The sequence below is a fragment of the Hemicordylus capensis genome, chromosome 1, assembly GCF_027244095.1.
Source record: "Hemicordylus capensis ecotype Gifberg chromosome 1, rHemCap1.1.pri, whole genome shotgun sequence".
Taxonomy (NCBI): Eukaryota; Metazoa; Chordata; class Lepidosauria; order Squamata; family Cordylidae; genus Hemicordylus; species Hemicordylus capensis.
The window spans coordinates 425,482,757-425,626,935 of NC_069657.1; the positions used below are offsets into that span (position 1 = coordinate 425,482,757).

The 144,179-nt window shown below is 44.7% G+C and overlaps 2 long non-coding RNA genes across 2 annotated transcripts; one reads left to right on the plus strand and one right to left on the minus strand.

The window, feature by feature from the left end:
- Window positions 1-24,782: 24,782 nt before the first annotated feature.
- On the minus strand, window positions 24,783-107,154 carry LOC128351752 (uncharacterized). The gene is made up of 5 exons (XR_008320019.1): window positions 106,829-107,154; window positions 101,337-101,513; window positions 56,606-56,814; window positions 25,390-25,585; window positions 24,783-25,168 (listed from the first exon to the last, which is right to left on the minus strand). It is a non-coding gene; the product is annotated as an uncharacterized LOC128351752 (long non-coding RNA).
- Window positions 104,015-107,482, plus strand: LOC128351750 (uncharacterized). The gene is made up of 2 exons (XR_008320017.1): window positions 104,015-104,171; window positions 106,928-107,482. It is a non-coding gene; the product is annotated as an uncharacterized LOC128351750 (long non-coding RNA).
- Window positions 107,483-144,179: the final 36,697 nt, after the last annotated feature.

Sequence of the window (144,179 nt, forward strand, 5' to 3'; positions counted from 1 at the left end):
AGAAATGAGAAGCAGCAACACAAGGCAAACAATTGACTAAAGAAGCCACTGTTCCTTCTGGTTGGAGTGAAAAAAAACATGGTCTGGAGGAATTTCATTTCAATCTCTTAAGTAAATAAAACCTAATTTAGTTTCTATATCTTTTTATCTTGGTGAGGGTTTTTTTTTCACCCCTCAGAAATGTAAAAGGCTTAGCGCTTTCTAGCCTTAGGAAAGGAATGTGGCTTTTTATCCATGCTACCTAAACGTTAAGTAGTTTCAGACACACCTCTCTTTTTACAAACTCTTCCTGGTTCTGTGGCAGTCACTCTTTGTTGCATTAAGCAGACCTTCTGTTTGCCTTTGCTGGGCTGGAGACTCAGATTTCATCCTTCTAGCTAAGTTGTTCCCATTTACAAATATTTAAAATATGACTTATGTCAACTCCTGGGAGGCCAGGCAGGTTGTATACATACATACAAACCTCGAACTTGGGATTTCTCAGCCAGAACAGCTATTTTGAGGTTAAATCATGTCGAGTCAATCAGCAATTCAATAAAAATGATGGAGCCCAAAAGACACATTCAAGTCAGCTATCTCGGCTTCAGAATAAATATTTTGCCACTTTAGAAGAATTCAGAGGATATAATCCTTCACTCAAGCCATCCATTAACCCAACACAAAGCAGCTGGCAGAAAAGCAGGCTCTGTGCAGAGTCATTACAGGGTGGGTTTTTGTTGAGGGGTTTTTTGCCTCCAAAGCAAGATGGCTGCTTTGTCTTGAAAGACACAGAGCAGCTGAAACTTGTTAGGAGCTGAATCAACCTGGGTTGCTGAGGCAGCAAAAACATGACCCTAGAAATTTTTCTTTAGGGATGTGTGGTACATTCATTAACCAATCAACCCAGCAAGGCTTACATCAATGAGGGGTACTTTGAATATTCTGTTTCTCGCCTTAATATTAATACTGAGGGTGTCAGCATAAGGACACAGATCAGATGTAGGTTCTTAAGGCTACAAAAAGAAATCTGTTTTGTGGAAGGGAAGCTTGGCTGGGTGGTTGATAAGCAGTGGAATGTGATCAATTCAAAACTCCACTATAAGAGATTGTGACTGAAAAGCTGTATTTCTACTTCTCCTGAAGAATATTGGGCATCTTATAAAAGGCAGAAGGAACTATTCATGAGTGGAAAGAGGTGTTCAAATTACTGTTACTGATCAGTAACTGTGACCAATTCTGAAAATACCATGGGTATCCAAGATGGAACCAATGCAAACAACTGTAGTTATGAAGTGTTTTGCAAACTGGTCACAGCAGGGTTCTATTTCTCCCTGTTGGCCAGATTGCAACAGGTTTTATAAGAACATAAAAACAGCCCTGCTGGATCAGGCCCAAGGCCCATCTAGTCCACCATCTTGTTTTGCACAGTGGCCCACCAGATGGCGCTGGAAGCCACAGGCAGGAGTTGAGGGCATGCCCTCTCTCCTGCTGTTACTCCCCTGCAACTGGTACTCAGAGGCAACCTGCCTTTGAGGCTGGAGGTGGCCCACAGCTCTCTGACTAGCAGGCGTTGATAGACCTCTCCTCCATGAAGTTATCCAAACCCGTCTTAAAGCCATCCAGGTTGTTGGCCGTCATCACATCTTGTGGCAGAGAATTCCACAAGTTGATTATGCGTTGTATGAAAAAGTACTTCCGTTTGTCGGTCCTAGATTTCCCAGCAATCAATTTCATGGGATGACCCCTGGTTCTAGTGTTATGAGAGAGGGAGAAGAATTTCTCTCTATCCACTTTCTCTACACCATGCATTATTTTATAGACCTCTATCATGTCTTCCTGCAGTCGTCTTTTTTCTAAACTAAATAGCCCCAGGTGTTGTAGACCTTCTTCATAAGAAAGGTGCTCTAGGCCCCTGATCATCTTGGTTGCCCTCTTCTGCACCTTTCCCAGTTCTACAATGTCCTTTTCAAGATGTGGTGACCAGAATTGTATGCAGTACTCCAAGTGTGGTCACACCATAGTTTTGTATAAGGGTATTATAATATTAGCAGTTTTATTTTTAATCCCCTTCCTAATAATCCCTAGCATGGAATTGGCCTTTTTCACAGTTGCCGCACATTGAGTTGACACTTTCAACGAGCTGTCCACCACGAACCCAAGATCCCTCTCTTGGACAGTCACCGACAGCTCAGATCCCATCAGTGTATACTTGAAGTTGGGGTTTTTTGTCCCAATGTGCATCACTTTACACTTGCCAACATTGAACCGCATTTGCCAATTTGCCGCCCACTCCCCCAGTTTGGAGAGATCCTTTTGGAGCTCCTCACAATCCGTTTTGGATTTCACTACCTGGAAGAGCTTGGTATCATCTGCAAATTTGGCCACCTCGCTGCTTACCCCGTTTAGATCATTTATGGATAAATTAAAAAGCACCAGTCCCAGTACAGATCCCTTGGGGACCCCACTTCTTACTTCCCTCCACTGTGAAAACTCTCCATTTATACCTACCCTCTGTTTCCTGTCTTTCAACCAGTTAGCAATCCACACATGTACTTGTCCCCTTATCCCATGACAGCTAAGTTTCCTCAGGAGTCTTTGATGAGGAACTTTGTCAAAAGCTTTTTGGAAGTCCAGGGAGACTATGTCAACTGGATCACCTTGATCCGCACACTTGTCGACACTCTCAAAGAACTCCAAAAGGTTGGTGAGTCAAGATTTACCTTTGCGGAAGCCATGCTGGTTCACTCCCAGCAGGGCCTGTTCTTCTATGTGCTTTACAATTTTATCCTTGAGGATGCTTTTCATCAATTTGCCTGGAATGGACATTAAGCTAACCGGCCGGTAATTTCCCGGATTGCCCCTGGATCCCTTTTTGAAAATCGGTGTTACATTTGCTACTCTCCAGTCCTCTGGTACAGAGCCTGATTTCATGAATAAGTTATATATTTTAGCAAGGAGGTCAGCAATTTCGCATTTGAGTTATTTGAAGACTCTTGGATGGATGCCATCCGGCCCTGGTGATTTGTTAGTTTTCAGTTTTTCCAGACAGTTTAGAGACATCATCTCTAGTCACTTCTATCTGACTCAAAAAGCCTGGTTCAGGAACAGGTATATGCTCAGTATCCTCTGCCATGAAGACGGACACAAATAACTCATTTAGCTTCTCTGCAACCTCCATATCCTCCTTAATAATCCCTTTCACTCCCTCATTGTCTAATGGTCCAACTGCCTCCCTGGCAAGTTTCTGCTTCTGATGTATTTAAAGAAGTTTTTGTTATTCCCCTTGATACTTTTGGCTAAATGTTCCTCAAGCTCTCCTTTTGCCTCCCTTATTGTCACCTTGCATTTCTTTTTCCAGAGTTTGTGTTCCTTTCTGTTCTCTTCATTTGGACAGGCCTTCCAATTTTGGAAGGAAGTCTTCTTCCCTTTTATGGCTTCCTTGACGGTATGCGTTAGCCATGCTGGCATCCTCCTGGACTTAGTGGTACCTTTCTTCCTTTGGGGTATACAGTCTAACTGGGCTTCTAGTATTGTGGCTTTGAGTAAACTCCATGTACTCTGGAGCAAAGTGACTCTCCTGATTTTCCCTTTCAGCTTTCTTTTCACCATACTCCTCATTTTGGAGAAGTTTCCTCTTCTGAAATTCAAAATGTCTGTGTTAGATGTCCTTGGTGATTCTCTCCCTGCATGTATGCTGAATTTGATCGCACTATGGTCACTGTTCCCTAAAGGGTCGATGACACTGACATCGCACACCAGGTCCTGGGTGCCACTCAGAATTAAGTCCAAGGTTGCCTTCTTTCTGGTTCGTCCCAAGACCAACTGTTCTGGGGCACAGTCCTTTAGCGTATCTAGAAATCTGACCTCTTTGTCATGACCTGACTGTGAATTTACCTAATCTATGTGTGGGTAATTGAAGTCACCCATTATTACTGCCCTGCCTCTCTTTGACGCCTCCCTGATTTCCTGCAACTCCCAGTCACTGTCAGCGTTTTGATCCGGAGGGCGATAGCACGTCCCCAGTAGCACATTTCCTTTCAGGCCTTGAATTGTCACCCACAGGGTTTCTGTGGAGGACTCTGGTCCTCCAAGGTTTTCTAGCTTGTTAGATTCTATGCCTTCTTTAACATACAGTGCTACTCTACCTCCAAGGCACCCCACCCTGTCTTTCTATAGAGTTTATATACAGAGATAACAGTGTCCCACTGGTTCTCACAGTTCCACCATGTTTCTGTTATGCCCACTATATCTATTTCTGCATTAGCAACCAAGCACTCCAGCTCACCCATCTTGGCTCAGAGGCTTCTGGCATTGGCATATAAGCACCTATACGCTGAATCTCTCACCTGATGTGTGCTATCATTCTTTTGACTCTTTGACCTGCTGGCACAAGCTCCCATCTGCTCTGTATGTGATTCTGCTCTGTCCCCTTCTGTTTTATAGGAACATAGGAACATAGGCAGCTGCCATATACTGAGTCAGACCATTGGTCTATCTAGCTCAGTATTGTCTTCACAGACTGGCAGTAGCTTCTCCAAGGTTGCAGGCAGGAATCTCTCTCAGCCCTATATTGGAGAAGCCAAGGAGGGAACTTGGAACCTAGATTCTCTTCCCAGAGCAGCTCCATCCCCTGAGGGGAATATCTTATAGTGCTTACACTTCTGGAGTCTCCCATTCATATGCAACCAGGGTGGACCCTGCTTAGCTAAGGGGACCATTCGTGCTTGCTACCACAAGGATTTATCTAAATCCTTTGCACCCTAACGCTTTAAAGGATGGCTTTTGCCAAACGAGATACTGCCCAGCTCCCATTGGCTTTTCCCCAGGTGTCATTTTAAAAGCTGCTCTGCAACCTTTTTGATTTTAAGCGCCAGCAGTCTGGTTCCATCTTGGTTCAAGTGGAGCCCGTCCCTTTTTTACAGGCCTTGCTTGCCCCAAAATGTATCCCAGTGCCTAACAAATCTAAACCCCTCCTCCTGGCATCAACAGCTCATCCACGTATTGAAACCCCTCAGCTCTGCCTGTCTCACTGTACCTGCACGTGGAACAGGTAGCATGGAATTATAATATTCAGAGGTCACTATAATGGTGGCTGCAGGTGCACAGAGGCCCGGAACAGGCCACAGTGTGACCGGCCTGTCATTTGGGAGGATGGCGGGGGATGGCGTGTAGAGCCCCTGCCCCACCTTCACCATTCCCACCACCACTGCGGCTTCTGCCGTTCCTGCTGCCACCAGTGGCTTGTTTTTAAAGATTAAAAAAAATAACGAGACTACCTTTTTCCTCCCCTGCCCACCTTTAGCCATTTACTTGTAAAGGGGAATCCTTGCTGGAGTCCCCTTACCAGTATACCCATCAAGCCTCTCAAGCCGGCACGGGAGGTGGGTTTTCGAGCCGGCCTTGGCTCGATTTCAACTTGAACTGGCTCCCCTCTCTATGGGGCCAGTTCGGTTGGAACACAAGTCTTCCAGCTGGCTCAATTCCGAGCCTGCTCACACATCTCTAGTCAGCTTACTCTCTAGTCAGCTTACTGTCCTGGCATCATTGCAATATATATTTCCTGCCCCCTGCTCCACACAATTGGCTGCCACTGTCCAGGACAGGAAAATGCTTGTTGTAATGATGTCAGCACTTGCAGTGAGTTGAAATACACCTTACAGAGTGCAAGGGTGGAACTCAACATGATACTTCAGTTTTCTGTGGCAGTCCCGTGTTCTTTGTCATATGTAGCGCTGTTCTTAATTGCCATGCATTACATCCTAATATACAGAGATCTGAGGATGTAGCTAGTCAGGCAGTGGCCCAAGGGGTGTGGCAGGCGTTGGGTATGAATGCACAGCCCCCTCACTAAAGGATTTATGTCCAGCATCAGCCATCCTCCCTGCATGTTAGAGGGCTTGGAGGGGAGATTTCTGCACAGGTAAGGAGAGCACTGCTAATTAATACTGTCTGGAGATATGGAGTTAAAGTTCTAAATAAAGTAGTTCATTTAGGAAATCCATCAAGGAGATAGATAGGGCCTACATGCCTTGCTGCTAGCTACATACAGCAAAAGGAGGAGAAGTCTCTCTCTCCAGGTGAGAGAATGAAACCTGAGACTATCAGTCTAGCAAAGAGAAAGGAGAGTAGAGAAAGCATTGGTCAGAGAGAGAATGCCCTTACAGGCTGTCTCAACCCCTAATGCCCCTAGTGGTCAATACTAGGCTTGCTGGTGCTAAGAGTTGATTCCATCAGGATCTGCATCTCCAACACTGCACTGGCATGCTGGCACTGGGGGGAGGGCCATGGCCAGTTTGGGGCAGTGCCCACAGCTTCAACTGGGGAGAAATTCTGCAGCAGAAACTGCAGCAAGTGGGAGAGAGGGATAATGGAGTGGAGCGAGGAGGCATCCTGGTGGTCCCCTCACCCCTGCAGCTCAGGGATTTTGTTTGTTTGTTTTGCAAATTTGTATACTGCCCTAAACTTCCATCTCTGGGCGGTTACAGAGTAATGTGGCTATAATGGCCACATTACAGATGATCTCCAGACTCTTTGTCAGTGGAAGCCAGCACATTCTCATTAACTTGGAGAATACTTGTGGGATGGCTAAACCATGGCTTATACGATTAGTCATCCTTGGTCTCTTTAAATTGTAGATGTACCATTTTATGAATTTCAGATAAGCATCATTTGTTTCCTTGTGGTCAATGATGGCCATCTCTCCCCCAACCAAGATAATTTTGTTTTCTCATTAAAAAAAAAAAATCTCTCAGATTCCCAACAGCATCCAAAATATGAACAAAAATGAAAGAAATTGTGCTCTTGATCTTATTTTAAGGGCACGGACTGGTTGTTGTACAGCAAACAGCACTCCAGGAGAACTGCAGCTTCATAATAAAGTTAAGTCATGACAAATTCTGGGACCTTCGCCAAATTCAGACCAAATCCAAAATTTTTACAGGGGTGAAAAGGGTTTTACTAGCTAGTCTAAATCTCCCGCAGAATGCCTGATTTTTGTATGTAAACATTAATGGAAGCAAATGCTGGTGGCTCTAATAAAATAGCTAACTCTTCCCCACCCTTTTTAATAGAGATGAGCCAAGGAAAGAAAGCAGCATTTAAATAAGTGGACAGGAAAGGATATGAAAATGAAAATAATGCATGTTACCCCTCTCAAAAAAATTGCAGGATGCCCACTTAGAGCTTGCAGTTGTTTTGATGACCTGGTTAATTTCTGCATAAAAATAGGAGAGGCCTCTATCCACAGGAAAATATTTCCACATGTTCTTCTTGAGATGGGTGTGCTTCCGATACAAGAGAAGCCCCATAATAAACAAGAACATGAACATAAGTAATTATCCCTGTGGTGAAATTTTCTACCAACCGCTCAAAAGCTTCTTAACTAACAATCGACTCATGAGATGAAAAAGAACCAGAAGATGGCTGTAAAATGCAGCCAGCTTCCCCAAGACAGAACACAACAAGCAGGAGCCCACACAGATTATTAATTAATCCACATAATTTATCATTGTGGTGAGACTGATCATGCACAATTGCTTCCTGTTAGACCATTCTGCAGCACTCACTACTATTGTTCATGGAGTGCTGATAATTTGGCTGGAGGACAATGGAACAAGGGAGAACATCTGTCCCCCAATCTCCAGGTTCTGTTGGGGCCACCAAGGCAACCCCTTGCCCTCAGCCAGGGCACCCCTCCCACACCAGCCAGTGAACGAAGCGCTCATTGGATGGGAGCGGAAGGAACGCCCCTTTCCTCTGCAGCCAGTGTTTGACTAAAATGCTGGCTGTGAACATAGGAACATAGGAAACTGCCATATACTGAGTCAGACCATTGGTCTATCAAGCTCAGTATTGTCTTCACAGACTGGCAGCAGCTTCTCCAAGGTTGCAGGCAGGAATCTCTCTCAGCCCTATCTTGGAGAAGCCAGGGATGGAACTTGGAACCTTCTGTTCTTCCCAGAGCAGCTCCATCCCCTGAGGGGAATATCTTCCAGTGCTCACACATCAAGTCTCCCATTCATATGCAACCAGGGCAGACCCTGCTTATCTATGGGGACAAGTCATGCTTGCTACCACAAGACCAGCTCTCCTCTGTGCTGGGGGGGAAAGCCCAGCCAGCCAGAGTTTCAATGAAATTCTGGCTGGGAAGGGTGGGAGAGGGTCTGAATGGATACTCTTCCAAGCTTTGGCCCTTCCCCCTGTGTCTGACATCAGATGTAGGGGGTGGGGCCAATGCCGGGTGGGGGGCTGTCAGCCCCTGCAGAGCTCCTGTCCGCGGTTCATGGAACTCCTTTCCATGACTCCTTGAAGGCAGGGAAAGGAGCTCCCTGTCAGTGATTCCACGAACCGCTGACTGGAGAAGCTCTTTAGGAGCTGACAGCCCCATCCTCGGAATTGGTCCTGGTCCTTGCATCTGACGACAGACACAGGAGTGTGTGGCTTGGGGCATGTGCATGCTTTGTGTGCACAATTGTAAAGCACTGGGGGTGAGGAATAGAGGAACACAGGAAGCTGTCATATATTACTGAGTCAGACCATTGGTCTATCTAGCTCAGAATGGTCTGCACAGATTGGCAGCGGCTTCTCCAAGGTTGCAGGCAGGAATCTCTCTCAGCCCTATCTTGGAGAAGCCAGAGAGGGAACTTGGAACCTTCTGCCCTTCCCAGAGTGGCTCCATCCCCTGAGGGGAATATCTTCCAGTGCTCACACTTCTAGTCTCCCATTCATATGCAACCAGGGTGGACCCTGCTTAGCTAAGGCCACGGAAGGACTTCATTCTCCAGCTACAGGACAGCTTCCTATGCCCCGGCTGCAGGATCTGGCTGGAATGCATGCGACTGCCAGTAGCTGGTTCCGCTCTGGAAGGTTGTAGAGTGTGGTGATAGGTGACTGTTCCATCTTGCCCCTAAGACCTTCTACATGGAAGCCCACAACTATCTGTTTTATCTCCACTCATTCTCAATGCCTGCACAAGGCCGCTCAGTGAGATTGTGTAGATGTCTGGAATGCTGACTATCTTCTCTGCCTGTCGTCTTCTCATGAATTACAGCTTGCAGAGCTGGTGTTTCCCCATTGTCTGGTGAGGGTGGGAATATGGTATGCAAGTGAATCAGTTGCAGCTGTAGCCTCAAAATGCAGAGGATGATATGAGCAACAGGGTTGGGTAAGTTGGGCTAGGATGTCAGAAACCTCAGTCCTCACCATGAGGACACAACAGAACACAAGACAATGAACCTTGGGGGTGTGGTGGTGGTGGTGGGCTCTTTAATTGCCAACCCAGCACTGGCACAGGGGCAGCTGGGTGGCAAAAAAGCATCTGAGGGCAAGCGGGAGTGATGCAGGGCAGCCTGGGAAAGTGAGCGGAGTGGCTAGGAGGAAGCATGGGGTGGCTGGGTACTGTAGTTCTGCTCAGAGATTGTCCCACAGGAGAATGGGAGAAACAGGAATAGGCAGTTTCAGCCTCCACTTGTGACCTCTTCAGACATTAAAGGAAATGGCATTGCATATGCTTACACATGCCAAAAGCGGGTTGGAAATCTGACCTCAGCCCAGCACTCACCGCCTCCTCCATGCCACTCACAGATAAGCTGGTGTTCATCTGAAGAGGTGAACACTGTGACGGTGGACGCTTCCATAACCGGGAGGATTGGTGCCCCAGGCTCCTGATCACAGAAGCACCTGGCATCATGGATATAGTGTTTACCTCTTCAGACAAATGCCAGCATATCCATGAGCACTGGCACAGGAGGCAGTGAGTGATGGGCTGGGCAGGACTTCCAAGTCACTTTGGGCACATGTAAATGTGTGCTGTGCATTTCCCCTAGCATCTGAAGAGGGCTTTGGTCCCTTGGGTTTTGGATCCTGGGATGCTCTGGGTTGACTGTCCAGAGTCACCACAGAACCAGACTCTGTTGGTGACAAGATGTGTCTTTCAAGAATTCCTTCTTGTGGAAAGGCTGTGTCTCTTTCTGTCCAACTTCAAATTAATGACTGTTGTTCATGCTTTTCTAAGACCAAGGCTAGACTATGGTCACACACTCTGGCCAAATGCAGATGTAATAGGAAACCGGAGGTCTCTTTACCTCCGGTTTCCAAAGCCACATGCCCAAATTCAGCAAATCAGAGTTAAGGGTGAAAACAGCCCCGTGGTTTCCCTTGCCAAACTCCACGCTGAACCTTTGGTCAGACTGGAGTTTTGCTGTCCTTTTCCGGTGCCAGCATTACATTGGAATGCTGGCACCGCCATTTTGGCCCCATGGAACCAGAGTTGACGGAGACAGCTCCTCCCTCACTCCAGCCTGATTGGATGTGCAGGCTGTCCTTCTTTCAAGAAGGAAGCCCAGACAGACAGCTCATCCACCTATCTGCAGCCTCTCTGACTGCAGGGAGGCAGCTCTCCCTGTTGTTTGAATGCAGACAGGAAAGCAGGTGGAGGGGAGCATAGAACCATGGGTTCACTGGATCTGTGGTTTCTCATTACGTCTGAATGGGGCTCCCATGTTGGACTGCCTTTGATGACTGTCTGGAAACAACAGCTAGTTTTGAAACACAATGACCCACCTTCTTGCTGGGACAATTGGAACAGCACAGACACTGAGAGGATCATCTCTAGCTTGTTGATTAAGCTAGAATCCACATATGAGGCAGGGTCCTAATGAATGAAAGTGTTGCTTTACACTAAACCCTTGATCTCACATGCTCCTTATAGACATGCAGCAAATGCATGAGTGTATGACTCCTATATGTGGCTGCCACTTGTATTTTGCTTCTTTGCAGATTTCTTGTATTGCTCTGTATTGACAGAGTCCCAAACATGCCAATCCAATCCCCTTGCAGAGCAGCACAGAGGGAGGATGGGGGTTATTTTGACCCATTTCATTTTACCCTTCTCTATAGCAGCATGTATTTATCAATATTGGATCAGTGACGGAATACAAGCTGGGAAGGCTTGACAACAGCCATCCATGAAAAGAAAAGATGGACAGACTATGAGTGAGAGAATGCAGTTGGGAGCCAGTTCAATAGTCAGTACCATACAAAGCGGTAATATGTTTCTGTTTCTTTTGGCATAGGAGGCAAATGGCACCAACTGAGAACTGGCCCTTCAGAAGAGGAAAGCACATAATGGTGCCAAGCTTCATTGGATGTCATTTCAATCTGGCAGGCACCAGGGTCGAGATGTCAGTGTCGTGGAACCTTTAGGAAACAGTGACCATAGTGTGATCAAATTCAGCATACATGCAAGGAGAGTACGGGTGCAAACACACGAAAACGGTTCCCCCGGTTTGGTTTGAATCTGAACCAGATTCAAACTGGACTGGACCAGCTCTGCACTGACCCCACTCCCCCAAAACAGGCCCCTGGCTCGGTTCAAATTCAAACCAGCTTGGGCATGGTTCGAAATCCCTACTGCACAGTTAAAAGGGTTAAAAACTCACAGCAGCTGTGGGCAGCCGGGGGGTGGGACAGAAAAAGGAATCATGTCAGTGCCAGATTTCCTCCCACTTTTCTCTTCCCTTTCCCTCAACAAGACACCACTCCCTGGCTGGTTTCACTTCCATCCTAACTTTTAGCTATATGAATATTGTACAGATACTGTGACTACCTTGCCCATTCCTTAAGCTGATCAGTTTTTTGGCTGATGAGCTTGGGCTCCTGTGAGGTGCCAGGGAGTGGGAGGAAATAGCTGCCCATGGAATCATCACTATTTGAAAACCTGATTATTGTTCCTCCTCCTCCTCTGAATATTCTGAGTAGAGGAAAGTAGAATTTTTGTGAAGTTTCATTTTGGTGTCAAAATGAAGTCAGTGTGGTGTAGTGGTTAGAGTGCTGGACTAGGACTGGGGAGACCTGAGTTCAAATCCCCATTCAGCCATGATACTTGCTGGGTGACTCTGGGCCAGTCACTTCTCTTTCTCTCAGCCTAACCTACTTCACAGGGTTGTTGTGAGGAGAAACATAAGTATGTAGTACACCACTCTGGGCTCCTTGGAGGAAGAGCGGGATACTAAAATGTAAAATTTAAAAAAAAATGCCTTTTTTGATGGAGAAGCTTTTGGCACATACTGTAGCTAAACAAATCATATAAAACCTGAGAAGTGATCTCTGTTTTCATCCAAGTCCTGGACACTGATCACAGCTCCGATGTAACTGCATAGTTCAGACAGGATGACTTTTAAGATTCCCTGAACTAGCGTATGAGGCACATAGGGAGCTTAGCCATCTCTGAGCTGTCATATCCATGGCTATTGTATCCCACATCAGCTTCCTATGGTTTAATGTCTGGGACGTCATTGTGAGGCACATCACCATAGTCCATTAAAATTTTCCTTTGAGGTGCAAGCCTTTTCCAGTTAAAACCATGAGCCCTTTTTCATGATCCCGTGAGAGGGCTTGAGGGTGGACGGAAGGGAAGATTGCAGGAGCTTACCTTCCCTGCAGTAGGGATGAGCACAAACCGGTCCACAGGCCATGTTAGAGGCCTGAGAACCGGTTCGCAAGTGGCCCGGTCCAGTGGTCTGATGCCGGGGGTGTGTGTCTCACTTTAAGGGCGGGGGGGTTGTACTTACCCCTCCCGTCGCTTTTCCCCCTCCGGCACGCCATTGTTCAGTGAAATTTTCAGGGTGGCAGCATTCCTCCCTGCTGCCCCTGCCCCTTTGTTGACCGGTAAAAGTGGAAGTAACTTCCACGCATGCACCTGCTGCTGACTGACGCACACGTGCCCGCCGCACACATCACACATTGCGTGCGCACGCTGCACACACAAGCATCAGTGGTGGGCGCATGCGCGGAAGTTACTTTACCAGTCAACTAGGGAGCAGGGGCGGCAGGGAGGAACGTTGCCACCCCCAAAAATTCACTGAACAATGGTGCGCCGGAGGGGGGAAGTGGTGGGAGGGGTAAGTACAACCCCTCCACCCTTAAAGCGAGACACACACACCCCCGGCGTCGACTGCACCTCCACGGTCTGTGCACATCCCTACCCTGCAGATGATTCTGCTGCTGCTTCTGGGCACACGGACCACATGCCCGGATATGCTGCTGCTGCCTCTGGCAGTGCAGCGGTACAGGGGTCAGGATGCATCCTCCCAGCCCCCAGAAATCCCACAATGCACCATGTGAGTGTGGGGTGCATTGTGGGGATCTTCCCAGTGCTGGCCAGGAGCCCTGTAGTGTCTCTGCACCAGCTGCACGCAGCCGGTACTGACACACGAGCAGTTAAGACATTGTTATGGGTGTGAGCGTGCCCTTATCCTCAGCTAACTAGCGAGCTTCTTTGGTGTGTTTGCCTCTGAGGCGCTACCAGGATCTGGTGTTCTAGGTTTCTTATGCACAACCTAACCTGGGATGCCCCAAGTTAGTCTGCATGTGAGAACAGCCTCCATATGTCTACTTTGATTGCCAGTAACCTTCCAAGATCTCAGGCAGATGTCATTCCCATCATCTGCCACTTGGCTAAAAACTGCCAAGGATTGAACCTAGGAACTTCTGCATGCAGTGCTCAGCTGATGAGCTATATCCTTTATCCTGCCCTCAGGCAGGCTGCCGTGCGGAAATGAGGCTAGCTAGCCCTGGATTTGTCTTTCTTATTTATTTATTTATTTATTTATTCATTCATTCATTCATTCATTCATTCATTCATTCAATCATTCGATTGATTGATTGATTGATTGATTTCTATACTGCCCTTCCAAAAATGGCTCAGGGCAGTTTACACAGAGAAATAATAAATGATTAAGATGGATCCCTGTCCCCAAAGGGCTCACAATCTAAAAAGAAACATAAGACAGACACCAGCAACAGTCAATGGAGGTACTGTGCTGGGGGTGGAGAGGGCCAATTACTCTCCCCCTACTAAATAAAGAGAATCATCACATTAAAAGGTGCCTCTTTGCCAAGTTAGCAGGGGTTTATGTGGGAACAGATCACGGCTTGATACGGCTCACACACCAAAGAAGTTTTAAGAGAATGAAACACTACAGGGAAGAATCTCTGTGTGAAAAGGTGCTTTAAAAACCCAAAGTCAAACATATGACTGCATTAATTGAATCCACATTCCATTTCTGGTAACGACAAACTTTGACAATATAGGGCAGGTTTGCACATAGCACCGAACCTGAGCTTCAACAGAGTGGTCAGAGCCCTGGGAACATGTCCACGCCCTGCTTTGGGTCACGATTGGGAGTGTTATATGAACCCACCTCTCTCGGCCTGCTTGTGGTATGGAACCCAACAACTGTCCCTCACGTCAATTTTTTGTTACAGGTGTTAGGTAGAATCACAAGCAGAACAGAATAAGCCAAGATTGGTGAGTTCTTATGACACCCCCAATCCCAGCATATGCTTCCTGAGACTGAAAGGAGGACATGCATAAGTTACAAGGGCTCTGGCTGCTCCTCTAAACCTCATATCTGGGACTATGCGTGAACTCGCTCACAGGCTAAACTAGTGTTTTCTGACTGTGTCACATATGTTGACACAGTACCTTTTTTTTAAATTTCTCAATTAAAATTCATGGTTACACTCAGAAATATTACATATATGTTTTCTTGACTAGCTCCCAGAAAAACCAGCAGGAATCCTCCTTCTAACAGCAGAATAGCCCAGTTAATATTGTATCCCACTTTCTGCTTTGCCCATTTTGTCAGAGCTCAAGGATGGTACTACATTTTCTGGAATAGTGATGCTTCTGGGACAAGCCCAAGTCTGTCAGCTGTAGCACTGGCTGCATCAGGGAATTCCTGGGCATTGAGATTATGTCACTGCTTTTTGACAGAGAGAGGGGGAAATCAATGCTGCATACATTGTATATGAAGCTGCTTTATACTGAATCAGACCATTGATCCATTTAGGTCAGCATTGCCAACACTGACTGGCAGCAGCTCTCTAAGGCAGGAGTCTTTCCCAGACCTCCCTGGAGATACCAGAGACTGGGGCCTTCTGCATGCAAAGCAGATGCTCTACTGCTGAGATACGGCTCCATCTCCCACATTTCCCCCTCTCCAATTGGCATAGATTGATAGATGGTGGTTTAATTAATCATGGGGCACCAGTATGCCAGGGAGGGATCACAGCCCAGGGCTAGAACACTTGGTTTGCTTTCAGAGGTTTCCAGACGAAGCCTCTGATATTATTATTATTATTATTACATTTATATCCCGCTCTTCCTCCAAGGAGCCCAGAGCAGTGTACTACATACTTGAGTTTCTTTTTCACAACAACACTGTGGAGTAGGTTAGGCTGAGAGAGAAGTGACTGGCCCAGAGTCACCCAGCAAGTCTCATGGCTGAATGGGGATTTGAACTCGGGTCTCCCCGGTCCTAGTCCAGCATTCTAACCACTATACCACGCTGGCATCACTGGTTAAGAGGATCAGCTAGCAAGTGAAAGACCCCTGCCAGCCATAGACAATACCAGGCTAGATGGACAAATGGTTAGATTCAGTATAAGGTAGCTTCATAAATCTGTATTTTTGCACCTTTGGGGATTCACTGGCTTAATCTCTTTGGAGCATCTTCATCAAGGCAAGGGCACCTCTAAGTCCTTCCGACTGTGCAATTCTAAACATGTTTCTGTATATTCTGCATAAAGGAAACCATTCCAGGTTAGCCCTGTCCTTCCCTCCTTCACCCCTCTACATCTGTGCTCTAATTTATTCACAGGATCAGGTTTTACATGCGCACTGGACTGGGGAATCCCAAGCATCCTTGATGGAATCCACACATTCTGCCAGACTTTAGGCTGTGTCCCTCCAGCTGGCAGCAGCAGCGATTCTATATGATTTATCACACTAATTACAACACAAGGGCAGAGTTCAGTCTTCTCAGGCTCTCCATGGATTACAGCTACTGTTGGCAGGGCCACAAGATGCTGCTGGATGCTGTTTAAGTCTTGGCTAGGCTGGAGGACACATAGCAAGGACCACACATTGTCAGGGGTGGATTTGTCCTCTTCATGCATCAATGGTCTCCTCCTGGACTTCCTCTTCCAAATGCATCACGGTGTGGAAACAATCCAGAAAAGGAGATTGGTGAAAAGTGAGTAAGGTTCCTCACCCTCAATTCTTAATTAGCAGCTTAAGTTGAAGGGCCTGCATCATGGTTCAAAGTTTCATCACCATGGTTGTTGCAATATTTCCACGGCAGAATGGCTTGGCTGGTGTGGATTCAAGCTAGAGATATTATTATGGTTCCTTGTGAATATGCACCCTAGTCTGGACAGATGGACATCTGTTACAGGAGGCCCTCTTTATTTGCAGGGGTTCCATTCTCACCTATAGGCATGGATACGGAAACCACAGATAAAGAAAACTTACCCTATGGGAATCCAAGGGTTAGGTTCCTCGCTTTTTAAAAAAAGGCCAAAAAAGGGGGCAGGGCAGAAATGAGAAAAGAAAAACACAGCACCTTGTTCTCCAGGTCTCCAGCAACACCCCCCACCAAAAAAACCCCAATGAATTTTTTCCCCCACAATTTTTGGTGGGGATTTTGTTTTTGTTTTTTGCTTTAAAAGAGAGAGAGAGAGAGAGAGAGAGAGAGAGCCACAAAATGGCTCTGCACTCCAAAATGGCAGCTGGAAATGACACCAGAAGTCATTTCCATCCACTCAGGAACCATGAATAGGTGAAAACAGGCTTTTTTTTGTACCATGGATAAAGAAAGCAGGTCTCTAAGAATTGTCCATGGAAACAGGAAACCATGATCCATGAAACTGCAGATAACCAGGGCCTCCTGTATTATATTACTGACTGCTAATGGGCCATGTGGATAGTCACAGAGCATCCTCAAGCTCCCATTAAGTGGGGCATTTGGGAGTGTTGTGAGGGATCACAAGGCATGCCCCAAACTAGGGGAAGAAGCCTGGACCTCCCCCCAGAACAAAAAAAAAAAAACCCACTAAAGAAGGAGAGCACATTTACTCTGCAGCCACAGTATGCTTGAATGGAGGTTCTGAAAGGAAGTTCTCCTCCTGTCAATCAACAGGGCACAATCAATAACATTGGGAGTTTAGGGGGAGAAGGGGGAGTGAAAGAATTAGGAGAAGGGGAAGTGAGGGAAGGAGGGAACAAGGACAATGGGTAATGGTGATGGTGTTAACAGTCACACACCACACAGGTTATATAAAGAAAAAGGGGGAGAAAATGGCAAATACAAAAACAAAGAGAAGAAAATAAAGAAACAAACCCAAACCAAAAAGGAAAGAGGTGGGACATTGAGACAGCAACAAAACATACTATTCTAAACAAGAAAACAAAGAAAACCATTCTGACAAGATCCTCCCAACTCTACATTTCACCTTCTTGCTGTCCATTAATGACCTACTCAGTTCCTTCCTCACCAGTATAACACGAGATTGCAGATCTGATGTGGCATTTTTCAGGGATGTGCACAAATCGATTTTTTTGATTCAATTTGTACCCAGATCACACACACACACCCCGATTTGTTTTGGGTCCGAATCTGGCCAGCTAGCACAGGGACAATTTCTTTTGTCCACAAATCTCCCGAAACAGGAAGATTCGGGTACAAATCATTTTGTATTCAAATTGATTCACACAGACAGCAGGCACAGGCAGTGATTCTTTCAGCAGCAGGAAGGAGGTGAAAATCAATTATCTTCTCTTTTCCTCAATCAGGAAAGCAGGAACAAAAAGCAGAGAATCCGCCCCAGGCAGCAGGCAGGGCAAGGTAAGGCTCCTCCCTCCCTCCCTCCCTCTTGATGAGTTACTTGGGTGAGAGGCAGAAAGCTTAATGAACCCAGCTTCGCTTAAGTATCAGCTAGGGAAAGGATCTATGGGGAAAGTCAGAAAAGGCAGGGAGGTGGGCAGGAAGGGAGGGTGTGCATATTGGTTCCATTTAGCCATAGTGGCCATCACCACATCATCTTGTATGAATTCCAGTCATGATCAGGAATATTGTGAAAGGACAAAAGTGCCGTGGAACATAACACATCCTTCTTCTCCTTTTGACATCTATTTTGGGCATGGAAATCTCAGTGTGCATACAGAGGTCCTCTGTCCAGAACAGCTTCCTCATTCATTTCAATGGTGGGGTCATAGCCATGCAGGAGAGTGCACATGAAGCTCTGAAGCCCATGGATTAGCCAGACTCACGAGTATGAACTCCCTTTCAGCGGAGCTGTGATGTCCATGGCTAAGCTTGGGATTAATATGAGGAATCTCTTCCAATTCCAACATATTACTTAAAAGGTAAGGATGTCCAGCTTCTGTATCATCAGGAACCACTGACTTCCAGGTACTGATCTGGGGTTCAGATTCAGAAGGGTATTTTGCTGAACAATACACCCTTCATACAAGTTGTCGGGCTCTATCTGTCTTAAAGGCAAGTATGTAGTACACCGCTCTGGGCTCCTTGGAGGAAGAGTGGGATAGAAATGTAAAAACAAATATATAAATAAACAAGATTTTCCCTTCAAGTAAAACTGGACAACATTTTTTAAGCTCATCTTTATTAAAGCTTTGGTAGAGTCCTCCTAGGGGCCAGATAAAGATGCCTTAGAGCAGGGGTTTCCACCCTGTGTGGTACTCCAGATGTTCCTGAATTACAACTCCTATCATCCCCAGCTACAATCTATTGTGGCTGGGGGTGATGGGAGTTGTGATTCATCAACATCTGGAGTACTACAGATTGGGAATCTCTGCCTTAAAGTAGGGTTCAGTTAGGCAGCCTTGGCTTTCCAACTCTTGCTGAACTACAACTCCCATCATCCCCAGCCACAATAAACTGTGGCTGAGGATGATGGGAGTTGTAGTTCAGGAACTTCTGGAGTACCACACAGGTTGGGAACCCCTGCCTTAGGCTGGAATTAGCTTAAAGGCCACCAGTTGGTCATTCATTACAAATACGAATACAACGGATATTTATATCTTGCTTTTCAACAAAAGTTCCCAACGTAGTTTACAGAGATATAAATAAATAAATAAATAAATAAATAAATAAAATGTCTTCCTGTCCCCAAAGGGCTCACAATCTAAAAAGGAAACATAAGACAGCCACCAGGAACAGCCACGGGAGGTACTGTGCTGGGGATGGATAGGGCCAGTTGCTCTCCCTCTGCTAAATAAAGATAATCACTCCTTTAAAAAGGTACCTCTTTTTCATTCTTGTAAGTCAGGTAAAATACTCCCCATTTAACTCCTGCCTGCATCATCTACATGTCTCTGCCTCATTTCTTCTGCAAATCTGAGCAGCCTACGCTACAGTGATCTGTGCTCTCCAGGAAGAAGAAAAGAATATATTCTTTCTTCTCATTTGCTTCTCCAGGAACTCACAGGACAGTGTATAACGTAACATAACAAAAAGTGCATTTATTATGAAAGCACTGGATGAGAGGAAATAAGATGGTATCTATCTACATCTTGCGGATCATAGACATATACTGTTACCAACAAAAGCCCTGGATGGCAGTCAAAAACCTACTCATCCCTCTCAAGAATACAGAAACGCAGTTTCCTGCCAGAAGGCAACAGTGATCAAAAGACATAAACAATAAGGCCTTTTATGCTAATTATTGCATTTCAATACTCCCCTAAGTAGTTTCATCAAGCTGTAACTAGTAAAAGGGATTTTTAATATTGGATTAGTAATCCACAAGCCTTTTAAAAAAAAGATTTAAATTTACAACTTTTTTAATTCTGCCATTTCCCCCCACAACTTCCAGATTCTTGGAAAACAATACATCCAGATGACAAACTCTTGCTGCCTTTTAAAAAAAATTAAATTTAAGGGTGAACACCATTGAACTTCAGGATATATATTTGTGAGTCACAGAAAAAAAGGAGGCTCCGAAGCAAAAGTGGGAGATCTCTTTTCATGTGTCCAGCTTTAAGGGAATGCTGAAGTTCAGCTGGTGGGATTCTAAACCATCCCCTACAGAAGGTCAGATTGCCAGTAACAGACAGGCACACAGAGAGGGCCAGTTGGGATTATACAACTGAACCAGCTCTGCATACATACAATGAGGGAAATGAGCATCACTAGCTGCCCCAAACCCATGATACTTGAGGTAAAGAAGCAATATGCTGCCACCCCCTGTTGCGCACAAAGTATGGTCAGTTTCTTTCCTTCCTTCCTTCTTTCCACCACTGTGCGCAGCCTCTTACATCCTCCCATTCAATTCCATTCCTTCCCTCTCCCCTTCCTCTCCTTCCCGCTCTCTCTCACACACACCCTCCCTGATCTGCCCCATCCATCTTCATCTTCCTCCTTCCTCTTTCTCAATCCTTCCTTCCACAACTGGATGGGTCTTCCCAGCCCAGCCTGTTGAGCACCACTTGTCTTCGCTCACCCAGCAGTGGTGCAAAAGCTGGCTTTGTTCATTCTCTTCCATCTGCCTCCTCCACTACTGCTTTGAATTCTGGAAAAGGGAGGGAGTGGAAGGAAGCAGTGTTTTGAGCCAATGAGCAGAAAACTGGCCCAATCCACTTCCTTCTGCTCCTTTCACCCCAAGCGGAATGGAAGAAGAGGTGGAGGGTCAGCTTTGCAGGGGCGTAACTATAATAGGGCAAGGGGAGACAGTTGTCTGGGGGCCCACTGCCTTGGGGGCCCCCCAGAGACAAGTCACATGACTGACTCCCTCAGCCGCACACCCGCCCGGGCTTCCTTCAGTTGTATTCATCCTCCAAAACTGATGTGAGTGTTAAGACCTGGAACTACCAGAACAGCATGTCTTTCTCTAGTACCATTAAATGACTTGCATTGTCCACAATTTTATATATATATATATATATATATATATATATATATATATATATATATATATTTATATATAGGGGCATTTTAAAATCTTTTCTCTGGGCTCACTACAACCTTGCTACGCCCCTGCAGCTTTGAACTGTTCCTTGCCCAGTGATGTGACAGTGCTCAGCAAGAACTTTTCCCAGATGGTGTGGTGGACAATTTCCCAGCCTGCTGGTGCCCCCCCCCCATCTTCCACTTTAGGCAGCCATCTCACCTCACCCCTGCTGAGCATGAACAGTTGCCCCAACACCTGGGACACCTCCCACAGCGGCATAATCACATGGGGTGGTTCATCTAAACTGCCTCTTGCACATGATTTAATACTGCATCATGAACTAGCCCATCCCCATGCAATTATGAGGTTGTGGAACAGTGCACCAGGAAGGGGTGTGTTCCCATTCTGCAAGCATGCTTGCATTCTGCATCTCATGTGTAGGCAGGGCCAGTTGGGATGTACTGCTTGAGCTGGCCCAAAGGGTAGCCCAACACAGGGGTCTACAGGGGTTCTGTTGCTTGCCAGCTATGGAATAACAACATTCCCTCTTTTATGGTAGGCTTTCAGTGTTTGTGGAAAATATTGTCTAGTCTAATCTTCCTTTCCATTTATGTGAAAAATATTGTCTAATCCAGGTGAGGTACTGGAGATAGTTGAATCCCTACTAATCTTTTTTTTTTTTAAAGTGTTGATTTTATTTAATGGATTGAATTTTTACGGTATGTGGATTTAGGCCCCACAAAGGATAGATAGGAAATAAAGAAATTGTCTTTGTAATACATGTCACAAGATTTCTCTGCAATAAAAACTCACAAACACTGAAGTGAATGGAAAGACTTGAGTGTGCACTGGAGATAAGTAGAGCTGTGGATCTTACTGCATGGAAGAACAGAGGACTGTGATGCATTGTGTAAGGCAGGGATTCCCAACCTTGGTCTCCAGATGTTGTTGGACTACTAGCCCCATCATTCCCGCCACAATGGCTGGGCCATTGCAGTCCAACTATATCTGGAGACCCAAGGCTGGGAACCCCTGATGTACAAAGTGCCATTCAAAGTGGCTTTGTCCAATTTTAAATTAGGAGCTACCTTGGAGATGGTTGCTTTGAAATATAACACCATCATGGTAATAATATATTCACCTTGGCCTGGTGCATTGCCTTCTTCTTCATGCACATACATTCCCAACAGATTCCAAGGAGACGGTGGAAACTCCACAGTGTCTGGAAACTGTTATGGGCTAGATGTGGGCCAATAAACTGAGACTTCACCAGGAAAGATGACCTTGGTTGGTGTATTTGACCAGTAGCCCTTCTTCTGAAAGATCAGGTTCACAGGTTGGGCCTGCTCTTGGATCCAGCTTTACTCCCAGATGCATCCCAAGTGGTATCCGTGGCCAGGAGTGCTTCAGCTTGCACACTAACTGAGGCCCTTCCTGGCAAAAGCAAATCTAGCATTGGCAACACGTGCCTTCATCACACCCTGATTGCTGCAGGGATTACTGCAATGTGCTTTACATGAGCTGTCCCTGAAAACTATTTGAAAGTTTCAGCTGGGGAAGTATGCTCCTGCTATGGAAGAATCAGTTTAGGGAACATATATCTCAGCATTTGTTTGTTCAATCTGCAGTGCACTGGCTCCTGATTTGGTTTCTAAGTGTGTTGAACTTTAAAGTCCTAAGGCACTTGAGACCAGAGCACCTGAAGGACTAAAGGTAAAGTGTGCTGTTGAATCAGTGTCGACTCCTGGCAACTACAGAGCCCTGTGGTTGTCTTTGCAGAATACAGGAGGGGTTTACCATTGCCTCCTCCCGCACAGTATGAGATGATGCCTTTCAGCATCTTCCTATATTGCTGCTGCCCAATATAGGTACCAGCGGGGATTCGAACCAGCAACCTCATGCTTGCTAGGCAAGTCATTTCCCGGACTGTCTCACTCCATATATGAATCTGTCAACACACTGAGGTCTTCTGGAAGGGCTCTGCTCTGGGTTCCCACACTGACTGAGGCTAAGTCAGCGATAGGCAACCTTTGGCACTCCAGCTCAGGGGTGGAGCCACCATTGAGTGGACAGGTTCCAAGAACCCAGGCCGCCACCAATCAGGGGCTGCGCCTGGCACCCCAGCCACACCCCCTGCATCTGACATCAGATGCAGGGGGCATGGCGGGGAGGAAGCAGTGGAAGGAACATGGGCCACCAGCTGCCTTCCTCCACCAGTGCTCCAGCTGTTGTTGAACTACAACTCCCCAGTCATAGGCTGGGGAGGATGGTAGTTATAGTTCAACCAAAGTTGGAGTGCCAAAGCTTGCCTCCATTTTTTGATTTGGGAATCCCTGTGCTAGGTTGATGGGAACATGGGACAGAGCCTTTCCTGTAGCTGCACCCAGGTTATTGAATTCTTTCCCCCATGGAGGGGAGATCATTTTTAAGGTGGTGGTAAAAACCAACATTTCCTGCCAAGCCTGTGGTTTAGCATAAGGCCATCAGTTTTGTTCCTGAAATTGTGCTGCTGATTGATTGCTGTGTTTTTCTGTGTTTTGATGTTTGGCTTTTCATTACAGTTTTGTTGTTGATAATTTTAATTGGTTTTGCTTATATTATTACTTTTATGTTGCTCTTCACTTTGGTAGTCTTCTTGAAGGTGGAAAGCCATCTCTGCAAAACTAAACACAGACATAAAAACGAACACACAGCAAACATGTGGTGATCTCATCGATCCAGTCATTTCTCAGCAAGAAAAAAAAGTTCTTGTCCAACATTTCTGATGAGGTAAGATACAAAGATAATTAAATTAATTTATGCTCAAGTTAACGTTATTTAAAATTCCTCACAGGGTAGTTGCCACATCCCTATTTAAAACACACCACAAATTCTACGCCCATAATTCTTGATACATCAAGCCCTGACATATGTAATAGCATGAAGTTTAATGGAAGCAAGGATTAAAGTCAAGGAATCAAAAATTTTGACTCTGATCAGAGAAATAAATATTACTGACACAAAGAATACCAATACCATTATAACTGATTCTCTTATCCACAACTGGCGGAAGTTCTCTGCTGCTTTATGGTAACTTTTAGAAATCTGGTGGCCACTTCAGGTTTTTTGAATCAATTTCCAGTACCTACAGTCTCTTCCTTCCTTCCTTCTTTCGCGTCAGCATTTTATTTTTCCTTTTTTATACCTGTGCAAATCTACAAATTATTTTTCTGCAGAGCACAATGGTAAATTCAGAGGTGAAGCCAAATCACTTCTCTTGTTTTTTGTTTTGTTTTGAGGTTTTTTTAAAAAAAACACCTTTCAAACAGCATGCTGTGGGCTGTTTCTTTTTCAGCAGCCCATCTCATGCCAGTAAGTGACCCTCCAGTTCTAATTGAGAGAACCACATTCCCATTGAAGTCCTGCATACCTTTGTTACCCCAGTGGTAACTAGCTGCTGAGGGCCACATTTGCCATCCGAAGTCAATAAAAGAGAGGAGTGAGGGAAGCTTTAATGTTCTTCATGAAAACACTTCTCAGTCAGACTCCAGCCGTGTCGGCTCTTAATTCCACTCAGCAACAAAGTTAAACTTGCATCTGTTTTTGAAGCGACTGGCAGGCTGTTCTGGGTCCCTTCAGAGCTTTGCTAAGCTGTGCTAATATTCTACTATGCTTCATTTACTCTCATTCTCAGAGTCCTCTCTTTTAAAAAAATCTTCTTCAAATCTTAGACCAATGCCTTCATTGTTTGAAATTTCTTTATCCTGACAAGCCGGGCCTCAGATATCCTCTCTTCTTTCTTGCTCTGTAACCCAGGCGCCCACTTAGTTATTCATATGGTAACTGCATCTAATGGCCTCCATTTTAATTAAGTAATTTTATTCCTCAAAGGGTGTACACAGGATTTTTCAATTTTTCACTGCAATTTTTTCAGGCCAGCTAAATTCCTTTGTTGTGGTTGATGAGGAGGAGGAGCAGGCCAGAGAGTACATGGCAGAACTATCTTTAGATCTTTTTTTTTTCCCCAGGTTGTATTTGCACCAAAATATCAGCATTTCTGTAACTTTTTTAAAAGAAAATTTAATTTTCAATTTTGGAACAATCTATAGGATACAAAACAAAATTAACAAAACCAGAGAAAACTAGGGAAGGGACATCACTGCCAAAATATATTTTACAGGAAAGAGGAAAGGAGTAGCAAATATCATTTTACAGTACAATGAGCTAGCAATATAGTAAACATCAGCATTTCTAACTGGCCCCCTTCCCCGCCAGAAACAGATGGGAAAGAAGGCTGGTTTGTTCCATCGTACTTCCACAAGAGGGTGGGAGGGATTCTGTGGCAAGAAATGGGAGGGTCTTTGTGTTTCAGTATGTTTGGTGCTTTCTGGAGATAGGTGAGCTCTATCAAGCTCACTTCAGATTAATCTGGATCAGACCCAAGTTCTTCCAAAAACTAAAAGAAAGAAAGAAAACAAGAAAGAACTTGAATCATTTTTCAGAGCTGATCTCATAAATATGCCACCCTCATCCCACAAGCCCTCGCTGCCCCCAAAGGCATTCCTTGCTGACCCTGCCAACCCCAAAATACCCAACCCCCAAATACCACCCCCCCCTTTCCTTTACTCTGCAATGCAATTCCAAACATGGACAAGCTGGTGGCAAATGCAGACAGACCTCTCCGGATGATCTCAATAGGCGACGGGGTTCATGGCGAAGAAGACATTCTCTTAAATACTACGACATGGGCTGTGGTTACACTTGAGTCATAGCATCCTTTCAATCACAGCTGCTACTTGTAGTCAAGTCTTGGTCTGCACCCAAGAAGTATCCTAGCCCTATCACCTGCTCTCCTCTGCTCTGGACAGCAATTCTGTTGTACACAGAAGGAAAGGAACTGTTTCAAATGCAGTCATACAAGTGCCCTTCAAGTTGCTTCTGACATCATTGGGAAGTCTGGTTCCTCTCAGGTATTACATATATCCCATTGGCTTATGCTACCTATGAATTCCTTATTTTTGCTCATTTTTGACTCACCATTCCTGTGTCAAGATACTGGCAAGTGTTTCATTTGAAATTTCTCTGTTCTGCTTAAAGTGATGCCATCAGTAATGTTAAAATTTCAGCCAAGGTCTAGTATTAGCTGTAGCAATAGCAATAGCACTTACATTTATATACCGCTCTATAGCTGGAAGCTCTCTAAGCGGTTTACAATGATTTAGCATATTGCCCCCCAACATTCTGGGTACTGGTATATGTCTAGAGCAACCTCATTAACTTCAGTGTTATAGCACCAGGTGGACCTAATTCCCTACTGCTTTGCATAACTCTGTGCGGCTGTTCTCACCTGTGGTAAGTCTGTGTATAGCATGGACAAGTCTGAAGGGTATCCAAGGTCACATAAGGTTCAAGACAGGGAAAACTTTGAAAAAATGTATATAGAACCTCAGCTCCTATCACTAACAACCTAGGCACTGGGAGGTGAATGAAGTTTGTCACAGCGGCATCCCATATAGTGGAAGACAAAGCACAGCATATTGTCAGTGAAAAGATAGTGGACTACATTATTATTATTATTATTATTATTATTATTAATAATAATAATAATTCAATTTCTATACTGCCCTTCCAAAAATGGCTCAGGGCGGTTTACACAAAGAAATAATAAATAAATAAATAAGATGGATCCCTGTCCCCAAAGGGCTCATAATCTAAAAAGAAACATAAGATAAACACCAGCAACAGTCACTGGAGGTACTGTGCTGGGGGTGGATAGGGCCAGTTACTCTCCCCCTGCTCAATAAAGAGAATCACCATGTTAAAAGGTGCCTCTTTGCCAAGTTAGCAGGGGTTACATTCCAACTAAGAGTCTCCAGAGTGACGAAGTCAGGTTAAAGGAGAATGGACTGAAGCTTGGTGCATTGTCCATGTAGATCTGCCTACAATATCCACATGATGATAAAAATGGGAACATCCACCTGAAAATGGATTAGGCCATCTTTAGCCTCAGAGGCAAGATACCTCTGAATACCAGTTGCAGGGGAGCAACAGCAGGAGAGGGGGTATGCCTTCACCTCTTGCCTGTGGGCTTCTCAGGAGCCTCTGGTGGGCCACTGTGGGAAACAGGATACTGGACTAGATGGGCCTTGAGCCTGATCCAGTAGGACTATTCTTATGTCCTCATCACAAATTATGTGCTATAATAGAGAATCCCTCTGCTGCTATTTCAGATACATGGTTTTCTCATTAATCCACCTCTCACCTCCACCATATTTGTTTATTGTTGAAATAGTATAATAGCACTTAGCACTTACATTTATATACCACTCTATAGCCGGAGCTCTCTAAGTGGTTTACAATGATTTTTAGCATATTGCCCCCAACATTCTGGGTACTCATTTTACCGACCTCGGAAGGATGGAAGGCTGAGTTAACCTTGAGCCCCTGGTCAGGATTGAACTTGTAACCTTCTGGTTATAGGGCGGCAGTTTTACCACTGCGCCACCAGGGGCTCATAAGGAATTAATATCCCCTAATTCAAAATAATTCACAAGGGCTATGGTTTTCAAATTATTTCTGGACTTTCCCAGAATGCATTGTTTGGGGACTGTAACCTTAGCAGAAGGCATTTCCTTGGAAAGTTGTGATTGATTAGCCTAGCGTTGCTTTCTAGTAAGTACAGGGGTACAGATTTTCCCTACACCTAATGTGATGTGAGATGTGCAATGGGGTGTGAGATGCTATATGCACTGGGGCTGTAGTGAGGAGATACACAAGCCTTTGGACTGACAGACATAAGGACTCTCACACATCCTGTGCATGGACTGAGTACTGTCTAAACTCGTCTAAACTAGCCCTGACAGTAATGAGTTAGATGGAATTTTGACCACACTTAGTAATATACACACAGCAACTATCCCTATTTAAAAGGCACAGTACAGAACCTATTGTCTCATTAATTTGTGTTTGCCGGTATGCATGGAGGCCACAGTAACAGACAGAAAGTAATAGACAGAAAGTCCTGTTAAAAATTATTCTAGGGTTCAATGAGAGCACATGGGGGAAGAACCATCATTGCAGCATGGGGCTTCTTGTTGGGGTTCGTGATTATTTAGCAAAGCACCAAGGAAGCTATCACTCCAGTTACAGGGTGCAGAGTTTAGTTGTTGCAGCTATTTAGAGTAACATGGATGGAGTTCATTGTAGAGTCTAGAGACTAAATTGATTTATTGGTGAAGTACATTTGAGATAGGAAAGACCTATCCTATCTATCAGCTATATAATGAATAGGTAGGGAGATATATATTTCCATCTTCTCTCTAGGAGGAAAGGAAGAAGACTGACTCACTACCTGAAGTACCTGAGGAGTCAAGGCAGGGCTCATAGAGCAGAGGGAAGCAAGGACAGGTAAGGAGACCCTCACTAGCTACTTCTGCTTCCCTTGCCCCTAGTGGTCATAGGATAGTTGGTGCAAAAGATCGATCCACGGGAACTCCATCTCTGAACTTTTAAGTGTTCATTAGAACATGTGCAGAGATCTCGCTGCACTTATGCTTGAAGGCTAGTACACTCTAATAAGCACAGCTGGGGAAGGAGCCAACCTGCCACCAAAATGTCACCACAACATGCTTTCATTTAATCCTAGAATAATGTCTGGAAAGTGCTCAAGGCTTGAAGCTTTAAATAGTCACCAAAATACTGGACAGTTTTATTGGTTCCTGATCTGTGAAGGCATACAGCTAAAGTACTCCCTGTTTCCCAGAGCATCCATTAGTCCAGCATCATAGCTGGGATTGACTAGACTGCAGTTAGGTCCTAGAATAGTTAGGACCTGGAATAGGCTGGGAAGTGTACTCAGTTGCTGGCATGTATATAGAATTAGTACTGTCAAGAAATAATGCTTGAGCTCAGCTTTCCAATGAACATATTTTGCTACTGGAGGAACAGATCTCACAACTTTGCTGGTATGTACTGAATTCTGCAATAGTGAAAATATGAGTGTATTGGGAACTAAAGGCATTGTAACAACAAAGTTATATGTCTAAATGGCAGACTGACAAAATGTGTGCTGTAATGAATGATTTTAAAATTACATAGTAAAATGCTTTTTATTTGTATGTAATTTATTTAATGTGTTTTTAATATTTATACCCCATTGTTCAATCCAGAATATTTCAGAGCAACTTACGATCACATTTAAAACCCATCGCAATAAAAAAATCAATATTAACAACAGCAATACATAAACACCCAGTTTTCTGTTGTGCAAGGAGGAGTGGGTGTATGTGTGTCATGATTTTCAGTGATCTCTGCATGTTGGAGGTTGTAATTTTTACCCCCATTTAATTAGCAGAGCACTAAAGATGCTACCCACTCCAGCTACAGAGTAGAATGCAGAGTTTAATTGTTGCAGCTATTTAGAGAAAACACACGGAGATTCTTGTAGAGTCAAAATACCAAGTAGATTTATTGGTGAAGTACATTTTGGATAGGAAAGACCTAATCCTAATCTATAGACTACATGGTAAATAGTTAGGAAGAGAGAGAGATGTTGCCATCTGCTCTCAAAGAGGAAAAGGAAGGGAATCTGACTCTCACAGGAAATACCTGAAGAGTCCAATCAGGGGTCATAGAGTAGATACAGGCAGAACAGCTAGGGAGACCCTTACTCACTATGTCTACTCCCAGTGCCCCTAGTGGTCATTAGGACAGTTGGTGCAAAAGGTCAATGCACTGGAACTCCATCTCTAACATTGCAACCACCTATGACTCCCACAGTTATGTCCCTGAAATTTCCCCAGCCCTCAGGGATATAGTTTTGGGAGTCACAGACAGCTGCAGAGGGAAGTGAGATTGTGGAAAATTGTGTCCCCTCTATGAAAGAAAACCCTGGTTTATTGGCAGAGGGTTAGTCTGGATGTCAGCCAGTGTAACCAGCAAGAAGCAGAAATTAAAACAACTATCTAAAAGTCCTGGGAAATCTATTACCTGCTGACTTCACACCAGGCCAACCTATATACATACAATGAACCTGTATACATCTGTATATCACTCATACACTCATACACACACACACACACACACACACACACACACACACACACACAGTCAATTTAGAATTTTTAGTTGACTTATCTCCTTTTATTTGATGCATTTGTCTTGCCAAATAACATATTATATTGCACCTGCTTAAAAGTCAGTCTGCCAGCTGCTTATCCAGAGTGCTGGACTAGGATCAGGGATATTTTGATTCTGAGCTAGTCTTCTCTAAGTTTACCTCAGAGACTTGCCACAAAGATAAACTGTGTGGGGGGACAACTTGAACTCCTTGGAGGAAGAACAGAATAAGACCCTGTTCTCATGATGACAACTACAGTCACTGAGCCCTACTCGCTCATTGTGGAAGCCATTGGCTGGCCATGCAAATGGCCTCCACCAGCTGAGTGGTGGATCCAATCCTCCACTGCAGCAGGTGCTGAAAGGTGCGCCACTGCTGGTAAGAGCTTTCAGGTGAGGCGGTACAGGAAGTAAGCACCTACTAATTTAGGGATGTGATAGAGGCATCCCACTCCAGGCTGACAGCTCCTCTGCTGTCATGGAGAATGAAGGTCTCAGGGAAGGAGGACATCAGTCTAAGGAGGAGGGGAATACTCCCTTAGAAGGGGCCCCTTCCTTGGATGATGTGCCTGTATTTTCTCACACAAAGAGTACTCCTCCTAGTAGTGGATGATTCAGTCGTTAGTGGCATATAAAGATGGGTTTGTGGCCTGCCTGTAGACCGCACAGTGGCTTGCCTACCTAGTGCAAAGGTTGCGGATGCCACACTGCATCTGAATGTGTGGATGAGGCATTGCTAACTGAGCAAAGAGGCACCTTTTAAAAGTGGTGATTCTATTTATTTAGCAGGGGGAGAGCAAATGACCCTGAACATCCCTACCTAGCATAGCATCCCTCTGGTGGCTGTTGCTGGTGTCTATTTTATGCTTCTTTTTTAGATTGTGAGCCCTTTGGGGACAGGAAGTATCTATCGATCTATCGATCTATCCATCTATTTATTTATTTGTAAACTGCTTTGGGGACTTTTGTTGAAAAGTGATATATGCATATTTGTCATATTCATATGAGAAGGTGGAGCCAGAAGAAGGGGTCTAGATTTGTTAGGCACCGGAGGAGAGCTGGTCTTGTGATAGCAAGCATGAATTGTCCCCTTAGCTAAGCAGGGTCTGCCCTAGTTGCATATGAAAGGGAGAGTTGATGTGTGAGTCCTGTAAGATATTCCCCTCAGGGGATGGAGCTGCTCTGGGAAGAGCAGAAGGTTCCAAGTTCCCTCCCTGGCTTCTCCAAGATAGGGCTGAGAGAGATTCCTGCCTGCAACCTTGGAGAATCCACTGCCAGTCTGTGAAGACAACACTGAGCTAGATAGACCAATGGTCTGACTCAGTATATGGCAGTTTCCTATGTTCCTATCTATTTTGGGGCAAGCAAAGCCTGTACAAAAGTGATGGGCTTCACTTGAATCAAGATGGAACCAAACTGCTGGAGCTTAAAATTAAAAAAAACTGTCACCAAGCAGCTTTTACAATGACGCCTGGGGGGTTGCCTACAGGAACTGGGTGGTAACTTGTTCAGCAAGCAAAATCCCATAAGGTGCGAGGGTACAAGCAGTTTCAGATAAACCAAAAGGGGACAGAGTAGAACTGGGAGTAGAACAGAAGGAAGCATATGACAGCTGTTCAAAAAGGTGAAATGATGGTAAGGGAGATAGCACACGCCAATGCCAGGTAAGAGTCTCGGCATATCAGTGTTTATATATCAATGCCAGAAGCCTCCGGAGAGCTGGAGTGCTTGGTTGCTTATGAAAACATAATAGTGGGCATAATGGAGAACCAATGGGACATTGTTAGTCATGGATACAAACTCTATAGAAAGGACAGGGAGGGGCAAAATAGGGTGGAGTAGCACTGTATGTTAAAGAAGGGATAGAATCCAACAAGCCAGAAAACCTAAGAGGACCAGAGTCCTCCACAGAAATATTATGGGTGATAGTATAAGGACTGAAATGAAATGTGTTACTAGGGGCATCCTATCGCCCTATGAATCAAAATACCTGAAGTTGGAGAAGCAAATCAGAGAGGTGTCAAAGAGAGACAGAGCTGTAATGAGTGACTTCAATTACCCTCACATAGACTGGACAAATTAACATGTGGATATTGACAGAGGAGCCAAATTTCTAGACATGCTAAATGACTGTGCCTTAGAATAGTTGGTCAGGGTACCAACCAGAGAGAAGGTGAACTTGATCTTAACCCTGAGTAGTGTCCAGGACCTGGTGTGAGATGTCAGAGTTGTAGAACCACTAAGTAACAGTGACCATAGTGTGATCCAATTCAGCTTGTATGCAAGTGAAGCATTGCCATAGAAGTCCAACACAGATGCACTGGACTTCAGAAGAGGAAACTTCTCAAAAATGAGGGGACTGGTAAAGGAAGCTGAAAGGGAAAGGCAGGAGGGTCAAATCATTCCAGAAAGCATGGAACTTATTTTAAACCACAGTAATAGAAGCTCAGTTGGAATGTATACCAAGAAGGAGGAAAGGTACCTCCAAGTTCAGAAGGACACTAGATTGGCTAACAAGTGGAGTCTGCGAAGCTATAGAAGAGGAGAAGACTTCCTTCAGAAAATAGAAGTCCTGCCCAAATGAAGAGAACCGAAAGAAACATAAACTCTGGCAAAAGAAATGCAATAAGGGATGCAAAAAGAGAGTTTGATGAGCATATAGCAACAAGTGTCAATGGAAATTTTAAAAATGTCTTTAAATATATCAGAAGGAGAAAACCTGCCAGAGAGGAGGTTGGCCCCTTAGATAATAATGGCATGAAAGTGATTTATTAAGGAGGATTTTTGCGGAGAAACTGAATGTGTTCTTTGTCTCTGTCTTCACAGTGGAGAATACTGAATATATACCACTCTGTAACTGAACTTCTCAGGCTTGGAGGCTGAAGAACTGGGCCAATTTGAGGTGACAAGAGGATATTCTAAACTGTCTTGAAAAACTAAAAATTAATAAATGGCTAGGCCAGATGCTACCCACCCAAAGTTTCTGCAGGAACTCAAATGTAAAATTGCTAATCTCCTAGCAAAAATATGTAACTCGTTCCTACAGTCAGACTCTAAACCACAGGACTGGAAAGTAGCTAATATAACTCTGGTTTTCAAAATAGAAACCAGAGGGTAGGAGTGTGCACAAAACTGGCTTTCCTGGTTCTGTTCGAATCCAAACCAGATTCAAACAGGACCATAGCAGTTCAGCACTGTCCGTGACAAGGTTTGCATTAGAACTGGTTCAGGCCCAAGCCAAAGCCTCCACTGCACGATAAATTTGTTCAGAAATTAGTACTCACAGTGGCTGCGACAGCCATGGGGTGGCTCCCTTGATCCCCATCAGCCTCCCCATGAGTCCCACAGGCTGAGCCCGTGCCGGGCCAGGTTTTCTGCCCATTTCAGCCCCTTTGGGGCCATTTGTTTGACCTCCACGCATGTTCACAGGCCATTTGCATGACCCAATACAGTTCTAGGTCGAGCCTGCAAACTAAGCTGGTTTGAATTTGAACAGCTGTAACGCGAGCTGGTTTGCACATCCAGAGCAGAGGGAATCTAGAAAATTACAGACCAGTTAGCTTAACTTCTGTTCCAGGTAAACAGATGGAAAGCATACTTAAGGACAAAATTGTTAGACATATAGAAGAACCAGCATGGCTTCTGCAAGGGCAGGTTTTGCCTCACTAAACTTTTAGAATTTTTCTGAGACTGTCAACAGGCATGTGGATAAAGGTGATCTGGTGACATAATATACTTGGACTTCTAAAAAGCTTTTGACAAAGTTCCACACCAAAGGCTTTTGAATAAACTTAGTAGTCATGGGATAAAGGGACAGGTTCCATTGTGGATTGGTAACTGTTTGAAGAACAGGAAACAGAGGGTAGGAATAGGAACACAGGAACATAGGAAGCTGCCTTATACCGAGTCAGACCATTGGTCCATCTAGCTCAGTATTGTCTACACAGACTGGCAGTGGCTTCTCCAAGGTTGCAGGATGAAGTGTCTCTCAATCCTATCTTGGAGATGCCAGGGAGGGAAGTTGGAACCTGGATGCTCTTCCCAGAGCAGCACCATCCCCTAAGGGTGCTCACATGTAGTCTCCCATTCAAGTACAAACCAGGGCAGACCCTGCTTAGCTAAGGGCAGAGGCATAGCAAGGCTGGCATGGGCCCTGGGACAAAAAGTGAAGATGGGCCCCTAAATGGACAGTTTTCACAATGGAGGGAAGAAAGAAGTGGGGTCCCCCAGGGATCTGTTTTGGGATCCTACTCTAACTTGTTCATTAATGAGCTAGAAGTTGGGGTAAACAGTGAAGTGACCAAATTTGCAAATGACACCAAACTATTTAGGGTAGTGAAATCTACCACAGATTGTGAGGAGCCCCAAAAGGATCTCTCCAAACTGGGGGAGTGGGAGACAAAATGACAAATGCAGTTCAATGTCAGCAAGTGTAAAGAGATGCATATTGGGGCAAAAAACCCCAATTTCACAAATACACTGATGGGGTCTGAGCTGTTGGTGACTGACCCAGAGAGAGATCTTGGGGTCATGGTGGAAAACTTGTTGAAAGTGTCGACTCAGTGTAAAAAAGGCAAATTCCATGCTAGGGATCATTAGGAAAGGAATGGAAAATAAAAATGCTAATATTATAATGTCCTTATACAAATCTATGGTGTGGCCACTTTTGGAGTACTGTGTATGGTTCTGGTCACCATATTTAAGAAGAGGGCAACCAAGATGATAAGGGCCCTGGAGCACATTCCTTATGAGGCAAGGCTACAGCAATTGGGGCTTTTTAGTTTGTAAAAGAGGTGAACCCGGGGAGACATGATCATGGTGTATAAAATTATGGAGTAGAGAGAGTGGGCAAAGAGAAATTTTTCTCCCTCTAGAACCAGGGATGAGACCTATTGCCAAGAAATTAAGGACCTTCAAAAGGACCTAAACAGCACATGATTAATCTATGGAATTCTCTGCCACAGGATATGGAGATGGCTACTGCCTTGGATGGCTTTAAAAGAGGCTTGGACAAATTAATGGAAGACAGTTCTATCAATGGTGGCTAGTTTGGTGACTATAGGCAACCTCCAGCCTAAGAGGCAAGAATATATAGCACCGTTGCAGGGGAGCTACAGCAGGATGAGGGCATTCCCTCAGCTCTTGCCTGTGGAGTTCTCAGAGGCATCTGGTGGGCCACTTGGGCCTGATCCAGCAAGGCTGTTCTCATGTTCTTGTGTTCTCCACTCTTCACAAGAAGAACTGTGGTAGCAAGCAAGAATTATCTTCTTTGCTGAACAGGGTCTGTCTTGGTTTGCATTTGGATCACAGATTACATGTGAGCACTGTAAGACATTCCCCTTAGGGGATGGTGTCATAGCTCAGTGGGAAAGCATCTGCTTTGCATGCAGGTGGTCCTTGGTTAACTCCCTGGCATCTGCTATGGCTGGGAGAGACTCCTGCCTTAAACTCTGGTGAGCCACTGCCAGCCAGCTATATGAACCTATGGCCTGACTCGTTATAGGACAACCGCCTATGTTAATCCATTCGCACCTAAAGCAATGGTTCTCATGATGTTTCAAGGAATAAAACTAAAGGAAGGAGTTGTGGAAAAGACTGTAGTTGCACGACCTGCCAGAACGTCCTGACTCAGCTCCGATACGTTACATTATGACTGTTGTAGTAGTAGTTGTGCCGTCAAGTCGGTGTCGACTGTAGTGGAAATCAAACCAAAAGTTATGCTCAGGCTTTGTTTATCATAGAAGAGTGGATCTGAGACTTGAGGGGGGGAAACGGGAGGAAAACAGAGTGGGAGAGTGTGGTGGGGAGGGGGAGCAGCAAACAGAATGCGATTGTACGTGAGAGCAGCCCCATGCTGATGTGATAATAAATTCAAATTTCTCATTTCTGTAGAAAGTTGACCACAGGCACTTCATCAATCAGTATTTTGATTTGTAATGTGTTCCATATGGCCCTCAGTCATTACTTAATGGGGAACATCCCATCTGCAAACATCTGACTCCAAGCTCAGAATCGAGAGAGCTGCTCATGTTTCAACCACGTTTTCCCAGAAACTGAACACTCAGCAGCATATTCATTTTTTCTGACAACCACTGCTAATGAGAAACAGCCCTCTGCCTCGCCAAGACAGTTACGGCCGTGAATATTTCATATTAACAGGGAGAAAATCCCAGGCTTCATTGAAATGATTAATATGCCGATCGTGCCCTGCCATGCCAATAACGTCGTCAGACGGCCTTCCCTGCCTTGCATTCAGATTTGCACATATCGAATCTGATGAGACGCACTGCTTTATTTACTTCGTATCTTTCCCTAACCATTTACGCAATTTCAGCCAATCTGACTCACAGGGTTGTTGTCAGGATAAAAAGGAGAGGACTCGGATTTAATTGGTTTCGCCCATATTAGATACTCAGCAGTTCTGATGTGATCACCGGTGGGAATGCACCTTCGGGCTTACAACATGGTGGCAGTCATGTGTGTGATATGATCTGGCACCTCCAGAGAGAGTATAGACATATCATGGCATAAATAAGGACTCTCAGAACCTTGCAAATTATGAGGATGGCTGTATTTATAGGCCCACTGCCATGAATGGTGCATGTAGATCAGGGCTTCACAACTTTGGGATCCCCAAAACATCTGTTCCCGAGAGTCCCAGTCTTCAGGAACATGTTTTGGGGAGGCCCAGGGAGTGGCATTTTATTTGTTTATTTTTCGGTGTAAACCAGTTTGAAAACTTGGGTTGAAGAGCAGTATATAAATATGCATAGTAGTAGTGGCAGAGAGATCAGTGAAAATCACTCTGCCACCTTACACAAGTGGAACTAGTCATTAGGCTGCCAACTGTGAACAACCCAGGATTTAAGTTAGGCTGAGTTCATGGGTAAAACGGAACCTGAGGTTCCCCAGGCCAAGAAATGGAGGGAACCTGAAGCTGATGCTGAAGACGCTCCAATGTTTGTTGGAAGTAGCTGAGTTGAGCCAGAGGTCTGCCCCCTGGCTGGGTCTCCAAGCAAGGCCCTGGATGCTGTCCCAGCCTACTTTGTGCTACCCTTCAACTGGCAAGCCTCCTCTATGTCTGCTGCCGTGCAGCCATTGATCCTGATGGCAAAGGGGGAGGGCTCACCTGGAATCAACCAGAGGTTCATGAAGAAACATAATGCATATCTCAGGGCAAGCTGCACTTGGCAAGCCAACTTCGAATCTTGGTTACGCACATCTCGGCTTGAGGCCCCAAGAGAACCTCAGGTTTCTACCATGATGTGGGTGCAGATAGTCACAGATGAGGTGGTTTCTGACTTTGCCAGAACATTCCATGATGTGTGTGAACGAACCCCACCCATTGTGAGCTATCTGTTATTCTGCCCTGTTCCAGAGGCTCAGGACAGATCTCCCTCTTAGTTCTACCCAGTAATCATTTCCAAAGAGAAAGTCTACATCCTGCTTCTGAAATGTATCCAGGCTAGGGCTTTGACCAGTGATGTCATTAGGGGGCAGCCCATGGGACACGGGCCCTTAAGGAATTGCTCAGAGCCCCAAATCTCACCTGTCACCTCCCTCCTCCACGACCTCTTCCAGAAAGGAAGTGCAGCAGTGGAGGCACCTGCACAGAGCATAGGGGAGAGCGTCTAGCATCACCTAGCTCTCTACTGCTGCCACTTTCATAGGTGCTTCTTAAGTATTATAATATTATTCGGAGGGGGTGTAATATGATTGAGTTTAATTATCAAAGGGAGGGCTGTGATCTTGGGCCCTGGAACATTTGGCAAACCTCCAAGGAAGGGAATTCCATAAATGGGAACCAATTCCTTATCCCTACCTTTAAAGCTACCCAAAATCTCTCTTAATGTCCAAGTTTGGTTCACAGTGTTTTTTCAATCTGTATTTTGGCATCTTGTAATTTGTCCTGGGCGACATGCAGATGAGAATGAAAAATATATTACTGTGCTCAGAAGTTGTATTAAAAATGTCCTTTTATCAAGAGGATGGCCAGTGTTGCTTTGCATGGATTCTAGGACTGCAAAGGAAAGAATGCGGCCTTTCATACACACAATCCATCATGGCTCAGGGACAAAGCCAGACAATCTGTGGGCAGAGTAAAAAAATAATTGTTTGGACACCCTTTTTCCAACACGTTCTCACTTACATGTGATTTATGGTGCTCATTACCTATTTGTTTCTAACCAATTTCAAAAATTCAAAGGCAGCTTTTTTTAATTTAGAAAGTGTTTATGAAATGAATCGTAAGCTGCTTTGATTGCTCAGAAGGTATTACTCACTAAAGTAATTTTATCTAAGCAGATTTTTGTATGAATTAGAAAACGTTACTCTCTGGTTAATTTTTCTTCGTCGTCGTTTAAATCTGATTGTTGGGAAAGTGATATAGGAAGGAGAACATGGATCGCATTTTGAATTTTCAGGATGAAGGAATGTCCCATTAAAAATGTTTAGCTGGAGGGCTGAATGTTGTTGACAGTAGGAGTGATTTCAGCATCCTATTTCTGCCTTGTATTCGGTAACCTTATCCTTTGCTTTAAGAAACGGAACGAGACTGACCATGCAGAAGCTGCAACTGGGACCAAAGTTAACTTAAGAACCAGCCCTCTGGGCAGCACTGAATGTTAAAGAAATAAACAACATGCACAGCTGCCGCAGAAAACACAGCAGCCATGTGTATAGCCTCCGACTTCCCCTCTGAAATAGCTAGGAGAGTTAATCTTGTGTCCTAGCATTATTATGTTGCTTTCCTGTTCCTCACTCATCCATCCTTGGGGCAGTAGGGGTATGCACAGAACCAGTTTGGCCTGTTCGGTTCGAATCCAGACTGGATTAGAAACCAATCCGGCCCATTCTATCTCCGGGTCCAGTTCAGCCATCGAACTGGGCCAAACCAGTTTATGGGCTGGTTCGAGGATATACTTGTAAAAGGGAATCAGGTGAGGATTCTCTCAAGTATAGAGGCATTCCTTATATGGGGAACTGACTCTATGTCATACTTGCAGCAACACTATGCAACAGGTTAGTAATATTATTCTCACTTGCTAAAGCCATGTAAAGCCTGACAGGCTTCTTACTTCTCTACTCCCACTTCCCAATTTCCCATTGACTACTGAAGTCAGTAGAACTCAGCTTCTTTCTCTAATGGAACTCAATGAGGTCTACTGAAGATCAAGCCTGAATTCTGTTTCTTGGTCACAAAAACAGGTGACAGAATGGTGAGAAAGGGAGATGAAATATTGGTAACTAGTTTGATTATTTATTTTATTTATTAATTTTTTACATTTATATACCACCCCATACAAAAAAGGACCCTGGGCGGTTTTCACTAGCATACATGTGTACACATGCAAGTGTGCACCCTCGTGCACACACACTCCAATGGTTTGTAATATTATTTTAGGTGTTCTGGGAGGGAGTTCCAGGCATAAGGGACAGCAAAGGAGTATGAGGAGAGATTTGTATTGCAGCAGAATATCTTTTGATAGCTGAAAGTGGAGAGAAACAAGGCTGGACAAGTTATCTTGTCTTATACTTGCATATGTGTTTAATTCAGTTATATTGTGAACCATGCAGACCCTTTCAGGGGTACACAGAATGAGGGAAGAGCTTTCCAAGAATTTTTATTAGCTCAGCCAAAATTTTAATCATCTGTGTTTTCATTTAACACCCAAACAAAACAAGTTACAGATGGAGGTGGGTAGGGAGGAACCTGAGTCTCTCCCCAAACCAAAAAGCTCTTACCCAATAATATGGCTGCTAATAGAAAACAACCATATCATCCACATTACCCAAGTGAACAAAAGCCATGGAATCAGAAGTGACAAATCTTGTATTTATATGCAACAGAAAAGCAGACTCATAATATGTAAAGGATTATGTGGCACCACAAATCCATCTTAGCATGGATGTGCGAATTCAAGAGTTCCTCCAAAAGTGTATTTTAGAGACATTTCACACATGTAGTATACATTTTTTAAATCTTGATCCCGGAGTTTTATTCAGCTGGCATATCTATACCACAGATTTAAATTGGATTAATAACTGTAATTTCTTCCCAGGGAACCCAGAAAATTCTTGTTCCATAAGGGGAGAGGAAGTGGGGAGAAGGAGCAATATTTGCATTTAAATGGGACAGTAATCCTCATGACTTCTTGGGAGGGGAGAAATTTGGAATGGGGGGCTTCTAACCCCTGCATCCGGAGCAAGTGTGGCATACTGATAGAGTGTTAGACTGAGACAGGGTTCAAATCCCTACTCAGCCATGCAACTCAGTGGGTGGACTGGGCCAGCCTCTCTCTTGCAGTCTAGCTTACCTCACAGGGTGTTGTGAAGAGAAAATGGGGAACAAATGAACTTCTTTGAGGAAGGCCTGAATTTGGAGGCGGGAGGGAAACATAATATTGGCCAGGTCAAATGACAGTCTGACCAACCATCTCAGTCATGTGAGGGAGAAGCATTGGCACACACAGCTCTCCCTCCCATTGGGTGTGCCATCCTGCTATCTCCTAATTGCACCAATGTGGCTCATGTGAACTGCCCTTCAACAGTTCAGTTTAGTAGAAAACTTTCTACATGTTCAGGGGCAGTATGGACAAACCACTCCCCCAAATAATTAGGCAGTGGAATGGCATACCCAATGGCGGAGGAGAAACCCCTCCTCCACATAATTAGGACAGATTGGCTGGAGCATCATCCAAACCAACCCTTTCTCTCTAGGGCAATTCCAAGAGTAATGGAATCAGGCATGTTACCACTTTTTCAATGCTTGTAGCCATAAGCATTTTTTTCAAGCCGATATTATATATACCCATTGGCAAGAGAATATCTCCTACCCTATTTTTACAAAACTCTTAAATATTATAGATGGTGTCTGAAACAAAATATGTTGGTAATGGGATCAGAATATTTTGATACCGTTTCTGATTCCATTACTGGGGTATTTTGCACATTTCAAACACCATCTGTAATATTTAAGGGTTTTATAAAAATACAGCCTTATCATAGGAGATGTTCTCTTGCCAGTAAGCATACATAGCATTAACTTGAACATTTCCTTATGGTAACAGTCATTGAAAAAGTGGCAACATACATACCTGATTTTGTTACCCTTGAAATTGCCCTCTAACAGATTTCACTGCCTTTTTTCACTCATTCATTCATTCGATTTATATACCGCTCTTCCAAAAATGGCTCAGGGCAGTTAGGGTTAGGGTTATCAATGAAAATGATAATTGATTATTCATTAATTAATGCCCAGGATTCTTGAGTGGGGGCTACTATTGCAGTTAAGTCAGTACTTAAATTGAAAAGCATTTTTGCTCTAAGCTCCCTGCCAATATTTATCCTGCCCTAGGAGTCCTAAAACTTTCATTATTGTGGGGTGGTGGGAGAGAATCATTATTATTGTGTGTTATTGTCACTATTACTGTTATCAAAGTCCTTGTTTATTGCATTTGATCTATGAGATTTCATCCAGTTCCCAGAGAAAATTCTGCATGTGCGGTTACAGAGTTTTGCAGATGGACGTGAAAGGGCTATAGACATAGCTGAGCGCACAGCTGTTGGAGCCATTCTTCGTGGTCATCACTCGGAAATGTTCACATGCAGACACTTTGCTCATGGGGACTGTGAAAAGAGGCTTTCTGTGGGCTGCATTTTGGATTCACGTGGCCCAGTAACCTTCCAAGTGTTCAGTCCTGGCAGGAAATTGTGGCAGAATGTGTCATTCTCGAATGAGAGGGGTGGGGGAGATCAAAGAGGGCTGGGTCTGAGGAAGGGTTTGCCAGACCTCAGCCTGAGAGCCTGCTTGCAATGCCAGGCGCTTCGGCCCCCAAACACAGAAAGTGGGATCTGAATGCTTTGCTATATATCTCACCTGCTAAAAAGGGTGAACTCATAGTTATTGCAATCACCTTCTCCAGGCACGGCTATTCTTCTTGTACAAGGATCCATTAGAATATGTGGGGTTTACCTCTTCTATATCAGTCATCCCATGGAAATGGAGCAGATCATGTGCATATTGACAGAGGAGAGAGAGAAACAGGATCAGCTCTAACAAGGCACACGAGCATTTGTCAGGCCTAGGGCCTGGGAGGGCTCTTGTGCTTTGAAGAGCTGTGTAGAAGAGCCTATGTAAGCAATAAAAGTATACCATTTCTATTATTTAGATTGTAAGCACTTTTGGGACAGGGAACAAACATTGTTTGTTTGTTGGTTGGTTGGTTTGCTTGCTTGCTTGCTTGCTTGCTTATTTACTATTTATATGTAAACTGCTTTGAGCACTTGTTGAAAAGTTGTATATAAGTGGAGGAGGAGGAGTCATCACAAGATGAAGTTTCGCCACCCCATTGTGATGAGAAAGGAGAAGCTACAACTGAGGAAATGGTCACTCCATTATGAACTCTCAGGGACACAGAAGCTCTTTCAGGATATGGACCGGTAACCCTTCCGCCTACATGACAAAGGGGGCCAGAGGTGCACCTAGGTAATTTGGGAGCCTGGACCTAGAGGCCTTTGGAGGCCCCCCCACCCCACCCTGCAAATTAAGCATCATCATGCTGATGCTCTACCAGCTGACCATACCACCCAGGACAGACAGAAGAGGATTGGGCGGGGCATGGGCTGTGGAGGCCCTGGACTTCGGCCCGGAAGTCCAGGGGTAAGAGCATCCCTGAAGGTGGCTCTCCTATTCCTGCTTACTCATCATTGGACACACAAGGAGGACCAGTCTTGGCAAGACAAGCTGAGACAGGACACATTGTGAAAGGTGATGCTCAGGTTCTGGAAACCTACACACGTCAACGAAGCAGCTCCTGATGTCTGATAACATTGGAAGGGGATACCCAGGGAAATGCAGGGGGTGGGGCAGAAATAAGGGCAGAGAGAGGAACAAATCAAACAGATCTGAGAAATCCAGTAACAGGTTTTGTGAATTTTCTTGAAATAGATAACCAGGGATCTTGACAAAACCTGAACCGTTAGTGAGCCCATAGACCCAGAGTAAGTTCAACCCAAGGGGCACCACAACTTCTCACATTCCCCCAAGCCCACAGCAAAAGGCAAATCCTTCTGACAGTTAGGGATGTGCAGAGCCGGTTCGATTGAAATGGGTTAAATTCAAACTGGCCCAATTCAACCAGTTCAAACTCGAACCAAACTGGCCTCAAAAAAAAGGTGGCGGGTCTGAGTTAGAACCAAACTGGGCCCGGTCCTTTACAGTCCAGTTTGACCTATTTCGACCCAGTTCAATGGGCTATGCTTGTGAAGGGGAATCCGTTGAGCAAAAGGGAATCCTGCCTTTAGAAGGATCCTAAGGGCAGCCGGGGGGAGGCAGCAAGAAGGCACCTTCCTGGAACCAGTGGCTCCTCTAAACCCCGGCGCTCCCCCCAGCAGCACAGCATGCACAGTGGAAGCATGTTTCCAGCCTCCATGCATGCATGGAGGTCATACTAATGGCCTCCATACATGTGCAGAGGCTGAACCACAGTGCCACAAAGACCACTGTGCTGGGTTTAGAGAAGCTGGCGGCTTGACACCCCCCCTCCCCACACACACACACTGGCTTCCCTTAGAAGTCTTTTAAAGGCAGGATGCCCCTTTTTGTAAAAGGGAATCCTCTCCAGATAGCCCATCAAACCGGGCCAAATTGGTTCAACCCAGTTCAATTAGACAGAATGAACTGCCAGTCTGTTCGAACAACCAGTTCACAGACCGGTGGTTCGGTCCAAATTAGATTCAAATTTTAAATGAACCACAAAAACCGGTTCCATGCAAACTTCTACTGAGAGTGTCTCAGAGAACTTGTGTCCTTCACTTGCTGAGTGCATCTGAGAGTGCATTTAATACAGAATCCATTTTCTTCATATCTTTACCATCAAAGGACCCCTTCAAATAATATGGCCCCAGCGCATGTGAACTGAAGGCAGATATGCTTGAAATGGAGCCAGTCAGGACAGCCTCCACAGTAGGGATGTGTGGACCGGGCCAGTTCGACCAGTTCAGACTCAAACCGGACAAGAATCCCCAAAAAGGTTTGCCAGTTTGAGTTCAAGCCAAACTGGCCCCAGTTCTAATGGAACAAGTTTGGAACCAGGTCAGAGGTTCAAGGGGCATGTTTGTTAAGGGGAATCTGGTCAGGATCCCCCTTTACAAGCAAAGGAGGAAAGCTCGTCTTTGAAATACTCCTAATGGTGGGGGAGATGGCACCTTGGCAGCAGCAGTGGTGGTGGCACAGATCCTCCAAACTCCGGACCAGGTCCAGCCCTCCAGCATGGCCCAGTTCTGGCCTCCACACATGCATGCATTTGCATGACCTCCATGCATGCGCAGAGGCCAGAACTAAGCCACGCTGGAGTGCTAGACCCAGCACGATTTGGAGGAGCTGTGCCACTGCCAAAATGCCTTCGTGCTGCCCCCTATGAGGAGTATTTTAAGAATATAAGAACAGCACAGCTGGATCAGGCCCAAGGCCTCTCTAGTACAGCATCCTGATGCACACAGTGGCCCACCAGTTGCCTCTGGGAAGCCCACAGACAAGAGGTCCCCTGAAATTGGTTTTCAGAGATATCATGCCACTGAGGCTGGAGGTGGCCCACAGACACCAGACTAGTAGCCATCGATAGACCTGCCCTCCTGTTTTAAAGGCAAGGTCCTATTGTAAAGGCAAGGTCCCTCTTTTGCTTGTAAAGGGGAGTCTTCACTGGATTCCCCTTTACAAGCATGCCTTTCAAGCCGAATCAAACTGGTTCCAAACCAGTTCGACTGTAGGTCCAAAGTCGACTATAGGACTGAACCGAGGTGGGTTTTCAACTTGAACTGGCTCACGGTCCAGTGGGCCTTCATAACCGCCAATATCTAGAGCTTTTTAATAAACTGAAATAGGTTACAGATCAGTATGAATTTACCCAGTCAAACTTTGACATGAAATGTCACCAAAATATTAAACATTGATTTATTCATTTTATTTAGGATATTTATGCCCTGCCCCTCCAGTACACTACTGCTTGGGGCGGCTCACAACATCAACAAAACAGATACGTTTATATGACGAAAAAGCAATAATTTTCAATACATGTGGCGGCCTATTTAATTCTTCCTCTTGATGAAATCACATTTAAAAGTAGTAGATCTATTTAAGTACACTTTATCTTCCAGAGTTTGTTTTCAAAATAATTAGTTGTTAGGAATATACTCTCTGGGTTGTGAAAAGCCGCCATTCCATGATTCTGTGCTATGGTTTATTTATACTCTGTCAGCTTTTTTGGTCCTTGTTTGCTTTCCTTTTAAAAATATTTTCAGCTGGTCAAGTTTGCTTATTCTTTACAATGTGGTTTCAGTTCTCTGTTTGTAGATAAACCACTAGAAAGGGAAAAGGCTCTCCACGTGGGTATTTCTTGTTGCCAGCTTAAGGAATTGTTTCCATCAACTTACTGACTTGTCTCTAAGAATACAGCAAAGTATACCGTAGCAGTGAGATAACAGCTGCACAGTGCACCTTCTGTGCAATGGTCCCAGTATCCCACATACTATTAGAGTCTCAAGACCTCAAGAATACTATTAGATTCCTGCCATCATACATAGTAGCTCTTATCAATGCTCTCATACGGCAAAGCTTAAATAAGCGTTGGGGAAGGGAGCATTATTAAATCACTGCGGAACAAATCCATGGTTGTGTATGGGTTATATTGAAATATTGCATGAATTACTCACTTCATGGTGAGGCTTCCCTGTTTTTTTTAAAAAATGTGTAAATAAATCCTCCTTTTATGCATCCAAAGGAGCAGAACCAACACAACTGGAGCAGAAATTATTTCCGTAAATGCAGTCTCACACTGTGACCGTATGGATGGCTCACTGCTGAAGCATGCCATTCAGATCACGTTTGGCAGCCTAAACTGCCTGTCAGTAGATTCACTACAAAACACATCCAGTTCGAAAATGGCCACTGGAGGAGGGATTCTATTTGGAGCCTGACAAATGAGAATCAACATATTTTTAGCTTTATCGCATTCGGGTGGGATGCATCAAGCAACCCAGAGAGTCAAAGGTTCTGTTGTAGCAGTAGGTTCCTAGTGATGGGGGCAGGGAATGAAGGGAGGGGGGTGCCCCAGAGTTGATAAGGGATGTTGAGATGAATTGTGAGCTCTGTTCTCTGTTTTCCAAAGCCCGATTAGCTTCTGCCACACTGGAGACCTTTATTCCTTGCCTGTGGGAAAGTGGTGGGCGAAAGCTACATTCTGAGTTACACTTCGCGCATGCAGATTTTAATTAGCTGGATTGAAAACAAAGGCCGTATCATGTCCTTTCCTTGTCTCTCCCCGCCTCTCCCCACTCCCCTCCCTCTGGCTTCGCCGAGCGGCATAGTGTAGCATTAATAAAAAAAGGCCATGGCAGTTCAAGATGAAAGGTCACTCATGACAGGAACTCTGTGTGAGGGGAACATCATGTTTATCATGGCGGAAAAAAGGGGCTCTCTCTGTCCCAGGCATCGAAACAGTTGCTCTGGGAGCAAGGAAATGAGTACATATGTGGTGGCTGATAGTTTGACAGTTATTAGAAAGCAATTGGAACCGAGTAGTTGATGTTACTTAGGGGAGGGCAACTAATGGGTTTATTTATCTGGGTAAAGAGATCAATAAATGTATTTGCCCTATCTTTAAGACTGCTCATATTTGCCCCATCTATAAGGCAGGAGGTGGGGCAAGAATTCACAATAAGAAATGTGTAATGAAACATAATCTAGGAAAGGGGTTCCAATCTGGTGGTATTCCATATGTTGCTCAACAACAAAGCCTATCATCCCCAGTCTGGCATTATGGGAGTTGTAGTTCAGCAACGTCTGGAGTATCACAGGCTGGGAACCCCTGATCCCCGAGGCCTTGGGAGCCCCAAGGACTAGGACTTGGACGATACTCTGACTGGCCCACTCAATCATGTGCAGGAAAAGCATGGGCACATATGCCTCCCTCTCACATCCAGCACTTGAAGAATATCTGGAAACTGCAGCTTGTACAAAATGCAGCAGCTAGGGTTCTGTCTGGAACTGCCCAGTGTGATCATATCACACTTTTTTTGAAAGAGCTGCTGTGGTTACCAGTGTGTTTCCAGGTCCAATTCAAGGTGCTGGTTTTGACCTTTAAAGCCCTTAACGGATTGGGCCCGGGATACCTGAGGGACTGCCTGCTCCCAAGGGTTGCTGCCCGCTTGATGAGGTCATCTGAGGGGGCTCTGCTCTGGGTGCCGACAATGAGGGAGGCCCGGCTGTCGTGCACTCGGGACAGGGCCTTCTCTGTTGCTGCCCCCAGACTCTGGAATGCTCTCCCAGTGGCTATTCGCTCCTCGGACTCCATCACAGTTTTTAGAAAGCTTGTTGAATCTTGGCTTTTTTATCCAGGCTTTTACATGATTGTTTTTATTGCTGCTTCTATGTGTTTTTACCCGTTTATAGTTTTTATGCTTGTATTTTATAGATTTTAAATTTGGTTTGTTCCCCTGCAGGGAACTGCATCACAGCGCAATATCCCTGCACGGCCAGTTGGTGAGCAGGCACCACTGGAGGAAAACTGCCAGGACAGGAATGAACAGGTAGGGAGCTCCTTACTTGCTTCTTAAGGGAACTGCTCCCTACCCTGCTGGCGGATGCCCGAATGGCTCATACACATCCCTATCCAGCACACTGTTCTGCCATCACTTAATCCCACAGGAGGCTGTTCAGGATGCCAACCAGTATTTGCACTAATGAGATAAGTCAAACCTGTACTACACCATTAATTAATTAATTAATCAATTAATTAATTGTATTTGTACAGCAACATAAACAAATTAAAACAGAATTGAAAACCATAAAACAATTTAAAACCACAAGTCTAGTTCAAGAGCTTGGGTGAATAAATGTGTCTTTAGAGACTTTCTAAAAGTTGTCAGAGATGGGGAGTCTCTTATTTCAGCAGGGAATAATAATGTAATGTTATTTCATTACAGAGTCTCAGGGCAGCATAACAGAAGGACTGTCCCTGTATAGCCACCATACAAGCTGGTGGCAACTGCAGATGAACCTCTCCAGAAGATTTCAATGGGCAATGGGGCTCATAGTGAAAATGATGTTTTCTTAAATACATTGGGCCTAAGCTGTTTGGGGCTTTATAGGTAATAACCAGCACCTTGTATTTTGCCCAGAAACATATGGGTTGCCAGTGTAGGTCTTTTAATATGGGAGTAATATGGTCTCTCTGAGATGACACAGAGACCAACCTGGCTGCCACATTCTGTACCAACTACAGTTTCCGGACTATAGACAAAGGCAGCCCCACAAAGAGTTCATTGCAGTATTCAAGTCTGGAGGTTACCAGCATATCGCTGTCCTTATGTTGTTTATCTCAAGAAACAGATGCAGCTGGCATATAAGCCAAAGCTGATAGAAAGCACCTCTGGCCACTGCCTCAACCTGAGACACCATGGAGAAGTTTGGATCCAAAAGCACTCCCAGACTGTATACCTGTTCCTTCTGGGGAAGTGTGACCTCATCCAAAAACTGGCAAATCAAAATTGTCTTCTGAGTTCTGACCCCGCACAGTAAGTACCTCCATCTTATTTGGATTCAGTCTCAGTTTGTTATCCCTCATCCAGCCCATCACTGCTTCCAGGCAGGCATCTAGGGAGGTTATGCCTTCTTCTGATGATGTTGACATGGAACAATAGATTTGGGTGTCATCAACATACTGATAAAACCAAATATCCTGATGATCTCTCCCAGTGGTTTCATGTAGATGTTAAAACCATTGGAGACTGTATGGAGCCCTGGGGGAACACCATAAAAGTTCACGAGTTGAAGAAAAACAGTCTCCAAGTGACACCATCTGGAATCTCTCCAAGAGGTCGGAGCTGAACCACTGCAAAGCAGTGCCTCCCACTCCCAACCTCTTCAGATGCTCCAGAAGGATACTATGGTCAATAGATCCAAAAGAGTCACATTCCCCCTGTCAATTCCCCATTGGAGATCATCCATCAGGCCAAACAAGGCAATCTCCTCCTCATAGCCTGAAATAGATCTAGATAATCATTTTGATCTAGATAAATAATTTGATCTAGATCTAGATAATCATAACCTGAGCCGTTTTGGAAGGGTGGTATACAAATCAAATAAATAAATAAACAAACGATCAGTTTCCTCTCAGACCACTTGGAGCTGGGAGGCAATAACCACCCTCTCAGTTACCTTGCCCAGCCATGGAAGGTTGGAGACAGTCCTATGGTTGCTTAACGCAGTTTACTCTGTTCATTCCCTGCTAAAGTCTTGAACCTTGCCACCAACCTTGCAGGCTGACACACACAGTTATGTTGTGTGATTAGGCTGAGGAATTCAGGAGCAAATAAAATAAGATGAAATAAATTGCATTTAATTCATAATAGCTGATATTTCATGACAGGCTTTACAGAAATGCTGCTGCTGTTCCAACCTCATCAGCCACTAGTGCCTCTCTGCCATCTCCCACTAAGGAAAGCGCTGAAAAGGACTACATTTCCCAGCACTCTGTGTTCACGTCTCAAGATGGTGCTGGGACTTGGAGACACTGAGGTCTCCATTTCCCATAGAAGAGCCCCCAATGGCAGCACTGCACAGTGGGAATAATTGCCTCCACAGAGTGTTTCTCAAAGCAAGATATGATGCTTTACCATCAGCAGTTTTATTTGGGAAATTTCCAAAAATTCCTTTGGCCAGTTGGATCTGCCCCTGTGGTTCAGATGAGGTTGAATCTGTCCACCATGTGGTGTTATATTGATCCCTTTATACAGATAGTCAATGTGATCTTATTACTCTCCTGTTATTACATCTCCGCAGACAAATTTTATGAGGCACTTCTTCTTGCAGGTAAGAAATCATCTATCACTCATAATGGGGCCAAATCATGTGCAGCTGCTGTCAGGATCCGCCAACAGTTCTTAGATGCTGCTATAAATTGACTATTGTGTTGGTGTATACTGTCTGATGGATCTCCTATCTGAATTACTGATTTGCGTGTATGTCTAATTAATGATCATAATAAAGCTATTCATTCAATTATATCTCCACCCCTGGAGCCCAGCATTACAAGCCCATGAATTATTCTCCGGCTCAGCTTAAAAATTATTGGTTTACCCAACCCTCTCTCAACACCAAAACTCCTTCCCTTTTCTCTTGAATTACTTTTATTGGTGCCAGCAACAGCAGTGCCCCAGCCATGATGAGAGGGCAGGAGAGAGTTTGGTCTCTCCCTCCTTCCCCTTTTCAGCCAGTGGCTAATACTGGTGTGCTGCATAGCCCCAAAGGCCTATGGGAAATTTATTTTATACCTTACATTATTTTGAACAAACATGTCAACAGTTCACTGCAAATGCAGGTTCCTGGTTGTGCAGAGAGATGCCTCTATTTATGTGTATATGGCTGATTTCAGAGAATAACTTGAACACACATAGGATGGGGGTAGAGATTGTTGTCACAATGCCACCCCTGAACCCACCAACATGCATTGATTCTAGGGATGTGAGAAACATTTTGGGTACAAAATGTTTTGTACTCGAAACGGACCATTTCGGGAGTTTTGTAGACAAAACAAAATGCCCATTTTCCGAATCCGCAAGTTTTGTACACCAAACTACGTCCCTGTTTCAGCTACAAAAACATTTTGTTGTTTTGGACCTCCATTTTGTGGCGATCTCTGAGTCAGTCTCCATTTTGTGTTTGACATCTCTTTGAATTTTCGCCCTTCCAGCCTTCCGATTGGTGACCTAAAGCATGGGCTGACCTGTTGACAATTCCCTCCTTGTTCCCCATTGACTCTTTTGCCTCTTGCCACTCTGATCCCACATTGGCAGGCGAAGGGTTGAAGAAGGGGCAAGGGTAGGGTTCTGTTGTTTTTGAGATGTTCTGAGGGTAGATGCTCTGGTAGCATATGAGATTTTCAGTGACAAACCATGAATCCACTCTCATATGCTACCAGAGAATCTACACTCAAAACATCTCAGAAACAACAGAACACAGTACCCCATGGGTTAGCAACCTATGGGGGTGGTTGGCACCCTATGTGTTCTACACCACCACTCGCTCTGGGACACCCCAGTGCCCCCCAAATGCAGTTATGGGACTGCTGAAACCTCCATCATTCCCTATGGCGCAGAACTTTAAAGATGCATAAACTCCATTAAATCTTTAAAAATCAGCCCTCTGCCCAATTCCTTTGAAATAATTCTGGAAGCTTCCTTGCCCCCACTGGGCACTACCACCAACCCTACTCTGCTCTGGGGCCCCCCTCCCCCCCCCCACCAACGTGAAGCTATACTTTTGCTGAAACCTCCATTATTCCCTTTGGGGAAAAATCTTAAACTTCAAAAAATTACCAAAAACCAGCTCTTTGCCCAATTCTTCTGAAATTTGGGTGGTAGCTTCCACCCACTGGGCACTACCACCCCCATCCACTAGTTTTGCCATGGGGCCATTTTTAAAAATCCAAAACATTTTGGATTTGGATTTTGCAATTTCGAACAAAAATGGGGGTGTTTTGGATTGGCTGATTTCGAACAAAGAACAAAATGGGGGTGTTTTGGATTTGGGCCAAAAACAAAACAGGGGGGGAAATGCACAACCTTAACTGATTCTTCAAATTAGCACATCTGTAAAGGGCTTCAGTGGGACTTCCTTCCAAGTAAGTGTTCATGGAAATGCACTCTTAACTTTGGAGAACGGTTAACACTTTGTTCCAAGAGATAAAAGATAAAAAGCAAAACAGGTGAAGTAGTACATTTCCAGCCACTTAGCTGAAATAGTGTGAACTATAAATTGATGGCATCCTTAGTTCTTTTTTTGTCATATCTCAAAAAAAAAAAAGGTGATAGGAGCGCTGCCTTAAAATGTGATTTAATTAATACGATATAATTAATATATTTGCATTTAAATTGCTTGCACAGGATGTGGCCATCTTGTTCATCAGCCTGTCTGAATAATAATAATTTCTAAATAAAGAGTAGCAGAGTATTAAAGATCAGAAGTAAAGGGAGTGGGGAAGAAACAAGTCCTTTTTACTTGCTGACTCAAAAAGAAAGAATTTATGCTGAAATGAAATTCCTCAAAATGGGTGCAATTGGACGATCTGCCACTGCCACTGATTTCTAAAGAAGAAAAGGCAGAATGCTCATATGATTAGGCACATGTTAACCTATGCAATGGAGCACATATCTCAGAATCTATTGATCCATCCAGGTACTTCTCATATTCTTTTCAATAAAGAAAGAATCAATTTCCCACAGATCCATCACAGAATAGCATAACACACAAGCATAACGTCAAGAAATGGAACCCAGAAAGGGATCTTACATGCAGCTGAAATGGAGGGGCAAGTTTAGTCTTCCTCAAACACACACATCCCAGTAGTGTCTCTTATCCTGTTCAATCATTATGATGTTACACGTATGTACAGGTGTTTACACAGATACTCTGTGTGAATCACCATTCATGCATTTATTTCAGAAGTGAAGCTGGGTACAGGACCCCTCCAATAAAGGGTACAGTTAGTATACTGTGGTTTGGGGTTATATACAAAGGCGGTGTATGCCTCTGTTTCTTTAGCTTAAGATTACATTTGCTTTTTTAGCAGCAGCATCACACTGCTGGCTCATGTTCAACTTGAGGTCCAAGAAGACACCTAGATCCTTTTCACGTATACTGCTGTTTGAATTCCATCTTATTACAATTTCACACCTGTCCAGGTTGGTCTGAACTTGATTCTGTCAGCTATCCTTAGGGTGAGGATAGAGGAGCTTGAGAAGACAGAGGAGCTTGAGAAGCACTTCCTCAATTATTTGTGGGGGGAAGGAGAGACACTTTGTTTGAGAGCAAAAATCTGTATGGGGAGGGCAGAAAAGCACTTTTAAACACGAGAGAAAGAAAAACATTGTTTAGCCTTCTCTGTAGTTGCCCCAGGGCTGTGGAATGCACTTCCTGCTGAGATTAGAGCAGCTCCATCCTTGTTGGCATTTAGGAAACAACTAAAGACACAACTCTTCAGCCAAGCTTTTTAGCTATCTGGTAGTTTTTAGGGGAATTTTAATTTGATCTTTTAACTGTTAAAATTTTTGTTTGTTTTATGCTGTAAACTGCCTAGAGACTTTGGTAGTGGATGGCATACAAATTTGTTAAATAAATAGATAGATAGATAGATAGATAGATAGATAGATAGATAGATAGATAGATAAGGAACTGTTGGAGGAGAAGAAAAACACTTGGAGAAGGTAAAAAGGTAACATTGGGGAATTCAGTTTGGGCTCTCAGCAGCCCAGGCCACGCCCCCTTGTCACATGCAAAGGGGGTGTGGCCTGGGCTGCCGAGAGCCCGAACGAGCTCTCCCCTCGTCATTTCAGGCAGCGTCGGCTGCCTGATAGGATGTTTTCCCCTTTCTCTCCCTCCAGAGAGGGAGAGGAAGGGGAAAACGTTCTATCAGGCAGTCGGAGCTGCCTGAAATAATTGGTGAAGAGTTCGTCCGGGCTCTCGGCAGCCTAGACGTGGGAGGGGGGGAGGCTCTCAGCGGCATGGGGGGGGGGAGTTTGCTCTGGGCTCCTCTGGAGCCTGAACCACACACCCCTGTGCTTGACATCACGCAGACAGGCGTATTGGAGGGGGCCTCCGAGCAGGGTTGGACGCAGGTTGCCACTCGGCTGGCTCCACGCCTGGCTATAAAATAAAAGGTACAGTTGTGTTATTGAGTTGGTGTCAATGCCTGTCAACCACGGAGCCCTGTGGTTTTCTTTGGTAGAATGCAGGAAGGGGTTTACTATTGCCTCCTCCCGCACAATATGAAATGATGCCTTTTAGCATCTTCCTATATCGCTGCTGCATGATATAGGTGTTTCCTATATCATGCAGCAGCGGGAAACAAACATATGAGAAACATACCAGCAGGAATTTGAACCACCAACCTCTTGCTCCCTAGGCAAGTTACTTCTCCGCTACGCCATCAGGTGGCTGAATAGGGCTATAATGATAAGCATTTGGGTAGGGGCCGTAGCTCAGTGGCAGAGCATCTGCTTTGGATGCAGATGTTCCGGGGTTCAGTTCCTGGCATCTCCAGGTAAGATTTCTGCCTGAAACCTTGGAAAGCGGCTACCAGTCAGTGTAGACAATACTGAGTTAGAAGATGGATGATGAATATTTATATACCGCTTTTCAACAAAAAGTTTCCAAAGTGGTTTACAGAGGTATAAATAAATCAATAAAACGTCTCCCTCTTCTCAAAGGGCTCACAGTCTAAAAAAGGACCATAAGACAGGCACCAGGAACAGACACTGGAGGGATGTTGTACTGGGGGGTGGATAGGGCCAGTTGCTCTCCCCTTGCGAAATACAGAGAACCACCACTTTTAAAAAGTGCCTCTTTGCTCAGTTAGCAGGGGACTTGATATAAGGCAATAGTGTGACTCGATATAATACAGCTTCCTATGTTCCTGAGCCATTGCCACCACTACATTTTGTAGTATTGAATTCCATCAACTGTGTGAAGAAGTATTTTCTATAGGGATAGGGCCATAGTTCAATGGTAGAGCATCTGCTTTGCCTGCAGACACTCCAAGGTTCAATCCTCGGCATCACCAGGTAGGGCTGGGAAAGACTCCTGCCTGAAACTTTGGAGAACTGCTGCCAGTCAGTGTAGACAATACTGAGCTAGATGGACCAATGATCTGACTCAGTTGAAGGCAGCTTCTTCTGTATCTGTGTAGTGGTCAGTATGGTTAAATACATTTTACTTTCTATTCACTCCCAGATAAGGCCTTTAGTGAAAAGTTTCAGCGGTGAAATTGAGATGAACTGGACTTACATATGATCATTCCAAAGGGTCATTAATACAGACATGGATCATCAGATTAATGTTGATTTTTTAAAAACTGTTTGCAAGCAGCCCTCAGTCAAGTGGAGGTGTTACAAAACAAGCAAGAGTCAGTATGGGTGGAGATGGTGGTCTGTTAATCAAGTGTATAATCTGTGCAACATTCCTAAAACAGTTGAGCCTGCCAATTTTACGTTCTGCAGGCCAGGAGTTGTAACAGTCCTCATGGGTTAAGGGAAAGCTGGCATTCCCAGCTGGGGAACAAGTGAACCAAGGTTAAAACTCCACTCCAACACTTCCTCTAAGACTTCACAGAAAATTTGCTATACCATAAGGACTGCTCTAGATCAGGTTCTGAATACCATTGAATTCCAACTAGGCCTGCAGCTAATCAGGCTTTCCCCATTTGCAATTCAAATGCCAAGACTCATTCTGACCGGATTGTTGGTTTTGGTTTAAAATAAAAAATTTAAAAAAATGGGGACCACATTTAGGCGTTCGCAAAACTTTGACATTCATAAACATGATTAGTTTAATTCATCAGCAAGCCGATGTTTCTGATTAGGGCTGTGCTCTTGAGTTGGTTATGTTCAAGTTCAGGCTTGGAAATCTGCATGCAGACATATGTTTTGCCTTTTAACCCCTGCTAACTGGGCAATATTTAGCTGGGGAAGCACAACTGTTCCTATTCATCGCAGCATAACATCCCTACCAGTGACTGTTGCTGGTATCTCCCTTCTTGTATGTATGTATGTATGTATGTATGTAGGTATGTAGGTATTTATTTATTTATTTCATTTATAAACCGCTCCATCCAGAGGCTCTGGGCGGTGTACAACAACTTTTAAAAGACATAAAAACACACAATTAAAAACATAGTGCTAAAAACAATATAAAAACAATTAAAAAACAATTAAAACCATTTAAAACCAATTAAAATGCCTTTAAAAAACAACAACACTTTACAAGCCTTGGAAGGCCAAGCCAAACAAATAAGTTTTTAGGCCTCTCTTAAAGGCCCACAGTCTACTTTCATTAAGGAAAGTAAGCTTATGAGATCACCCAGCTGTGTGTGTCTGTTTATCAACTTTGTAATGCTGCCCTGGACCAATTTGGACCAAATTTGGTACAGTTGTAGGGACTCATAGGGACACCTCAACAGTGTAGGTTGTGAGCATATCATCCTAACCAGTTTGAACCAAGTGTTGTACAGTCGTAGGGACACATAAGGACACCTCAGTGGCATCTCTTGTGATGATGCCATTCACCCCAATTCAAGATAACAAACGCATGCACATTTGAGGCAGAAGTGGGTAATTATCAATTAAGACGATAGTGAAAGTACAGTCGGCAGATTAGTTCTTATGAGAATATCTTGTTTGTTTGTGTTTTAGATTCTGAGCTCCTTTGGGACAGGAATCATCTTATTCCTTTTGTATAAATTACTTGGGGGCAGGGGGGGTTGCGTTAAAAGGCGGAATACAAAAATTCAAAATAATGATAATGTCTGAAAAGATGCACTCACATACAGCACAGCATGCTGTCCATAGAACGGGCAAATCATGTTCACCCCCAAATCATGTTCTCGTAACTAGCGAAGTTGCAAAGCCTCCGTGGCTCCTAAGAACTGCACAATCACTGCAGAGATTAGCCTCCCATTATTTCAGTATGGGGGGCTTGTTGCTGCAGTGATTTAGGAGCCATGGAGTTTGCTAGAGCAAGGATGTGATTTGTTATAGAGTAGAGACACCATATGCAACCAGATCTTCCATGGGAGGTGTGCTGTGCTGTATTCAAATCATGATTTGGTGCACTCTTTTTCCTGTTGTGAATTATTCAAATGATATTATTATTATCTTATTGTTATCTACATTTTATATCCTGCTTTTCCTCCAAGGAGCCCAGAGCAGTGTACTACATACTTACGTTTCTCCTCACAATAACCCTGTGATGTAGGTAGGCTGAGAAGACTCTGACTCAAAGCCACCCAGCACTGATTCCCTCTTCTTCTTCTTCTTCTTCTTCTTCTTCTTCTTCTTCTTCTTCTTCTTCTTCTTCTTCTTCTTCTTCTTCTTAACCCTCCTTCATGCTCCAGGCAGGCTTGCTTCCTTCTCTGATTATTATTTTTTCAAGAACTGTGCAAAGTGATTTCATGAAACACTTGTTCAGAGCCTTTAAAAACGCCAGTACCATTTTGTTAAATTTTAAAAAAAAACACCTGCTCTAGGAAAGGCGAAATGTGGCCCCACCCCTAAATACAATTCAGCAACAGCCTGTGTCTGACCTGTATCGGTGTACACATGTACACCTGTGTACACCTGTGACCTGTGAACACAGGTGCTGCAGTGGCCATCCTCTCTGTCTATCTTACCGCCACTACCTTGTCTGAAAACTCTTTTCATTCACAGCATACAAAAGCAGGGGCAACCTGTTGTAAGCAATCTGATATAATCTGCACTCCGTGGCACCCAGAAACTGGACATTGCTAAATGATTGCATTCATCCATTGCCAAAAGACTGCAAGTTTTTCAGCAAGAAAAATAATTATAGCGATAGAAAAGTTGAATCCGTTATCCAAACTCTCTAACTGGCAGCTACATATTATAAACTGGACCATTTGTTTAATGATCCAGTTTAGAGTTGGATCTTATGTACTCACATGCATTAAGTTTGTTGAGCGTAATTAATTTTGAGCAGCTTCAGCAGCAAAGAAAAGGGTACACGTTGGGTTTCGACATCTGCATGGGAAATCTCGCTGATTTTCATCATGTTACATTATTTGCAAGAGGCACAAGGAAAGAGGATTGGGACTAAGCTTCAGATGGTTTTGCTGAGCCTACAAAAGAGGCTGCCAGATCATGCTGGCAACCGGTCCTCATTCCACACAGCTTCAGTTTCTATTTGCTCCAGGTGGCAAGAGATGTTCTGCCACCCATAAGTTATTCTTTGGCATACACTAAAGACATTTATTCACTTTCTCTGGGAAAGTTAAGCAACATCACACCCAGTCAACACCATGTTCTGTAGACCATGGAATGCTGACATCATTATATCAAAACTAGAAAAATTCCCTCCACAGGCTGGGAATGTTTATGGGAATGTAAGGATGGGTAGGAGCTACATGGCAGGAGCTACATGGGCAGCTGGTTGCAGCTCGCAACTGTATGCTCAGATTCATTCTTGCCCCTGCTCATTGGGACCTTGATACTCGCAATGCAAATAGGTCTGAGGTGAAGATGGTGATTGGTGTAACTCTTGCTGATGTCTCAAAGCGATTGATGGCTCCCTAAAGCAATGATATTCTTCTGCGTAGTTCAAAGGGCAACTGGGATTGGTTCTATGCCAAGTGAACGGATGCAAGCTCCCCAGAAGCAGTCTATGGGGGTGATACTCATGAACAACAAAAATTGGGCTAGGAGAGCCTAGCTCGATTTTTGTTGGTCGTAAGAACCACCGGGCTTGCAGCCGAGCCCGGTGGTTCTTGAGCGGGTAACCCACTCGAGAACCCCTGCTAAAAAGCAGGTTTGCAGAGCGAGCGCTCCAGCAAACCTGCTTTTTAGGCTCGTGAGTAGCCACAGCGTGGCTTCGCGTTGCACCTACTCATGGGTAGACCCCCGGCCGGGAGGTGAAAAGCCACCTCCCAGCTCGGGGGTCTCCCCAGTATGTCCTGCGCACCCTGCCCCAACCTGCATCAGCTTATTCCATGAGGCAGAGACCCCCTGATCAACTGAATCGTGGATATCAAAAGCAGGTGGCGGCAAAGGCAGGCAGCAGGAAGGAGGCAGCTGGTGGTGGCAAAGACAGACAGTGGCAGTGGGGCATCCTCAAATCTTGTCCCATGGCCCCTTCCAACCTTGCTATGTCCCTCCTTTGATTGCTTCATGGCAATGCAATGCAATGGTATTAGAGGAGTAGCCACAATTGGAGAAGGGCGGACAAATGTCCCTGGGCCCCTAAGGGAGGGGGGGTGCCAGCTGGGTGCCAGCTTTTTCTTACGCCTCTCTGAAGAAGATGGGGTGGGTAGGGGTTGGAGTCCACTGCATTTTGTCCCCGGGACCACTCCAACCTTGCTGTGCCCCTGGATGGCATGGTGTAGCTGAGGAGTGAAATGAGTGTGAGAGCCACTTTTCCTACTCTCAACCTGGGGTCTTCTAGCAAAAGGAACAGCACCTGCCAGGAGCCAGGAGCAGAATCCTCCATTGCGGTCCAAAGCATGAAAACAGGTGCTGGTGGCAGCAGCTAAAAAGATGAGGGAGGCCATTTCAGGAAACTCCCCCCCCCCCCATTTTTGAATGCAAAAGTCCTCAGAATGTTCAGCTCAGCTCTGCTTCCAAGTAACATGTTTAGAATATAGTAATCCACTCGGGCACCAAGTGTGCATGAAAACTAAAATGATCCCTTTAAAAATAATTAGCCAGTTAGTCCCACTGATGCAAAGATCGGTGGGGTTCCTTTTCAGTGCAGGAGTCCTTTTGCTTCCCATATTTGCTTGCTTGAGAAAGAGCAAAGGGCTGTTATGTAAAGAATCAAAGAAGCTGCAGAAACTCCCAAAGGTTTCCAAAGGGGTGCCATGGTTTTAGCCTTCTGTTTGTGTGTTCCTAATAGGTGTATTTAAATGTAAATGCTACCCTTTCACCCTCCAAGCCACCTATTCTTAGAGAAGCAGAAAGAGAGCATTCATGGTATAATGTCTTTATGAGATCTCATACTTCATTTCTCGTGTGAACCAGGGCACTTTAATAGCGTTTTTCTGCGAGATTAAAACAACAACATTGGCCTAGTGACTGAAGGTCATCATGGCACAGTCCACTTAAAGTGACCTGGATTCAAAAGGGTTTGAGGATTATTAGTTCTTAAAACACGGTTGGAGTTGTCTTTGCTAGAACTGATGCAAAAGTTCACCAAGTTCAATATTTGGCTTAAAGCTCCTGACTGCACAGTATAAGGAAACGTGACTAGTGGCGGGGGTTGGGGGAATCATCAATGAAAATGGAAAGCCACTTTCTTGAGAAAACTAGTATGGGAAGAAATCAACACTGACAAAGTAATCAGTGAAAGATGTCCTGCAGTTTTCAGGTCTCCTTTCTCAGTACTAGCCAGAAGAGTAGCCGGGAATCCAAAGAACTATGCTAGCAATTATACATGAGGGATGGGGAACACTTATGAACATAGAAATAGGGGTGTGCAAGAATGGCTCACAGAGAACTGGTCTTCCATGAACTGGGCCAGTTCGAGTGGCTCAATCACAAACCGGACTAGCCTTCAGGAAGGCCAGTTGGTCCATGACTGAACCGAACTGAGCCCGGTCCTTTGCTTGTAAAGCAAATCCCCTTTACAAGCAAAGGGGAAGCCTTGAAAAGGCTTCTAAAGGGTGGTCGGAGGGGTAGCAAGAGGACATCTTTAAAAGTAGATGTAAGGAGCTTACTGATCTAGTGGTGGCCACGGTAGTGGTACCACCAGTCCTCGAATGGCCTCCTGGCCCAGACCCAGTGTGCATGTGGCGCTCCTCCCAGCAGCTTGCCTATGCAGCCTGCCTATGTGGCTATGGCATGGGTCCGGAACTGACCTGGCCTCCATGCATGTGGGCTGAGAGGGAGAGTGGGGGCTGCGAGGGCAGACTGCTAGGATGAACAGCGCACGCACACTGGGTCTGGGCCAGGGGGGCTTTTGAGGAGCGGCGGTACCACTACTGTAGTCGCCGGTGGAGTGGTAAGCTCTACTTCTAAAGATGTCCTCTCGCACACACACACACACACACACACACACACACACACCTGGCTGCCCTTTAGAAGCCTTTTTAAGGTTTCCCCTTTGCTTGTAAAAGGGAATCATCACCTGATTATAAGCATAGCCCCTTGAACTGCCAAACTTCCGAACCCCATTATAAGCATAGCTCCTTGAACCGCCGAACCAGTTCGAGCTGGTTTGGTTGAATGGACTGGGCCAACTGGTCAGTTTGACCGAACCAGTTTACGGACCCACAGCTTGGTCCAAATTCAGACCAAACCACAAAAAACGATCCACGCACACCCCTACATAGGAAGCTACTTTATACCAAGTCAGCCTGTAGCCAATCTAAAGGTTGGGGGGCAACCAAAGAGTGATCGGGGAGCAGAAAGCTTGTAGCCTGAAGCACTTATATGCACTTGTACAACACTGGGGGGGGGGGGAGAGACAGAGTCCCTGTTAGGGTTTCAGACCATATTGAATGTGTGTACTTAAGTTTGCGGACCAGGGATAGATTGGAACTTCTGTTGGTGTACCGATCGCCCCGCTGCCCAGCAGAATCCCTTACTGAGCTCGCGGACTTGATCACGGAACTCGCATTGAAGTCTCCCAGACTTTTGGTGCTGGGGGACTTCAATGTTGATTTCGGGACCAATCTGTCCGGGGCAGCTCAGGAGTTCATAGCGGCCATGACAACCATGGGCCAATCCCAAAGTGGTCTCTGGACCGACTCATATTGCAGGTCACATGCTTGATTTGGTCTTTTACTCTGATCAGGGTGGTGTTCCGTGGGTGGGGACTCCTGTGATTTCCCTATTGTCATGGACAGACCACCATCTGGTTAAGGTTGGATATACAACCACTTCCCACCTCCGCAGGGGTGAGAGGCCTATTAGAATTGTCCACCCAAAGAGGTTATTGGATCCAGTAGGATTCCAAGAAGCCGTGGAGGATTTCACCGTTGCCGGTGATCCTGTTGATGCCCTGGTTGAGAATTGGAACAACTTGCTCATCGGGGCAGTAGACACAATTGCTCCCAAGCGTCCCCTCCGACCCGCTTCAAAATTGGCCCCTTGGTATACGGAAGATCTATGGGGTTTGAAGCGGCAAGGTAGGTGACTGGAGCGCAAGTGGAGAAAGACTCGACTCGAATCTGACAGATTGCAACATAGAGCACATTTAAAGATCTATGCTCGGGCAACACGTGCAGCAAAGAGGCGGTTCTTTTCTGCCCATATTGCCTCTGTGAGTTCACATCCAGCAGAGTTGTTCAGGACTGTGAGGGGACTAGTATCTGCCCTCCTCCCTTGTACCAAAATTTGGAGTCATCAGTTACCCACTGCAATGTGTTTAAAGAGTTTTTCACAGATAAAATCTCGCGGATTCAGGCCGATCTAGATGGAGACTCCACAATTAATTTGATGTTTGAATTGGGGGTGCCTAGCAACTCCTCTTATGTGATTTGACTGGATCGGTTTCAGTTTGTGACAGGATGTGGACAAGCTGCTTGGAGTGGAGGCCTACCACTTGTTCTCTTGACCCTTGTCCAACATGGCTTGTTCAATCTAGCAGGGAGGTTGTTGTAAACAGCCTGGTGGATATCATAAATGCTTCTCTGAGGGAGGGCAGGATGCCTCCTTGTCTTAAGGAGGCAATCGTTTGACCTCTTCTAAAGAAGCCTGCATTAGATCCCTCGGAGTTGAGCAATTATAGGCCTGTTTCCAACCTCCCATGGCTGGGCAAGGTAATTGAGAGGGTGGTGGCCTCTCAGCTCCAGGCGGTCTTGGAGGAAATTGATTATCTAGACCCATTTCAAACTGGTTTTCAGGCAGGCTATGGGGTGGAGACTGCCTTGGTCGGCCTGATGGATGATCTCCAATTGGCATTTGACAGAGGGAATGTGACTCTGTTGCTCCTTTTGGATCTCTCAGCAGCTTTCAACCATAGTATCCTTCTGGAACGTCTGAGGGTGTTGGGGGTGTTGGGGGTAGGAGGCACTGTTTTACAGTGTTCTTCTCCTACCTCTCGGACAGATTCCAGATGGTGTCGATTGGAGATTGTTGCTCTTCTAAATCTGAGCTTAAGTGTGGTGTCCCTCAAGGCTCCATACTTTCTCCAATGCTTTTTAACATCTACATGAAACCGCCGGGAGAGATCATCAGGGGATTTGGAGCTGGGTGTTATCAGTATGCTGATGACACCCAGATCTACCAGGGCTGCTTTCTATCAGCTTCAGCTGATTCACCAGCTGTGCCCGTTTCTCGAGATCAATGACCTTAAAACAGTGGTACATCTGTTGGTAACCTCCAGACTTGACTTCTGTAATGCTCTCTACATGGGGCTGCCTTTGTACGTAGTCCGGAAACTTCAGTTGATTCAGAATGCGGCAGCCAGGTTGGTCTCTGGGTCATCTTGGAGATACCATATTACTCCTTTACTGATGGAGCTACACTGGCTGCCAATAGTTTTCCGGACAAAATACAAAGTGCTAGTTATAACTTATAAAGCCCTAAACAGCTTAGATCCTGGGTATTTAAGAGAGCATCTTCTTCACTACGAGCCCCGTCGCCCATTGAGGTCATCTGAGGAGGTCCGTCTCCAGTTACCGCCAACTCGTTTGGTGGCTACACAGAGATGGGCCTTCTTGGTTGCTGCCCCGAGATTGTGGAATGGGCACCCTGCTGAGATACGAACCACCCCATCTCTGGCAATTTTCAAAAAACACCTGAAAACCCATCTTTTCACCCAAGCTTTCTCAGCTTTTTGAAATTTTTAGGTTTTATTATCTGGTTTATTTTAAATTGTTAAATTGTTTTACATTTTTGTATTAGTTTTTAACTTGTTTTATACTATTGTTAACTTCCCAGAGACGAAAGTTTGGGACGGTGTACAAATTTGATAAATAAATAAAATAAATACATTTGGGGAGGTGTACAGGTCCGCTTCAACCCTAGCCCCACCCCCAGCTATGGTTGCAGGGGGATGTTTTTGTTTCTCGAACAACAGCTCCCAGAACACGTCCCAGAGCACAGCAACATGGCAGATCACTTTTGAAACTAAGGTGAGTGCCCAGTGGTGATAGATGTAATCTGCTCTTTGAAGCAAACATGGTCACAACTCCCATTCAGTGTATCTGAGCTTTGGGGTAACTTTAAGGAAGGTCTTTGGACTGTGGCCACAGAGTTCTACTTGCTCAAAGACCCTTCAGTTCATGGCAGCCACAAGATAGGGTCCACCTCCCTATCATTAAACAACCTCTATAAGCCAGACTGCAGAGAACAAGAGCACCACAGAAAAGTACACTCTGAGCAGGATTTCCAGACATCTCAGGCAAGTCAGTCAAGCCACCTGCTACAGCCAAAGGCAAATCCTAGATGCTCCTGCATTGAGGAAATAGCTGGAATTCATCCACACCAGATTCAGGAACCAACGGAAGCCAGATGATTCTGCCACATCTGAGCTAAAAGACTTGCATGATTTTGTATGCCAAGAATGTCAAATTCAAGTAGATTAAAGGCCTAAACTCTCCACTCTGCAAATGCCCAGAGGGTGCCTTTTTCACGAATGAAAATGCCCTTTTCACTAAAAAATCAAGAGTTTTGATAGAGAAGGTTGCCAGTCGTTCACATGGCAAAATGCCCCTTGCCATATAAGCCCCAAAATTTCATGTCCTGCAATGTATAATTCCTTCCCTTCATTCCTTGCCCCCCTCCCCACCACAGCTACACACTTAAGTACTGCCTGGAGCTCCCACTTCCCAATCACTGAATAAGCCTTTTCCCCACATGCCCCCAATTGTTCCCCCAAATCCTTGTGCATCTAAAGCAGCCGCTTCTCCCCCATCCCATCAGCCTAAAATCCTGGTCAAATAACTGCCCATCTCCACTAGCCACAAACCCGCTCCATTCCTTTCACACCCTTCCTCAGTGACTACAAGTGTTGACAGACCCATAAAATCCAACTTCCATGCCTGCACTGCTAATTTAAACGGAATACATGAGAATCTGAGGCATGCAGTTATAGCCATTTCAAGGTCAGCCCCTTTGCTAACTAAGGCCATTGAATCCTAGTCCTGAGGGTGGGTCCAAGGCAAGCCTTCCATGAGGCAGGGTGAGGTGGTCACCTCAGGTGTGGGCATGGGCACCACCCTCTCTGCCATCATGGGCACCATCCCTCAGACCTCTCTGCTGTCCACAGTCCCCATCAGTGTTTCCTCTAACAAGGATTCCCAGATGCTGTTGACTACAACTCCGAGAATCCCCAGCCAAAGGCCATTGCAGCTGGGGATGCTGAAAGCTGTAGTGAACAACATCTCGGAATCCTGTTAGAGGGAACACTGGTCCCCATCCTTCTTTACCCAGTAGGGCATGTTGTTCATTTCCCCTTCTTCACTCCGCTTGGGAGCGTTTCTTCTTTCCTCTTTCCCCACCCCCCATGATGCAGGCTAAGAACACCCCTATGTTCACAGCCGGGCTTGGTGCCATAATCACAGAGGCCTCACATTCTCACATGCAGCCTAACTCAGGCTAGGGAAGCCTGTGGAACATGCTCTGAAGAGATCTGCATAGCTCCTACTCTTGCAGAGAAAACTGAAGACTGCCTTATTTTTTTTTTACTCAGGCCTTTGGTTAATGGGTAGCTTCCCTTTGTTTCCCTGATTATTGTACCTGTTTGTTGATTTTAGTGTATTTTTACTACTACTACTACTACTACTACTACTACTATGAACATTTATATACCACTTTTCAAAAGAAGTGCTAAAAAAAGTTTTACTATTTCCTGGTGGTTGTAGCCTTGTTGTTTTTAGTGTATTTTTACTACTACTATGATGAGGATGACAACGAGGATGACAAACATTTATATACTGCTTGCTGAATCAGGCCCAAGTCCTATCTAGTCCAGCAGCCTGCTTCCTGAAGTGGCCCACCAGATGCCTCTGGGAAGCCCACAAGGAGGAACTGAAGGCATGCCCCCTCTCCTCCCATTGCTCCCCTGCAATTGCTATTTAAAAAAAGCATTCTGCCTTTGAATCTGGAGGTAGCCTATAGCCATCAAGACTAGTAGTCACTGATAGACCTGTCCTCCACGAATTTGTCTAAGCTCCTTTTGAAGCCAGCCAAGCTGGTGGCCATCACCACATCCTGTGGCAGAGAATTCCGTAGATCAATTATGCATGGTGTGAAAAGGTATATCCTTTTGTTCATACAGAATTTCCTGGAAACCACTTTCATGGGATGACCAGTTTCCTTCTCAAAGTAACTAACCTTCCCATGGAGGGAAGAGGGCAGGGGGTGGTGGGTGGGGAAGCAAAGCAAAATCCACCAGTGGTTTCTCTTGCCAATGTCACTTTGGAATTAGCAGGGATTGTACAAGAGCACAATTATTGCAAACTGTAGTTTGTATACAATTTCCATTAGTTTAATGGAGTATACAAAAAATAATATCTTGGTTTGCAATTACTTGAGCAAATATTTCAAAATCAAGATCTTAGCATTTATGGGAAATAAGTTGTGTTTGCTAAAGGGAAAAAAAAATTAAATTATTTTTTAGAAAAGAAAAGACAGAAAGTAGAACAAGGCCTCTTTAACAGCAACCATGGGAGAATTCTCTATGGTCATACTCTTCCAAACTTCTTCGTTTGCTTTAGCAATGTGTTTCAGCTGACATGCTATTCAAGACAGGGAACAATGCCAAACTATTCTAATGGAGTTTTAAACATTTAACTCTTAAAAAAAATGGAAGAAAGAAAGAGAAGTCCTAAGATTTAAACTGACGATACTTAAACTTAACTAAATTCATCTGGAAAATAGTTTTGAAAAAAGCTTTAATGTATCGGTTGTACCTACGACAGAACTCTAAGTTAAAGTGGTTTTATCTATTGATACATGCTGCGGACTGCTTTCATTTTTCCCCCCAAAAAGGAAGATAATGAAGAAGAAAAATGCTTGCATAAAGTATCCTATGTCCCAGCTCTTTGTATTTCTGCTGCACAATAACCCAGTGTTTGTGCGAAGTCAAATTAGTGGGAAAGAACTGGAACTTAAATGCTGGTATTTATTAGCTGAACAAGCAGACTTTCTATATTAATTTTGCCACACTTAGCAAAATGCATCGTTGAGTCCTAGGAATTGCTTCTGAATTGCCTACTGTGCTCCTGTGACAGTCAAGCAGGAAAACAAATCTATTTGGATGCTTTTCCTAAAACCGATTCAGTTGGAAGGGAACAGACTGAAAACTGAGCTGACATCAGAACTTAGAACTGCACTGGCTGAATGGCTGAAGAATGATCTCAAGCGTACTAAAATATACCAGGTAAACATTTCATGAACGTTTAAAAATAATAATTTGTAAAAATTAAAAATTAATTTAAAATAAACCACCACACCAAGTCTGCATGCATCCTAACAGCAGCAAACAGGGAAATGCAGTAAGTATAGGGGATTACATTTTCTGCATTCCCATCTGCTGCTAAATATACTAAATAAACCCTTTGCTTTTATTGCTTCTCCCAAGACACTTGATCAGCAGAAGCAGATAAAGCGAAAACGCATTAAAAGTTTAGTGAGTTTCTGTAATCTTTTGGAACCAGGAGTGCTACAGATGGCCTGCAACATATCAGCCTATAGAGCCATGCCCAGGGCTGAAAGTTTTCCAAGTCTTATAGTGGAAGAGTTAGAAGGCAGATAGTGGGCAGCAAGTACTGAGCGACTGTTGTTGTCAGAAAGACTCTCGGGCCCCCTCCCACCTCTTTTCTTGGCTGCTTCCCCACTCACCCAATGAGAGGCCTTGGTATCCCAGAGGCCAGACAATGGTTGCTTTGGAGAAGCAGGGAAGCCTTAGAACATCATGTAGATTTAGGACTGGATAGGAGGGTATTGTGCAGAAGCCGTGCCCATTACTCATCCGCTGGCAAAGGGGCTCTCTTCCTTTTGTCTGGAAAGACGGTAAACTTTCAATGCCATCTGAAAACAGAAGGCCTTTCAGAGAGTGCAAGAACTCTGCCATCGCAATCATGTGAAAATACTGTAAACAATTTCCCAGCCCCCTTTTTCCAGCGCTCTGAGAAACTGAGCTGGAAAACACCACACAACACAGGGAGGGAAAAGAAAAGCCAGAGTGAGAGGGGTGGGGCTTCTGGGTCAAATTCTACCTCGGCCTGAATAGGCATTTTGCTTCACTCGCTGCCATTGTTTCCACGTTACTGAACAAACTGACATAGATTTATGTCTTTAAGGTGGAGCCCAACACATCCCAAAGACTTGGGGTTGATAAAAACAAACACAATAGGGGGAAAATAGGTTGCCTAAAACAGCTTAAAAAAAAAAGACTCCACACACACCCCCCCCCAAGAAACCACGGCTCGATCCAGCTTAAACTGAAGCGCCAACAATCTAACAATGAGGACAAATATATTGCCTTTAGAGCTTTACTAAGGTGTCATATCAGTATCCAGTGGATGGGAATTTATTTTTGTAACATATTCATATCCCACCCCGGCAGCAAAATGCTGCTCAGAGCGGCTTGCAAAAGTCATAATAAAACAATAAAATTACAATAAAACAACATGGAAAATAGAAACAGAATGGGTTGGAGAGCAGTATAAAGTTGGAAAAAAGACTAGCTAAAAGTGGGAGCCAATTTTAAAAAGTTTTAAAATCCAAAAAATACAAACAGCACAGCAGATAAAAACACTTTTTTTTAAAAAAAAAGCCTCTCTAAAAAGGAGGGCCTTCAAATGGTTTTTAAAAACTCTAAGAGAGAGAGTTGAGTACAGTTCCTCTGGGAGGGCATTCCAAAGCCAAGGGGCCACAACCCAAAAGGTCCTGGTCATCCACTAAAAATGCATCCCTTTGCTGTCTGAATGTGGAACATAGAAACACAGACATAGAAACATGCCTTAAACCGATTGATCCATCAGCCCATTTATCCATCTAGCTCAGTACTGTCTACACTTAGCTCTCCAAGGTTTCAGGAGTCATTCCCAACCCCACCTAGAGAACCTGGAACCTTCTGCATGTAGGTACGCATATGCTTTTCCACTGAGGTATGGCCCCATCCTCTAAGGGGAATATCTTACAGCTCTCACGTGTAGTCCCACATCCAAATGCCAATCAAGACAGATCCTGCTCAACAAAGGGAACAATTCTTGAACACTGCCACAAGACCAACTCTCCTTTATATATGGCGCACATATTGTGCTGTTCAGTGAAAAAGCAAGCAACAGCTGCCCTGTTTTGAGACTTAAGAAGAAGCCAGGAGCTTTGAGTAGAAAGACTGTGGTGATAAGACTGTGGTAATGAGGATTGGAAGGGGGCTCTGTTTTGGTGACTACCGCAGTGTTCAGAACAACTGACTGCTACAGTCATCCAGTACCTTCTTTTCACTGGCTTTTGTGTAAAGAGAGTCTAAATTGCAGAGATTTATTAATTACATTTTAATCTCACCCTTCTTCCAAGCTATTTAGGGCAGTGTGCATGCCCTCCCTACATATTATCCTCACAACCACCCTATAAGGTAGGTTAGGCTGGGAGAGAATGGTGGCCCAAGGTCATCCAGTGAGTTACATGGCTGAGTGGGGTTTTCAGCTTGGGTCCCTTAAGTCTTCATCTGACACTCTAACCAATGCATCATGTTGGCTAAGATTGTATCAGCTCTTCAAACTTCCTTCTCTTATTCTGATGCTCCATGTCATTCAGTGTGCATTGGTTGATGTGGCTCACCCAAACCAACCGAATGATAGTCCAAGCTATGGGAGATATATAGATGATTCCCCTTAATGAGCGCTTACCGACACTACTTTTGGAGCCTGGGAGAGATTACAAAACTGCTCTTTCCCATACTCTAGAGCAGGGCTGCTCAACTTCAGCCCTCCTGAAGAAGCTGGCCTACAACTCCCATAATCCCTGACTATTGGCTGCTGTAGCTGGGGATTATGGGGGTTGTAGTCAAAAAACAGCTGGGTGAGGGCCTAAGTTGAGCAGGCCTGCTCTAAAGGTTGAGGTCAGAAGTCCTATTCCACACAGGAAGTCTACCTTACAGAACACCGACCTTGACACCTCCCATGAAGCTTCCAGCATTGCCCATGCAGGCATGAAGAAGCTAAGCTGTAAGATAGTCAGAAGGGACCTAATGAATGTGAGGATGTTCCTAGAGGAAAAGGCTCCTTGCCACTGGAGCATAGGAAGCTATCCATCCTTCTTAGTAGTGTCTACACTGATTGGCAGCATCTCTAGGGTTTCAGAGTGGAGTCTTTCCCGGTCTTTCCTGGAGATGCCTAGCATTGAACCTGAGATTGAACCAGGCATTGAACTTGATTGCAAGGCAATTGCTCTACCACTGAGCTATGGCGCCATCTTGGACACTGACATGTGCAAAATAATAGCACAAAGGTCCCCAGCGAATACAAGGATGTATCAGGATGCTTTGCCATTGGACGCTTTGCCATTGGACGCTTTGCCATTGGACACTTTGCCATTGGACACTTTGCCATTGGACGCTTTGCCATTGGACACGGCCTTCTACTACTTATATGTGCCCTTAGAGAATGTGATGGGAAATACAACAAAATATTTAGGAGTGCTGTGCAGTCGTGTTGGTCCGATAGACATGTCGGACCCAATATGCCTACTGTCCGTCATTATTGGAAGGAGTTCTGCCAAGAGAGGGAACTCCAGCCGTCAAAACTCCAATTAAAATCCCTTCTGGTGGGAGTGGTGGATGCAAGTTAAGTAACCAGTGAACCACTTCTCAGTTGAGAGGCAGCACACTGGTCATTTAACTTTTAAATGGTCAGCCCACGCTTATCCACTGAGATGCACCCTATAGGCCATTTGAAAATTAAATGGTAATCCCATCACCTCTCAGCTGAGAGGTCGCCTGGTTGCCATTTGGTTGACTGCCGTTTAAAAGTTAAAGGGGAAAGCCAGAAAATGTTGGATTTCCAATCCAGTGTGACCTTACCTGACAAATAGTGGGGAGGGGAGTGGCAGCCCTCCCGACAATTTCTCTGTCAGGTTGGATCAGATCAGTTTTTACATGTTTTAGGCTGCGTGGACCTAGAATTTAGACATGTGTCTTTGCCGCCCATTCCACAATTGCTGAATTTTCATTCATCGCCTATTCACCAACAAGCTCAAGTAACCGCCCTGAGCCATTTTGGAAGGGCGGTATATAAATCCAATAAATAAATAACTCCATGAAGCTATAACTTCACTAGATGCCCTTGAGAATATCATTATCATTAATCTTCCGTTAGCTTTCTGTTAATTAGGAATATTGATGACTTTTTATAGGGTTGTTGTAAATATGAAGGATGAGTTCATGATTTAAAGTTACAAGCCAGCATGGTGTAGTGGTTAGAGTGCTGGACTAGGACCGAGGAGACCCGAGTTTCAAATTGCCCTTCAGCCATGATACTTGCTGGGTGACTCTGGGCCAGTCATTTCTCTCTCAGCCTAACCTATTTCACAGGGTTGTTGTGAGGAGAAACTTAAGGATGTAGTACACCGCTCTGGGCTCCTTGGAGGAAGAGCGGGATATAAAATGTGTAAAATAAAAATAATAACAATAAAATAAAGTTAAAAAATAATAATTCATGATTTATCCAATACAAAGTGTGCCTTTCAATACCAGTTGCAGGGGATCAACGGCAAGAGAGAGGGCATGCACATACCTCTTGCCTTTGGGCTCCCCAGAGGCATATGGTGGGCCACTGTGTGAAACAGGATGCTGGACTAGATAGGCCTTGGGCCTGTTCTTATGTAATACATTCAGGCATGCCACTATCAGCTCGGACACTTCAGAGGACTGGTGCTTTAAATTTAAGAAATACTGAGGCATTTTCTGGAGTCTGCATTGCACACATGCTATCTGGTTCTCTCTTTCCCATCCCTATTGATTCTTTCCCCTTTTTTTAATAGGAAGATGCTGCAATAAATTAGGATTTTACTAGACTTGCAAATAAAAACCTCCACTAAAATTAAAAGCTAGAAATGGTTATACAAGCATATGGAGCTTTATGAGAGGAGAGGGTGAAAAATGATCCCTATACTGTGAATAAATATATTCTCCTATTTCCTCTGGTTTAATATAGATGATGGCAGAGACCCACAAACCACTTAAGCCAGGGAACTTGTGGTTCAACTGCCTCCCTCGTTGAAATACATAGGGCCAGGGCTTATCGGGTTGCCTTTAATAGTGAGCTGGCTGGCTCCAGGTTTCAGACGATGCTTGGCAAAGTGTCCTTCATGGGCCACTTCCTATGTGGGTGAGCTCCAAAACAAGAGCTCCACTCTGCCACCCCCACACAAGGAATGTGGGCACAGAGATCACCTCAGGGATCAACAGTGGGCTCTTCTGAAACCGGGGTCCTTGGGAGCTGCCTAACAATGACAAACCCCAACACTCGCCCTGCTTAAACAGTTTATGGGCTGAACTATGACTGCACTCCCAAGAGCCAAAGAAAATAGGGACATACCTATGGATGTGTAGGGGACATGGCCAAGCAACCTGGGAGGTGTGGCATATAGTCCTGCCTACAAGCATGCCACAAATGGAAAACAGTTAGTGCAAGTGGAGCACATTATTCCAGATTTCTGAAGCAGATGAGCCAAGCCTATACCCTCCAACATTTCACAGATTCAACTAGGGATACACCTGGGATGTGCACGGACCAGTTCAGAGGCCCTTTTATGGACTTCCGAACTGGTTCGAAAGTCCAGCGGTTTGGCCGGTTCAAAGGTCCCCCCACCTTTGAACCGGCCGAACCGCTGGACTTTCGAACCAGTTTGGAAGTCCATAAAAGGGCCTCTGAACTGGTCCATGCACATTTAAGGACCAGAGAGAGTGCTCTTACCCTCCCTCTCCCCCGCCCCCACCAGTGTGATTTAAAATGGTCCCGCGGGATGGCAGCATATCTTCTTCCCACCCCAGTGCACGTCAGACTGGAAGTACCCCTGGAAGACCTTACTCGGTCCTTAAAGGTAACTCCCCCCCACCTTTGAACCGGGCACCGGCGATTCTGTGCACAGCACTACGATACACTTGTAATAAACAGCTCTCATACCAAGGATGATACTGCCCCGCCCTCCTGCCACCCCATCACACATTGCCGAAGGCTGGATTCCACCTGCCATATGCCCTGCCCTGCATAGTGACTTAGCGTTGTGTATTCACATTCAGCTGCAACAGAGACATGGTGCATTCACCCACCTACTTGGAGATTTACTTTCCAGCAACTCTGGAAGGCGAGCTGAATCCTGAAGAATAAAAGAATGCTAGCAACTCACATGAAAAAAAGAACAAAAAATCTGAAGAAGGCATCCCCAAGAGACCAAAAGAGGGGAGGAAGTGTGCGCGGGGGGGGGGGAATAGTGATTTAAAAGGGACAGATTCCAGGAAATAGGGACTGTCCCTATGTCTTTGGCAGAAACTTCCTTGTAATGACTGGGTTGTCTCATCCACAATGTGGGTTGAATGTTTCTCTGCATGGCAAATAAACCAGACCACTCTATTTGTGATCAGCAGGAGGACTCTTCACAAGTTGTGATGAACAAGCATATAGGGGGAACAGGATCATACTTGCTGTCCTATTTCCCATCTCCCATATGCATTCGCCATAATCTCTCTTAAAGCCTACCCACTGTAGAATCCAGAGGGAAGAGCTGTGGCACACAAGAACCAGACAGTGGAGTGTGATGAAGAATATTGATAGTTCAATGAAAGAAGTCTTGTTTACCGAAAGGCAAGTGCAGATTGCTTTCTATTCTCCTTCTGCTTGTTGTTAGCCCCATTTCCAGTCTCAGACTAAAAACTGTAACTAATCTAGAACCTGGCCTGGATCAAGGAATGAATTCAATAGAAATACAGCACTCACATATTTACGCATAGTTCCATCTGTACACTGCCTAGAGATATACATATCAGGTGGTATTAAAATATGATAGATATATGTGCAGCGCCTATATGCACAGTTTATATGTGCATAGGAATTAAAATGTTATGCTGAACACATGCAGGAGGTTGAAGCAAAGACAGTGGGCGTGATCCCACACTCCTCTCTACATGTGCACACCATACATGCTTGCATGCAGGAAGTTCCAAGTTCCCTCCCTGGCACCTCAAAGATAGGACTGAGGGAGATTCCTGCCTGCAACCTTGGAGAAGCCACTGCCAGTCTGTGTAGACAATACTGAGCTAGATGGACCAATGGCCTGACATACAGCAGCTTCCTATGTTCCTATGTACCATGTTAAGAGCCTGAGGGGAAAACCACCACAATCACAAGTTAAAAGGTCGGTGATCACAAATTTGTCCCATGCCAGTCCTCAAAACAGCAGTCCTATGTGAAATTCTCCCCCTTCCCCTCTTAGGAGCTGTCTTTTCATGAGGTGAAGTGAGGTGGTTGCCTCAGGTAGCAGATTATTGGGGAGGCCAGCAGTACAAGTAAGTAGATACCGCCGCCCCCCACCCATTGCTGCCATCAGAGCATTGTTTCAAGCCCAATCTGACCCATTCAAGCCTTTGCCAGGAGTGTCTTTCACACTCCTTGGAAAGCTTGCTAGAGGCACAAGGGGAGAAGAGAGAGCTGTTGGCATTCTGCCCTCCTCCCCAACACTGTCAAAACTTGCAAGAGTCAGAAACTGTTCACACAAGCGAAAACTGGGTAGGACAAGTGTCCTACCCAAGTTTGGGAACTGCGTGTGCTCCCAATATTTTAGTTGTGTGAGAGCAAACAACTAGGTAGGAGGAGGGAGAAGTGAATGTGTGGGAGACTGGAGCTGAGTAGGACAGCTTTTCCTCCTACCTTGGCCAAATGCTGGGTATGGAAGCTGGGTAGGATAGTGCTGTCCTGTCCAGCTCCTGTCTCTCACACAATCACTTCTCCCTCCTCCTACCTAGTTGTTTGCTCCCACACAACCAAAAATTGGGAGCACATGCAGCTCCCAAACCAGTTTTCGCTTGTGTGAATAGCCTCTCAATTTTGAAAGAGGGCGGCTACTCATGAGTGGTGCAGGGCATGGCAACATTTGGCACCTCACTTCAGGCCCACAATACCTATTTCTGCAATCTCGGGCCCCTCCCACAACATTTAGGCACAGTTCTCTATGTGTGACCTCATCTCATTTCTCCAACCCCAAGAGCAACTAGTAATGCAGAGGAGAGGCAGGGGAAATCACCACATGATGACATCACAACATGGAGAAGTGTGCTAACTATTATGTGGTGGGGGTGTATTTGACACAAGGCTGCCACTTCTAGGACTATTTTTAGGACATATTCAACAAGCAGCTCCACAACAAATGCAGCAGTAGTTATGAACCAAAGTGGTACGGGCCTACGATGGGTTTCAACGTTTTATTGCTCGTGGCTCCGAACCGGTATAAAATATCTGCCCTTGACTAAAAAATGTAAGCTAACCAAGTCCAAACAGAGCTGTCAAATAAAATCTGCAAGCAAGGCCAACAAAATGCCGAGGGAGAGGGAGCAGAAAGGATATGCTATATTTTAAAGAGCCTGGCCACGGACCTTTAAGGACGAGAGAAAGAAAGTCATATATCCCCTTGGCGTTCTGTCTGTGGCAAGTATTACCTAACATCCAAGCTCGGCCCCCACCCCACTTCCACTGTTTATGAGGTGACGAGAAAAAAATACAGCTCCCTCTCTTGTCAGTAGGACATCTCCACTCAGCCTGCAGGGGGGGAAATGCTAAACACATGCTAAAGCCTCAGCGTCTGTGGACAGCTGGGAAAGCAGAAAATTCATTACTGTCTTAGTGATGATATTGCCATTGGTCAGTTCACAAGGGTCGCCAAAGCCAAGGAAAAACCCCGTTTGCATTACTTGACCTATTTCTGCAATGTTTTCTGCTCCACAGGATGTTGGGGGGTGGGGGGAGGTGAGGTGGGGGTGGAGAGATAGAATTAAGCAGAGTTAACAAACCCAACAACAACAACAAAAGGCAAATATTTGTATTCTGAAGCTCTGGCTTTTCTTCCAAACAACATATGGAATCGTTTAAAAATAAATTCTCACTGAAAACAGCTCTCTCAGTCTCTGCTCTTTGTGTATACTTTAAAACTGAGTGTCTCGGGGTGGAAGTAAATGTTAGAAAGATACTTTCCCCCATTTTTTTATTTTTAAAAAAACAGTATGGAGGAAAGGATTAAGAAGCACTTCTCCTTCCCTCCCTCCCTCCCCCACAGGGATGAGGGAAACTTGAGGAGCAACTCCTCCCTTAAATGTTTGTGCAGGAGAGGAAAGGCACTTTTGAAATATATGTTTTGGGGAACAGATAAGCACTTTTAACATGGGGAAGAGAAAAACACTGTTTAGCAGTTGAGAGAGGGTCAATCAATTTGAAGGGAGGTGAAAAGGTAGTGCTTTGGGGGGAAATCAGTAAAATGATGAGGGCAATTCCTCAAATGCTTGATGGTGAGGAATCTAATGGATTCTCCCATGCTGGTCTCTGCTTCAGATGATAGCCTTGGCAACTACATTGTGTGGGGGAAATGAAAATCTCTCAAAAAATAATCACAGAACTAAATATATAAAAATTGTAGGTAGTGACATTGGTCTATTAGACAAAATACCAACAGCCAAAGTAGGACATAATACATTTATTAGAATCAATTTAAATAATACAATGTAGTCAGCAGGTTTTTAAGTTCTCCAGCACTCTTCTTCAGGTAGGACATTAAGCTAAATTGAAAGGTGGGGAGACAAATTTGGGGATAATGTGGTTTTGCTTTCAGCATGTTGGTGGACATGAAATGTTCTGTTGAACAGAGGTGCCCCGAAATAACAAACAACAGAATAGGTCTAAATTTTGACAGGAGTGGGTTTTGAATGCCAGGGTTCAACACTGAAGCATATGTATGCATGTTTGCATGGATATATTTGACTGACTGATGGATGGATGGCAGATGGATTTCTACTCTACCTTTTAAAACAGAAGGAATCCCCAAGGCTTACATAAAATAATACACTATAATTTCATTGGGTCTTCTTCCACCCCCTCCCAACAGACAGGATTTCTCTGAAGTAGCATTCTTTCTATCTACACTCCAGTTCTCTTTAGGTCATTAACCCTATTCAAACATTGGCTGACACAGTGAGCAAAATAATGCAGAGTAGTTGCTTTGAAATTGAAAGGCAATGCATAACTTGTCCATTACTACTCTGAGTAATTTTCCTCATCATATCAGCAATTGTTTAATATGCATATAGTTTATGTACATTGTGCACATGATTGTCTAAATGTATGCATGTATGTATAGGCAGGGGTGGTAGCTCAGTGACAGAGCATCTGCTTTGCATGCAGACATCCCAGTTTCAATCTCCATGTAGGACAAAGAAAAGGCTAGGATTTTGTCTGAAACCCTGCAGAATAGCAAGCAGTCAGCTATGGACAATGCTGACCTAGATGGACTGATTCAGTATAAGGCAACTTCATATATTTATACATGTTGTTCACACATTATAGTCAATGGCTGACATCCAGACTAACATTGCACACACTGAAAAACATTTTCCATGCTCAGTGGGGATGGGGAGATTTTCACTAATCTCCCCTTCCTTCTGTAGCTCACCATGCTTCCTGAAAATACATATCTGAAGGTTGTGGGGCTCAGGGACATTTATTAAAAGGCACAGAGGGTTGCAGAAAGAAGGGGAGATCAGCAAAAATCACCTCTCCTCCATTGCAAACATGGAACATTTTTTTCAGTGAACACAACAGTAGTCTGGATGTCGGCCAGTGTGAATACAGGCGTACAGGTGGCCCTTATTATCTGCGTGGGGTTCCGTTCTGCCCTACAACTATGGATAACAAAACCACAGATGACAAGACCTTGAGTGAATGGGAATTGGAGGGTTAGGTTCCTGGAGGGTAAAGAAAGGCCAAAAAAAGTTAGAAATAAGAGCAAAAAAGCAACATACCATGCTCTCCAGGTCTCCAGCTGTCCAGCAATCCCCACAAAAACCCCAAATTCCATGGATTTACTGTGAAAAATCATGGGGAATTTCTTTTCCAAGCAAGAGCCCCCCCCCCCGGCTCTGTTTACCAAAATGGTGGCCGGAAATGACTTCGGAGGTCATTTATGGTCACCTAAGAACCACAGATAGGTTAATTTCAAGCACATTTTGATTGACTGACTAAGTGCCATCAAGTCGGTTTTGACTCTTAGTGACCACATAGATAGGTTATCTCCAGGATGATCTGTCTTCAGCTTGGCCTTTGAGGTCTCTCAGTGGTGCATTCATTGCTGTCATAATCGAGTCCATCCACCTTGTTGCTGGTTGTCCTCTTCTTCACTTTCCTTCAACTTTTCTCAGCATTATGGACTTCTCAAGGGAGCTGGGTTTTCACAGAATGTGTCCGAAGTATGCTAGTTTGAGCCTGGTCATTTGTGCCTTGAGTGAAAATTCTGGATTGATTTTTTCTATGATCCAGGAGCGTAACTATAATAGGGCAAGGGAAGACAGTTGTCTGGGGGCCCACTGCTCTGACTCCCCCAGCTGCGCACATGCCCAGGCTTCCTTCAGTTGTATTCATCCTCCAAAATTGATGTGAGTGTTAAGACCTGGAGCTACCAGAACAGCATGTTTTTCTCTAGTACCATTAAATGACTTGCATCGTCCACAATTTACAAAACCTTTAAAAAAATAATTTAGGATGCTGTTCTATTGTGGCACATAGGAGATTTATATATATATACACTATGCTTTTTGTTACCACTATTCAGCCTCATTTAAGATTTCTTTACTTCATGAGCTGAGCTTCAGTGAGGAGGCGCATTTTAAAATCTTGTCTCTGGGCCCTCTCCAACCTTGTACGCCCCTGCTATGATCTGTTTGTTTGTTTATTTGAGCACTTTTAGATCCGCAAATAATGAGGCCAGGTGCACATGGCCCAACCGTGGATATGCGAAACCATGAGTGCTGGGACTTTGAATGATGCTGGCCACCTGTACACATAAGCTGTGTGCTACAGTTTTGAAAGTCTAGTCCCCATGCTGACTTTTAAAATGAAGACATCTACAGTAATTTACACAAATGATGTATACACATATACAGAAGGTATACCTGTATACATTAAAATATGTAAATAGTCCCCTAATATCTGTTCTCATCACCTTGCATCTCATTTCACTCCCTCAGCCATTGCCAGTTATGTGGTCCATTGTCTGATTATCTGCTCTGTGTTCTCTTCCCTTCAGAGGTGGAGATCTTTTCACCATTGAAGCACAGGGAGGAAGGAGCCAGGTGCAGCAATCCCAATATCTTCACTTTTGGTGTGTATTGCAAAAACTGGCTCATACATGCCCCTGGCAAGTACTACATACACATGTTGGTACTCAGAGCCAACCCTTGAGCTTCTCATTCCAACACATGCTTAGACCACTGCCTGGGAAAGGGGCCATAATTCAGTGGTGGGACACATGTTTTGCAGAAACAAATTCCCAATTTCAACCCCTGACATCTTCAGCTAAGACTGGGATAAATTCTACTGTCACCATGGAGATCTGCTCCCATTGTAGACAATTGTGAGCTACATTGACAAATGGATTGACTCATAATAAGGTAGCTTCATCTATGACTACACAGACCCCGTGTTTACATTATTTTTTTATCCCCATAATAACATTGCCCTAGTTTCCACTAAGGTCAATGCTGGTATGAGAAGGCGCTGCAGTATTTGTTCCTCACAGGAACATAGAAAGCTGCTTTATACAAAGTCAGACAATTGGTCCACCTAGCTTAGAATTGTCTACACTGGCTGGCATTGGCTCTCCAAGGTTTCAGGCAGGAGTCTTTCCCAGCCCTCCTTGGAGATGCCAGGAATTGAATTTGGGACTTTCTGCATGCCACCACTGAGCTTCCACCCCATCCCTATCCCCATCTCTCCTACATGACTCATGATTTCCAGTGTTGTCCAGGCAGCATGGTGCATAAAATGGCTCCCACACCCAGATGGCCTTAGGGGTGGAAAAGCCAGGCAGTTGCCCAGGATGCCTACCTAAAGAGGGCACCAACCTGATCTTGTGGCCTATCACGTACTGATAAACCAACCCAGGAGGGGGCGAAGACACTCCTCACCCAGGGTCCTATTTTCCTAGGGCTGGCCCTCCCCACACCACAAAGGTTGTGTAAAAAGGAAACTACATCGACATGCAAATATTAAATTGTACTAATCTTTATGCTTTTTTAGAAGTGTGCTGTGTTTTGCATGTTGTGTGTGTATGTGTGTGTGTGACTGTTCTTGTTATAAGCCCAAACATTAAAATAAAGAGATTTTTATATTAGTAGCTGCAATCCTAGCATAAACACATTTAGACATTTGAAAGAAGACTTGTCCACCATTTCCTTATCGGCTGTTATTTTCCCATTTGTTCACCTTTCTTGCCTTTGCTGTAAGTATGAGGTTGGTTTACAGAGGAAGGTCAAGTTACTGTATAAGAAAAGGCAGCGTGTTGATTTATGCAACAGCATTATCTTAAATCTTTCTCTGGTGTTTGTTCTGAGACCCACGTGGACAGCTCACATTCTGCAACAGGTTATGGGCCCAGACCTCTTCAGAGCAACCTAGTATACAGCCCAGAATGACCTTGAAGGGCAAAAGACCTTGAAGCAGCCTGGAAAGAGCAGAAGCCACAAGGAGACCCTCTGGGAGGAAGCCTCCTGGATGCAAATAAGCAAATCTATGTTTTTCTCAAAAGAAAAATGGCTTGCAGCTCTGAATTTAAGCTTTATGTGGGAAAACTGAATAATGGAAATTATCAGCTATGGAAGTTTAAAGAAGAAATGCTTCTAACTAAGGATGACTTGTGGGAGGTTACTAACACAGACAAACCAGCAGCAAACTCTCAAGAATGGGATAGAAAGGACAGACTGGCATGGGCAACCATTAGTCTACTAGTGGAAGATGACCAATTGATGCACATAAGGAATCAGGGTACAGCAAAGGGCATGTAGAATGCATAAAGAAATTTGCATGGAAGAACTGGTTTGAACAGTAGACTATTCCTTTTGAAGAAGCTGTACAAAATGAGACTTTGGAAGGGAATAGAAATGCAAGACTACATAAATGTCATGCTGGAAGTGGTGGCACAATTGTGTAGAATCGGGGAAGAAATAAAAGACAGTCACATAGCAGCCCTATTACTATGTAGCTTTTCTGACTCCTATGGTGCCTTCATTACTGCCCTTGGGGCAAGGCCTGAGGAAGACCTGACACTGGAATTTGTGAGAGGCAGACTTCTGGATGAATTCCAGCACAGAAAGGAAGTCATGGAGGATAGTATCAGTCAGAATGGAGAAGCTGCACTGAAAACTGCAGGTGATAAGGTGCACAAGAAGGAAACAAGAGCATGTTTCCAGTGCAAGAAAGAGTGACATTTAAAGAAAGACTGCTCCATATGGAAGAAAACTACAAAGAATCTACAAAGAAAGTCTCCACAAGCACCTATGCAAAAGGCAAAGACTACAACTAGTGACACAGAATAATGGAGTGGATGCTTCAAAACAGCATAGTGTAACTCATTCCAGCGCCTGTGCATTGACTTTGGTGCAACTAGTCACATGACCAACAATAGAAACATTTTCACAGAATTGGACTTAAGTAATAAGGGAAAGATTTCTCTTGATGATGGAAGCAGTATAACTGCAGAGGGAAATGGACAAGGATTTCTAAACTGCACCAAGACAGACTGGGAACTCCTCACTATACCAGTAAAAGATGTGCTACATATTCCTGACTTGGAAGGTGGTGTCTTATCGGTTAAGTGGATGGCAACCAAAGGACTCACCATTAAGTTCCAAGGAAATGAGTGGACAACCCAAGAGGGGACAAAAACCCTGGCCAGAGCAATTGCAGATGAACACCTGTATTGCTTAAGCATAGCAATGGAGCAGGTAAAGCTCACCACATATAAGCAACATGACAACTGCATTCACCTATGGCATCAGCATCTCAGCCATAGGCACCCTGAAAGTGTAAAAGAACAAGCAAAACAGTACCTGACAAAAGTTCCTGTGATGTCAGCCTGTCCAGTGACTATGAAGTGCGACTGCTGTAACAGAGTTAAGGCTACAGGAGCAACACTTCCCAAAGCAAGCCAAACCCAAGCTTCAAAAGCACTTGATCTCATACACAGTGATATGTGTGGGCTGATGCAAGTGCCAATACCTTGAGGCAACAGATAGATAGTGACCTTTATAGATGACTTCTCAAGATATACAGTAACCTATCTCATAAAGCACAAGGATGAAGTGTTGGGAAAGCTACAAGACTATGCATCCATGGCAAGCCACTTATACTTCGGACTGACAATGGAGGTGAATTCACAGGAAATGAAATTGAGGACTTCTTAAGAGCTCATGGAGTGGAGCATCATAAAACAGTCCCGTACACACCCAAACAGAATGGAATGGCAGAACCCCAAAATAAGACCCTAACTTAAGAGAACATCTTCTATGTTATGAACCCCACCGCCCACTAAGATCAACAGGAGAGGTCCGTCTGCAGTTGCCACCGGCTCATCTGGTGGCTAATCAGGGACAGGCTTTCTCTGTTGCTGCCCCGAGGCTTTGGAATGCGCTCCCTAGTGAAATAAGAGCCCCCCCATCTCTGACAATTTTTCAAAAGTATTTAAAGATGCATCTGTTCCCCCAGGCTTTTAACTGATACTGTTTTGATTGTTTTTAATGTTGTTTTAGAATACTGTGTTAAAAATTTTTAATTGTCTTTTGAATTTCTTGTTTTTGTTTTTAACTAATGTTTTAATGTTTTATCTTGTTGTAAACCACCCAGAGACTTGGGTTTTGGGTGGTATTAAAACGTGTTAAATAAATAAATAATAACTGAAATGATTAGATGCATGCTGACAGATTCAGGTCTACCTGAAAAATACTGGGGAGAAGCAGCAAATACAGCTACATATTTGCAAAACCAATCCTTCTCCAGAACAGTGAAGAAAACTCCATTATGAACTGTTTTATGGAGAAAAACCCAGTGTGGGACACATTAAATTATTTGGGAGCAAAGCTTGTGCATACATCCCAAGAGACAACTGTTCCAAGCTGCAAAACAGGGCAGTGGAAGGAATTCTAGTTAGTTACAGCGAAAGCTCCAAAGGGTACAGAATTTTAGACCCAAACACAGATGATGTGACTATTAGTAACAGTGTGACGTTTGAGGAAAGCTTTGCCGATGATGTCATGACTTTACAAGAATCAGAACTACCACCCAAAAACACAGAAGAACTTTCTGAACAGTTGAAAGTTGATTAATATAAAACTAACTGGAGTATAGAGGCAAGCAGAATCAACAGATGTTGAGCTAAGATACTACTTACCCCCTCTGGGGGGCTTCTCCGAGGTGGCACGGGGGTCTGTGGATGACCCCTCTCCTCCTGCTGGCCTTCCAATGTATATGTCTGATGTATATGTCAAACTTCACCTGGTTCAGGTGTTCTTCGGCCCGTTCCAAGCCTTTCTCTCTTGTGGTGGCCATTTTGGAGGCCACCACACATGCACAATGCATACCTTCTCCAAGGTAGCGGAGGGTCCACGGAGGTTCCTCACCCACCTGCCAGCCTTCCTTTACGCAAAAATTACCTGGTTTCGGACAGTCTTCGTCCATGACCCGACCACGCAGGGTCCCACTGCACATGTGTGGCGGCCTCCAAAATGGTCACCACGCTAGGGAATAGGACCCCAAACAGCTGAAGACCACCTGGACCAGGTGATTTTTGCATAAAGGAAGGCCAGCAGGGGGAGGGGAAACCTCCATGGACCCCCCACCACCTTGGAGAAGCCTCCTGGAGGGGGTAGGTTAAAAAAGGGGGGAAATTTTAATTCCTAGACTTCCAGTATGATGTTGATCGGGGCTGCAAGGTGGTACACAGCAGCCCTGCAACAGCATTTTTACAGACAGTGCCAGTGGGGGGGGGGGAGAAGTGGGGGGATGGGTACCTTCACTGCTCCTTAAAGGTAACACCTCCCCCACCCCCCAGGAGTGCACAAACTCATTTGTGCACATCCCTAGTAGAGGCGTGTGGGAGAAAACAGGGCTGGGGGAGGGTGTCAGGGAGACGGGGATGAAAGTCAAAGGAGGGAAAGGGGCAATGACTAAACAGTTAATAAAGCCTCAGGAGGGGCAGAAGGGATGGGTGGAATTCAGATGTCTGGTCTGCAATTTACAGTTTAAAGAGGGCAAGCCCAATAATGAGGGCATGCTGGAGTTAGAGTGCTTGGGTCTTCCATGGGGAGGCCATCACAATGACCCAGAATGGTGCACAGCAGGAGGAACTGGGTAGTGCCAACTCCCTGCTATGTCTCTGATGTCTCGCTAGCAGTGTGGTTGGCCCTTAGCAGGCACAAAGTTAGGTATTGGGACTGACAATATGCCTTTGCAGGTTTTTGGTCTACCATCTGAATGTCTTATTGAATTTCTCTTTTGTGAAGATAAAATAAAAGGTGATGATATGTTTTACCATTTTTTAGTCTCAGGGGATGGAACAAGGGGAAGAAGTTAAATAAATGAATAGCCCTGAAACCCTACTGTCCTTAGCTGTGAATGGTTTTGTGTTGATAGAATTTTATTTAAAAGTCTTCATAGACAATATAAAAGGTATAATGAGGCAGATGCTGGAGAGTGTCACTGATGAACTCCATTTTCTCTTAGAATTCTCTCCATTATAAAGCTAAGGAGACAAAGAATTCTTAGTTATGTATTGACATCAGTGGGACTCATAATGCAATTTCCCCCTTGTACAGAAAACTACAAATCAGGGTGACAAAAATAAAAGCTCAAGTTTGGTGGAGTTGGGGCCCTGTTTGGAAAATCACCAAGTTTAACTTATGTTGTTTGGTTCTTACTCCCACATATCTTGCCTCAAGCAAAGAAGTAAACCAATGCTGTGTTGCAGAATGTGAGCTGTCCACGTGGTTTTCAGAACAAACACCAGAGAAAGGTTTAAGATGACTTTACTTGTGAGACAAACAAAAGAGGCACTTAGAGATCAATATAGAACTTGCTGACTCACACCCCAGCGTGGTGTAGTGGTTAGAGCGCTGGACTAGGACCGAGGAGACCCGAGTTCAGATCCCCATTCAGCCATGATACTTGCTGGGTGACTCTGGGCCAGTCACTTCTCTCTCAGCCTAACCTACTTCACAGGGTGGTTGTGAGGAGAAACTTAAGTATGTAGTACATCGCTCTGGACTCCTTTGAGGAAGAGCGGGATATAAATGTAAATAATAATAATAACATACAAAGTCAGGGTTTTTTGTTTTGTTTTTTTGTTTTGAAGCCTGGCACCCGATCCTAGCCAGCACTAGGGATGTGCACAAAACCAGGTGGCCCGATTCGGTTTGAGTCCAAACTGGACCCAAACTGGACTGGGCCAGTTCGGTTTTGGCCCCCATTGAAACCTCCCCGGTTTGGTTCCGGGGTGGGGGGTTATGAGCCTTTTTTTTTAAAGTAGTTAACCTCTCCAGGGAGGCTTCTCTGAGGCTGGTGGGGGATCTGCAGAGGTCCCTTCTTCCCCCGCTAGCCTTCCTTATTTAAAAAACACCTGGTTCGGCCATTCTTCGGCCCATTCTGGGCCTTTCCCTCTCACTGCGGCCATTTTGGAGGCTGCTGTGCATATGCAATGGGCTTCTGCATGGCCTGGGCCATGTGAACCTGTTCGACGTTGAACCGATTTGCACATCCCTAGCCAGCACATGTTGGGAAAGGGGGGGGGGTGGTTAATGCCAAGAGTGTGTTTGTTATGATGTTGGTGGTGCAATACAAGTACAAATACGACAAATATTTATATACCACTTTTCAACAAAAGTTCCCAAAGCAGTTTGCATAGATATAAATACATAAAATGGCTCCCTGTCCCCAAAGGGCTCACAATCTTAAAAAGAAACATAAGATAGACAACAGCAACAGCCACTGGAGGAATGCTGTGCTGGGGATGGCACTAGTCCTGAATATGGCACTAGTCTCGGGGATGGCGGAAATCCTGAACTGCTCTCAGCACACCTCGTTATCTCATGAATTGCCCCTCTGCTTATGCTCCTAAAACTTGTTTAAATAGGTATTTGAAGCACATGTAGAAAGATGACTCAGGTTAATGGCCCCCTCACACAACAGAGGGACACACCAAAGGTATGTTGGGATGCCCACTGTTGACATCATAGTGGGCATGCTTTGGGCACAATCCCATTCTTATTGCATGTGGTGGCAGGCTTCTCATTTGAACTGGCACACTGATAATTTTGGGGTGGGGTGAGAGCGGAGTATTTCTTCTTGAAGAATTCTGGGGACTGTAATGCTTACCACATATTAGGGGCAGGCATTACAAGTCACCAAAACTCATACATCTGAGCCAGGCAAAGGTGGTTTAGCACAGACAAGGGGTTTGGGGTGTTAACCAGAGGTATGGGAGCGCATCTGGACTCATGCCAACCTCTAGGATTCATTTTCATTAAGTGAAGTAGGTATGGTCTCAATTACAATGACGATGCCCAAAATCAAGGTAGCAATCACCATGCTGCCTATCCAATCAAGACCTTCCCAAAAAATATGGGAAAGGGGAATGTATCTAGTTATCCCTGATCAAATCACTAATCCTATAAGGAATTCAGGCAGTCTTTTTACAAGTTAGATTTTCAACACTCTTAAGCAAAGAGGTTATAATTAGAAATGATGGAACATATCAGACAGCTCAGACGTCCATTTTAATTGGTAAAGTCCCTGTGGGAGAACTGCTTGCTGCCCCAATTTATTTCTCATCCTCCAGAAATATGAGCTCTTGCCTGAAAACTTTCTTTCCATCCTGATTTTGGCAGTAGTGATTTGGGGCCTGGGATTCTGTACGTTCTTCCTGTCATTCTCAGGGACTAGTGTGCAGCAGACCTTTTTCTAAATAATGTTTGCAAATGCTCTTGGCTCTTCTCGTGGAGACAGCCAGCTAGTTTACACAAGTCTTCCATTCTGAAATATGTAATTTATTTGGCCAGATAGGATTGATAAGAATCAACTGCCTGTTTCCCAGTTAATAAAAAGCATACAAAGAGAAGACGGTTCTGCCAGCATATCTTGTTTACTCAAAAAAAAAAAAAGTTTGGCATCATATGTGAAATCGGAAATGAGCTCATCCTTTGATTATTTTCATGCTGAAGAATTAGCTGTTGTTGGTGGGGAAGGGTAGAAATTGTCTTCAACAGTCCTTTTGTAGGACTAAGTAATTAGCAAAAACCTATATCACAGATGAAAACAGAAAATGTTTTCTGCTAATAAAACAAATAATCAACCTTCATATGAACAAATGATCGAGAATAAAAGTTTATCTTGCTTGGTTTCATCATCCTGGAGAGAGCTCCTTTATTATTCATAGAAGACCATTAGGTGCATTCTCTAACTTTGAGGGGAGTTCCGGAAGATGGAACTGGGTTTGCCAATATATAGGAAGGAAATGTGCCCTCTGAACTCTGAGGGTGGGCTGCAGTGCTCCATAGGAGCGAAGAGAACATCAGGCTTGCTGTCCTTGGCTCTCACAGACTCCCAGGTAAGGGAGGCAGACAGGTAGGAGGCAGAGGAAGGCAGGAAAAAGGGAAGGGAAGGAAGCGAGCTGAGGACAGGGAAGTGGGGGGAGTTCCAACAGGCATTTGAGAAGTCCAATAAAATTCCTCCAGGACAGGAGGGATTTTAGGCAGGCTTCTGACTGTCAGGGGCCACTGCCGGCTTGGTGGAATTCATTCCATGAGTGTCTGGCATTGGGCATCTTGGGTCTGACATGCCTGTTGGACTAACATGACTGCACAGCCCTAGAACACACTTTAAGTAAGTGTAAGGACACCTTTTACAACTCTTGCATGCTTTAGTATGCTTTTTGCTTCATACCTATTGTTTTCATTCATATGACAAAGTAATCGATTGATTGATTAATCTATTAACATGCAGACCCTATAAAAACTCATATTGCTCAAGTGTGATTTCTTCAGTAGTGTCATAACCCTAATGATAATTAATTTATGGGATGTATTACCTCAAGAGGTGATGATGGCTCCCAGCCACCATGAGAGAGGCACTCTGGGATAAGGAAGGCCAGGCTAATCTTGCAATGTTCATATAATCACACAAGACTTCGCTTTACTCCTACTGCTCTTTCATCACTTTACTACTTCTCACACTTTACTACTTCTCATTACATTAGCAGTGCAGCTGCCACCAGGAAAAATAATATTAACTGTACTGCTTGCTCTCCATAGGGGAATCCATTTGTGTGAAACAGTTTCCATGTGGCAAAGGCTGAGTTAATCATGCCAGAAAATTAGCTCATTACTGGATAGGTCTAAGGTTATATATAAGCATAGTTCTAAGGATAAAATCTAGGTATTTTCTTTTAAATCATATGGAAAGGATCTTACTGTAAGTGAAAGTGGGGAATAAAAGCTTAGAAGACAAGTTTGCTGCTGACTTTGGACTAGTCTTTAGACTAGTATTTTGATGTGGCATTTCTAATGTGGCATAGTGCTTACATGCCAAATCAGTTTCACATGGGGTGAGCACCAAATCAGTTTCACATGGAGAGATATTTGTCTGAAATCATCCCCATGTGAAACTCATGGAATTTACCATGCCAGAAAAGACACTTGAAAACCTAAAATATGTGCTGCTCTTCTGGTCGTTCCGGAGTATGTTTTAAACATTATTTTTTAATAGATGAATTCATGGAGGACAGGACTATCAATGGACACATGTCCTGATAGCTATAGGCTACCTCCAGGCTCAGAGGCAAGATGCCTCCGAATACCAGTTTTAGGGGAGGAACAGCAGGTGAGGGGGCATGCCTACATCTCTTGTCTGTGGCCTTCCCATCTGTGGCATCTGGTGGGCCACATTGGGAAACAGGATGCTGGAATAGCTAGGCCTTGAGATCCAGCAGGACTATTAGTTTGTGGTGTGTGTGTGTGTGTGTGTGTGTGTGTGTGTGTGTGTGTGTGTGTGTGTGCATGCATGTGCGCATGTGGAGAGAGAGAGGGAGAGTGGGAGAGAGAGATGTACATGTGTTATTTTCGATTGTTAGCTCCTTTAAGGGCCATGACGCATATGATGTGTAGTATTTTGGAGCCATAATGCAGTGCCATGAGACTGCTGCAGACTTCAAAGGAAGCCCCAATGCTGTTTTGGAGCAGCAATGAGGAAGCACCATTTGTGGAAGTTTCCCCATTGGTGACGGTGGGGAAACCTGTAGAAATTTTGCTTCCACAATCAGTACTTCAAAACAGCATCAGGATTGCCTTTGAAGTCTACAGGAACTCCATAATACTGACCATTGTGTTAGCTAATGTGCCAAAAAGCAGGATAGAAATTAAAAATAAAAAATATTAAGAGAAATAAATAAAAACCTGCATGTGCTTTTGGATATCCTTTCAGGCTTGGCCTGATAATTTAAAAAGAAATGGGGAGAGGATCTGGAAAATCAAGTGGCTGGGTGAGGGGGTGGGAGGTATTGAAAGTTCAATGTAGGGATGTAAAAACAGGTTCGACGTTGAACCAGATTGGTTCGACAGTTCAAGGTCGAATTGAACCACCCCCTTTTCTGTCCAACCCCAGACTGAACCCCTCCAGCCTGTTTGGGGGTTTGTGAGTTTAATTTTTAAATTAAATTAAATTAAATTAAACTTACCCCCTCAAGCGGGATTCTCCAAGGCAGTGGGATTGGGGGGGGGGCGTGGAGGTTCCCCATCCCCCTGCCAGTCTCCTTTGCTTCCAAAGCCAGCCTGTTCAGCAATTCTTCAGCCAGTTAAGGCCTTTCCCATGGCACAGTAGCCATTTTAGAGGGTGTCATGCCTGTGCAATGGGTCTCTGCATGGCCTGGGTCATGCCAGGCCACACAGAGGCCCGTTGTGCAGGCACAGCTGCCTCCAAAATGGCCACTGCACCAGGTGGAAAGGCCAGAATGGACAGAAGAGTGTTCAAATGGGCCAATTTTGGAAGCAAGGGAGACCAGCGGTGGCGGGAGGGGTAACCTCTGCAGAACCCCACCCCGGAAGGGTAGGGTGTTTTTTTTTTAAAAAAAATTAAGCTCACGGACCCCACCCCCAGACCAAACTTAACTGGGAGTTTCAAGGGGTTGCCATACTGAACTGGCCTGGTCCAGTTCAGATCAGGTTTGGACTCAAATTGGACTGGACCAACCAATTCTGTGCACACCACTAATTCAATGTGGAGTATTAGGTGGGGGTGAATTTGGATTTGCTTGGGGAAATAAGCAAACCCTTTCTGATCTTTATTTTCGTAATTATTTTTAAATGAGCTCAGTTTATTTGAGAGCTAGTCTAATATGGGGCTTGTCCATCCTCAGTGTAAGATCACTCAAAATGAAATGTGGGCTTGATCTACACATAGAGCCTTATGAAATGGTAGACTACTGAGATGATATAGTGGACTGTACCAGTTCAGGCTGCATTTTTAAATTCTTCCCCAGATAAAACAAATAATTGGAAATTCAAAAAAAAAATAATGTATCAGGGACAAACATTCATGACAATCCCATTTCCTGTTGTACTAGTTTTCTGCTTTCAGAGTTTAAAAAACAACAAAGGAGCATTTAAAATGCAATAACCCACCTTTAGAACAAAGTTGTACAGTTCTTTCTTCCACCTCAGGCATAGATGGTGTAAGAGGCTGATTAAACTGGGCCCTGGATAAGGGCCCATGGCAAATCCCCAAGACGCATAGCCCATATAGGTCCATGGGTGCAGCCAGAAGAAGGCAGCAGTGCCATGAGTCTCTCTCACTACTGATTTCTCCCATTTGCTTCCCCATGTCCCTGGGGACGTCTACCTCTGCCTCCTACCATTTCCCTCAAGAAATTGATTTGCTCCCAAAGCCCCCTTGAAGAAAGTTCTGAGAGGAAGAGGAATTCCCTTCAGCAAAGGGAAGGGGAGGTGGAAGCACTGCCTAGAGACTTGGAGGTGGTTTCTTGCCCAATTTCCCCCTCAACAAGTAGGGAATGTGGTGGTGTCAGTTCCACATCCTCACCCTCAAAAGGTGAAAAGGAGAATGCCACCTCTGCATCCCATTGGCTCTCATTTGCTGAGGAGTGAAGAGACACTCAATAGCCAGATCATTGTCACCACCCAACCAGCACCATCCAGTAGCCCTCCTTCCCCATTCATGGAAGTTTGGGGAACACAAAGCAGTAGGGTATGCTCCAAGGGCAGGGCAGAAACATCATAGGTGTGGGAGGCCCAGTGCAGGGGTTCTCTCCAGGAACCCCTGCAAGTTGGCACTGCCCCCCAGACCTCAGGACACTGTGATATCATGACTGCCTCATTCTGCTGTTTGTGTAGACTGGGTCTTAATCTTGGGACTTTCTTCACACTCAAGAGCCAATATGCAAAATCTGCTAAGTTAGAACGGTAAAGTAAGTAAAGTATGCTGTCGGTTTGGTGTCGACTCCTGGCAACCACAGAGCCCTGTGGTTGTCTTTGGCAGAATACAGGAGGGGTCTACCATTGCCATCTCCCGTGCGGTATGAGATGGTGCAGTATGATCGCTGCTGCCCGATATAGGTGTTTCCCATATCTAGGGAACATACCAACGGTGATTCAAACCGACAACCTCTGGCTTGCTAGTCAAGTCATTTCCCTGGAGGCACCATTTAAAGTGGTGATGCCTTTATATTTAGCAAGGGCCTTATCCAACCCTAGCACACCTTCTCTCCAGGGTCTGTGGCTGGTGTCTACCTTCTGTTTCTTTTTAAGTTGTGATCTATTATTTATTTATTTTATGTAAACTGCTTTGAGAACTTGGGTTGGAAAGCAGTATATAACTATTCATTGTCGTCATCGTAGCACCCCAGCTGTCAGAGAAGGCCCAAGACATTTTGTTTACTGAGACAGAAAAATTCAAATGAGGCTCTCTCCTTCATGAAATAAAGAAGTAATAACAAACCAAATAACTGATAGCTTGCTCTCCTAGAGTGGTATCAGCAATCTGCTCCCTGATGTAGATTGCCTCACCCTGTTTAATAGCAGGGTGACTACCAGCTCAGTATGGGCTATGTCACATGATTGCCTATAAGTAAATACAAAGTAAGAAGGAGAGAATGGGAGGTTCCCATGACATGCACACTCCCAGTTGGTGTATGATCCAAACATGCCAACACACTCAGTTACTGACTTCCACCAGAGATTCTACCAAGAATTTCCACCCAATTTGATACCTAAATTTGAAGTTGAGTGGAGATTCTCAGGAAAATCTCAGGTGGAAGTTGGTAAACGTGTGCAAGTACAGACAACATGTCTGCCGGGAGATCGTATAGCCCTCTCTTAGATGGTGAGTGCCTTGAATTACTTTTGGCCCTGGTAGGTCTGCATGAGAGAGTATTTTGAGGGAGAAACTTTGTGAGGAAAAGAGAGGAGATCTTGAGGAGGAGGAGGAGGAGGAGGAGGAGGAGGAGGAGGAGTTAGGGACAAGAAGAAGAGAAAGGAGTCCTCCACTGAATCATTATGGGTGACAATACAAGGACTGAAAGGAAATATGTTACTCAGGACGCACTATTGCCCTCCAGATCAAAATGCTGAGAGTGACCTGGAGTTGGAGAAGCAAATCAAAGAGAGGCATCAAAGAGAGGCATCAAAGAGAGAAAGAGGTGTAATAATGGGTGACTTCAATTACCCTCACATAGGTAAAGGTGAAATGTGCCATCAAGTCAGTGTTGACTCCTGGCGACCACAGAGCCCTGTGGTTGTCTTTGGCAGAATACAGGAGGGGTTTACCACTGCCATCTCCTGTGCAGTATGAGATGATGCCTTTCAGCATCTTCCTATATCACTGCTGCCCAATATAGGTGTTTTCCATAGTCTGGGAAACATACCAAAAGGGATCCGAACTGGCAACCTCTGGCTTGCTAGTCAAGTCATTTCCACACTGCGCCATTAGGTGGCTGTTACCCTCACATAGACTGGGCAAATTCACTTGTGGGTATTGACAGAGAGACTAAATTTCTAGACATGCTAAATGACTATGCCTTAGAACAGCTGGTCATGGAACCAACTAGATAGAAGGCAACCTTGGACTTAAACTTGAATGGTGCCCAGAACCTGGTGCAAGTTATCAGAGTTGTAGAACCACTGGGGAAGCATGGCCAGTGTTCCCTCTAACAGGGATTCCCAGATGTTGTTGACTTCAACTCCCAGAAACCCCAGTGCAATGGCTTTTGCTTGGGGGTTAAGGGAGTTGTAGTCAACAACATCTGGGAATCCCTGTTAGAGGGATCACTGACAGTGACCATAGTGTGATCCAATTGCCTAGAAAGTTTAACACCCATGTACTGGCCTTCAGAAGAGGAATCTTCTAAAAAATGAGAGGACTGGTAAAAAGGAAGCTGAAAGGGAAATCCAGGAGAGTCAAATTACCCCAGAAAGCATGGAACATATTTAAAACCACAATAGCAGAAGCTCAAATGGAATGTATAAGAAGAAGAAGGAAAGGTACCAACAAGTTTAGGAGAACACCGGTGCTTTAAAAGGAGGAAGGCAGGTCTTACCTGTCCCTCCATGGCCCGTCCGCCAACCTCACCATCCCAGCACAGCGTTGCCAGGATTAAATGCTGCAGTTAGGGCGGGGTCAGCATGAAAATGACATTTGTATATGCGAGGACGCCATCTTGAGTGGCCAGTGCGTGGCAGCTGTGCAAAAGGCAAATTCCATACTAGGGATCATTAGGAAGGGGGTTGAAAATAAAAATGCTAATATTATAATGCCCTTATACAATTCTATGGTGCAGCTACATTTGGAGAACTGTGTACAGTTCTGGTCACTGTATCTCAAGTAAGGCACTGAGGAAGAGGGCAAGAAACATGATCAGAGGCCTGGAGCACCTTCATTATGAGGCAAGGTTACAGCATCTGGGGCCTTTTATTTTGGAAGAAAGGCGACTATGGGAAGACAAGATAGAGCTGTATAAAATTATGCATGGAGTAGAGGGTGGACAGAGAGAATTTCTCTCTCACACACACACACAACACTAGAACAAAGCATTATATGTATTATATGTGTAACACGTATATTTGTTTAAGTTGATTAATTAAATCTTTCTAATGATTAAATTTGCCGCTAAGTTAATTTCAGTGTTGGAGTGTGGACTCTGGGAGAAATAGACGAGGCTTATACTCATATGCCATGGGAGCTTCTCATTCCCTCCTACTTATTTTGTGCTTACTTATGGGCAGTCGTGCAAAACTACCCCTATATGTGCAGAGAAACACAAATATCAGACACGTAAAAACACATTTGCTTAGTCCTGAGGTTTGATATATCCATTGGGCTTTTCAGGTGCTGTGGCATATTCTAAGTTTTCTTTCACCCACAAAATACTGAGCATATACTGCTTTCTTTTCCTCTTTGACAGCCCGTCTAAACCTAGGAATTCAACCATCAGGATGGCTGTGTTTGTATTGCCTAGAGGTTCCCCACCCTGGCAATCTGCCACTCTCGTAAAGAACTGTGCCTCACCCTGTATTTGTAGAATACTGAGCTTTTCAAGACTGAACTTTCCCTCATTTGTATTGTTTGTTCTTTGATTTCCTATCTGATGCTGCGTCAGCATCCAACCATACAACGGAACAATATTTCAAAAATGTCTCTGAGATTATTTGTTCTTTCCCCCCACTGTCCAAATCCGACATATCTCATGAGGCCTGAATGCCACATTTCAGTCTTTCAAGAGCTTAGTGTGTATTTGATTAGGTCCCAAACAGCTGCTTTCCTTTTCAAATATTATAAACTCTGGTGCTGTCATTCAAATGGGCCGTTTTTGTTCAATTATGCTTGTATGACAGACCTAGAAGGTGGTTAATCAAGGGATTGAAGTTAAGAAAAGTCTACAATAAAATAGGTTATTCATGTTCAGTTTCCTCCACATATTGCAGAAAAGAAACACCTTACCTTTATTTGTATACTTATAGAAATGTGTCATTTTTCTGTTAAAACAATATCCAAAGCAGTTTACAAGGGGATAAGAACATAAGAACAGCCCTGCTGGATCAGGCTCAAGGTCTATCTAGTCCAGCATCCCCTTTCACACAGTGGCCCACCAGATGCCTCTGGGAAGCCCACAGGCAAGAAGTCTCTTAGGTGGTCTCCTGTCACGCACACTTCTAAGTCTTGGGTTCTCTGGAACAGGAGCTGTTGGTGATGTTTTTTTTTCTGGTACCAAGGATTATCCATCACTTTCATCAGCTTCATTTGTGATGTCAAACCTGGAGGCAAGATCAAAGTCCTCTCCTGATCTTGAGATCAGACTCCCTTCCCTCTTTTCTCACAGTATGCATGCTTGAAAATCTCAGACTGTTCCATTTATTTCCATCATCCAATATGACAGAATCTTCTTGGATTTCAATTATTTGTTTTGGTCAAGAATATTGGGAGCATCCCTTTCTAACTTTATACTGCAGCCGTACTTGAACAAAGTCCTCCATCTGAAATGCTTGCTGTTTCACATCCCGTTTCTGATCCACATGCAATTTTTTTTTGTTGCTTCTCCCTTACACAGTCATGAATCTCTGCATCCTCAGGGTGAGATTGCATAGAAAGCACTATCAGTTGTTGCCACTGGGTAAGTTTGGTGGTAGCTTTGCATCCTCTCAGCAGTTCAAAAAGTGATTTTCCTGTAGTGGAATGTGGAGTAGTTGGATAAGCAAATAGAGTTTCACTGATTGCCTCTTTCCAGGGTTGTTGTTGCATAGTATCCAGTTGTAAACTGTCTTTCACTAATTTGTTCATTCTTTCCACTAAGCCATTCCCTCAAGGATGGTACAAGGAAATATCTTAGAGAGCGCCTTCTTTTACATGATCCCCACCGCACGTTAAGGTCATCTGGGGAGGTCCGTCTCCAATTACCACCGGTTCGTCTGGTGGCGACTCAGAGGCGGGCCTTCTCTGTGGCTGCTCCTGGACTGTGGAATGCACTCCCGGCAGAAATTCGTAATCTTAATTCTTTGCTGTCCTTCAAGAGAGCCCTTAAAACCTATCTGTTTGGCCTGGCCTTTCAGGGTTTTTAATTTAGTTTTAACTGTTTTAATTTTAACCTGGTTTTCAGGGTTTTAATTGTTTTGATAGTTTAATTGTTTTTTAAGATGTTTTTAAATTTGATGTTTATATTTGTATTTCTATTTTAATTGTTTTTTAATGATTTCTGTTTTTTAATTGTAAACCGCCCTGAGCCAGCTTGGAAGGGCGGTATAAAAATCAAATAAATAAATAAATAAATAAATAAATAAATAGTACTGTGTTTTATCCCACAATACTATTTTATTGTATTTTACCCCACAATACTTGGTTGTGCAAGTATTGCTCCATTTTGAATGAGGTAAGATGTGTCCCATTGTCAGTCACTAATTCTTTAGGAAGACCTTGTCTCACAAAAATTGCAGCCATGAACTGCAGCCTTGTTTGTAAGCATTGTTGTCAGAAAATGAGACTTCTGACCCTCTGGAATAGGGATGTGCATGAATACATTTTTTAGATTTGATTTGTGCCCAAATCAAATCACCCCTGATTTATTTTGTGTCCAAATTTGTCCGTCCCCCCCGAATTACCCCAGATTCAATTTTGATTTGATTTGGATTTGGGTTGATTTGGACCACTTATAAAGATCCTAGGGGCACTACATTTGGGTGGTGGGTAGGTCCCCATGGGTGCCACCTACCACCCAAATTTCAAAGTAGTGGGGTACTTGGTTGACTTTTAATGATTCTCTTATTTTATTAACTGATTTTATATATTTTCACCATAGGAAATAATGGGAATTCAAAGTCGCCCTATCCTAACACCAGCTTTCATTTAAAAAAAAAAAGCTAAGCTCTAGGCCTTATAGAAGTGGCATTATGGAGGAAAATGTGCAGTTGTTATTTTTCAAGTGTTTGGATTCTTTGGTGTCTAATAACCTTTCCACATAATGAATCCCTATGATGATTCATTGCACACCTTCATTTCTCCTGTTCATTTTGCGCGTCATTGAACAGTGCCAACTGTCAACTGCCATGTGTCAACTACACACACCCCACCACCACCACACAGACACACTGGGGTACTCAGTTTATTTTTTATGAATTTTTGAGGTGTTTAGACTCTTTGGTGTGTAATGAATCCTCATAGGGATTCATTATGAGGAAAGGATATTAGACACCAAAGAGTCTAAACACTTGAAAAAAAATTCCTTGAACATAAACCGAGTACCCCACTGCCTTGTGGGTGGGAGGGGGCTGTCGTTGGCACATGGCAGTTGGCACTGTCCAATGACAGTCAAAATGAATAGAAGAAATGAAGGTGTGCAATGAATCCTCATAGGGATTCATTGAAGGAAAGTTATTATGCACCAAAGAATCCAAACGCTTGAAAAATAGTGACCACACATTTTGCTCCATAACTCCACTTCTACAAGGGCTAGAGCTTAGCTTTAAAAAAGAAGAAGAAAGCAAGCAAGCTGGGGATCTGGGGGAAATGGCAGGAGGCATCCAAATCTTGAATTGATTCACATTGAATCAGGCATGATTCAATTTGGACCCAAATCTAGCCAATGGACCACAGGGGTGATCTGTTCTGTCTCCAAATCATCCAAATCAGCTGGATTTGGGTACAAATTTGTTCCCAAATCGATTCACACATCCCTACTCTGGAATAGTAATCCACCATCACTATAACAAATCTTTGTTTTGTGGGTTGGTTATCAAAATGCCCCATTATATCCAGAGCACGTTTTCCCCAAGGACTATTCGGATACTCTACTGGAGTCAAAGGGGTGGTAAAGATCTTGTGTGATTTGTCAGATATAGCACAAGCCATACAGTGCTTGATTACATTTTCAGTGTATTTGTCCATATGTGACCACCAAAAACTGTCTCTGATTTCCCTTTTAATCAAGCTCATGCCAAGTGGTCTTTGTGGGCAATTTTGATTTTTTTTTTTTAAAAAAAAAATTAACATATTTCAATCACTTTTGCTTGTAAGGAGGTTGGCATCACCAAGTGATGAGTCCTTATCACCAGCTCATTGAGAAGAGATAGTTTATTTGCTACATGCATGTATGATTGAAGATGTTTAGGTACCTTGTTTAGGTACCATGGCCATACATTAGTTACTGTATGTAAGGTTTAAGTTCAGTAAGCACTTTATCAGCACAGAGGGCTGCTTTCTATTCAGAAGATGTGATCACACCATGAGTGGAGGAAGCTATTCGCGCAATTACTACTCCATCATCCTTGTATTCTGGGATCTCCTCTTGGTGTGGAAGTTGAGAGAAACCATCTGCAGTTGTATTCCAAGGACCAGGCAGATATTCCACCTGGGAATTAAAATCTATAAGTCTGGTGATCAGTTTGGCTATTCTTGGGGTTGCTGGACTGGATCCCCAAGTAGTAAATAATGCAGATAGCAGTTTATGGTCTGACCATAAAGTGAATTTTCTGCCCTACAAGTACGACCTGAAGTGCCTCACCACCCAGAAGCATGCTAGAGCTTCTTTCTCAATGACAGAAGCAGTAAGCATTCTGGAAGCAAAGGCAACTGTAAGTTCCCTGTCCCCTTTTTGCTGGGTCAAGACAGCATCCAAACCATATTCAGAAGCATCAGTGGTTACAATTACATGCTTACAATTGTAAACATCAGTGGTTACAACTGATAGTCTGAAAACTAACCTTGCAGGATGCATCCCAGATAAATACTATATTCCTTTTAAAAAGAAGACACAATAGATTAACGTTTGAGGCAAATTGTCTAACAAATTTAGAGTAATACTCACAGAGCCCTAAAAATGAACGAAGTAGATCCTTGTTGTGTGGCTCTGGTACTTCTCAAATAGCTTTCACCAAGTCTGTTTTGGGATGTACACCACTCTGAGATACTGTGTGTCCCAAGTACGTCACTGAGTGTGTGCAAAACTGACATTTCTCGGCAGAGATAGTAAATCCATGTTGTTAGGAGTTTTCTTGAGACTTCTGTCAGTTTAGCATCATGTTCCTCAATGGTTTTGCCATACACTAAAATGTTATCCTGAAAGTATATGATGCCATCTGTAGTCCCAAAAATTGCATACATCATTCTTTGAAATACTGAAGCTGTAAAGGCTAATCCAAAGACCATTCTTTTGTATTGAAAAATACTCTCTGGAGTAATAAATGCTGTAGGGATGTGTGAGTTGAGTTCGTCTGGCCCAGTTTGAAGGCTCACCGTCAAACTGAACCAGGGGACCCGGTCTGAGGTCTGAGTTTGAGTTGAGACACTCCCAAGCTCAAAGACCTGACTCACGATCTGCCTTGAGGGGCTTGAGACTGGGTATACTTGTCAAGGGAAATCCAGCAAGGATTCCCCTTAACAAGTAAAGGGCTTTGTAAGTGTGACAGACTGAGAGCCTGCTTCGCCACATTGTCAAGTAAATGTTAATGGCCATGAAGAGCGGGTGCTGGCTGATTCTGGTTCACTGTACACTATTGTTTTCCATCTACTTGACAAGAAACTCCTTATGACATCAGATCTGCATTCACAGCCTTCAGACATCCACTTATGGGAATATGCAGGTTCCCCTATTGCCATAAATTGATACTTCACTGCTGTCTTGGAATGCAAAGGAAGTATTGCAGAAAGGAAAGTGTATGTGTCACTAAAAGGAGTCTCAAAAGGGCTGGAAACATCAGAAAACTCTATGGATAGTGTTAATCCCAAATAGCACGGAACCCCTATTACAGATGATGAAGCATCCATATACTAATATAACCGCTGATTTCTCGGACGTTTTTGCTGATACTCCAGGTACTGTCCTACACTTCAAACCTAAAAATCAGATGAAGGCAAATGCAATACTTGTACATTACAACACAGTGAGGAACGTACCCATAGCATTGCACCAAACACTTAGAGAGGATCTCTTATGACTACAGCATGCTGACATCATAGAGACCGTTGATTCATCAGAATGGGTCTCTCCCATTGTTCTGGTGTCAAAATCAAATGGTACACTTTGAATGTGCATAGATTTAAGAGAGGTAAATTCCAACATAGTATTGGATTGTCATCCATTAACCAATATCAGTGAAATGCTGCTTATTCTGAAAGAGACTTCACTGTTCACAACTTTGGACTTGTCTTTGGTCTATCATCCAATTCGTCTGCTCAAAAGGTCTCACAAATACACAGCCTTTTAGGAATGTGCATGGAACCAGATTTCCCAGTTTGGTTCGAATTCAAGCCAAATCCAAACAGAACCAGGCAGCTCGAGCTCGATTGAGCCAGAGCAAGCCAGCTTGAGGGGTATACTTGTAAAGAGGAACCCAGCAAGGATTCCCATTTACATGAAAAGGACTTTGCTGAAAGTAATGGGGGTGTTTGTGTAGTATATAGTATATACGTTTTTTTAAAAAAAGCCAATGGCTGCAGTGGTGGTGGGGATGGGATGGCAAGGGGTGACAAAAAATTGGGATGGCAGGGAGCGAGAAAAAAATGCAGTATTTTCCTTTAAAATCAAGCCGATGGTGGTGGTGCTGGTGATGGACTGGGGGGCAAGAAAAAGTGCAGCATATTCCTCAAAACCCAGCAGATAGTGCAGCAGGGATGGCAGGGAATCTGATGGCACAGTGGGCGGGGGGGTCTCCTCCAGCCCCCACTGGCCTCCTATATCTCAGGCCTGGTCATGCTCTAGCCCATTTAGGGCCCTGTGCAGGCACACCCACCATTACTCTGTGTTTTGGGGTTCATGCATACCTCTAGTAAAACCAGGGGTCTGGTTGGTGAGGAGGTAATTGCAGAAATAAGACCTCCATTGTTTCCAGGGAAGAGCAGATTCTTCTGGGGTGGACAAGGAGGAAAGTGGTGGTGGTGAGATTGAGCCATGCTGCATCCAGTGAACAACAGAGTCCAAGACTGACAGGTGAGTTGTGCAGGTCAGAAAGCTGGAGAAACAATTAGCAGCAGCAACAGCAGAAAGCAGTTCAGGAATGTAGGCCCACTAATGCATGAAATGAGGTTGCAGGAACATTCACAAGCTTTGCAGGCTCACACGCTTAGCTGGTTCAAAATCTCACTGCCAAATGTTTTATAGCTGCGTCCTTCAGAAGTACAAAGTTTGCTTTCATAGATTTAACTAAGAGTTTGTTCAGAAACAACTCCATTTTCTCCATCTCCTTTTCCTCTCTTTCCCTTTCTGGCACCCGCTCTGTTCACACACACACTTTCTACAGGATCCCAACTGGGACAAACTTCTAAACCACAAAACATAAAAGATTACTAGGTAGAATCCAAGAGAAGGCAGAAGGTGGTAGTGACACTTGTCTATGATATAGCAGAGAGTATTTAAGTGACTGTCACATCAACCCATAGCCAAAAAACCAAAACAAAAAAACCTTTAATGAGTTTTAAACAGGTTTTTAAAAGTTTCTACTTTGGCTTTTAATTGATAGAGTGGATGTTTACTTTAGTTATGCTTTCTGCTGTGCTTGAAGAAATAGCATAGTCTGGTTCAGTTTTAATGGATGCATTTCACTTTCTGATGAAATGCATCCAAATGACGTACACAGAGTACTTGGTAGTTTGAATCCAACCACTTGTGCTCTGAATCTTTTCTGGCTCTGGGGCAGCTTGAGCAGATGGGTGTCTGAAGTTGTCAGTGCCTTTTTTAGAGAGGGAGTAGAATCAACTCTGGACCAGGGTGGCCAGAACCTCAGGGATATACTTGTGAGTCAAATGGGCCATAACCCAAAATTTGGCTTTTAAAAAGCCAAATCTGGCAACACTGCATTATTTAGATCCATTCCAGTCTGCTTTATGACTTTGCTATAGGAGAGAAACTGTTAGTTGCCCTAGTCAATGACCTTCACCATGAGATAAAATGGAGGAGTGCAGCATTATTAATTCTCCTGGATCACTCACCAGCTTTCAACCATTAACCATGACATCCTTCTCAGTTGCCTTGCAAGGATGGGACTGGGATGTACATTCTGGTGGTTCCAGTTCTTCCCATTGGGGGCTTCCAGAAAGTGTTGAGAGCCATTTCCCACAGTGCTGACTTCCACACAGTACTGCATTTTCCTCAGTGTTGCATGGGTCCTTTAAAAGAGAAAAAGTCCTCTCTTTAGCGCTCTATGGGGAAAGTGCAGGGAAGGACTACACCCCCAGCATTCCGTGCACATCTTCCAAGATGGTTCAGGGGCTCTAGAGGGCTCCATTTTCCCTAAAAGGAGCACGCACACACCAACACAAGGCAAAGCACAGCATGGCATGGTGAGAATGGTCATCTCTGCATGGTACAAGAGGGACTGCGCAGAGAATTCAGCTTTGGCCAAAGCTTCACAGAGGCCCGATAACCAATTAATCAGGGAACTGCACTTAGAATTGATGTGGTCCAGTCATCACTGGCCTCCATGCCTTACAATGAAGAATACTCGCCAATGGGATACTGAGATATATATTTGTGCACCATCTTGTGGGGAGCTGGCTTTTGAAAGGCGTTGTAGAAAGATCTTACAGCAATAACATTTTTAAAAATGAATCTTGTGCTCTCTTTGCCACCAGTTTCCACCTCCAAATGGTCGTGTGAATGAGCTTTATCTTTCAATCTGGTTTGCTTTCCATTTATAGTTCTGATCAAACCATGCTGCAAAAGCTTCCTATATCTTCATATCAATGATTTGTTCTGTATGTTTGCAGTAGTTCTTAGAAAGTTCCTAGGCCACAGCTGCCAAAAGTAGAGAATTTTACTAGCCCCATTATATTTCAAGCAAGCTCTCTGCATGGTATCACACCTTTCAACACCTGCAACTACACTTAAAGTTTTATCTCCATTAGAAAAAAGGCAAAGCACAGCTAACTGCTTTTGCTGACAGTGACACTGGGCAGTTGCATTTGATCTGTTAAGTCTAGACAGCTGGAGAGGTGAACTGCCTGCTTCCAAAATGTCCCATAAGAAAAGGAAGGCTGGATCTTTTTGAGTAATTGTTTTCCCTGGCTTTCTGCGCTGGTTCTGTGTTTAGAGTGTTATGCTAGTTCTGCACACTGGCCCATTTTCTTTAGGTAAAAGAAGCCACTTTGTCATATGTGCACTGAAATCTCTTTAAGAAGAACTGCACAGTTTGGAGGGGAAACCTCCAAAGAAAGGTACAAAGAAAGACCTCATATGAGAGAATATGAGAGAGCCTAGAAATTGTTTTAAAAACAAATTCTCAACTGGCTGCAATGGGGAGAGCTTGCTGGAATAGGTAGGTCTTTAGGATGAGCCAGAATGCAAGCTCGGAACATGGAGAAACCAGCTCTACTGGGGCAGAGATTTCTACAGAGGGGGCCACCACAGAGAAGGTTCTAAAACATGTGGCCACCAAATGGATCTCAGATGGAAGTGGCACATACGTAAACTGCTCTGTACCTTTCTACGGCTCTGAATCAGGAAATGTAAAAGGAGAGAAGAGCAAATTTATTATTTATGTGGACTGCCATCTTCAACAGAAGAGGCAACAGCAGAAGACCATCTCAGTATCACCAGGAAGAGGACTGGAAAACTCAAGATATCATGTGTATGACATTGCTGGGAAATAATCCCTAAGAAGTTCTGTATTTGTTTGTTTTCCACTGGATATGGTTATGTTTTTGTTTTAAAAAGAAATATGAAGTGCACACATTCTGCTTATTTATCATTATTGCCCTCATTAACATCTGTAGATGTCTGAAGAATCATAAGGTATGGTCACACTGCCGCAATAACAGAATCCACTCATTCCATTGAATTGTTTGTTCGATGAATATTTTCATAGAACCCAATTTGGTGGCTGGTGTTACATGATGAACAGGCAGTGAGGTGGACCTGAAAACTGGCATATTATGTCTTTTTCCCATGAAATGTGGTCCCACAGACAGGATACCTACCTCATCCTGTCGGTATATAGTATCCTATAGTATCCTGCTAACTGCTAACTGGGCAAAGAGGCACCTTTTACCGTGGTGATTCTCTTTATTTAGCAGGGGGAGAGTAACTGGCCCTATCCACCCCCAGCACAGTATTTCCAGTGACTGTTGCTGGTGTCTATCTTATGTTTCTTTTTAGATTGTGAGCCCTTTGGGGACAGGGAGCCATCTTATCTATATTAAAAGAGCCCCTGGTGGTGCAGTGGTAAAACTGCCGCCCTGTAACCGGAAGGTTACAAGTTCAATCCTGACCAGGGGCTCAAGGTTGACTCAGCCTTCCATCCTTCCGAGGTCGGTAAAATGAGTACCCAGAATGTTGGGGGCAATATGCTAAATCATTGTAAACCGCTTAGAGAGCTCCGGCTATAGAGCGGTATATAAATGTAAGTGCTATCGCTATTGCTATTGCTATTATTAATTCTCCCCATATGTGGGGACGTGGTAGAAAGGAGGCAATTGGCTGACAGAGTTTGCAAACAGAAGCACCTGATTGGGCAGTGGGGATTCCATATGCAGATAGGGAGAAGGAGCCTGTGAGAGCAGAAGCACCATGGTGATTGGGCAGTGGGGATTCCATATGCAGATAGGGAGGAGGAGCCTGTGATGATTAAGGTCAGTTGGAATGCAACTGTTACTGGTCGGAAGATGTTCTTGATTGCAGAGGAGAGGAATCTATATATATAAAAGGATAGCAGGCAGGGGTCTGCAAAAAGACGGGTCACGAGGGAGGAAAGAACCCCTTCAGGAGAAAGAGGATGCCGTTTTGTGAATTAAATGAGGAAACAAGATAAACAAAATCTGTTAACTTAGGTAGGGAGGGAGAGAGAGAAAAAACATGAATGGAGGGAAAAGAAAGAGTGGGGAAGAGCGAGTGGAGGAGAGAGAAAGAGAAAAAGAAGGGAGGGGGAAGAGAGACAGAAGGAAGGGCAAGGGACGGGCCTGAGCCTGTCAGCAGCCTGAGGGGAAGGCGTGGCCATGGCAGCAGTAGCAGCAAGGAAGGGCCCAGTCAACCACTGCTGCTGTTTGGGGCTACCGAGGCCATTGTCAGAGGGAGGCAGGCAGGCAAGGGATGGGCCCGGGCCTGTTAGCAGCCTGAGGGAAACGAGCGGCCATGGTGGTGGCAGCAGCGAGGAATGGCCCGGTCAACTACTGTTGCTGCTCCTGGGGGGAGGAGCAGCCGCGGGGTTCAGGTGAGGGTGGGGACGTCTCTGGGGATAGGGGGCTGCAGCTTGGCCAATAGGCGGCAGCAATGCTGCAGCCACAACCAAGAAGGGTGAGGGGGATGGAAGCAACGGGATGGAAGAAGAGCAGGAGTGCCGCTCAGGGTGGGAAGATCTCTGAGGTGAGGGGAGCAATCAAGTACTAACGCGCAGATGCTCTAGCGCGTGCAAGAGTTCGAGCATTGAAGCGGAGAGAAATAATGGCAGCGGTGAGGATGTAGAGGTGGAGGGCCAGCAGGCGAAGCCCCTCTGGCCAGAAGAGGGGGGTGGACGGCATGCAAAGCCCCACCAGCTAGGAAGAGGAGGTGATGGCGGGGAGAAATAAGGGCAGTGGCGAGGAGGTGGGCAGATGGCAGTCAAAGCCCTACCAGCCGGGAGGAGGAGGTGGGAGGCGGTGGCGGGATGGCCTGGCCCTGGCCCACCCAATGGGGAGAGCTGCGGGGTGGGAGAGCGAGCAAGTCAGTTGTGGGGGGGAGAGCGAGCTGCTGGGGGGAGAGCGAGCGAGCTGTGGGGGGAGGGCGAGCGAGCTGTGGGGGGAGGGCGAGCGAGTGAGCTGCGGGAGGGAGGGCGAGTGAGCGAGCTGCGGGGGGAGCGAGCAAGAGCGGTGCGGGGGGATGCCACAGACTCAGTGCACAACTGCACAGATGCTCTGTGTGGGGTCAGCTAGTTTATTTATTATTTCTCTGTGTAAACTGCCCTGAGCCATTTTTGGAAGGGCGGTATAGAAATTGAAATAATAATAATAATAATAATCCATGTGCAGTCTAGAATGGAGCTTCCGTTTGCCATGTCTTTACAGACTGGGAGGAGGTTAGGAGAACAAACAGGGAGGTCATTCACACAATCAAAAACGGTGTTCTACTCAGGTTTGGGAGCTGTGTGTGCTCCCAGTCTTTGGTGTGTGGAAGTACAGCAAGAGGAAAACCTGGGTAGAAGTGATTGTGTGGAAGCCAGGTAGGAGGAAAGGTTTCCCAGGTTCTCCTCCCAACTGGCTTCCACACAAGCACTTCTACCCAGGTTTTCCTCCTACCTTGCTTCCACACAACCAGAAATTGGAAGCACAAACAGCTCCCAAACCTGGGTAGAACACAGTGAGGCTCTTCTCACGATCCGTGAGAAGAGCCTGGAGAGAGTTTGCGAGGAGAGTGAGCCCGCAGATGAGCTGCAAGTCCTGCCTGGGCAACTGCTGTGGCCACTCACATGACAGCCGGCTCCGTCACAGAGCCAGTGGGGGCTTGGGAGTTTGGGGGGCATGCGGCCCCCAGTAGTTCCAGCATGCCCTGCATGAGTTAAGGTTGCCAGATTTGGCTTAAAATAAGCCAAATTCTGGGTTAAGGCCCATTTGACCCACGAGTATATCCCTTGGGTTCTGGTAATCCATCGGGCTAGGCTCTCCTAGGCCAATTTTTGCTGCTTGTGGGAATAGCCTCAGTGTTTGATTGTGTGAATTACCTCAGGAAGTGATTCACTCTTGATCTTCAGTGCCACTGAAATGATATGCAGCAGATTTCAGTTAAGCTGCCCACCCATACTGAACATTTCAGCTAGTTACTAAAGGTGATGTGGGAGGGGAAATCATGGTCATGAATGTATGTACACGTATTCTAAATCCATCGTGATATTTGAACACTTTCCATTCTAAACTTCCTGGAGGGTTTTCATTTGGAGGGGGTGGGTGGGGAGTAGCTTGGCCTTTGAACAGTCTCCACTTGCCAAAAATGGCAATACTAATCATTAACTGGAAAAGAAGAAATAACTTTGGCAGCTCCATTCATTTCAAGCTTAGTCATGGCAAAAACAAAAATAAGAAGACATGAGCTGAAGAAGACTATTTCCTGTAAGCCACATTTGAGGCGGAAACCTCTGTATAGAACATGTTCAGCCTCAGACCCTTAGCCAGGGGGAATAGGATGTGGGCGGGGCAGGCACACCCCCAATCACCCCCCTAAATTTTCCTCTGCCCTCCCTAACATTTTTACAAACAAATCATTTTTAAACTGCTATTTTGTAACGTAATTGAGAGCAACTACATTGGTTAAACCTGCCCCCTTTACATTTTCTGTGCCCCCCACACACACACACACCCCGCCGGCCAACCATTAGGTTGACTATGGGCCTGTTCAGTCTCCAGTTTGTCATAGGTTTTAAAACAATGGGCAACCGTCAAGTGAAGATCTTGCAAAGCGCAGCCAGAGTCATAGACAAGTATAAACATTTTGTATATGTCTTGCATGCACATGAACATACCTCATTTCCTCAGTCAAACACCCCTCTCCTTGAGAAACCATCTTTCTGTAAATGCCACTTTATGCACTTTCAGTTTTATTTGGTGCCTTTCTTAAACAGCTGTCCCACTGTCGAATTGGCAGGAGCAGCAAGAGCTGAAGCCAACACGAGCAAAATTAGCAAACCTGAAGTGAAATGAAGAATGGCAAAGTGAAATGAGCATGCTCTTTGACAAGATGACAGCTAATTACCCTGTCTCAGCAGTAACTGAAGCAGGCAGAACCTAAGAACAACTACAGAAAAGGATGAAATGCAGCTTAAAAACAGCTCTTTTGGGGTGCGGATGAGGGGAAAACATACAGCTTTTAAAGACAGTTAGTAATCGGCCTGAGCAGCAAAGATGGCCAAATGGTGGGAACACAGATGTACCCTTGTCTCCTTTGAACCCTACATGATCATTTCTGGGCACATGCTTGTGTTGTTCACATGGGTGCCTCTGCAGCATGGAATTGCACCATCCTGAAATGGCTTCCACGCATCCGGGCCTGCATATGAAGTGTGCCTTGTGTTTATAACAAGCTAAATGCTGAGCCATACATGCAAAACCCCCACAATGCTACATGTATCGTGTGACCCAAACTGAGCTGTCATAAGCAGTAAATAATAAGAGAATGCTTTGAGATGTTTTCTATGGAGAAACTGACTACTGAGGAACCGACTGAGTGAAATGAGAGTAGAGCAGGAGCCATAGTTTGAGCAATATACTGTATTTCTTCTGCCCCACATCACCCCAAAACTGAATGGAATGCAAAAGGCAATATAGCATGAAATATAGCAAAAGGGAGTCATTATAGAATACTAGAGTCTTGGACCTAATACACTGTCTAAACTAAGATCGCCTTTGTATCACTTATACTCTCATGGCTCCCTCAAAGAATCCTGGTAATTGTAGTTTGGTAAGGATGCTGGGGGAAAATTATTTTTATTAATTTACTCTTACATTCATATCCCACTCTTCCTCCAAGAAACTCAGAGTGGTGTATATGGTTATGTTTCTCCTCACAAAACCCCTATGTGGTAGGTTAGGCTGAAAGATGGTGACTGGCCCAGAGTCGTTAATTTCATGGCAGACTGGAGCTTTGAATTCTGGTCTCCCCGGTTCCACTCAGCACTCTAACCACTTCACTGCACTGCACTACACAGGCTCTCAATTATAATGGGAAGATGGGGTGGTAGTTTAAATCTATATTGCCTTTAAACTTGGTGAAGGGATGCGTCTGGAATCCCCACTCAATCATGCAGTACACTGAGTAACCTGGGGGAAGTTACTGGAGCTGTTCCCATGACCAGAGATTCCTGAGTAGGAGAGAATTAACCCAGGAATGTCTGGTCTTCTGGGGCACCAACCCAGCCATGCTGCATCTGGGTAGCCTAGATTCACTACGCAGATTAAAAGTGAGGTAGGAGGCCATTTTAACCATAGAGTTGGATGGAAAGAGGGGCCAGGCAGAGCAGAGCTGCTGCAACAGAGTGGGCTACCTCTCTGCTACTCTCATATTGCGTTGTGGTACTGCTGGAGGCCCTAACTCCTGATCACAGCTCTGGAGAATGCAGCTGTGGTCTTTATGTGTGGGTGCGCACACCAGAGCCAGAAGGAGGCTCCGGTCATTTGGAAGCCTGTCTTCCCTTCTACCTACCCCCATCTGGTCATGTGAAAAAACCCACTATCTTTAAGCCTAACCTACCCAGGTCTTCCAGTACAAATGCAGCACCACACTGGCTGTAGGGCTGGCCTTAGGAGTGGGTGAGCTGGACAGTCGCACAGGGTGCCTACCTGAAGTGGGCACCCAGCTGAGCTTGATGGCTTGCTGCTAAGCTGCAGGAGGCTTGTGAGACTTCAGTGAAATCTCAGGACTGGAGCAGGACAGCACTGGCAGCAAATTACTGAGAAGTAGCTCTGGTCATTTTCCATAGGCATTGCTGGGAAAGCCAGAGAAGAGTAGCTCCCATTACACTTCTTGGTTTTGCAAACCTGTACAAGCAACACAAGTGGGAAACACAAATAAACTAACCAAGGAGGGGGTGCCAAAGGCACTCCTTGCTCAGGGTGTTATTTATCCTAAGGTCAGCCCTAGTGTTCCCTGTAACAGGGACTCCCAGCTATTGTTGACTACAACTGCCAATATCCCCAGCCTTTGGCTAGGGATAACGGGAATTGTCGTCAACAACATCTGGGAGTTCCTGTTGCAACAGGGGTGGGCAAACTTGGCCCCCCAGCTGTTTTTGAACTACATCTCCTACCATCCCCAGCCATAATAAAATGTGGCTGGGAATGATGGGAGTTGTAGTTCAACTACAGCTGGTGGGCCAAGTTTGCCCAGCCCTGTATTACAAAGAACACTGTTCGGCCCTGACTCAGGTAAATGAAAACCTCTAAAATGGAAATGACAGGTTTCCGAATGTTATTGTGCCAGTGAGGGAGGAGTCTTATTAAAATCTCTCTCCTTTCTTGCTTGCATGCCATTTTCCTGAAACACCTGCTTTCTTTATTCATGGTTTTCATACAGCTTTCCCATGAAGAAGCTCTTTTTCCCATTCTTTGGAGCTAGGACTGCTACTAGATATGCAGGTGCGCCTTCCCTTGATCTCCTGTGTATCTTATCGAAATGCTCAAGAATTTTAATTGCAGGCTCTTCGAAGAAGCCATCATGGCATGACCAGCCTGAACTTTCAACACATAGAATGAAGAAATAATCACCACAGATTGCTCATATGAAAATATGCTGGACTGCAGAGAGACTGCAGGAATACAGCTATACAGAATAAGGTGGCATTCCTTTATAATGCTAAAATCTGGAAAGCCTGCTTGCTGGACTGCAGAAAGACACGAGGCATTCTTGGAAGTAAAGGGCCACAAACTTATTAAATGTACAACCAATTAAAATAAATGAGGATTGGCACTTTTCCCATCTACAGTGAGGTATTTAGAGCAGGGCTGGGCAAACTTGGCCCCCCAACAGTTGTCGAAGCACAACTCCAGTCTTCCTCAACTGGAAGGCCAGATTTGCCCACCCCAATCTGGAGACTCACCACCCACAATGTGAGTCTCACCTACAATGCATGAGCGACACACCTTGGCGCCAGACAACATCATAGCCCTATGGCCAAGCCTGCCTATCTTAGCCAACCTAATGTCAAGGTAATTGCCTTAGCATCACAACCAGCGTCTCTTCTAAGGTGTGTGCATGTGTGTGCGCGCACACGTTTTTGGATGTCAACTCAGTCAATTCTAGATCCAGCTCAGGTTGAATCAGGAAGCCCCACTTTGAATATGCATGCACACACGCTGCCTTGATACTGCCGCCCAGAACAAAATTCATTCTGCACACAGTTGAAAGAATTTAGAGAGAACACTGGTCATCACCCTCAAGCCATGAAGCATTTTGGATTGATGGTACCTCAGCAGACTGGAGCCAGCACTCCCTGTGCTGCAAAGCATCTAGGGACTGACAGGAGCTCCTCTTAATTTCAAACACGTACCTTATGGTACTCACCAACCCGATAATCAATTTACCCATCCCACACTGTGCCTGCCTTTGTGACCAAAGGGAACCTAACTAGGAGGACCTAGAGTGAGGAGGCAAAAAAGACCCCATCAGCAGCCATTTTTGATGAGCCCCCCAAATTCCTTCAAAGCCCCCAAAGGAATGACCAGCAGAGCCCACAATATGCCTCAGCAGGGGCAGGAGGGAACACACTTCAAACACAGACTGCTGAGCATGGTGGGCGAGAGCATCAACAGGCGTGGGGCTCCACTCCGTCCGTGCCTGGCAGCCGATGGTAGCCTTTGCCTTTGTGGCTTGTTAAACAAGGCTAGGGCAAGCAAGCGGTGCCCAACCCAAGGCAGGGCGAGCAGCTAGATTCCTGAGAAGGTCAGTTTGCAGTCCAGTTTGTAATGTGTGGATTTAGACACAGGCCCTGAAGAAGGATATCCCTGGCTGACCAACTTGCAGCTACACAATATCACATTTGTTATATCAAAAGACAACCTTGGTCCATTCTTCCACATGATGCCCTAGGACAGGGATAGGCAAGCTTTGGCACTCCAGCTGATGTTGAACTACAACTCAACACGGTGACCATTTCCTACGAATAATTTTTGTGTTTACAATCCGATACAAACCAAATTCACAACTGAGCCTGACTATTCCATAACCAGCTATTATTCTATAATCAGCTATAGACAGATGAAGTGAATAAAATATTTTTTAAAAACAAAAAAAAAAACGAAGGATCTTATAATTGTGGTTCCAGAGCTCTCTAGAGTGTGCTCTGCTTTCTTGTTTCACACATCTAATTCGTTCTGTCAGTAGTCGATGCAATTCTGCACATAGAGCCAAATGATATATTACCATCAATGCCTCAGCTGCTTTTAAAAAATGTTTTAGAAGGCAGAGAGCAAACGCCAGGGTCTAAATCGAGATTGGGATTGTGGCGTGTGTAATTAAACCTTCCTTCTGTGCTGCTAGTCACTTTGGGAGGGAAGCATCCATTGATGCCAATGGAAGTCTCTCTCCCAGTGCTAGCAGGCGCTTGGGGGGCATTTAAATCAAGAACATGGCATGGGTGAAAAGGGTTAAATACTGCACCCTGCACACCATGGTTTCGATCCTGATTCCCTCTGGTCCAGAGCTGGACTAGAGAGGAGAGCTGGTCTTACATGACATAGCTAAGCAGGGTCTGCCCTGATTGCATATGAATGGGAGACTTGATGTGTGAGCACTGTAAGATATTCCCTTAGGGGATGGAGCTGCTCTGTTAAGAGCAGAAGCTTTCAAGTTCCCTCCCTGGCTTCTCCAAGATAGGACAAGATTTTTTTTATAGGACAAGATTTTTTTTTATTGAACCAACAAACTACCAAAGCATACAGTACAAGATAGGGCTGAGAGACATTCCTGCCTACAACCTTGGAGAAGCCGCTGCCAGTCTGTGTAGAGTGACAATACTGAGCTAGATAAACCAATGGTCTGACTCAGTATATGGCAGCTTCCTATGTTCCCCGACCCTGCTCCACCCCACCATGGATGATATTTAATTCTTGGGGTGGGGGGAGAAAAACGGACAAGATTGCACACTTAATGTCATGCAATTTGGCCTTTGGATCCTATTTAAGTCTTACTTCCCATCTCAGAGTGAATAACTTGTGGTTAAGTCCCATTCAAGACATTGCAACGGATTAGCCATGACTTGTGAGTAGCAATAGCAATAGCAATAGCACTTACATTTATATACCGCTCTATAGCCAGAGCTCTCTAAGCGGTTTACAATGATTTAGCATATTGCCCCCAACATTCTGGGTACTGAGTACAGTGGTCCCTCTACTTACGAAATTAATCCGTTCTGAATGCACATTTGTAAGTCGAAAAGTTCGTAAGTCGAAAAGCGGTTTCCCATAGGAATGCATTGGGAACGGATTAATGCGTTCCGGAGCCTAGAAAAAAGACCCAGACCCCCAGTAAGGCTTGCAAACTGCACAGGAACATTTCTTTTCAAGAATAAGCAGGCAGTAAACAGGCAGGCAAGTCAAGGAAACCACATGTAAAATTCATAAGTCGAGGAAACCCCATCTAAAAATTTGTAAGTCGAAAAAACCGCATCTAAAACCGGATCTAAAACTGCCGTTTGTAACTCGAAAAATACTTATGTCGAGTAGTTCGTAAGTCGAGGGACCACTGTATCATCAATTTCATTGGGACTTAAGCATGATTTACCTTCTCAGATTGGGGCCCTTAGGAATTAAGCATCCTGGCTGACATGATGAAGAAGATTACTCAAAGTAGTCCCATGGAAATTAAAAGGACAGGCTAGTGTGAGCCCCTGTTTGCAAGATTGCACCCACTTGGCAGGTTTACATGACACGAAGAACCAGCAGTGTGGCTGAACCGCTTGTTCCCAGACCACATGTGGGAGCCTCATTTCCAGTGCTGGGAAGCAGTTTCCCAGACTCCAATTGGAACCACTATTTACAGTTCTAAAACTGACATCTTTAACCTACTTCAAATCTATAACCAATATTTCGGGTTCAGAATTGCAATTAGGGTAAAATATGCCAATGTTGGTGGGTTTGAGCAACACACCCAATGTTAGCATCTGGTTCCTAACACAGGACATTGCGCTTAGGCATGTGTGAGCTGGCTCAGTTCAAGCTGGTCTTGATGTCAAGCTGGCCCAGCTCAACAGGTACAGAGTCAAAACAGACTAGCCTCATCCAGTCTGTGTCCAAACTGAACTGGGCCCAGTTCAAAACTAGCCAGCCCAGAGTTCTACTGGTAAAGGCTTCCCTAACCCTAGAAGGGGAAGGAAGGGAGTAATTTTGTACTTACAGTGCCAGCTGCAATTGTGGAAGCAGCTGCTGGGGTAGTGGCTCCCTCCTATCCCTGCTGGCCTCCCCCAGGCAAATTGCATGGTCACGCAAATGGCCTCTGCCCATGTGTGGAAGTCACTAAAATGGCCCACACACATGAGCAAAGTATGAAGAAGGCCTGAAGCAAGCTTCCAGCAGCCTGGGCTACTCTGGGAGAGGCCAGTGGAGGTGGGGGGAGCCGCCTCTTTCCCTCCCCCTATGGCCTACACTGTAAGTACAAAATTACTCCTCACTCCACCCCCTCTAGGTTTAGGGAAGCCCCTGCCCCTTTACTGGTAAAAGGGAATCCAGTGAGGATTCCCTTTTACCAGTAGAGCTCCGAGCCAGTTTGGCAGTCGAACCAGATTGGGTCTGATTTGACCGGTGCCAAAACCAAGCCAGGCTGGCCAGGTTTGTGCACATCCCTAGTTGAGCTGTCAAGTGAGCTCTGGAAATTGGCAGTTCGGCTGCAGTGTGTTGTGTAAACCCATCCATCATCAGTAGGCCAAAAGGGAGGTTTCAGGATTTAGCTCAGGGGTTCCAACCTGTGGAACTCCAGATGTTGCCAAACTACATCTCCCATCAGCCCCAGGTACAATTTATTAGGAACCCCCAATTTAGCTCATAATCAGACCTTCCACAATTCTAGCTATTCATTAGACTTTGTAAACCAGTTCTCATATAGTCAGTCAAAGATCTGAGGGTAGATCCCCCCCCAAAAAAAAAGACAGCTCCAACATTAGTTCGTATAAAAAACTAGCCAGCACTGACCCCAGTGTATATCAATGTTGTTATTATACTACAGGTAAATGGAGAAAGTTTTGTCTTTCCATCACGTATCACATCAATTTATAATGGGATTTGTTCAGGGCTGCAGACAGCTGTGCTTTGCACATATACTGTAAAAAGGCTTCTTATTTCAGACTTCCAGCCAATGCTTCTTTTGTGTAGTATTCATGATGCTGAAATTTAAGATTTGATTAGAACCTAAAGGCCTATTTACAAATGTGGTTGAATAGTAGGTTTGATGGGAAATCTCAGCTACATCTCATATGGATTGCTTCAAATAACTACGCTAGAATCAGACAACACTTCTTAGTGGAGCTGAAAAGTATTTGGAGAGAGAAAAGAATTCTCACATGTATTCCCCTCACTCAAATGTGTATGGAGAAATTCAAATTTGTATTAGGCTTGTTCACACTACTGTTAAGTGAGTAGGAGAAATGGGAGCTGTGCACACCCCTGATTCTCAGTTTTGTGCAAGTTTAAAACTGGGTTGGAGGAGGAGAAAGTGATTGTGTGGGAGGCGGGTTCAGGCTCCAAGAGCGTTCCCTCCTACCTTGGCAATACTGTCAGAGAGAACTTTTAACTCACATACGATCGAAAATCGGGAGATTTTTGGAAGATTAATGGTTATGTGAACAAACCGGGAGATGAATGGTTGTGTGAAGAAGCCTAGTATCTTCTTGAGTAAATTGTGCACAGACCCTGTAGTAGAGATGGCTGATTGGATGGGTTTCCCACTAGAAGTAATGACTGACATGCTCTGGTGCATATGCATGTCTGCGTGCTTACAACTGAGAGCCAGCTGGGGAGGTGGAGGCAGGAAAGGCAGCCCCCTTGAGCCCTATCCCTTAATATTATAATATTAAGGGGAATGGAAGGTCTGTAGAAACTTTGTCCAGCCCTCCCTCTCGGCCCAACGCAAATTACACAGGGTAGAAACATGCTATATATCTCATGCTATAGAGATGTGATTTCAGCTGCAAGTGCCTCTTCTCTTGGTTGACACATTGACAGGGGAACCTGGTTAGGGCCAGAGCTGGTGGGAAGCTCCACAGGAAGTGGGAGGTTCACTTTTTCCTGTGCCCCATTTTCCTGCTGAAAATCACACCTTAATGTGGTAATTCTACCTGAAGCAGAAATCACCATTTCAGGGGCAAATTATTTAACTTGCATCTGGGTGACTTGGGTGACTTGCATCTGGCAGGAACAGAGAGCTCAATAGGAATACGGGACATATTCATAGACTTACCATTTCTTATAATGGGCATACACAGCTGTCACATACCAAAGCTCTGGTTTGCAGCTAGGATGCCATCAGAACCGCCTCCTCCCCTACAAACCTGCCCAGGTTTCGAGTAGCTAACTTGATGTTTGTGATGTGATTATTTTCATGCATTCTTATCAGGTTGCCTGAATATGTTGTTTTACAGATACTCTTTTATATTATTTTATTGTAACTTGTAAACTGAGTTGATAGATATTGGCAGAAAAGGCAGGGGGATAAAATTATACAAATTAAAAATAAATAAATAGCCCATTGTTTTGCCTGTTGTGAATGTGCCCATGGTTGCATTTAAGCAGTGAGTGGAGGAAAATTGGGCTTTTTTGAGCCTAGGGGAATTGTCCTCACCCAGGCTCTGTATCTATGATGGGACTGGATTGTGCCCCGTATATTTAAGTATCCCTCAAAGCTGAATTTCAAATGAAAATATAAAAATTTTAAATTCTGAATTCTTGTTCTAAAAATTTGCCAAATTCCACATCTTTTGAAATTGTCGTTCCACTCTATATCTAGGCAATAAAGTACAATATTGTCGTTCCACTCTATATCTAGGCAATTAAGCTGAAACAATACCTGTTTCAGCTTAAGAGTTCGTGACTGCCATGACCTGTCCCACTCATACCTGTCCCACTCAGTATTAGAGCCTACATGTAACAAATCACATCCTCAATTTGGTTTCCAGTTTCCATTGGGATAGAATACACTCCTGAATTATTGGGGGGTGAGGGGAGATATAGAGAAGTCCCTAATGAAATCCACAAACAATATGGACATAGGAATGCATCCATAGGATGGATCAATGCCTTACACTGAGTCATTGATCCATCTAGCTCAGAATTGACTGGCAATGGCTCTCCAAAGTGTCAGGCAGGTGTCCCTGCCAGCCCTACCTGGAGATGCCAGGAAACAAACTTGGGACCTTCTGATGCCTACCACTGAGCTACAGCCCCACCTCTTAAGAGTGATATCTTACAACAGACAGCACTCACATGTAATCACTGATCCAAAAGCAAGCCAGAGCAGACCCTGCATAACAAAGGCACAATTCATGCTCACTACCACAAGTCCAGCTCTCTTCACCGGAGATTAGGAAAATACTTCTCTTTCCCCTCCAATTTTCACCACATCACCTGTGGACATCCAGAAACACTAGCTGAGGGGACTGTCCCAAAAGCTAAGTGGGCTAGGCCCCTCCTGGGCCCCCTGTAACTGTGGGGCACATCTTGAAAGTGAGGAATTTTCTACTACTCCTTTGTCATGGTCAGACCACTGCGTAATAAAGCTTGGGATTATTGCAGCTAAAGTCTATTGTAAGAGAGGGGAATCTTTTGGTATGGGCCAGGAAGCTTGCTGTAGCCTCACGGTCGGGGGTCTCCCTGTGAGTTGCCGAGCCACAGTGGCACACGATCCAATGGGTTTAGTGGAGCACTCATTCCACTAACCTCATTTGGTGGGGGTGGGGGGGTAAACAGGTTTGCTGCCAGGAGCCACACACCTCCTGACAGTTCACACATGCACTGGAAACCAGGCTGGGCTCCTGTTTTACGAAGGCTGTGGTGAGGGAGCTCCCAAAGAGACCTTCACTTATCCCATTCGGTCTTAGATACTGTCAGTATCTGACTTCCCTTTGGGGAAAAACATGTTGAAGCACGTGGTGGCTGCTGTTCTGGACAATGTGGATTGTCAGGATTTCAGACCTAGGGACGGGACAAGAACCGTCATTGGAAGGCACATCTCTCTTAGTGGAATTGTAGGTCTTCAGGCTGCTTACATGTATTGAGCATTTATCTCATTCTGGAGCTAGCCTGCAGCCATATCCAACTCATTAGTATAATAATGTCTGCCTTAGAGTAAGATCACACAGATTTGCTAATGTCCACTGAATTTTGAAATTCTAGAACGTTAGCAATTTCAGAGTGAAATATTGGTTAGCATTAAAACTGTACACATGTAGGACAGCTAAATGTGAAAAAGTTTCTAGATAGTAAAGAAAAGACATAGTTTTAAGACATATTGCAATAATTCCTTGGCAGTACATACTTCTATACCCTCTGGACATCATCTGTCCATATGGCTTTTTCAGCATCATGCAATGAACCCTCGTTCACTTAATGTAAAACAAATGCACCTATTTTCTTCCATCATCCTCTGCTTCTGCCGTACAAAATGGGCTTGGGATTCTTCACTAAACAATCTCGGGCTGCCCTCATAAATCACAATAAATTGTGTAAAGTGACCATTCCCCCTTCCCTATACATTTGTATCTATTTCTTTAAATCACCACTTTTAGAAATTCTTGCTGAATACTCCCTCTTGTGTCCTTGTAAGCAGACACAATAATCCTGCTCAAAATTGAAACTAATTTAGGGAAAGAGCTTCTCACTCCAGTACTAACATTTTGAATTCACTCTGCTATAGCCAGTGCCCCTGTTCACTGGGAGCTTCCTTCCTCTATCCCCCCTGACCCTGCATCTCAGAACACAGGAAACGGTGTTCAGAACACTCCTCCTCCTCCTCCTCCTCCTGTAAAGTCTTGCCCCTTAAACTGAGCCCCCACCTGGAAAGCCTGGCAGTCATGGAAGCCACCTCTTCTTTCTCTTTGGCACACACTCATTCTATCCTAAATGACATGCATGCTAGGCCACCCCAGGAGAGGACTCTGCCCTCCTATGGGGGGCCATCAGTCTCTAGTGAGAAGACGTCATCTCCCGTGAGAGTGCTGAACACCTGATCACTCCCAGAGATTCTTGTTTCTTCCAAGAATCTAATCACATCTGTCCTCTTCCTTCCTCAGTCCCTGCAGCCATTCACCCTCCCTCATTCCTGAGTACAGCCTTTAGTTCACCTAGACCTGAAATCGCTCCCTTATGGTCATATCACAAGAGAGACTCAACCCAAGTTCATATCCCTGTTCAGCCACAAAATTCACTGGGTGCCAGTCATTTCTCTGTCTAACAGACGAACATAGGAAGCTGCCATATACTGAGTCCGAGCAATGGTCTATCTAGCTCAGTATTGTCTTCGCAGACTGGCAGCAGCTTCTCCAAGGTTGCAGGCAGGAATCTCTCTCAGCCCTATCTTGGAGATGGGAGGGAACTTGGAACCTTCTGTTCTTCCCAGAGTGGCTCCATCCCCTAAGGGGGAATATCTTACAGTGCTCACACATCAAGTCTCCCATTCATATGCAACCAGGGCAGACCCTGCTTAGCTAAGGGGACAAGTCATGCTTGCTACCACAAGACCAGCTCTCCTCTCCTACCTCACAGGGTTGTTTGAGGACAAACATAACCATGTACATTGCTCTGGGCTCCTTGGAGGAAGAGCAGAATATAAATGTAATAAATAAATATCATGTCACCACATTAATGAAACTTTGGAACATTTTTTGTTTTCATGAACTTGTATCTTAACATATTAGGATACTTTTTTCAGGACAACTTTAACCACACACACAAAAGTGGGGGGTGGGGGAGATGTCCCACAGATACGTTTTCCCTTCAAAAGGGATTGTGTGAATTGGTCCTTAGATCTCTTTATTGGCACTGTTTTCTAGGAGGGTGTTTGCTTTGCTTTCTTCTTGACAGCTTGTGAAGATTACTGCAGCCCTCCAGGAATCTGGAGAAGTCAGGGAATAATTCATTGGCCATACATCCTGGCCTGCAACTTCCTTCCAAACGATATTTCCAGAAAGGAAAGTTAGCAGCTCCAATGTATGACAAGTTTGAAACCCTAGCTCCTCCCTCGGCTGTAATTTTCTAATGCCAGAGTGGACGCAGCGTGGAATAGTAAGATCTTGCAGGAGTATCATCTTTAAATGTGGGGTGTGAAACAGTTGGAAGGCCGGGTTTTAAAAGTGTAATTTGAAACATTGGAAACCAGGACTCACAGTGGGGCTTAGCAACAGAATCAACAATATCGAGTTGGTTGATGACATGTGAGCACCCGAGCAGAAAAAAGGTTGCTTAAATATAGACTCAGTAGGTATTAGAATATTTCTGAGAAGTACACATCAAGCCTGAGACAGATGCTGCTAATAAGTCGAGAGCTTTAGACATTTATTTTTACTTTTAAATGCTTGGCTATATTTATCTGAAAGATTTACCACTACATTCTTGACATATAGGTATGCTAGTCACTTTCCACTGTCTAGACTGAACAATATATAAAACTGGAGAAGATAAGAGCTTTGAAAGGGGAAGAGAGGGGAGAGATATATATGGGAAAGCACTTTAGGAGTCTTCCTCAACAGCAAGGCAGCAGATGATGTGATCTTCCTGTGTTGGCAGGTTTCTCCTTTAACGCATTTAAGTGACCCTGAATTCTGATACAAGGCCTGCCGAGATGAGGATCGCTCCAGTACACATTTCAGCTTGCTATAGGCCTGATGCAGTGTAAATGACAACTTTTCAGAGACTTTGAGGCAACATTGTACAGCTCTTATGCCCCATGATATAGATGTAGCTGAGATTAGAAGATTTGTAATATGCTGTATGGGGGGCTGCCCTTTAAGACAATCACACATCAGCCTGTGCACAATGCTGCTGTGGAACTGGTGACAGGGGTATATCGGCACAGTCACATTACAATTATTTTGAAAGCGACATTGGCTGCTAGTGTGTTTCCAGTTTGCAGTGTTGGCTTTGACCTATACAGCCTAAAATATAAAGTCCTAGTTATTTAAGGGAACCCCTCCTCCTCCCCCAAATGTGCGAACAGACTATGGCCCAGTTCAGGTGTAACACGTCACTGCGGGTCCAATGGACCTGCGGTTCTGCACCCTCATCCCCCCACTCTCCCAATGCAAGAGAGCTGCCTCTCTGCAGGCAGTGAGAGAGTAGAGAGGCAGGGGAGCTGGCTGTGTGGGCTTCCTTCTTTCCTGAAGGACAGCCTGTACAGCCAATCGGGCCAGATGGAGGGAGGAGCTTCCTCCCTCAACTCCGTTTCCATGGGGCCCAAACTTTGGTGCCAGCATTCAGATGCAATGTTCCCACCACAGAAATGGAGTTTGCAGTGGTGAAATTCCATTCTGACTGAAGGGAAACCACTGGTTTCTTTCCGCCGCATATTCCATATACCCAAATTGGGGCATTTGGGTTTAGGAAACCAGAGGTAAAGGGACCTCCAGTTTCCTTTTATGTCTGAAGCAGGCCAGTAAGTCAGGCAGTTCACACAACCAGAATTAGGGCAGGAAGCTGAGCATGATCCCATGGGCCAATCATCTGCAACTTGAAACCAAGGTTAGAGGGGGAGGAAGTGATAACATGGGAAGCAGCAGATGGGTAGGAGGGGTTTTCATCCTACCTGGGTACAGCTGCTGGGTAAGTTGAACTTTTCCTACCTAGCAACTGCATCCCTTATAATCACTTCCTTCCCTTCCAACCTCAGTTTTAAGTTGCAGCTTATCAGCAAACAGGAGTGCACTCAGCTCCCAACTTAGGGTAAGAGGCTTCTCCAATGTGTGGTAGGGATGTGCAAACAGGTTCGACATTGAATGTGTTTGACCTCAAACCGGTTCGATCAGAAGGTTCGGGGTCAAACCAAACCACCCCCTGTTTGGTCCAACCGCGGACCGAAACCCACCCACACCCGGCTCAGTTTTATCATCATCATCATCATCATCATCATCATCATCATCATCATCATTTTAAAAACGTGCCCCCTCTGGGGGTGTTCTCTGAGGTGGTGGCAGGGAGTCTGTGGAGGTTCCCCCTCCCTTGCCGGCCTCCCCTCTGTTTGGCCATTCTTTGGCCCGTTCGGGCCTTTCCCCCTGGCATGGTGGCCATTTCGGAGGCTGCCACACCTGAGCAATGGGCCTCTGCGTGACCTGGGTCATGCTCTGTGGACTCCCCTCCCCACTGCCTCAGATAACACCCTGAGAAGGGGTAAGTTTTAAAAAAATTAAGGTCACAAACCTGCCTCCCCCCACCCACCCCCGCTAGACCAAGCCAGACCCAAGGGGGTTCAAGGGTTTTGGACTCAAACCAAACTGGACCAGCCAGTTCTGTGCACACCCCTACTGTGTGAATAAGCCTAGTGAGACTTTGCTTCATTTCCTCTTGGGTGGAAGTCAGGTTAGCCTCCATGAGACGCAAGACCCGCTTGGTGATTCCCCCAGAATTGTGGAATGTCCTTTCACAGGCTATTCAGCCAGCACTGAAGCAGGTTAAGACAATCCGGTTCTCAAGTAACCCTTTAGAAACGCAGGAACATAGGAAGCTGCCTTATACCGAGTCAGACCATTGGTCCATATCCTGAGTCAGACCATATACTGAGTCAGACCATTGGTCCATCTAGCTCAGTATTGTCTACACAGACGGGCAGTGGCTTCTCCAAGGTTGCAGGCAGGAGTCTCTCAGCCCTGTCTTGGAGATGCCAGGGAGGGAACTTGGAACCTGCATGCAAGTGCTCTTCCAAGAGCCAGGGTAGAGCTGGCTAGAACCTGTGTGTGGGTTTATACACCTGCATAAAACCTAGATTTGAACAGTTGTGTGAACCAAGACAGTGAGAGGTTTCTCTGTCTTTCATCATAATAGAACTTGGGGTGAGAGGAAGAAGTTGTTTGGCAGGATAAACAAAAATCAGTGTGGATGGAATGAATTTATGGAATGTACTACCATATGTTACAATAATGGCCTTTAGCTTAAAAGACTTTTAAAAGCAGACAGATTTTGGGAGGATACCTCTATTAATAATAACTACTAACCATGTCTGTTAAATGGAACTTCCATATGCAGAAGCAGTATACCTCTGAATACCAGATGCTGCTTAAACAGAGTGGGAAAGTCATCAACGTTGTGCCCTGCTTGTGTATCTGGCCAGCTGCTGGTGGAAACTGTGTGCTGTACCCAAAGGATTTTAGTTGTATCCAGCAAGGAAATTTTTAAGTTTCTAAAAAAAGCAACCATCCAGAACCATGCTTCAATGCACATGTATATAATTTGGGTGTGGCTGTTGCAGGCTCCTATTGGATGGTTGCCATGGACAACCTATCTCCTAAGTATTCTACAGTCAGATGCCGTAAAACTTTCAAACATGCCATCTCTCACCTACCTTCTGAACATAACATAAGAATAGCCCTGCTGGATCAGATCCAAGGCATATCTAGTCCAGCATCCTGTTTCACACAGTGGCCCACAGGCAAGAAGACTACAGAAGCCCACAGGCAAGAGATGAGGGCATCACTTCTCTCTTGCTGTAGCTCCCCTGCAACTGGTATTCAGAGGCATCTTGCCTCTGAGTCTGGAAGAGGTGGCCTATAGCCACCAGACTAGTAGCCATTGATAGAACTGTTCTCCATGAATTTGTCTAAGCTCCTTTTGAAACCATCCAAGCTAGTGGCCATCACCACATCCCGTGGCAGAGAATTCTATAGATTAATTATGCACTGTGTGAAAAAGTACTTCATTTTGTTGGACCTAAATTTCCTGGCCTTTGGTTTCATGAGATGACCCCCGGTTCTATTGTTGTGAAAGAAGGAGAAAAATTCCTCTGTCCATTCTCTCTGCTCCATGCATAATTGTACACACCTCTAGCATGTCTCCCTGTAGTAGCCTCTTTTCCAAACAAAAAACCCCAGATGTTGTAGCCTTGCCTCATAAGGAAGGTTCTCTGAAGTGGTACAGTTCAGGAAAGACTGTGCCACATCCTTTTCTTTAAAAGAGTTTGCTCTAATTTTCTTTCTAAGGGACACGCTTTGGTTGGGCTGAAACCTTGACACTTTGAGACATTTTGTATTACTCTGGCAAAAATACAAGCTTTCCTCATTTAACAAGAAATCTAACATGAGTGTACATGTATCTGTGCCACCTACACCTCCTGCCTCTGTGTAAAGGTACACATTGAAGAGGAGAGAGCAAGCCAAGAATAAAGTCATGACAGAAGGGGTAATGCCAAAGTGGATAGTCCTTCTGGGAGTGCTGCTATCCATGGGGTAGACAGAAAGATGGCTTAGATCCACCTTCTATTCTCCTCACCTAATCTGTGCCAACCATTAACTCAGTTCTTGGCTCTTCTTCACCAAAGCTGCTCAGTTTATTTTTCTATTCACCTCTGTGTTCCATGATACTCTCCTGAATTACTGTGGTGTAAATCAGGTCTAGTCATTTTTGCATCTCTTAAGTAACTTGAACGCCTTATCAATCCATTCAGTTCTCCATTTCGTCTGGTACGACAGCAACTCGTACTCCAGCATCAATTCTCGATCTGTACTCAAGCATCATACTCCAGCATCTCCACGGATCGTTGCTGCCTTCCAGACAGGATTCAGAGTGCTGGTTTTAATGCATAAGAACTTTCATAATTCCTTCAGTTTTCATCTCTATCCGATCACACTGACTAACTAGGTTTACGATCTGTGTTCTAGGTTTGGGCAGCAAAACCGTACTATGGGCATCCCGTCCCAAAGAGATCTATGAACAGCTGAGCCTGTTTTGATGAATATGTGTTTTGTTTTGGCAAGATTGATAATTTGGCTTAAATTAGCAAGTGAAAGGTTACCCAATACAGCTGTGCAAACCTTCGAAGGCCAAACCAGTTCCAAATCGAGTAGGCCTGATTCAGCCAACACCAAACCACTATCCGATTTGGGTTGAATCAGGGCTGAATTGGTCAGATCCGTCCTAATCAATTCAGAACTGGTTTAGCCTCCAAAACTCCCACCCCCTGTACTTACCGCACGAGGCTGAAGGAGAAGCAAGACATTTTTGTTGCCAAGGGATGCTGCAATGCACAACTACTCTTCTAAAAATCCTGGAAGATAAGTTTTTCTCCCCTTTTGTAAAAAAAAAACAACCAACAACAACCAACAACAACTCTGCAGTGCTGGAAAAGATCTGGCTGAATCTCATGATTACCTTATTTGGAATACTATTTTGTCTAGCTCATATTGTTTGAATCCATTATAAATTGAACATCATTCCTTTCAGAATTTTTTCTCCAGTGTGAACATGTGCAACTAAGTGTTCAGCTGGTCAGGGACCCAAAGCAGCCACCTGGCTTATAGACAGGGGTGTAGCTATATTGGACCGGGGGTACAACTCTTTCTGGGCCCTGAGGTGGGGGGCATCAGCTGGGTGACAGCTTGCTCTTTGCTCTTCTATTCCCACCTATGACTTACTGGTACATCACTGGCTTGTGACTAGAAGACTCCCCTTGGCTTAATGTTGTGCACTAGACAAATGTTGTGCACTATTTCTTACACCAGAACATGCTCAGGAAAGCTGGAAACTTTTTTTAAAAGACGAAATTATGAATAAGGTACTTCCCACTGACCTGCATACCACACTTGGCATGGACAGTGCTGCCACTTATTTATGTATGTATTTATTTATTCAATTTATATACCACCCTTCCAAAATGGCTCAGGGCGGTTTACAACAGAATAAAAACAATTAAAACCAGTTAACAATTAAAATCAAAACTATAAAAACAGAATAAAACCAATTAAATATTCAAACTTTTTTAAAAAAAAACACTTAGAGATGCAGTGGGCCTGGGATGGGTTTGGGGGCACTGAAAATGTTCCACTGGGGGTCAGGGTGGCTGCACCACCAGCCCAGACCAGACTGTCGAACATGTGGCTCTGAGGGTGGCTGTGTCCAGCCCACAGCCCACCCACTGATCTCCTGTGCTGCGTGGCCAGGGGGATCTGAGGCCCGAGTGGGCCTATCAGTGGCTGCCTGCTTCTGCAGCAGCTAAGGCACTGGGCCGGGCTTGGCCTGGAGCAGGCAAGGCACTTCCCTGCGCCTAAGCAGTGTGATTCATGAGCATCAAGAGCACATGACATCATGGGTTTGTGTCACTCACGAGTCACACTGCGCAGGCATAGGGAAGTAGCCAGGCCCAGCCCAGGCCCAGGGCCTTAGCCTCCATGGAAGCAGCCAGCCAGCCACGGGCTGGCTGTAGGAAAGCCCACTCAGCTCTCGACTCCCCCCAGCCACTCAGGATAGGAGATCAGTGGCTACAGGCTACAGACAACCCCAGAGTCATGTGCTTGGCCATCCGATGCAGGCTGGTGGCATGGCCATCCCTGCTGAACATCCCCCCACCGCCGCCGGTATGGAGGAACAAACTTCCTCCTGGAAGTCCGGTCTAAAAGGCACCTCTAGCTGGGACACTCCTCTGCTGCCACTTTTCTCCCCACTGTTGCTGTCAAAGAGACAGCATATCTTCTTATTTCCTGCCTGCAGACCTCCTTCTTCCCCTGGCGTATACTCCAGCAGCAGTATTTATCTCCCCCGCTCCAACACTCCGTGTGCCATAGTCAAAGTCGTAAGTTGCTTCCTTCCTCTGCTCTCTTCCTCCCTTGTTGTAGGATTTTCAGAAGAGGAAGAGGGGAGAAGTGGGGAGGAGGAGGAGGAGGAGGAGGAGAAATATGACAAAGTTATATTTATCTTTTTTTAACCTTTTACTCCCCTTGGGGGAGTTCCTAGAGGTGGCGGGGGGGGGGTCGGTGGAAGTTCTTCCTCCCCCCTACCGGCCGGTTGATTTGGCTCTTTGGCCAAACCTCCATAATGGCCGCCGGGCCACCGAGTGCAGGCTGAAAACTGGCCAAACTGGCTGTGCGGGTCATTTCGCAGGCCAGCGGGGGGAGGGGGAACCTCCATGGACACCACCACCCCACCCCACCCCCCACCAGGGGGTGGTTCTGTTCAACCCCAAACAGTTGAACTGAACCGGTTTGACATTGAACACGTTCGACATCGAACCTGTTTGCACACCTCTAATGCAGAGTACTTTTTCTCTCACAAAGGAGGGAGAAGGAGGGAAGGAAGAAAAGAGGAAAGGAAGAGAGGGAGAAGGAGGAAAGAAGGTTGAGTGAAGGGGGAAAGTGGAGTTCTTCTTTTCTTGGGGCATGATATTGCCTTGGAATAACTGATTGAGTGTTAATCTGTTTAAAACAATAACAGTTAAAGTATGATGGTTATGTTCAGAATTTCTTCTAAAAAGAGAACATATACATTTTCTCTTTGCATATTCTGGTGTAAGAGTAGTGCATTCAGCTAATTTAATTGGCAGGGCAAGGGAGGGAGGAAGTGTCACACACTCAAACAAGTTCAAGCAGCGACACACCAAGTTGCACCGGAGCTGCAGGAGGGGTTCCCTGGTCTGGAGGCAGAAGCAGTTCTGGGAGCAGAGGACCAAAGGACTCAATCCTAAACCAAAAGTTAGGTTGTTGGGGTTCATGAGCACACAGGAAAACACTGGATGCTTCAAATCAGGCTGGACATGACCCAACAGGGCTGGGAAGGGTCCTCACTAAGAGCTGTTGTCTCCAGCACTAGATTTGCTTCAGGAAACGGCTGATAAAGGCTTAGGGAGAACCATGCCCATTCCTGTCTGCTGACAGCAGTTCCAGTCTTCCTTCCAAGTAAATGAGCTGGCTGCTTCTCCTATTGAGAAGCCCCATTGCTTGGCAGGGTGCCTGGCAGCAAAGCACACACACCTACGCCTGGTCTTTAGTATTTCTCTCAGTTTGTGGTGCCTGTCTGTCTCGGAGCCCACAGGGTTCTAGGAGCACCAGTCCATTTTGAAGTTGCCTCTGTTGCAGCCATCTCCTGTGGTCTCTGGTGCTGGAAGTCTCCTTCTTGGAGTTTGCCACTGAGGTGGGTTCTGGGGTCACTAAGGTGTAATATGAGGGAGGCCCTTCCCCCCCCCCATCTACTCATAGGTCTTCTTCTGATAGGGATCATTTGGTGTCTCCTGTATTGGTTCTGGGATAGGGGTCTCGATGCTGGCATCCTCAGGGCCATTTTCTGAGCTTCAAGCTAGGGTTTCTCATCTAAGGAGATTTTTGGTGTCATCCAGTTGGTACCCACATGGGTCAGGGCAGGTTCCAAGGCAGGCTCCGGTAGGAAGAGAGAGAGGAAGGGGGGGGGGAGACAGAGGTTGGTGCAAGGCAGTTACAAGGCAATGGAAGGTGGTCTGAGCTTATGTGAAACCTCCTGGTGGTGCATCAGAATCAAATCCAGCCCACCACCTGATTGAGATTGATACCCCTGGTGTACAGATATCTGTACACATGTGCCACATACGTTCTGAATCAATCTAAAATGTTTAGCAAATAGGCAATTCCATGTGTCGGTGAAGCAATAACCTCTTTCAGATCACACTGAAAGCATTTCTCTTGTTGACTTTTCATTCCTCTGCTCTGATCAGGAGGCCAAAGACGCTGCCTTGGAAACATTTTTGATAAGACTTAGTCATGCTCTGGCATGTTTTCAAAATATATCAGTTGCCATCTTTTTCATACTGATATTGTTACCAGGTCTCTCACATGTTTACAAAAAGGAGGGAAAAGGTGGATTAAGTATTGTTGGATCTTTAAGGCCAATTCTGAGCATGGTAGAAGGAGGTATGCGCTAAAAATATGCAATGGTCTATCGAAAAACCCCAACTTCAAGTATCCGCTGATGGGATCTGTTGGTGACTGACCAGGAGAGGGATCTTGGGGTTGTGGTGGACAGCTCGTTGAAAATGTCGACTCAATGTGTGGCAACTGTGAAAAAGGCCAGTTCCATGCTGGGGATCATTAGGAAAGGGATTGAAAAGAAAACAGCTAATATTATATTGCCCTTATACAAAACGATGGTGCAGCCACACCTGGAGTACTGCATACAATTCTGGTCACCACATCTAAAAAAGGACACTGTAGACCTGGAAAAGGTACAGAAGAGGGCAATCAAGATGATCAGGGGCCTAGAGCACCTTTCTTATGAGGCAAGGTTACAACACCTGCGGCTTTTTAGTTTAGAAAAAAGACAACTGCAGGGAGACATGATAGAGGTCTATAAAATCATGCACGGTGTGGAGAAAGCGGATAGAGAGAAATTCTTCTCCTTCTCACACAACACTAGAACCAGGGGTCGTCCCATGAAATTGATTGCCAGGAAATCTAAGACCAACAAACGGAAGTACTTTTTCACACAACACACAATCAACTTGTGGAATTCTCTGCCACGAGATGTGGTGACAGCCAACAACCTGGATGGCTTTAAGAGGGGTTTGGATAACTTTATGGAGGAGAGTTCTATCAGCGGCTACTAGTCAGAGGGCTACAGGCCACCTCCAGCCTCAGAGGCAGGATGCTGCTGAGTACCAGTTGCAGGGGAGTGACAGCAGGAGAGAGGGCATGCCCTCAACTCCTGCCTGTAGGTTTCCAGCTGCATCTGGTGGGCCACTGTGCAAAACAGGATGTTGGACTAGATGGGCCTTGGGCCTGATCCAGCAGGACTGTTCTTATGTTATTATGTTCTTAAGGTGTGCACACAAGTTGTACAAATGTGTGTGTACAAGTTGTACACAGAAGAAGCCCATTGGAAATAATAGACTTACTGATGTGTTACATCATTTGCATAATTGTTGCCTTTGCACAGCTTGAGTACATGTAACATTACTGGGCTGACATACACTTGCACGATACATCAGCCATTTATTAAAAACATATACATTTAATATACACATAACCTTAAAAAAATAACTTTCCAAGGAACAGATTTTGTGATGTTATGGCTGATGTATTTCATTTGAAGTAAACAACTTACTTGGGAGGAGATCTGGTCTTGTGGTACTTGGGAACACTCTTGTGGTCTTGTGGTACTTGGGTCTTGTACTTACTTGGGAGGAGAGTTGATCTTATTTATTACTTATTATTTATTTAGCACATTTTTATACCGCCCTAACCCAAGGTCTTGTGGTAGCAAGCTTGTTTTGTCTTGTGGTAGCAAGCATGTTTTGTCCCCTTTGCTAAGCAGGGCCCACCCTGGTTGCATATAGAAGGGAGACTAGAAGTGTGAGCACTGTAAGATATTCTCCGCAGGGGATGGAGCCACTCTGGGAAGAGCAGAAGCTTTCAAGTTCCCTCCCTGGCTTTTAATCTAGGTTTTATGTGGGTGTATAAACCCACACCTAGGTTCTACCCTGCTCTACCCTGGCTCTTGGAAGAGCACTTGCATGCAGAAAGTTCCAAGTTCCCTCCCTGGCATCTCCAGGACAGGGCTGAGAGACTCCTGCCTGCAATCTTGGAGAAGCCGCTGCCAGTCTGTGTAGACAATACTGAGCTAGATGGACCAATGGTCTGACTCAGTATATGGCGGCTTCCTATGTTCCTATGTTCCTAACTTCCTGAGGCTGTGCTAGGCTCCTCGTATGATCTTTGTCCCCTCAAAACAATACTCACCAAGAAGATTAAAGCCTGGAGAGGCTTATGACAAAGTAGCAAGGACAGAGCATGGCTAGAGCATGGCCATTGTGCTGGCTGGGAAGCTTAAGTGTCAGCAGGGGGAGTTCCAGTTATGTCAACTTAGTCTCAGTCCAACTGGCAAGCTTCATTCTAAAGCAAAAACCACCTGCATTATCGTGTTAGTTGATCAAGTTTAAGATTGAAGGTCTATCACTTCCAAATCTCAATTTCCAAAATCCAGCATTTGCCTTTGTGCCAAACTTACCCCTGTAAGCATAATATATGAAAAAACCTTTCATTTTCCTGATATATCGTTAATAAAGCTATGCAATGTCAGAACAGGAACTTGGGAAACTTCCCCATATGGGTGATTTCAGAGGAGGTCGGAGAAGTTCCCGATCCAAACTTGGGAAGCCTATTTCAGATTGAATTTCTCCAACCTCCTTCAGAAAAAATTGGAGGTTTCCAAGCCCCAAATAGTAGCAAGAGTCTTTTCTTTCTTTCTTTCTTTCTTTCTTTCTTTCTTTCTTTCTTTCTTTCTTTCTTTCTTTCTTTTTTGTGATCGTGCCTGGGGGTGGGGAACCCATCTTTCCCCCTCTATCTGCCTGCCTCTCTGCCTGCTGCCTGCCTATGCATATCTTCTTTTAAAAAACATTTTTTTAAAAAATAGCCAATTTTTAACTCACAAGCATCCGATTTGGGGTCCCTCTGAGATTATCTGATGTTACATTACTGCCATTTGTATATTTATTTATTTATCATATTTTAATACCACCTGATATGTACATCTCTAGGCGGTGTACAAAATTTAAAATAATATTTAAAAATCGACACACATTAAAATTCATGGAACAATAAAAACAGTAGCATAAAACAGAAACATAATAAAAACAAGATTCTCTGTTAGGTTACTTTTCTTCGGGATTCACAGTGAATTTTTACTTTTTAAAAATGAGTGAAAAATTGGTCAGGAAAATACCAGACCCAGTCCTAAACTTGACCCCCAAACCGACATTTTTGGGGTCAGATTAGAAAGGGTCAGACCTGATTCTGACATTTGTGTTCGTGCACAGGTATAGTGGTTAATATTTTTCTAGAGATTTCAATCCCACTTACTTTTTGAGGAACTCAAGGTGGCTTAGAATATATATATATATATATATATATATATATATATATATATATATATACCATGAAACAACAATAAAACCTCCTCTTTAAAATACCAAACATTGAGAGTTCCAGCAGACCATAAAACTATTATGGAAGATCAAGAAAGATCATGAATGTCTTTAACTGCAGTTAAAGTCAAGCAGAAACTGGGGTGGCGGGAGCTTTAGAGGGCAGGAGCCACCACCAAGAAGACCTGACCACATGTGATCACCAGTTGTAATGCAAGACATGCAGGAGAGCCTCTCTAAAAGTTATTATGGTACCTACAATTTTTACTCATGTATTAAAGGCATGGAAATGGAAAGTTAAGGTGATCACTCAAACTTCTATACCATGTTAAGTAGTAAAGACTTTTTACAATCTTGTCTATTATGCTGGTTTTACAAATTAACTTCCAACACTCACACTTTGCCTTGGTCTTTCAGTTCACGATTGGGCTGGGGAAGAGATTGGCCCAGGCAGAAATTCAGCTGGTGCAACTTCCATGATCACTTGCTAGCAATGCACCCGATGAATTCCTGCCTGATGCATGTCTACAACGCACAGCATTTCTCCAAATTTGCAATATCTGCATGTTAGTGTTTTAAAGACCCACCTCCTCAACTTGGCATTTAATAAGATTTAAGTGATTTTAATGGTTTTAAAATGAGTTTTATGTTTTTAAATTGTTTTATTTTTTATTGTGAACCACCCGTAGTCATTTTTCAATGGGCAACATATAAATGCAATAAATAAGAAAAATAAGGATTGCACACCAAATCATCTGACATCACAATATTCCATCCTCTCTGTGCCAAATCATCTCTGTCCTTGCAATGCTTGGATTTATATTGCACCAGTTCATGTATATACAAAGATACAACATCTGTTGGCCTTTTGCACCAAACCTTCTTCAGCCTCATGCTCATGAGTCATGAGTGGACACGTTTAGTATGAAAGCAAGCAACTTTTAAGCAGGCTAAAAAACCTTGTGCTACAGTACAAACTTCCTTCAGCACACGAAAGTGTGAACACATTCATATTATTTCTTTGAAGCAACTATAAATATTAAAGGAATAGCAGCATGAACAGAACTGGCCAAAGTTGAATTAGGAAGAGGACGCTCTGAGAAGAGCATCTGCCTGCTTGCATGCAGAAGGTTCCAAGTTCCCTCCCAGGGAGTTATTCGCACATGGCTTCATGTTGAGGGGTAAATGTTGAGCGAAGCCACTTCAAATTACAATCACAGCATTGAGGGAAGCAGCCCCTCCCCTCTGCTCTCGGTTTTTGTTTTTGCAAGTTCACATCACATGCCTCCATGTTTTCCTTCCAGCCAATGGCGGGGTGTGGGAGTACTAAAGAGGTATATCTGCATTTCTAAAGAGCACATCCCTCTTATCGTGCTAATGATTCTATGTCAGGGCCTCTCTCTATTTTCTCCAGCGTTTTCAGAAAAAGTAGCTTAAAACTAGCATTTTAAAAACCCGGAAATACATTGAGATAAGCTAGAATTCTCAAGACAAAGCCCAATTTGTGTGGGTCCAAAGATCTCGAAGGGACTTTGGGGTACGTTTGGCTGGTGTGTGAATGCACACACTCTCTTTTGAAGGAGATTCGGGGTAGAAGCCCTGTCTGTAAAGCCTCCTGGCATCTCCAAGATGGGTTTGATTGAGATTCCACCTGAGGAGAGCTGGTCTTGTGGTAGCAAGCAAGCATGACTTGTCCCCTTAGCAAAGCAGGGTCTGCCCTGGTTGCATTTGAATGGGAGACCACATGTGAGCAATGTAAGATATTCCCCTCAGAGGATGGAGCCACTCTGGGAAGAGCATCTAGGTTTCAAGTTCCCTCCCTGGCTTCTCCAAGATAGGGCTGAGAGAGATTCCTGCCTGCAACCTTGGAGAAGCTGCTGCCAGTCTGTGAAGACTATACTGAGCTAGATAGAACAATGGTTTGACTCAGTATATCGCAGCTTCCTATTTTTAACCTTGGAGAAGCCGCTGCTAGTCTATGTAAATGATACTGAGCTAGATAGACCTATGGTCTGAGGAAAGAAGAAGCAATTTCCTATGTTCCCATTTTCCTTCCTATGAAGACCAATTTTCTGTAGAAATCCATTGCCCCAAATTGAGAAACAAACCTACGACATGAAATCCTTCGTAAAGGGTTTTCACATTCCTAGCCACAGGCCAAATATACTTGCCTTGTCTCTTGCCTTTTCCTGCTGCTACTGAAATTCCTCACATTGTATGCGTCTTCCTTGCTTCACAATGGTTTTGTGTCCTCTTTCGCCTCAAATGGTCCTAAGCCTCAGAAGCATGTTTCCCAAGAGAAGATGTGGTGTGTAGTGCCTCCAGTACTGGAACCAGATTCTAATTCCTTCTTAGCCACAAAACTGTTTTGGGGAGCTTGGACAATCACTGAACAGCATCCATCCTGCCATCAGATTAAAATGTTTCATGTATGCAGCAATTGTTCCTGATTCCCCCTTTCTGCTTTTGCCACCGCTGTATGTCCCTACCTCTCAGGAACCTCTTATTGCAGACAGCAGAGGGAAGCAGAGAATTGCAACAACTCACTGCCCACACAAAACTTTCTAAATCAAAGGCATGAGCTTTGCTAACTGAGCAAAGAGGCGCCTTTTAAAACTGGTGATTCTCTTTATTTAGCAGGGGCAGAGCAACTGGTCCTATCCAACTCCAACACAGCATCCCTCTGGTGGCTGTTAGGGGTGTGCACAAAACCGGCTGGCCCGGTTTGGTCCAGCACCCGCTCGAACCTCCACACACACACCCCCGTTTGGTTCAGTTCGGGCGGCTGGTGGACCATTTCTTTACCTTGTACTCCCCTCAGGGGAGTTCCTTGAGGTGGCGGGGGGTGCGTGGAGGTTCCCTCTCCCCCCGCTGGCCTTCTAAACAATCCCCTTGCCCCGTTTGGGTGCTCTTCAGCTGCAGTTCGGCCTTCATCCGGCGGCCATGTGCAGAAGCCATGAGCACAGGCACACGGACCCCAATATGGCCGCCGGGCCTCCGGGTGAAGACCAAACTGCGGCCAAAGAGCACCCAAAAGGGGTCGAGGGGGTTATTTAGAAGGCTGGCGGGGGAGGGGGAATCTCTGTGGACCCCCACCGTCGCCTCCAGGAACTACCCCAAGGGTAGTTTATTATTATTTTTATTATTATTATTGGTCTGTGAACCCCCAAACTTCGGGAACTGAGGGGGGTTGTTTTGGGGGTCGAATCATCAAACCCCTGAACCCGAACCGTGAAACGCGAACCCCCGAACCTGTTTGCACATCTCTAGTGGCTGTTGCTGGTGTCTATCTTATGTTTCTTTTTAGATCGTGAGCCCTTTGGGGACAGGGAGCCATTTTATTGAACTTACTCATTTAGATCTGTGTACGTTGCTTTGGGGACTTTTGTTGAAAAGCGGTATATAAATATTCATCAAATTTGTTAGTCTAGAGATGCTGCTTGTTCTCTCTCTCTGAGCATAAGGTTGCTGTGAGGCTAAGGAAGCACACATGCCACTGAGAGATTTGGTGGAAGGGTGGGGTAAAAATGTAACAATAAATATTATAGTAAATAAATAAATAATCCATCTGGAGATGTCAGGTGGAGGATAATCTCTTTTTTCATCTGCTGCAGCAAAAGTGCTTGCCTCCTGCAAAGTGCTAGCCTAGTCAGCCACCTACTGGTAAGCAAGATCCCAGTGACTAGTTTCCTTGCCTTTCCCGATATCAGCTGTGTTGTCCTATTTTTTCATTTCCTTATAAGGTAAATGAGAAAAAGCAAGCGCCTGGGGTGCTTAGTTTTGCTTTAAGAATAACTGTGACCACTTCAGGGACTCAGAGGTGCAGCTGTGCTTCTGACGGCAAAACAGCCTGTGAATGCAGTCAACACAGAGACTCGTCAGCAAATCACAAAGGGGTCTCTGAGGATGTATATGTTAAGTGGCTGCACACAGCAGCATCCTTATTTAAAAGTTCAGTGGTAGAGCATCTTCTTTACATGCAAAAAGTCCTACGTCCGGTCCCTGGCATCTCCAGGTAGGGCTGGGAAAGACACCTGCCTGAAACCTTGGAAAACTGCTGCTAGTCAATGGGGACAATACTGAGCGAGATGGAGCAATAGTCTGACTTTCTAATAAGACTGCTTCCTGTGTCCCTATTAGGGGTGTGCGTGGAACCAGTTTGCATGGTTCAGTCCAAATTCAGGCCGAATTCGGATTGGGCCATGGTCCACAAACCAGTTCGGTTGAACGGACCGGCTGGTCCGGTCCATCTGACCGAACTGGCTCGAATGCCTGTAAAGGGACGCACGCCTGTGAAAGGGAATCTGGTGAGGATTTCCCTTTGCTTCTAAAGGTAATAAAATGCTGCAGGGGAGAGGCAAGAGAGAGGCACCTTTAAAACTGAAAGAGAAGATGCTTACCGGCAGACCTGTGTGGCACCCCCCTCATTGGCAGCAGCAGCACACTCCGTGCATGCATGGAGGCCATTTGTGGGGTCAGTGTGTTGCTGCTGATCACACCCAGATGGCCTCTGCGCATGCGCCACTTACATGTGCATGCACAGAGGCCATTTGCAGCGTGATCATCAACATGTGCATGCACGGAGGCCCTTTGCATGTCACCACTGCTGAGGGGTGGGAGGAGCACCACACAGGCCAGCCGGTAAGCACCCTCTTTCAGTTTTAAAGGCGCCTTTCCCTTGCCATTCCCCACCAACTTTTATTACCTTTGGGAGCAAAAGGAAATCCTCCCCAGATTACCCCGTTACAAGCACTTGAACTGGAGAACCGGTCCGAGGACAAACCGGGTTCGGTCCAGTCCAATTGCAGACTGGATCCCCTTCGCTGGGGCTGGTCTGGTCCACAATCAAACCAGTCAAACCAGCCCAGTTCACTGCAGATCGGTTCGATCGCAGACTGGTTCAGCACACTGCTAATTCCTATGACAACCTTCTAAGGGGACGAGTCTGTAGCTCAGTGGAAGAGCATCTGCTTTGTATGCAGAGGGGCCCAGCTTCAATCCCAGGTATCTCAGGTAGGGCCAGGAAAGATTCTTGCCTGAAACCTTGAAGAACTGCTGCCAGTCAGTGTAGACAGTACTGAACTAGATGGACCAATGGTCTGGCTCAGTATAAAGGAGCTTCTTCTGTTCCTATGACTTCCAGTGGAAATGCAGCCGTTTTTTATATATAGGAAGCATATGCACATTGGGGGCACACAGGAATTAGATAATTACAGGGTTTGCACACAGAAAATGCATATTCTGAACTGGGTTGTTACAAGATTCTGGAACATCATCAGCATCGTGATTTGAACCTGGAGCTTCCTGACCTACAGCTCACATGTTTAGTTAAGCAGCATTTGGACTCTGGCAAAACCATTCTGTTCCATCCTTCATTGGCAAAAAGCAAAGTCCTTAGATGAAGCCCTTGTTCTGTTCCTACTTTTGATCCTTGAAACAATCCAAACAAGACATGGCCCTGAGACTAACCGTGAAATACTTTCAGCTAGTTTAACTTAATGTCCATCATTTTCAGAGTACAAATAACTGGGTTTTAGGACTTTCAGTCTATCTGCTGGTCGTTAGCATGCTGTCTCATCTGGGTTCCAGTTTAAGACCCTGAATGTTTTCTCCAGGGCTCCCAAAGGGGCAGGCCCTGGTTATCACGTCCTATCTCTCTTGACAGCTAACCATGACCCAGCATGACAGCTGGAATCATCGACAGGCAAAGCCAAGAATGGAGCTCAGAGGAGTGGGTGGAAGGGAAATCAGGCCTCCTTGGCGGTCCGCCAATCCCTGGAACTTTCTCGCTAGCATCTGACTCACAGAGCTTTGTGTTTTTCCAATGAAGACCTTTCTCCTCGCAAAAATCTCATCTTCTAACACAAAGGCCTGGTTACTTTTCCCCAAAAGAAGGGAAAATAAATAAGAAAGAAATATTTTGAGTCCACAAACACTGGGTAAACAAATTTAGAGTTTCAGTCTTTATGCTGCCTGATTTGCTAAAGCAACCTTTTGTCAGCTCTAAGGTACCATGGTGATGCAACAGACACAGTAAGCAGGCATCCTGGTAAAACAAAACAGAGAAATGTTTGCCGTGAAAACAGAACATTTCAAAATGAAAACTGGACTTTCGTTATGTCCTGTACCTCCTCAGACAGTCTTTTGCGGCAAAGTTCTTTAAGAATGCTTGTTTTCATATTGCTGCATTTATTTATTTTAGTGTTCATTTTTATGCTGCCTTTCATAATGCATCTCAAGGTGGTTTACAAAAGTTAAAATACAATAAAATTTCATAAAAGTTACATTTAAAACCTTAAAAATCAGTAAAACAGTAAAAAACCATAAAACACACACAAAAAAAAACCATGAAAAAGACAAACAGAAACAGGAAAGCTGAGAGACCTGGCAGTTCCTAAGGGGTAAAAGCCTGAACAAATATAAGAGTCTTTAGTTGCTTTTTAAAAACAGCCACAGCTGTCAAGGAGCGGGCATTTACTGGGAGAGCATTCCCGAGCCTGGAGGCAACAACAGAGTAGGCCCTGTCATCTGTGCATTCCTTGAGAGAAAGTTTGTTCTTATTTGCATATTTGACTATTTCACTGGTGATACTTGCCCGAGAAATCTCCTTCCTTAAAATCTCCTTCTTTAAAATGTTTGTTTCACAGCTTGTACTACAACAGGTTTCAAAAATAGGAGTCTCACTTCCAGCAAAGAGGCACCTTTTAGAAATGGTGATTCTCTTTATTTAGCAGGGGGAGAGCAATTGGCCCTATCCATCCCCAGCACAGCATCCCTACAGTGGCTGTTGCTGGTGTTTAACTTATGTTATGGTGTTTACCTGTGAGTGCACAGGGCATTCTGCAGAGACCCCCGATGCCAGGAAGCTTGTTTTAACCTCCCAGTCAGGGGTCTCCTCATGAGTCATGATGGCAGATAGTTGCACCATGGCGACTCACAATCACAGAAACAGGGTAAGCGGAGCGCTCACTTCGCTAACCTTGTTTTAGGGGAGGGGTATTTTGGCAGGCTAGCCACTGCTGAACCATAGGGCTCACTTAGCCCGCTTTCGAGCGGTTGTGAGAATAGTTTCAGTATCTGCTGCTTCTATGAGATACGTGGTTAATAATTTAATATGGTTAAGAAAATTAATAAAAATATGGTTAATAATTTGTTCCTATTTTCTTTATTTAAAATAATAACAAATACAACACAAATTCATAAGAGAATGGGTTGGGGGAAAGAAAATATTCATAAACATGTTGACCACATCCCTCCCCCTAAATCTTCACACCTAAAATAACATATATACCCCAATAAAAGAAAATAAAGGATGAGGGAGAGGGGGAACCTCTCTTGGGGCATATAAATTTTCAAAATACATATAATTAAATCACCCTTGTTCAAACAGTGCTAAGGAACACATGTCCAAAATATGGTTAATATGGAGTAGAAATTAAGCCCTTACCTGCAGGATCTTATACTAGTTTTTAAAACACCTCTTTCTCTCTTTCTCTCTCTCTCTCAACCCAAGAGGATATTTTGCTTTTTAATTCTGCAGCTTTTGGGATGAGGTGAGCTACTAATTCACACACATACACACACAGAGGCAAAGAGGGGAGAAGGACTGTGGGAAGTGAAGCAAAATGACAGAGAGTTTGGTTTATTAATCTGTGATGAAAACCAGGCTCCTGTTGGTGTAGGGGGAGGGCAAGGGAACGATAGGCCTATCTGTTTAAAGCTTGGCTCCAATTTAAAAGCCGAGAATAAGAAAGCAGCTGAGCGCAGTGTTTCTGGCTGAGTCTTCCTGTATGTTCCTGGTCGCCAGCGCTTACAAAGAGCGTGTTATGTAATGCACTCCTATCAGAAATCCAAGTTCAAAAACATTTCATGAAGTTTCATGCTGTGCTTGCCTAAGTAATTGTTTCAGATAATGAAAAGTCTGTATCAGCGCATTTCAGCTGCCTCAGCTTCGGGCATGCAACAGCCCCTCTCTCTCCTACCTCCAGGAAGTCTCTAGGTTACCATCTCGACTCATTCCTAGAGGGGAAATATTTCTCCTAAAGCCCTTGGTTGATGTGAAACAGAGATCATATCCAGGTGTATCTTCCTTTGAGGGCTTCCACTGGCTCCTTTGTAACAAACCTCCTACTCCACCCCGTTGTGCATTGTGTGCAATGCTCACCCATTTTGTGCTTACTTTGTGTGTGGATCCCAAGCATGCTGGAACACAGCAGATGGAAATCTGTCTCCACATTTTATTTATTGTTGCCAGCCATTTCAGGGTTGGAACCCACCTGTAACTTTCAAATATGGAACATGGGAGTCACTTTTAATTATTTACCATACATCTCCCTCTCCCCCCACCCACCTCTGTGTTTTTTTCCCTTTCTCTCTCTCCTACCTCTTTTCTGTCTCCATCTTGCTCTTTTACTTTCTAAAACACCCTAAACCTAAAGAACAGCAAAGAAAAATGGTTGTGGAGCTGCTGCTGTGGCCAGGGAGGCCCTTCCATGAGGCAAGGTGAGGCACTCACCTCAGGAAGCAGATTATTGGGGCACCAGCAAAGTGGCAAGATGCCCTCCAGCATCCTGCTTTTAAAAGGGGGAGAAGGCAGGGGGAGGGTGTATGCAAGGGGGCAGCATTTGGCACCTTGCCTCAGACACACAGAGGTCTTGAAGCTTCTGTCAAGATGTGACACATTTGTGGTCTTCAGCCCTGTACTTGAAAACCATTATGAATGTTTTTCATGTGTTATCGTATGAATGGATTTATGACTGGATAAAGCCCTAGCTGCCTAAGCCCCTAGCACCATCAGTTATATACAGGTCTAGTTTATGCATCACATTCCCAATCCAGTAAACCACAATTTCCTGGATTGGCAAGAAGTGATGAGCTCAAGCACTCCCTCCTCCTCTCATATACCTAGCTAAATTGCAGACTTCCTAGTTTTTGGTAAACAATAGTCTGCTATGACGTCTAAACTGGGAAACACAAGGGGGGTAGGAAAAGCTTGATTATTGGAACTGAAAGAAAAGGTGGCTCTCTCCGATTCTGCATTGCAAATTCTCATGCGGAATATTCTCCAAATGCTTTAGAAGCACTCAAATATTTTCCAAATGTGTTCTATGTATATTTGAGGTCCAGGTCTGGTTCACACAGTTGTTCAGCTCTAGGTTTAATGTGGGTTACTGACATTAAGCATGATTGTGTAAAACCATGCCAAGGTGTTTAATAGTCTGAGATTAATCTGAGATTCCTAATTTGGTGTGGGTTCACACGATCACACCAGTGCCAGTAACCCTCATTAAACCTAAATTTGAATAATTGTGTGAACCAGGCCCCTATGTTATTTGATATAAATATTTGATAGCAGACAACTGATATTTTGTAGTTGATAAATTGATATAAAATAAGTTTTTGACAGTCCTCAAAGACTGTAAGTAGCTGAGCCTTCAGCCTTCTCTTCTGCTTTTGTGGCTGTCCCTGCACTCATGGTGACCTCATCATCTCCCAGCCTTCCACCTGGGCTTCATTGGAGAGGGTGGAGCCCATGTTCACCACATGCTTTCTCACCTAAGATGACTGCCTTGGGCAGTGGCCGAATGGTGCCCCAAAGGCATTCTTCTCTTTGGTGCCTTTTGTTAAACTGTGCCTTTTGATGCCTGGACCTTTGCCCAACTTTTCTGCTTCCCAATGTTACTGCTTTGCCCTTTTCTGAGTGCTTGCATCCAACATCATGGTGCCCATCTGCCTTCTCTCCTCAAACTTCATCCCTGCCTGCCTCTCTGCTCTCCTTCTTCTGCTTCCTCTGGAACTGCTGCTTCCAGAAAGTAGTCACCATCCATTGAGGCTCTTCTCACAATCAGTGAGAAGAGCCATGTGGGGGTTTCCCCACAGATGAGCAGTCAGTCTGCTCTGGGTGACCGCCCACACGACTGCCAGCTTTGTCACAGAGCCGGGCAAGTGCGCAGGGCATGCTGGAGAGACCCCCGAGCCAGGAGGCTGCTTTTCATCCTCCCGGTCGGGGGTCTCCTCATGAGTTTCTGCAGCACGGAGCGGCCTGTGAATAGCCTCATTATATTTTTCAACTTAGTCCCTCCGGTACTTTCCCACACTGAACCCTGGCTCCCCTCTTGGGCATTGTGCTACCATTGTAATGGTCTCCTTTGGCAGACTCTCTTTCTGACATTCAATTAGCCATGACTGCAGCCTCAGAGAAAAACACAAATCCCAGAAGCCTCCATGACTTTCAGGAACATAGAAAATAACTGGGGGGGGGGGGGCTGCTATTAAACTGCAGCACAGCCAGCAGAAGGCAAGGCTTCTACAGGAGTGCTCCCTCTAGAGAGGAGGAGGAGGAGGAGGAGGAGGAGGAGGAGGAGGAGAAGAAGAAGAAGAAGAAGAAGAAGAAGAAGAAGAAGAAGAAGAAGAAGAAGAAGAAGAAGAAGAAGAAGAAGAAGAAGAAGAAATATTTTCAACAAAAGTTTCCAAAGCAGTTTACATAGAGAAATAATGGATGGATGGATGGATGGATGGATGGATGGCTCCCTGACTCCAAAGGGCTCACAATCTGAAAAAGAAGACCTCATGAAGTCACAGGTTAAGGAGGGGGAGGGGGAGGAGAAGCAAAGGCAATATGTCAACCCCTGCTAACTGAATAAAGAGGCACTTTAAGGTGGTGATTCTGAGGGAGAGCAACTGTCCCTGTTCAACCCCAGCACATCCCTCTAGTGGCTGTTGCTGGTGAGGCGGGTTTCACGATCGGTGAGACCCGCCTCCAGAGACTTTGTGGGGAGAGCGAGCTAAGCCTGCTCTCCCCGCAGACGATCATTAGCCCTCCCCGGGAGGCCGGCTCAGCTGCCCACATGACTGCCAGCTTCATCACAGAGCTGGCAAGGGCTTGGGAGTTCGGGGCGGGGCGCGGCACCCAGGAGGTCCAGCATGCTCTGCACAAGCGCGCAGAGCATGCTGGAGAGACCCCCGAGCCGGGAGGCTGCTTTTTAGCCACCTGGTCAGGGGTCTCCTCGTGAGTTGTCGTGGCGCGGAGCCGCGCCACAACAACACACAATCGTATAGCCCAGGTTAGCGGAGCGCTCGCTTCGCTAACCTGGGGCTAAGGGGAGGGCTTCGTAAGCGGGCGACCCGCTTTGAGACAACTGGGCTCTCCTGCAAGCCCGGTGTTTCTCACAGTCTGCTAAAATCGAGCTAGGCTCCCCTAGCCCAATTTTAGCAGATTGTGAGAATAGCCTCGGTGTCTACCTTAGATGTCTTTTTAGATTGTGAGCCCTTTGGGGACAGAGAGCCTTGTTTGTTTGTTTGTTTGTTTATATCACTGAATATCTTTTCTTGAAAGGTGGTATATAAATATTCATCATGGCAGTGGTAGTAGGAGGAACAGGCTGGGGTCAGACAGGGGTCTGACAGATATGTTGGAGCTCCAGCCCAATGCAATATGACATTGTTGGAAGGGGCCAGCATGGCCTTTCCCAACACTGCCGCTGTCATGTCAGGATCCAACATTGTGGGAGGGAGGGAGGGAGGGATGGACGGAAAGACAGACAGACTGATAGACAGAGAGACAATTTCAACTACCTTTTGAAAGTATGGACTGCAGCATGCCTCACTGGACAATAATAAATAAAAAACATCCTGTGTATCCGCCTGTTCCTTCATATTAACACATGACGAATGAAATATGTGAGAACAGCTGGATAGGCCTCAGCTACAATATCTGGGAAATGTTTATGACTTGAGTTCATTGAATATCTTAGTAGCAGCGAAGGGAGTTATTTACTGCTACAAGCTTTACATGAATGCATGTGCTCTTCTCTTCCAAAAGAATTAATGATGATGGAAATCAGAATGAGTCATTCATAGTGCCTGCGCCATTTACATTTCGTACATTCGTAGTCTTTTTCAGACTATTCCTATAATCAACACTTTAACTTGTTTTAAGCAGTGATAGAAGGACATAACTAAGTTTGTTTGGCAAGGGAAAAGACCAAGAATTAATTTTAAGAATTTAACAGATGCAAAGGAAAGAGGTGGTCTTACCCTACCAGGCCTAAGGTTGTATTTTGATGCTGTTTGTTTGACGTGGTTAAAATAATGGATAACATTAAGAAATTCTAGACTACTTGATTTGGAAGGATTTGATAGAAGGTTTGGATGGCATTCATATTTGTGGTATGAAAAAAGTAAAATACATAAAGATTTTCTGAATCACTATGTAAGAAGGAGTCTAATGAGGGTGTGGCTAAAATATAAAAAATGGCTGGAACGTAAAACTCCGTTATGGGTATATCCGATCGAAGCTTTAACACGTAAAGAAGTAAATATGCAATCGCAATGGGGTACTTATAGGGATCTGTTATATTTTCAGGAAAATGACTGTAAGCTAAAAAGTTTAACTGAAGTACAAAATTTGGTTAGAGATTGGTTTCAGTACCATCAGTTAAATGAAGTATATAAGAAGGATCATAAAGTTGGATCTGAGGATCAGATGTCAAGATCTGAGAAGGAGTTCTGTGAAAATGATGAAAAATTAGTTTCTAAAATGTATAAGCTCTTGCTTTTGGAGGAGACAAGAGACGAAGTGGTTAAAACGACTATGGTAAAGTGGGCTCAAGATGTGGGGTGCAATATAGAAATGGCAGCCTGGGAAAAATTATGGAAAACTGATTTAAAGTTCACTGCATGTTATGTTTTAAAAGAAAATTACTATAAAATGATGTATAGATGGTATTTGACACCAAAAAACCTGGCACTAATGTACAAAAATGTTTCAAACAAATGTTGGAAATGTGGACACTCTGAAGGAACCTTTTTTCATATGTGGTGGACCTGTAGGAAGGCTAAGGCCTATTGGGACATGATATATAATGAGTTAAAGAAAATATTTAAAATGACATTTCCTAAGAAGCCAGAATCCTTCCTGCTGGGAATAACACAAGGAGTATTTTCTACAACTAATTTAACATTTTTTATGTACGCTTCCACAGCAGCCAGAATAATATATGCACAGAAATGGAAGAGTAATGAACTGCCTTCAAAAGAAGATTGGCTGATAAAAATTTTGGAATATGCGGAGATGGCAAAACTTACAGTATTGACAAGAGACCAAAATTTGGAATGCTTTAAAGCAGATTGGAAACCATTCTTGTTGTATCTAAAGAATTATTTTCCTACTATTGATTTTACAACAGGGTTTGAAATTTAGTAATTGCAGGTTGGGTAGATTAATATCGTGTTTGTAAGGTTTAAATTTATGTTTTGAATTATTATTATAGCAAGGGTTAATTCTACAGCTGACGATTCATGAGGAGGTGTGAGCGGGAAGTCCATATTTGTTTATTTGTTGTGAATGTTAATGTTAAGATTATTGTTAAAATTAATAAAAATTTAAAAAAAAAAAATTTTTAAGAGGCACACATGCAACGCACCAGGCAGATAGGGCAGGCAGGGAGCTCAATGACCCAGGGCATGGGGTACAAGGAGGTTTTAGTGAGAGGGACAGTCTTCATCACTCACAGCTTATCATACTGATGGACCAAGCTGCG